At 40.1% G+C, this 114536-nt stretch overlaps 2 protein-coding genes and 1 pseudogene across 3 annotated transcripts; 1 reads left to right on the top strand and 2 right to left on the bottom strand.

Annotated features, from left to right (window-relative positions):
- Positions 1 to 19373: 19373 nt before the first annotated feature.
- CD96 (CD96 molecule) lies at positions 19374 to 89259 on the bottom strand. Of its 2 annotated transcripts, none has more exons than XM_016200141.2 (14): positions 89199 to 89259; positions 86738 to 87094; positions 79760 to 79884; positions 70136 to 70343; positions 66724 to 66779; positions 56765 to 56855; positions 53456 to 53644; positions 46825 to 46917; positions 31891 to 31959; positions 31289 to 31360; positions 25456 to 25521; positions 24562 to 24651; positions 21467 to 21590; positions 19374 to 19482 (listed from the first exon to the last, which is right to left on the bottom strand). In XM_016200141.2, exons 1-14 carry the CDS (start codon positions 89257 to 89259, stop codon positions 19374 to 19376), a joined length of 1710 nt encoding a protein of 569 aa, XP_016055627.2. The 2 variants fall into 2 exon arrangements, with proteins under 2 accessions (XP_016055627.2, XP_087673991.1); XM_087817865.1 differs by having other exon boundaries at positions 25456 to 25518.
- On the bottom strand, positions 27555 to 28633 carry LOC107527320 (cytosolic 5'-nucleotidase 3A-like; annotated as a pseudogene).
- Positions 60597 to 61444, top strand: ZBED2 (zinc finger BED-type containing 2). Its single transcript, XM_016200142.2, has one exon. The coding sequence runs from the start codon at positions 60597 to 60599 to the stop codon at positions 61248 to 61250; it is 654 nt and encodes a 217-aa protein (XP_016055628.2). The 3' UTR covers positions 61251 to 61444.
- Positions 89260 to 114536: the final 25277 nt, after the last annotated feature.

Raw genomic sequence — 114536 nt, 5'->3', positions numbered from 1 at the left:
CTCGCGGCCGCCCCGCCCCGCCCCGCACTGCGGGGCAGACTCGCCGGGCGAGGCGGCCGCTGATTGGCCGCGGGCGGGGCGCGCTCGGATTGGTCGGCGCCCGGGCCGGCTGCCCCTCCGAGCGGCTCCCCCCCCTCCGCCGCCCGAGTCTCCTCCCCCCGTTACTCCCGCCTCCCCGTGCGCGGGCCGGCGCCGCTGCGGGGACTGCGGGCGGGAGAACTTGCGGGCTGGGGTCAGGCGGGCTTCGGACGGGTCTGATTTCACGGTGGTAAACTCTGGGACGCCTCATGATGGGCGAAGTTGGCACACCGATCATCATAGGGACATCTTGGCAAACTGGCACAGCAGGGAAAACACCCTGGCCTTGATGGGGGGTCCTGCGGGGCTGCGGTAGTGACTCGCGGGGGGCTTATGGGGAAAGGAAAAGGCAGCCTTTGCTAAGAGAAGCCTGAAGGTGCTATAGAGACCCGTGTGCCAGCTGCATTGACTCACCCCGCCTCATGGCCAAGGTAACCCCACAGCAGGCCCAGCCACCTTTCCTTAGGAATAGCTGCACATTGCTCCCTTTGCACATCCGTATTAAAATCTCCTCTCCCAGGCTATTCTTAGCACTCGTGTAAGCCTGCTTTTCAGCCCTTTGAGCTGCATAATATCACCAACAGGTTTTTTCTTTTCTGGAGGAGTATCCCTTGACTAATAAAAAGTGTACACTACTCATAATGTGTCTTCTCATGCTTAAAGGGCACTTCTCTAGAGTACATCTTTTTTTTCTCCTCCTTTTTCTTTTTCCTAAGCATATCACAGGATATTTGGGAATATATCATCTAGTTGTTTGAGTCTACCAAATATTTTTCCCCTGGAAAATTACTATGAAGGAATATCCCAGGATTTACCTTTGAAAGTTTCTCAGCTTTCCTTGAATTTAAAATGTTAAATTCCCAAACACAAAACGATGTGAAAGCTGCCCAAGGCAAATAAAATGTGTTCTTTAAGCTCTGCTGTGAAAGTTAATTTCAATGCTCCCCACTCCCCTTACTTTTCAGCTTTTAATGGAAGGAGTGAGCATATTACGAAAGCATTAAACTTCAGACTTAGAAACACCCACTGTATGAGAATTTTAAAACAAGAGGAGTGGAACCACTTCAGAATGAGATGTTCTGTACCTCTGGCAGTTTTTCAATAAAAACTATTTTATTTGCTCAAGAAAATGATTCAAGAGAAGACAACACTCTCTCCCTATATTCCTGAGTAAGTCCTGGAAGAAATCTTGAAGATGGAAACACAGAATCTAGCACAGCACATGGCATGTAGCAGGTGCTCAATAAATAATTGTTAGGAGGGAGATGCTTGGCAGACATGCTCTGCTGAGCTCTAGGTAGTACCTTAGATCAGTGCTTTTCACACCTTAAGTGCAAATCAAATCAATTCTGATTGAGTTGGTCTGAGATGGGCATGACAGTCTGCATTTCCAGCAAGTTTCTCGCCTTGTTAGATGCAGATGCTGTTGGTTCAGACCACACTTTGAGTAGGAAGGTCTTAGAAAGCAGGATAATGTTTGATAGGGTGGACTCTGTATTGCTTCTTTTCTATCTTTTCCAAGGTTTTACAATATTTTATATCACTTATAATTTAAATAATTGCATTAAAAATTCTAGTTAAGAATCTCTATTAGAGAGTAATTTTTCTGTCATAAATGTAATAGAAACTAAATTATCAGTTGGATTTTTATACTATACCACAGATGTTTAGGGAATAAATAATTCTAAAAAAATCAATATTTGGAATTTGGATAGTTAATATTTTCTTACCGTTTTATGAATTTATCAAAGAAAGAGGAGACTAAATTAATAGGAGGGTTGAAATTTTAAAGCAAGCCAATTTTAAGTAATAATTACAACCAAACGGAGTGCTTGTTATTTAAAAATCATTCTGATAAGTACTAGAAATTTAAGAAAGTTTAAATAAAAGTTGGTATCTGATGAGACCTCAGATCATGTATAATCCAGAAAAGAGTAAAATTTGTGAATTACAAATTGTAATGGGAAGTTAAGTGAAGGGATTATAGAGGTACACATGGAGGTCAGTGAAGAGACAGACATTTTGATGGGGAAGGGCCAAGAATGAATTATTAGAGGAGGTGGCATTCAAGCCAGGTCTGCAAAACTTTCTGCAAATGGAAGATGAGTGCAGGGTTCTGGAAAGGGAACAGGATGTGCAGCTGAGAAAACATAAGCAAAACTATGACGACAAGCGGCAGATGTGAAAAACAGCAGGTGAAATAGTGGGAAGTATAACTCATTTACTCTCATTGAATCTTCACAAGAGCCCGGTGACTAAGGTACTATTCCTAGCCCCGTTTTACAAAAGACAATGAAACTTAGAGGCTACATAGCTCTAGGCCCAAGGTTCCAGAACTAGTTAGTGGCAGAGCTGTGACTACACATCTCGGAATCACTGTGCCTGTGGCCTCCCATTACATGTTACACAGTATTACTGCAAGCCTGGTAAGGCTGTTTATGACCAAACTATATAAAGAGTTTGGACTTTTTTTTTCTTCTGTAGACAAAATGGGCCATTGTAGGTTTTTGAGAAGGGGAGTAAAATGATTCACATTGTACTTCAGGAAGATAACTCTGGCATGCTGAAGGATGGCTGGAGAAATGCCATCTTTCAGGTAAGTCACTGACACACAGACTAAATACATGGCTTTTCTTAACTGTGGCGCTTGCCCCCTCATTCCCACTTCTCATCTCCAGGGACCCATAATTCTAGGGCCTGAGTGGGCAGCCTGGCCGCCTCTGAAATTATCTTTCATTGCTTGAAAGTCTCGCCCATTTTGTTATGTACAACCAAACACGTTTATATGAATTCATCTACAAATTTTGTGGGGGGTTTTTATGGAAATTTTTTTCTTTGTTATTTGATCCAGGGTCGCACTGAATTGCTGAAGAGGTCACTGCAGGGTTAACCTCTCTTGGAGGCTACATTATATTTTGAAAGTGTCTGTGGCTCATTTTCTTTGGAATCTTGTCATAAATGAATAGTGAGGGTCCCAGAGTAAGCACCTAAATAACTTGTCATGTCTGATTGGCGGGGCAAGCTGGCCTGGATTTTAGCTGATTGAAGACAACCTAAAAGCCTCAGAGGAAACATACTGACTTAATGAGACTGTGGCTGGGGCTGTCTCTGGCCCTCACATCTAATACTCTGCGCTGCCTTACATCCCACTCTGTGTGCTCAAGGGGAAAGGAATGGACTTCAAAGACAATCAGAACCCAGGCACGAGTTTGGTCCAGGGCCATTGCCTGGAGGTGAGTGTGGTTATATGACGCTTAGAGTTGCACAGTGATGTGTCATTTACTTTTTTTTTTTTTTTCCTGGATGGAGGCTATGGGGAGGGTGAGGGACTGAAATGAGGAGTCAAGTAAGTGAAAGATGGCTGGAGTACAAGGCTGCTTTGTTTTGTGTCTCATATCAGCAGAGTTTATTTATCCCTAGTCATGCCCAGCTTTCTTTCTCCAATTCAAGTAAAAAAACTATGTAATAAGGATCATAGTAGAATGAAGAAATGTCACCCATGTGGGTGGTGCTGGGGACATGATGGCAGCAGCAGCAATTACCTCCAGGAAGAGTGACATCACTGCAGCAACTTGCAACATTCAGGGGCCTCCAAGGGAAGGGGCTAAGGAAGCATACTGATTCGTGAATGCACGTGAGCGAATTGCTCAGATGTTCCTGACATCGAAGGCAGAGTCAGGAGTCAGGATCCAGTTACTGTGCTGAATAGAAACAGAGCCAGAGGCCATGATATTGCGACCCATGCCCTTATTATACCCAGGTGAGGGTCTTTGAGAAACTGAGTAGGAGAGCAGCAGCAACTTACGCAGGAAGTCGTGATATGTGGTATCCCCTCAGGCCCACCTGGTCTTTAGGGCCCACAACTAGGATTTTGTAGGGAGATGACTGAATGGCAGCAGTAACTAACTGTCCATAAGTTGTTTTTCCCAGATTTGAAAGCTTGATGTTCTCAAAGATCTTGAGAGCCTCTCTCTCCCTTTTGTATTTATTGGACATCAATTTTTTTTCTCATAATGTTACTATGATACTTTTGAGAGGCACTAATAACAAGTGATGACTAAACTTAAACAACCATTTACAGTCAGGTGCCACTTAACAACTGGATAGTTCTGAGAAATGCGTAAATAGTATAGTAAACACATGTATGAGGCTGTTGCTGGCATAACAGCATACTGTTCTACAGCAAACCTTTCTTTATAACTAGAAAGAGCACACTCTCTAATATCGATAAATAGTATAGTATAGTGAATACATAAATCAATAACATAGTCATTTATTATCATTATTAAGTATGTGCTGCACATAATTGTATGTACTATACTTTTATACAACTGGCAGCGCAGTAGGTTTGTTTACACCAGCGTCACCACAAACATGTGAGTAATGCATTTACAGCTGTGATTAGGTGATAGGGATTTTTCAGCTCCATTATAATCTTATGGGACCATTGTCCCCTTGCATATGTGGTCCGTCACTGACCTGTATGTCATTATGCAGCACAAGACTGTATACCTTTTACCACAAAACTGTACCCTCTTCCTCCACCCCATCACCAAAATAAATAATTGAGAGGCTATAAAGGCTGCACAGCAGTTAGAATAGGTAGAATAGCAGGTTAATCCATTTTTATCCATTTGTATATAGTTTTATGCAATTGGAGAAGAATAGCTAGCTAGTTAGCTAGTTAGTTGCAAAGTGCCTGATATAATATGTTATGGAGCCACCTTCTGGTCCTGAAGGTACACTTCATGCACATGGTAAATTTCCTTTCGGTTTCAATCATCCTAAAAATGTCTCCACTCACCAGCACCAGTAGGAACAACTGGGAACTTATGCAACAATACAGTTTCCTGGGTCACACTCCAACCCTACTGAATAAGATCCCCTAGGGATGACACCATTTTTCCTTCCCTTTAAATAAGTTCCCAAAGCATTTTTGTGTCCTAAATGCTTTAGATCAAGACTTTGAAATGTCAAACAATTTCTCTTTTAAAAATAGAATAGGTAGAATGGCAGAGTAGTCAATTTTTTTCTATTTTGTATATAATTTTATGCAATCAGAGGAGAATATCTTGGCCGGACTGGCAGGAAAACCAACTGTTCTCCCTACTTATCTCACCTCAAGTTTCCTGGAATTATGAGAATGGCATCAGCTGTTAGGGGAACCTGTGCATACTAATGTATATATTAGTAGTCACTTGACCTTCAGTCACAATCAGAATGCTCTCTGTACATTTGTTATTCATTTAGCAAATTTAATCTTAAAAAAGAAATGCATTCTTTTTAATGACCTGACTTTGCATTTTGGGTTGCTAACATCAGTTGGAAATAGCATGTCACATCATCAAAGGGGTAAATAACAGGGTAACTAAGAACAGATATTATCACTCCCTCCCAACCTTATTATTAAAATTGCAAGTTTGTGCAAACAACTTTAACCAATAGGATAATTCTTTATTAAAAAACAAAGTAAATAAATTTCATTGTAAATAAAGATAATACATCTTCAGTGTTTTTCCCTTATCAACTCTCTCTGAATGTTAGGTTGCAGTCAAAAGCCCTTAGTCTGTGTCTTCGCCTTTTGATGATTTAGTTTCAAAGGATACAGACCTGCTTAAGTCTCTGCAGCTAACCCTCCAGCTCAACCACATGTCTTGCTCCACCCTTCCCAAACTGCTGAAATTGGTCTTGGGGAAAAATCATAGTTTGTCTTTATCTGCGCCCGCAGCTTCTGCTTCCTTTTAGTAGCAGAAGTAAAAGATAAAATAAAGTTTATCTCACATGCCTTTCTGTTTCAGCCAAGTGTAAAGAAGAATGCCCTAGCAGTCAGTTAGGCAATACAGTGAAGTGGGGGAAGAAGTGAGTCCCTATGACTGAAAGCATCTAAGCCAAGTGTTGCAACAATAAGACAGTGACTGTGTAGAGATGATTGAAGCGTTTGATGAAAGATTGAACTAGATGGTCTTTGCGGTCTCTGCAAGCATATTCTGTTTTTTCTTCCTTCAGCTGTAGAACTGTATCTTTACACAGCTAAGAGCCTTTCCTTCCTCTCCTGTTTATTACCTTTTCTTATGAAAATCTTTGACTTCTTTTGCTGGAATGGGGACTACTGGAACATCATATGTATAAATATGGACCTGATACTATAAAATTCTGCTGCTAGCAGTAAAAGTTTGAGATTGTAGTTTGAAGAGCAGTTTTCTAATAAAACTTTTATATTGGTAACACACTCTATCTAGCCTTTGGGACAACTGAAATTTTTCTCTAATTTATCCCCACATTCAGAACCTAGGCTGAGATGCTCTGACCTCAGGAAGTCGGCCTTGGAAAACACTTAAAGTTCTCAGAGTGAGAAGTATAAATGGCCTGCATGGGAGTCACCTTTCTATGCTTCCAACACTGTTGGGGGCAGAGATGTTGATCATGCTCTGTTGACCCTCATTGTGAAAGGGGGGAGGGCACCTAATAGGAATAGGACCATAGATGTTTAATGATTATTCACGTGACTAACTATAGATGAGAGGTTTTCTTACAGACTCTGGAAAACTTGGAAGATGTGCTGCAAGAAGAAAAACAGCTGTAAAAAGATGAGACACCTTGGGGACTGGATGGATCCATTGCTCAGAAAAGAAAATGCATTTTGGGAACAGACCAAGTACAGGATGCACTTTGATTTGGTTGCTGTGCCTGGAGCCTGACCCCCCTCCAGGAGTTTGCCTCAGGGATGCTGACCATTATCAGGTCCCAGGAACTGGCAGAGCTGGGTTTTAACACCACTGAAAATTAACTACATTGTTATCAGACTTCAAGATCCTGGAAGGAGACACAGGGACCACAGACCCTGCAGCCATCCTCCTCACCCCTCTTCCACCTTGCATGCAGCTATTTTCCTTCTCCCTATATAATCAGCCAGCTAGTAAGGAGAGACAGAGCAGATTTTATCTGAACAAATCCCTCTGCTCTCTCATTTTGTCAGCAATATTGGAATAAAATGCACATATATGATTCAACCCTGTCTCTGCTTAATTGGCTGAAGTATTAACAGGTAGCTGGGACCCACTGTGTCCAGTTTCAACACCTTCACAGTGGTAGCACTGGTGTGTGCACTCCTAAGGCAAACTTCCACCTAACTACAGCCACTGTCCATAGACCCATGTGGCAAGCAGTGATCATGGGATTGCTTTCAAGATACATGGTTTGTTTTTTCAAATTCTCTCAAATTACATATATGTGTGTGTGTATGTGTATTTGTATGCATGTATTTTTTATTTTTATTTCACTTGAATAAAATTGAGGGTCTAGATGTGCTATGTTTATCCTGTGACTGTGAGTCCTTCTTGGGGCACATCCATATCCATGGGTAGTCGTAATCCCTAATATGCAAGTTTCAGGTCTGAGAGAAAGGTGCCAAGTATCCAGTTAGACACAGGTAGTCTCTCTTGGTTCACTCATGCTCTAACCCAATTCAGCAAGGTAGAAGACTGCAGTTGGATTTGAGGTCAAAACTCAAAACTCTGTCCATTTGTCCAAACCTTAGGCAACAGGGACAACAGCAAGTTGAGAATCAGGGATATGGACCAAATTTCTCTTGCAGTCAGAGACATGACCATGTTCTTTTTTCTTTTTAAAATATATCTTTATTGATTTTAGAGAGAGGAAGGGAGAGAGATAGAAACATCAATGATGAGTCATTGATCAGCTGCCTCCTGCACGCCCCCTGCTGGGGATCGAGCCTGCAACCTGGGCATGTGCCCTGACCAGGAATTGAACCGTGATCCCCTGGACCCTAGGTCGACGCTCAACCACGGAGCCAGGCCCGGCCGGGTGACACTGTTACCAGGAAACCCCAGTGGGGCTCAGGGCTGCCTGTTGCTGTATCCAATTCAGCGGAGGTAGAGTTGAATCATATAAGGCAATTATTGAGAAGGCTGGCCAACCAAGAGAACAGGGAGCACGTGAGCATCCAAACCCTGTCTTAAGGAGTGGCCTGAGGGTTCGGGTTATGTGGGGCAAACTGAGGCTGGGAATGGAATGCAGCTACATGCAGTCCTGGAAGTCATTCTTTTGATCTTGGTCACCTGCCTGGTGATGTCTCAATAATGTGATAGCTTAACATTGTTCACAGCTGTGCCACCTCTTTAATTGCTTCATTCTGGGATCAAGGAGAGTGTAGGGTGCAAAGGCCTAGGAGAAAGAAGCCTAAGGAAAAAAAACACTTAAGTCCTTGCTTACATAAGTATATGTGTTCTACGATTTTATAAGTAATATAATTATATTTCAGATTAATTCAGGTGCTCAATCTTTGGACATTATAAGTGCCCCTTTCAACATGACCATGTTTTTAAAGAGATTAGAAGACCAAAGACTTTCTACTTAAGAGCTAACTTTTTGCTCTTGACTTGATCAGGAAAAACTTCACCTGTAGGGCCCTGCCTGCCTTACCACTGAATGTACAGTAGCATAGTCTGCCCAGTTTTCACAGAGGCCTTTGTCCCAGGTTTAGAACTTCCATGGCAATCATGTGACCTCTTGAGACCTTTCTTACTCCAAGTTTTATACCATAGTGCCTCACCTGGCTAACTAGTGCTTTTATTTCTCTTCAGCTTTATTGAGATATAATTGACTTGTGTAAGTTTAAGGTGTATAATACAATAATTTGATACACATATATACTGGGAAATATTTATCACAATGAGGTTAGTTAACATATCCTTCACTTTACATAATTATAATTTTTTGCTGTTGTTATGGTGAGAACATTTAAGATCTATTCTTTCAGCAACTTTCAAGTATACAATACAGTATTGCTTACTATAGTCACCATGCTGTACATTCGATCCCCAGTAAACTTATTCCTCTTATAACTAGAAGTTTGTACCCTTTTGCCAACATCTCCCCATTCCTCCCACCCCCAGGGTGTTTATGTTGACTTATTTTAGTCTTTACTGATTCCCCGGATCTGGCCTTTCCTCTGCACCACTGGATACCTGCCTCATTCTACCAATCTGAGTGAAACGTTGAAACTGAGCCAGAGGCCTGTTCAATCTAAGCATCTGCCAAACCACCCAGATTTAGGTCCTGATCTCTCCTAGCCTGACTGAACTGCCCCAATAAGAACAGTGTGAAGGACACAGATATCAATGGACATATTGGTCTGTGACATAGAGTGTGTCCAAAGAAGCTCAGCTCACCATATTGAGTGAGAGATCATCACCCGTTTTTAGCTAGCATTTTTCTTTCACCTACTCACTCATTCGCCATCACCTGTCATTGGTGACACCTGTCGCCTAATACTTAATTGACCACTAACTTGTCCCAGTCCTCACCCTCACTCAGGGGTGCTGATATGTGCAACGCAATATCATGCTCTTGAGGACATTCCAGTCCAACAGAGGAGCTCAGGGCCTGAATTTGCTTAACTGGCAGTGACATTGGAAGTTTTAATTTGGACATTATACCAAAGTAACAACAGCAAACTAAGAAGTTTGGTTTCAGTAAAATAGAGTGTATCTTATTAAAATTAAGTATTTATTGAATAAATATATATAGGTCACCCTTTACGCCAAGTTTGGGGTGCCAGATAAAGTTCTGTAGGAGGAGAAAGGGCAATGATTGCTGAGCCTTCTGCCCCTGGGTTGGAGAGAGTCTAGTAGGAATGGGGAATGGAGCTGCACCCACTGCCCTGGGTGTGGTATCTGGCTGCAGGGACTGCTGTCAACCTGGAGCTATTTCTGTAGTTTCTACTAAGGTGAAGAATGAAAAACACTGCCCGAGGGTGTGAGGAGGAACTGAAGTCTCTTTCTTGGGTGAAGTCTGGAGAGATCCAGTTTAGTCTCCTTTGATATGAAATGGTTTAATGGTGGAAGGAAAAGCTTGCCCTGGAGTCCTGGGAAAATCAAAGGGGTCTGTTCATTTCCTTAAGAAATAAAAATTGATTGAAGTTTTGGTGGCTCCCAGCCAGTACCTAAGGCAAAATAAGACCCAGAAATGAAACAAAAACAGCAAACTTGCAGAATGAATCTTCATTTATTTTATTCTGAGCTTTCGGATTAAATAACACCCAGAGACTAGAGAAAGAAAACTCCTGAAATAAACAGATCGTTGCATCTTGTCATGCAGTTTAAGTGTTGTAATGTTGGGGAAAATAGGCTGGTTTTGAGTCAAATTTAGTATCATTTATTAGCGCCTTAAGTACTCTTTAAACTTTCTATTTGGAAATAATTTCAAACTTTAAAAAAGCTTGCAAAAATAGAAACAGTAGAGAACCCCCCTCACATTCTCTTTACCTAGATTCACCTAGTGTTAACATTTTATCATCTGCTTTTCTCTTTTTCTGTGTCTATGCAGGTATGCATGTATGTATTACATTTACATGCACACACACCCATTTGAGAGTAAGTTACCTACATCATGACCATTTATCACTAAATACTTCAGTGAGTATTACGTAAGAATAGAAATACTTTCTTACATAAGCACAGCAGAGTTATCAATACTTTTATCTAGCCTTCTGCCCATATTCCAATTTTGTTAGCTGATCTGACAGATGTCAGATATGGTTTGTCAGATTTCCTTTATAGTGTTCCCCCCCCCCAATAAACAATCCAGTCTAGAACTTGACATTGCAATTAATTTTCATGTCTTTTTAGCTTCCTTTAATCTGGGGAATATTCTTAGAGCTTCTCTTTGTCTTTCAGACATTTCTTACTTTGTGATTTTCTTGACATTACCTTGTGATTGCATAGGTGATATTGTTACCTTCCTGACGTGTGACATTCGGAGGAGCACGATATCTAGCTGTCCGTCTCTGGTGATGTTAGCTTTGATCAGTCCGTCAAGTTGCTGTCTAATTTCTGCGCCTCATAGTTACTGTTCTCCCTTGTAACTAACAAGCAAACGCCAGGGAGGCCTTTAAAGACCTTGCAAATATCCTGGCTGTCGTAAAAATTTCCTCTTTGATTTAATCTGTTGATTCTATCCTGATTCAATCATTATTATAAGGATTACAAAATAATAACTTTCTGACTTGATCATTTATCCCATGTTTACCTGTTGGACCTTGGTATTCTAATGTAGGCAAGAGTCCTTTTTATTTCCCCTCCCTCCCTGCTTCCCTGCCTCCTTGCCTCTCTCCCTGACTCCTTGCCTCCTTCCCTCCCTCCCTGCTTCCCTCCCTCCCTACCTGCCTTTCTTCCTTCTTTCTCCTCCCTCTCTCTCCCCACCCCCACCTAATCATCTATTATTAGTAAGAACTCACAAATTCCTACTTTTGTTCAATGGTTTCTAATTCATGAGTATACTTAATTATATTGGTGCTGTAATTGTCTTAGGTTTAGCCAGTAGGAGTCCCTTCAAGCTGACTCCTGAATCCCAGCATTTTTTGGTGTTCATTACTATTTTTTGATATAATAAGATATTCCAATCTCATATTATAGCTACTTTGTCTTTAGTCATGCATTTCTCTGAAAAGTTCTCATTCCTTTTAGCAGAAAATGATATTACTGACCAAGATCTGAGGGCCAGTGTTGCTCATTGCTACTGGAATATCTTTGCTTCTTGATCCTTTCAAAAGACAGATCAAGGAAAGATAGGCATGTATATATACTTACAACACACCACACACACACACACACACACACACACACACACACACGATCAAAATAAACATCACCAGTGAAGGACACTTGGACATCATGGACCTCCAGAGGTGCTACCCTAGAAGGACACTATTATCTACGCAAATACAAATGCGTACATTAGTACATTGAGGAAGTCATGAGTTCACACTGACACCTCCAATCCATCTCCACACCCACGCAGGGTTCTCTCCTGTACTGATCTATATTTATATGTTCCTTCTCCCACATTGAAAATCTGAGTTCCCCAAAACACAGCATTTACACATTTACTCAGTCTTATAATACATACAAAACAGGTTCCAAATTGCTTTATTCGTATCATTACAATAAAAAAAAAAAAAAAAGACCTACTACAAAGTCTTCCAGATTATCCCCTCACCTCCCACCTCCCCCTCCTACATAAGACTTGGAGAATGTAGTTAAACACTTGTTCATAGCTACTTGGATTGACATTTTTTCTTTCTTTTTTCTCTTTCAATGCGATTATGGTATTTATTTGAAATACAACTGAATTCATCGGTTTTAGTTTGCTTTCAGCTTTAGGATTTTTTTCCTTTCTGTTTTTATTTAATTAATTTTATTTTTAAATTTGTGGAGCATTAGCATACTTTCATCAGTAGAAATTATACAGAAAAGCATAATTGGAGAATTGTCACTCCCTTCCATATCCCTTCTGTTCATTTCAGCCCCCATTCTTGGTAGACAATCAACTCTATTGTTCCTTGGTCTATCTCTCCTGTGTTTCTTTTTGTAAACATAGGCATATATATGTAATTTTATTTCTTATTTTTCTTCTTTCTTACACAAAGGTAGCATATTATGTACTCTTTGCAGCTTGTTTTTTTCACATAATAATATCTCCTAGAAATCAGTCCATATCAGTCAATAAAGATTTTCTTCATTCTTGTATTTACAGCTGTGCTAGACTCCATTTTGCATATTTACCATAGTTTAATGCAAACAATCTCCCATGTTTGGACATTTAGATAGTTTTCAATACCTGACAGTTACAAATAATGTTGCCAAGAATAACTTTGTGCATATAGGGTTAAATATTTTTGGAGGTAGAACTTCAAGGTAAATTCCTGAAGAAGAATCGCTAAGTCAAAGGATAAATGAATATGTAGCTCTCTTTGATAGTTTCAAGTTCCTGTCTTTCATGGTCGTTCCATTTCACATTTTCTTCAACAGCATATTGGAGTGCCTGTTTCCCCACAGACTTGACAGTAGAGCACATTGTCAAACTTTTGAAATTCTTGTCAAGGGAATGGGGAAGAAATTATGTCTCAGCCAAGTTTTAATTTGCATTTTTAAAATATGAATGAATTTAAAAATTTTTCAAGTTTTTAAAAGCTATTTTTATATCTTTTTTGTGAATTGTTGGTTCATAACTTTGGCTCACTTTTCCACAGAATTTCTTAGCCTTTTTGTTCTCAATATTTGTAAGTCCTTTATCAGTTTTTTCTAAGTTCTTCATCGTCCTTTTGCTGTGATATATGTTGTGAATATTTTTACCAAGTTTATCATTTGGCTTTTTACTTTGCTATTTTTCATGCAAATTGTTTTTATTTTAGTAGTCAACTTTATCCATCTGTCCTTTCATTGCATCTCTCTATACATAGTTATTGTTATAGTAACAGTTATAATATGTATATACTAGAGCCATAGTATGGTATATATTGTAGCATATGTATGTATATGTATATATATAACTATATAGTTATAATATCTATACATGAAACAATAGTGTATGTATATACATACATAAGTATAACTATATCTAAATATAGATATATACTCTCTCTCTATATATTTTTTTCCGGTTTCTCAAGAATATTTTTTACTAGGAATGGGTGTTAAATTTTGCCAAAGCCTTTTTAAGCATCTGTGGAAATTAATCCTATGCATTTCCTCTTTAGCCCTATTTATATGGTAAATTATATTAATAGACTTTCTGTTATTGAGCCCTCCTTGCATTCCTGGTATAATTATCAGGTAAGGTTTTCAAGTCCCATCACTATGTCTCAGATATCAGGGTCTCTATTGCATTGCCTTTGCCTCTACTGATGGTCTCCTCTTTGAAGCCATTTAGAAGTATTTCTCACACTCTGTCCCTGAAATAATACCCTCTTCTTTATTCTTTTCTCTTCTTTGTACATGCTCTTATTTTCATATGTTTCAAGCTATACTCTACTTATTTAAATGTCTGTCTCTACCATTAAACTCTATACTCACTCAAGGCCTAGAGTGGTTTTTTATCAGTTTCTTGGGTGTCCAGTCTGAAAACCCTAACCTGGCCATCCAAGAGTTACCAGGAAGAGTGCTTGTCATACTTTTCCATTAACTAGCCACAGAAATTAGAATCAATTCCTATTTATAACTGTCAGATTCAGATCTAGTAGTCAACAAAGCATGTCCCTTTGAATCAGTGTAACAGCTTAACGCGTAAGAAAAATCCAGTGCGACCCAATTATCTGTAAGAGTAGAATTATTCTGATCCCAAACTAGTGGTGCAAAACGGTTCTACCATCGATGCAATTCTCAAATCTCCATTCCTCTCCCAATTCAGCATTACCAGATATTTATGTCTTAAAGAAAGTATACAATGCATGGTTCTCAGGTTGTCAGGCCCACTATCAAAGTTCTCTTCACAGTTCATGTAACTCTTGTTCCATCCCCTCCACTCTGCCTCCCTAGCAGTTTTGAGTATTTTCTGGTGATCACTGAATAGCATAATACTGTTTCAGTTTTATTTGATGGTATGGCTTCTTTAGACAGAAAATGAGGAATTGTCTGACAGAACTCAGGGCAAATGTGAACATGGTGCTGGCATTTGCCAAGGGTACCTAGAAGTAGCCCTATCCAAGTTCTCTTTTTTATGCTGTGCTCTTGGGTTGTTACTCTTCCCCTTCATTGTCCTCAGTGTCCCTCCCTATAATAGTAACCTCACAGAGCCCTTGAGCAAACATGAGGAACCTGAGTGAGCAGACCAGGCAAAGAATAGAACAGAAGTTAGAAGAGTTAGAAGATGCTGCTTGGGGGAAAACTTCAGATTCTAGTGTTCTCATTCCTATATTAATTTGCACCCAACCAAGGTCCACACCCATTACAGAAGCATGAAACAAGGCTTAAGAATAATTTCAAAAGTGTTTGCTGGCCCTGACCTTGTCTGAAGTCACATTGTCCTACTCTCTGTTTATGTCCTCCTGGCTACAGCATGGAGACTTGGTAGTAATCACAGAATCCTGGAAAAAAGGCCCCATTTTCAGGAGCTGGGGAATTAAATGCCCTGTTCCCACCATGTGGGGAATCAAATGCCCTGTTTCTTGCTGGAACATCAGCCCATTCCTGCCAGTTAATGTCATGTTCTCCAATAGTGTGATTTTCATTCACCGCTTCAGCGTCTCTGTTGGACACTCAAGCTTCAGCTAGTTGACTCAGCCATGACTGCTGCTGTCAAAAACTCGAGCTCTGTATGTCAGACCTCAGAGAAAAAAGTTTCTGTGTTCTGCAGATTCAACCTTCAAGTTCAAGCCAGAGTGCTAAGAGGGCTGCTTTCCAGAGCCTCTCCCCCTGCTCAGAGCCTCTGAGACAAAGTCCTCTTCATTATTTCTGGCTTTGATTAGTTTTGCTAAACCTTTTTTTCCAGCTTCTGATCTTAATTATTCTTTTTCATTTTAAAGTATTTCCCCCACACACACACTTTCTTAGCCATCCCAGCCCCAGGGCCCAATTATTTCTACTTTTCTTTGTTTTCTGTCACCAATTTTTTGGAATATACAGCCTGGGCATTAAAAAAATCAATATTTACTTAACTGTGCATAAAATAGCTCTTATTTATAGTAAGATGAGATACAAAAGCAATTAAATGTCATGATATAATAGAGGTTGATCACACTATGGACTGGAAATCAAGAAGCTGGGTCATCATTTTAGCTATATCACTTCTAATTATACGACCTTGGGAAAATCAATTTCACAGAGCCTCTAACTCCTTATTTGTAATATGACCTGTAATGCACATCCAGATTAAGTGTTATGTAATTGTAAAGATCCATACTGCAAAGTTAATTCCATCAAGCCAACCATATGTTCTTCAGTTAAAACAAAATTTATGGTGAATCAAAGGAAACACTATTTTTGACTAAGGCACATATTTTACCACTCAACCTAGGCACTTGCATATGAACAAAAATATGCCTACCTCTGGACTTATGTGCATAGGTTAACTATTGTTACAATAATGCTGTGAAACAATCTCACAATTTCAGTGGCTTATAACAATATTTAATTTATGCACCTTTGAGGAAGGCAGGAGATTGGTTGATCTAAATTGAGCATGGCTTGGGTGGTTCTGCTCTTCTCCATGGATGTCTCATCTTCTTGGAGCCAGCAGGCTAGTCTGAAAATGTTCTCATAGTAATGGCAGGGAATAAGAGAGTAAGTAGTTCAATCATATGAGCACCATCCAAGCCTTGGGTAGATCATGTCCATGATATTCCATTGTCCAAAGCAAATGGCATGGCCAAGCCCAAAGTTAAAGGATGCTCACAATGCAGGAGGATAAGGAAGTGAATAGTTGTGAACAACAATTTCACAAACTGTGCCTTGGAAATGAGTGATGAAAATGTTTCTTTTCAGTGAATATAAAGGCGGTGATGAAGACATGCAGAAACCTTGGGGATTAGAGTCTACTGTTGCAACCTTTCCTCCTGTGGGACACAATTGAACGCACTTCTAGAGAGAGGAGTTGCTGGTTTTGAGGCAGCCTTTATGAACTTATTTCATGCAATTTTAAGTTGCAGGCTAAACTGTCATTGTAGTCAAATGAAGGAGGTCAAGATCATGGCACTGCCTGAAAAGCATCTGGAGCCCCTCTAATTTGCAGATTTGTGAAAAATTCCTCGGAATCACTGACCGAGTATTCCTCGTTAGAAAAGCACCTGCTCACTCTAATCAAGTTGGAGATGATTTTGCAAATGCTGACCAGTATGCATTTATAAAAGGAAAAAGTGGTGCTTTAGATAGGAGCTAATGCAAAAACACTGTGAGATACCTGTTATATGATGGATTGAACAATCACATGACTTATGTTGTACTTGTGTATGTAAAACTGTTTATCCCTTTACTGAAATAACCTAACATCCTTTAACTCTGCCACTTTTTACCTCAATATGTTCACTTGTTTTCATGTCTCCTAATGAAGCAATAGTATAAAATCACAATAATTATACATTACTGATGATTAAGTTGTATTAAATAAGAATAACTACACATGAAACAATAGTCATATATTATGAAGTTAGGCTATTTGTTTCCTGAGAACTAATGAGAAATTGAGGGTAATTAAGGCAGCTAAACATAATTTTTCCATTCATTGGGCTGTATTAGTTATCTATTACTGAGTAATATATTATACCCAAAGTTAATGCTGTTAATCAGAAGCATTTGCTGTCTCACATTGGGTCTGTGGGTCAGGAACTCAGAGGAGGCTTAGCTGGATGGTTCTAGATCTCATGAGGCCCCAGTCAAAAGATCAATTGAGGTTGTAGTTGTCTGAAGGCTTGAGTAGGGACTGGAGGAGCTGTTTCCAACATGACTTACAAGGCTGGCTAGTTAATACTTGCTTTTAGCAGAAGACCGCAGTTCTTGACTGGTGAACTTCTCAATAGGGCTGCTTGAGTGCTCTCACAGCATGGCAACTGGCTTCTTCCAGAATAAGTGGTCAAAGAGAGATCAAGGCATAAGCTACAATATGACCTAGCCTCGAAAGTCACACTCTGGTAATTTCTGCAGCTTTCTATTGGTTATACCAGGCCTAGGACTGGTACTCACTCACAAAATTGTGTAAGTGCATTCACCCTGAGTGCGAATATGTCCTTAAATTTTACACTCTTTCTGCCTTGCTTGCTTAAATCTAGTCCTGACCAGCTGTACATGTTAGCTGTATTCAGTGTCAGAGGGGACTATATAAAAGGTAAGAATCATGAGGGATGCCCAGACCAGTGTGGCTCAGTTAGTTGGACATTGTTAGTTGGGCAACCATGGAGTTGCCAGTTTGATTCCCGGTTGGGGCACATGCTTGGGTTGCTGGCTCGATCCCCAGTAGGGAGCATGCAGGAGGCAGAGGATTGAAATTTTGCTCTCACATCAATGTTTCTATCTCTCTCCCTCTCCCTTCCTCTCTCTCTAGGGATCAGTGGAAAGTCTTTAAAAGAAAAAAGAATCATGAGGGACAACTTGGAAGCTGGGTACCACAAGAGTTAAGCGCTTACTCAAGATTCTGATCAATGAGAAGGGACTTCCACTGGTTTAGCAGTTCTCAACATTGGTTGAACACTTGAGCCATTTGTGAGAGTGCTTATGCCTGGGCCTACTAGAACAGAGATTCTGATTTAATTGATCAGGAGGGACAGCCTTGATATCAAAAAGGTTCTCCAAGTTAGGGATAAGTACACTGAAAATGAAGTAAAGATTCCTTTTGAGACTCAAGCCCTACACAATTTGCTATCATATCTATCAGCATCTGTTCTTCCCTCCTGGTGCAGGGGACTGTGGCAAGGTTTAGAGGGACAAGGGGCATCAGTAATTTATTCACTCACAAACTACTGCCGAATACAGAGCAGGTCAGGCTGACTAGGTTTCTTTCCCTACCACCTGTATGTTCTGTTTGAACTGTTTTATAAAAGACTGGTAGGAGCAGGGTTAACTCATCAATGCTAGTCTGATTTGAGGCTCTTTATTTGTTTCAAGACATATCAATAACAAACAGGTACATTGAGTGAACAGAAAGGTCCCCAGATAAAAAAGAGACTAATGGGAATTAAATTAGTTAGGTTAGGGTTAGGCTGTCTGTTTACTTATAGAACAGTTTGTCAATGGTTTGATACACACACACACACACACACACACACACACAGTTAAAGCTGAGAATGAAGTCACTCTTAGCTCATATAACTTTAGAAGCCAGTTAAGGGCTGTATCTACTAGGCTACTTGGTTGTTGGTTAGTTGTCTCTTTGATCCTTCCTCATCCTCTGGGGCAGAATCTTGGGCTACATGTACTGGGAAGAAGGGTGAAGGAGGATTGAAGCTGGGGTTCTTGTGCAGGATATTCTGTTTTCCTCCAGTGAGAATAAACAACAGAATTTCAATATGGAGACAAGTTGCAATTTTCCATTATTTGGAATTCTTGCTAGAACTTTCACATTTTCTTCCTGTAATTTTCCTAGGGAATGCAAAAACCTCAGAGATTATCATGATTTTGGCAAATAGTTTAGAATGTTGGCAGATGCCCAAAGAGAAAACGATCTGTTAGGGACATATGCTTGAAACCATTGTTGTCACCTCAGTCAGATAATTAAAATGAAAAATAAAAACACTGCAAGTATTTTTTAATGGCAGCAGCCTAATTTGCACTTCTTACATAAGCAAGAACATTCCTACAGATTGCACTGGGTGCCAGCACAACATATCCTCTCTCTTCTTTAAAGGCATATGCAGATGAAAGTTGCTGGGAAAACAGGTCATTCTCTTCCGACATCCATTTCAGCAGCAGGAGAGGCTTGGCTAGAGGGCAAATATTTAACACAGCAAAATATCTACCTTCTCAACAGGATTCTAGCAGAGTTTTGTTGTATGGCAAAGCCTTAAAGGACTAGAGTGTTTCCATCTCATGATAGGGCGGATCACTTCCAATGGGCTCTTGAATGCAAGTGTACTTGATGGGAGGTGGAGGTGGCTTGAAAGGCGGGGGTCTTTCCATGCTAGGAAAAACACATGGATCTTTCAGTGCTAAGAATGTGAGAGGGTGATTGAAAGAGATATATATGTACATATTTATAATATACATATACACATATATATAAAATATTCTTTTAAAGTAGGAAACAGAGAAAGAGAAATACCCCACTAAACTCTCTCAGATTTTCTTGGTACCCATATAACCTTCTGCTTGCTACTTTTATCATGATCATATCATTAATTAATATTTATATGGTAATTTTATAGTTTGCAAAGGGCTTTTGTCATTACATTATTTAATTTGTATCTAGAAATTGAATACTACTGACACCATTCCACAGATAAAAATGAAGTACAAAGGTTTTAAGCATCTTGCTCAACAGGACCAGAGCAGCAATTCAAGTCTTTTAACCAAAACCCGTACTCTCCATGGCAACTGCTTCCTAATAGAAGTGCTTCTCTTATGTGAGTTAAAACATTCCTCCAGAGGAAAAAATTTAAAATTCTGGAACCAAAGGCTGAAGCTTTTCAAATAGTCCCTTTACCAACCTTACCCCCAGCCTTCACCCACACACTCATTATGTGCTGTGGGGATCTGGTTGAGGTGGGAAGTAAAGCTCTTCTGACTTGGTTGGTACTAAATAGATAATGCCATGATCCCTCTCTTTAAGTCAGTAAACATTCTGAATGTCATCTTTGTATAAAGTACTGTTTTCTGTTATCACAACTCATCTCTTGTCTGAAATGCATCAAGCATAGAGGTGAGTGTGGTATTTAGCTGCACAAATGCTCCACCCCTCTTGATGTTAGAAAACAGGAATATATCTGTGAGCAGATTTATGTCCATGACTCAAACATCTGCACCCCTTGTCTGTCAATCCATGGCATCTCAACTTCATTTTCTCTCTCTCTCTCTCTCACACACACACACACATACACACACACACATCTTTCAAGAGATTGTTTCTCATCTCTATATAACACAGATATTTGACTACAGCACAACAAAAAATCATTTCAGATTTTTAGAGTCCCATTTTCTCATTCTATGGTATAAATCCCAATGCCTGTTACCCGGTTTTGTGGTGCTTTAATGGAGACAATGTTTATCAAAAGGTAGATAAAATTCTAAGAAATTTGCACTTCCATTTTTTTAGGTAAATTATGAATTTCTTAAGGTCATATGGTAGCCAAAGTGTAGTACTTGGATAAGAATCCACAATTTCTCACTACTGGTTTAGTGTGTCGTTCACCATGAAACATTCCTTGCACGTGGTTATAGTCTTTGTGGTTACTCTCAGAAAAGTACAAGGTACTGTGCCATGGTCAATGTTATCTTAGATAGTAGTCGTAAGGTACATGGGAGATCAGCCCTATGTATTAGGAGGGTCTCCTCTAATCATGGACTAATCTGTACTGATCCGAAATAGCCAGAGTGGAGCATCACCTTACATGTCATTTCGGATTGTGGATTGGAAGAGGAGCTCCCAGAAAATATTCCAATAAGACAAAAAAAGGGGTGACCAACTGCTTCCTTTCTTTTCCTCTTGGGGAAAAAGATACAGGGCAGTAAAAGCCCATTCTGCTGAAAAGCAGCTGGAAATTTCTTAAAATTACCTTTCTCACTCAATTTCACACTTGAGCATCTAGGCACAGCTAGGCCCAGGCAGCTCAGAGATGCATGAAAATGAAAAAATAATGAAGATTAAAAGAAAAATTATTTTCAATTTTGAGGTAAGGTGAGGTTCGGTTTTTATTTCACGCCCACTGACTTGTCTCATCTGCTGAGTGTAGTGTTACAGCCAGAGCAGGCAGAGGGAATACCCAGTCAGAAGTTGTGTGCTTAATCCCAACAGTGTGGGGCTAGGAAAGCTATGTAGCCCCTCTGAGCCTTGTTTCCTCAGTTAAATATGAGAGAGACTCATATAGGAAGGATATTTATAGTGCTGAGTGAATAAGGCATGTTGAAAAAGGACCTGTTTCTGCATATCTTAGCATTACACTCACATTTCTTGCTGGTACTGACACCATTTTCTCACTCCAAGACCAAACAATACCAGGCAGAAAAAGAGCAAAGCTGCTACAATCACAGGCCAGGACATTCCATCTTTGGGCTTATTAATCACAATACCTGAAAAGGGCATAAAGAGAGAGGAATTTTAATGCCAAACTCTGGCCACTGGAAACCAGAGTTAATTGAACTGTTTCTCCTACCTGACACATATTTCATTCAAGGGCCATGAGGTGTTCCTTGAGCACGGTCGTGCTTTGGGATCATGTCTATGCCCTTTTCTCATTTCTGGTTTGGCATTTAAACAACTGCATTTTTACACGAATGTCTTTCTTGTGCATATGTTCCACGACTGATCTTTTCCTTCATTTTCCCAAGGCCCTGGACAATTCCTGACACATGGTACCCAATGAAATGTTATTTGTAGGAACGAATAAGTTAAAATGATAATCTGTTCATCTGTATTACAAATTTAGTCCAGTAAAGAAAACTTTATCTGTGAACCAACAGTCTAGCTTTGGATTTTCTTATTCTTGAAGAAGCCATTAAATGCTTTATGGAAGTATGTGTGATAGGAGCGGGACAAGAGAGGAGACAGCGACATGACATTCCAAAGTCCTGAAGGGCCAAAGTGAGCAGTGCTGGCCACTACTTATGGAGTTGTAGTGCCGAAAAGACTACGTGCCAACACGTCTCATGTGAATGTCACTCAGGCAATCATATCCAGGGGAGAGGTTTTCTTGACCTTTTCTATCACTTTCCCTCTTTTTTTCTCCCCATATCCATTTCAGAAATAGAAAGGGGAGGATGGACAAAAGGGGTTAAAATGAAACCAGTTGGTTTTGCTGTTTCTGTGGTCTGAAAAGGAAGTTGAAAATAAAGAACTGGCTAAAATTATATCGGTGAGTAATCAATATGCTGATTTTTTTTTTTTTTTTTTTTTTTATCTCTGCTGACCATACCCATACTCAACTCATTCATTAACTTTTAAACATTTGAATACTAAGTTAAACTGCATGAATCAAACACTGAAATATTATGGATTCTAGACCAGCAGTGAAATAAATATCATACTCTGGATGGCTTTACTTTTTTAGTAAATAAGGTTGCCTGGTTCTACCTGGAAGTAAATAGAAGTATTTCCTTTTCAAAAAGCACTTATGATCATGTTAAAAATTCAAACAGCACAGAAATATAAAACTACAATGAAAAGGAAGCGCCCTTACTACTTCAGGTGCCAGTTACCTACACTAGAGGCAACAGCTTTCAATAGTTAATTACATATTCTACCAGAAAATTTCTATGCATATATAAACATGTATATCATGAATATATATTCCTTTTATTACAAATGGGGGAATCCTGTACATACTGTTCTGTCTGTCCCTGGTTTCTTTCTCTTAAAAAAAAAGAAGTCCTTGGAATACTTCCCAAAGAAGTGCATGGAGATTTATCTCATTTGATTAAACTACTGGCTAATTCCCCAATGTATGGATCTACCATAGTTTATTTAATTGGTCTCTTAATGTTAGGTAGTTGAATTGTTTCCAGGCTTTTGTTATTTCTAACAACACTCCAGCAAAATCCTTATACATTACAAATAGATCTTTGGCTCTTTAGATTACATAGATCATTTGGGGAAAAAGTGCATTTTTGTATCAGAATTATCTGGATTGATTTTCTTTTATTGTTTTGATTAGATTATAAACTATTTGTAGATGGAAACTAGGTTTTAAATTTCTCTTATTGTCTAGATTTATTATACTGGTTTTAATACAGCAAAGTCTCAAAAAAAAGATACAGGCTAAAAAAATGGATATAAATATTTGGTACCAAGTCTTTTCTGTTTTACATAGTTTGAAAACTATGCAGCCACATGATGTCATGTTAACATTGGTTATCAGTGTTGAAGACTTTCCCTTTTACAACTCAAATCCAGGGATTCAAGGTCTTCCTGATGTTCACCCTACCTCAGCCTGTTGAAACCGACACTGCAGGTACCTTGCAAGCTCATGCAGTCTATAAGGCACAACCATGTGGTACTGGGTATGTGCAGGTGGCTAGAGAGAGTTCATAGTAGTTCAGACCACTAGAATATCATGATCACAAAAGAAACAACCATACATTTGGACAACTCAGGACCACACAAAGTTCTGTTTTAGTGAAGTCAAAATTGACTGGGCTCTAGACTAGTAGTAAGGTGGGATATGACATTTTATCCCCAAAGTTTCAAAGAAATGAAAAACAAAAGGTTTTCAATGGGTGTTATATTAATGTTTACAAATTTTCTTCAAACCAAATACAGAAACTGAGACCACTGACTTCAGGAATGTCTCAGCGCAGAAGCAGAGCTCCAACCTTGCCCCATCTTCAAGGTAGGCAGTTCTTAAAGGCACCAATATCTTAAAGATATTGGTAGGATCTCTGTTTGCAACTCCATTGCCATGTTGTGTGAAGGATGTGCTCTAATAATCTGAGGATTGCATGACCTTCCATATGAAACAAGCTGAGAACCCAGGTGAAGAGTTCACCAGTCAAGTGAATAACCCCTGAAGTGAAAGTGTCGATTATACCTCTGAATTTACAATCAAGGCCTGCACTGGGAGGGTCCTAACTTTATTGAATCCCTTGCCCTCTTATGACATAAGCTAAGCATTGAAAAACTTTTATTAGTTGAATATAGGAATTAAATTCTCTTTGTTCCAATACTCTCCTTCTTGACTCCAACTATATTTTCACAAGACTGAAGTGTTACTCACTACTTTTCACCTGGGTAGTCAATCTCATTCACTTTTCAGGTTTTAATTTTAATTTTTTTCAGCAAGTCCTTTTTTGTTCCCCAATTAAAATCAGGTCTTTCTGTTAGACTCTGATAATACCTTGTACTATATCATAGCATGTCACAAATAAATTTAATTGTATGGTTACTTATTTACTATTGATCATCTCTAACAGATTATAATCTTTAGGAGGCCAGTGTTTTCACTGTATACCCAACAACGGTACAGCTTCTGGCAAACCATAGATACTCAATAAACATTTTTTGAGTGAATAAAACATAACATCCAAAAATAAGTGGCAAATGACTCACCGGTGATATGGCTGTAATTATTTTTAGTGGATCTATTGGCAGTTGTGGGAAGTTCTGATAATTCTTTGGTTGTGCTGGTGAAGTCATCACCTAGGGATACAAAGGGGATTATCAGAATAGATCTTAATAGCCATCTCAACCTGATCAAATGGTGTAAAATCATGATTGGATTTCCATTATTATTAGGGAAAGCTTAATTTGAATGGCTTAAATGCTCCTAAAATTTAATGTGTAAAGTTCACTAAGGACTAATTTACAGTAAGGCTAGGATCCTAGGATCTACCTAACAGCTACCAAAGTAGTGAAACTTCCTACTGGTTTAAAGAAAAAAAAAGAGAAAAGCTGTACAGCACACACAATAAGCCAATATCTGCTAAAGAATCTCCATGAGAAATTTAAGTAATTATGGGAAAATATCTTAATTTGGAATCATTGAAAGATGAGGTCTATCCCTATTTTCTCAGGATATCAGAAGTCCAGCCAATCAAAATACTAATTCTCCCAACTCTAATGTGTTTGAAAAGTTCAGTAAAAATTCCTTTGCAACATTCAAGTAGACAAGTCCATATTGACAGATCATCCAATTTTCCAATGAAAAAATAAAACAAAATAAACATTTAATGAATTTAATTGGTTAAAAAAAGCTATGGTGTAGATTTAATGTTGAAATAAAAGAGAGAAAAATCTAAGACTTGGTCTCTGACTAACTTCTTTCAGTGACTGGGAAGAATTTTGATTCCATTCATTATCATTGTCACTGTCATTTTCATTATCAAGATGCACTATTAAGTACCTATCTAATATTGGGTTCTTATCAGTCCTTGTTTGTTAATCTCCGCCCAGATAAAACAGACCACTACCTTCCCTGACCCTAAATTTTCTCCATGTACTCACCCTGAAGTGTCGAGCCTACACCTGAGGGGAGTGAACTGTATGTTTCACTGGGCATCCATGAAACTGCTAAAGGAAGAAAGAGCATATTGGAAAAATCAATCTGTGTGTAAGACTAGCTGTTTTCTCTTCTTGACCTTTAATTGAATCTAATGATTATAAAAAGGGATATTAATATACATTGAAAGTATCATCATTGAACTATTCTGCAGCACACATTAGAAAGTCCCAAGATAAAGTGGGAGTTGAGGGAATGCTTGTGGTCCTGATGTCTCTAATAGGGAAGGTTTGGATTATAGCTACGTAGAAGAAAGAAGAAGAAAGGAAAGGAAAATACCAGGAGAGGTTCTTCCAGCCACAGAGAGTGTGTTGTGACTATTCTCATGTCCATCCCATAGATGAGCTAAAAGAACAGGAGAGAACAAAAACCCAGGCGTGTCACAGTGGCCTTTAGTCAAGGAAAGGTGTCAACAGGACTTTGAAGATCTTGGTAGAACACAGGAGGGAACAAACTAGTTTGTATTTGTGGGTAAGCTGACATTCTCCTTCAACTGTGAAAACTGAACTCTGTCAACAGTGAATTATCAAACCCCCATGGTCACAGGCCTGTTAGCTGCTGGGTGTGTCCTTTGGATGCATTCAGAGGCAAACCTTCCCCTTAAGTGGATGGCAGCAAACTCAGACAGCACATATGGCTTTTGAAATAGATCCATTAACTCATTTTGTTTAGTTCCCCATCTCTGGCAAGAGAAATCTACTTGGCAAACTCCCCATATCTGTATTTGATAACAGGCCAATAATATGATGTAAAGTAAAATAACTATAGTGGTGCATGAGTAGTATGCTCATTTATTTAAAACATTGGCATACATAATTTTACAAGTTAAATGTTTTCTTGTGTGTCCAGACCAAAGCAAAGGAGCAAAACCAAAACAAAATAAAATAAAACAAACATTTAAAAACAACCCTAGCCTTCCCTTCTTGGCTTTTCCCTGAATACCAGTGGCAGTTGCAGCTGCAGACAAAGGTATATTATCAGGTCCTTCAGAAGAGGTATAAGTCAGCGCTTTCTAGGGATTGGTCACAGGACAGTCTGTCATGGCAACTTCCATGTGGAGTCACCCCACAGGAAAGGGTGTTTTTTCACATAGCTATTTTGACTAGGCCACAGAGATGTTCTTATCTTCAATATAATTCTCTAACCCTGCACCTGTGATCTTGGCTCTTTTTTTTTTTTTTTTTTTCTAAACAGAATACCAAGTTCTACAGATGATGATGGAGCATTTTTTTAATGTCCATTTTTAATGGTTAAGCCATTAAGCCAGGAATTTGATTGACAAAGGGCAACACCTATAAAAAGAAATTGGGACCAGGCCTGGATTTAGGTACAACAATTTGCTTACTTTTTACTTTAAGGCTTGATGTCTTTATACCTTATCTCTTCAAATTCAGTTTGTAAGAAAGTATGTGATTAATTAGTTATACTAAGATATAAATAGTTGATCAAGTGTTATCCCTTTAAGGAAAACAGGTATTTTTAAAAAAGATTTTCCATCTCATATTTATTATCAGCAGGTTAATAGAGAACATTTTTTAATGATCAGTTACATGTGAACACCAAGAATTTGTTTTTTTAAGCATAACACAATTTCGGGAGATGGTGATATCATCAGCATGATTCATCCAAATTTAAAAAATGGCAATATTTAAAATCATGCAAATTATTTGACCATTTTATAAAGCTTATTTTTAGACTTCTAGGAATTTTTCAAGTGTAAAAAGACATCTTAAAAAATGTGTGATAGAATTAAACTACAAAAGCTACTTTGAAAGAGTAGGGAGCTATTTTTTTAAATTTGGTTTTAAGATTGTATTTTAACTTTGTTTAAAAAAATACAGTGGGGAGTGTATTGAGGGATATGAAGAAAAAGGAGCTTCCAGTTGATGGATTCAACATGTCGGAACATACTTAAGTAATGTAAAAAAAAATCTTCAGGAGAAAGAATATATTATAAATAAAAGTCTTTCAGCAAGATGAAGAGATGAACAATTTTTGCATCAAATGCTCCCACAGGAGAGAGGGCTTCCTGAAGAATGCTTGTTTATAGCCTCCTCAGGAAGACAGAGTTGGCTACCTCCAGTGATTTATCTTTCACTAAGCAATACTTTTCTAAAAGCTCCTATACTCTATCATTTAGATACTCAATTTTTAGAATGTGCTCCACATCTACTACTTCATCTGCTGTTTTTTAAGTCTTGAGAGCCTCAGCAGAATTGTGTTTCTATTATTTTTTAATTGATTGAACTAGCCTGTGCTCTTCAAGGCATTGTCATGTTTTTTAAATACTAGAGTTAAATCTCTTTCAAACTTTTGAGCACCCATTTTTATCAAATCCACAAATGAACATGACTTTGACATTTGGATGATAAACATCAGTTTGATGGATAACCTCCATTAGTACATCACCATTATCAGCTAAAAACATGAACACAGGAATATTGTGTTGATGGAGTTTCTCCCATAAATTTTTATATTCTCTCTTTAGCATAACCTTGATTTCTTTCACAATATGTTTACATTTTACTTTTGGTAAAGCTTGTTCAACAAGGAAACTATGTGGTACCATTCTACCATAAAAGCGTGCTTCTATGGTAAAAACAGGATCAACTTTAATAGCACAGTATGTTTCATTTAGTTGCAGTAACTTTTTTTAGATGTCTGTCTGTAACCAGTTTACAGTTGTCAAGAATTGGACATGTTAGGCATTTTCCCTTTGTAGGAATATCTACTTAGCGTCATATCAAAGTCCCTGATTATCTGAAGTTCAGCAGCTCCTCTTTTGATGAAACCACAGGTAATTTCTGTTACTTTTGTAGGGTATTTGTGGTAAACTGAACTTCTCTGAAATCCTGGAATCATTTTTACATGTCCAGACTTTTTCTAGGTCATCTAGTCTTCCTAAAGGGACTCTGAGTTCTTCTGTCCTTAATTTTGTCCTAGAACATTGACATAGGTAGCAAAATAACCAGAGATGAGGGGCTTATATATGGAGACCTCAGTGACCTTGGTCTGCCCTATCTTCCTCTTCAGGGTGACTGTGTACTCGGCCAGCACTGCCTCTTCCACCAGAACATACATGCTGGAACTAGCTACAGTGTCTACTCTTGCCATCATCTCCTGGTCCAAAGATAGGACCCTCATGCTCTTCCCAACCACAAAAAGAAGACATTCATGAGCTTTCAAAGTGTGAGGTTTGTGTGCTCACTGTGAAGAAGGCCCCAGAAACTGGTAGTTTAACAAACAATAGAATTTTAAATCAGAGAAATACACCTTTAATTTGAGACTAATTGGAAACTAGATGACAGAATGGGAGAACAGCATTTTAGACAAAAGGAAAATGGAATGAGATGAGACCTGAGACATATAAGATTTTAGAATTTGAGGACAAGAGTGGTGAATTTAAAGAATCAGCATCCCAGCCAACAAGGAACAGAGGGACTGAAGGTTATCATGGAGACTGGAAGACGAACAGGGCCCAGGGTTGCTGTGGGCTCTCTCATTGCTATGTCCCTGCCACTGACTCTCAGCCCCTCAACTCTAGCCTGTCCATCACCCTCTGCCAATGGAAAGTAGAAAGGGTTGTTAAGAAATTGTTAGGTACAGCTACCAAAAGCCTGGGAAGACCCAGACAGAACCACGGACAGGACAAGCAATGCATCTTTAAGATTTAAGAAGAAGAATACATGAATTTTGAAGGATAGGCAATGCATGGTTAAAGAACAGAATAAAGACCCCATGTGAGGTCAATAAAAGGTACTCTGAGGCCCAGGTGTGTGTGTGTGTGTGTGTGTGTGTGTGTGTGTGTGTGTGTGTGTGTGTGTATGTGTTGATAATAAGCTTGTTGATTTTGGTAATGGGGCAAGTTGGAAGCATAGGGGACCATGGAGATTCATATCATTTTTCTGCTTGTCTAACTTGACAGACTGATTGATTTAAATGTGACATTCATCTCCAGTGGACCAGATGGATGATAGGGAAAACCAAAATGAAAAAAGTAATTAAGCTCCAATTTTCTGCCCCATGGCCTGATCACCTGAGTGTCAGGATGAAAATATGTCTTTAGATGTTATTAGCCTTATAAATTTTGGGCATTTAGATGGTCAGATTTGGTATCCCCATTTCATAGGTGATTAAAGTGAAATAAGCATTTCTGTTTCAGATTGAGGAAACTTGGAAGCTGAACTAAGATTAGACTTCAGTATTCTAAAATCCAAGCTTAGACTTCTTCAAGTTGATAAACAAAATGACAACAAAAAAATACATTAAAACATGTATTTATAAATTTAGTGTAAATACAAAGAACTCAGAACCATCTAGTGATATCCAAATAAATATAAGCTACATAAAATAAATGTATAAACAAATATCCTATGCACATGTTCACAGAAAACAAGGGCCTTAGAAACACTGTTGTGTGTTTATTTCACCAGAAATCCATCCATTATCATTCTTTTCCTGCCTCTGAACATTTCATAAATCTATTGAAATAAACATACTGGAAGAAAAAAAATCCCATCACCAATGCCCATCATGAGTCTTGCCAAATGCATCATCTAATATTGGCTGTTACATTACAGTACAATCCAACGAGTAGAAACATGTTTCAAAAACAGTTTGGCAGTAAGCAATCAATATTCACTTGTTGGATCTTAATGTGTTTTTGTAAATGATTGTAAATAGAACAACTCACTGCAGGGATTTTTTTCTGTAAGTTTATGGATAAAAAATGGCAATTAGTTAACAAGGACTCCTTATTCTTACACAAGTAAAAATCTGGGTTTTACAGCCAGGAAAAAAATTATTTCTTGCTTTTAAAGTTCCTTTCTAGATTTCACAATTTCTATGGCTATTTTTGTTATAAAAATGATAAAAAAAATGTGTGAAGATAAATAGACTTTTCAATTTGGCAAAGACAGAAAATGTGAAGGATTACAATATTTCATCTCCTTATGAAATCTATTAAAAAAAACCCAAGAATAGACTTGAGTAAATTATAAAGGACTTTTGAGCTTTTCCAATTTCTGAGGCAGAAAGTACCTTGGGTGGCCTGCATGCTTCATACTGATGTGATGCATGGGGTGAAAAGAATTTCTTTTTTATTCCTGGCACACCTCGTATTGTAATAATAATTTATAAAGCAAATAAATAAGAAGTTCAAAAGTTTCATTTAAGTAGATCATTTCTTTTCACTGTATTTACATGCTTTCTTTCTTGCCCTTGCCCATATGTACACATATTCTTTCAATCACTCAAGAAATATTTGCTGAGCACCTGCGTGTGCCTGCTATTGCCATTGCCGCTGCTCCAGGCTTCAGGGTACCCCAGTGAACAAGGCGGGAAAAGGGCTAGGTGCCTGTACTTGTGCATCTTACATTCTTGTATAATTTCAATAGACAATCAAATAAATAAAATAAAGAAAAATATCAGAAAACAAGTGTTATGCTGAGAATTAAAATATGGCATAATACATATATATATGTAATGATAGCATAAATTTAAGTCAGAGTTCAGCTTTTTTGCTGTAACATTGTCCAATAAACTCTTTTGCCCACAGCTACATAATTTCCCCCATTGTAACCAACGAGTAGAATTTAATTTATCTGTGCAAGGCTATCTATTGAGAAATAACTATATGCTCAGCTCCAACATCAATGCTTTCAACATGGTAGATGCTTTGTAAATATTTGTTAATATTACGAACAAAGCACATAAGAGTTGCTCAGGATACGTGTTGAATGAATGAGGCGCAGAGGCCTGAAAGGAACTCATACTTACAGTTGCTGGTGTCTTTTTCAATGGAGGTCCAGGAGTAGTTGAAGCCTTGGGGAGTCACATTGGAATTGCTAGCTGTAAGACAAAATTTCCAGAATCCAACCTTTTCATAAAGCTGTAATTTAACTTTGCTTTGATGTGCTGAATTTTTGATCTATGTGACTTTAGGGAAATCTGAAAATTGAAATATGCTTCCCTACACAGGAATGCTAGCTGGCATATTGCATGAAAGTTCTACAGCTTATGTTTAATGCCAACTAGTCATAATTTGCTTTCTTTTTCTGTTCTTGTAACCAACTCAGATCACTGGGAGTACTGTTGAGACTAGTTCAATATACCTTAGAATCCCATGACAAATAAAAGGTACATGACAAATTAGTTTAATAACAAATCACCAACCCTTATTTTTAAGATTATAGTGATTGTCATAACAACATGTAGTAACCAGATTACTAATTACAACAAGTAACTCAAACCCGAAATATCAACATCAGATGAGAAAATAGAGCCTTTTGCCCAAACCTCAACATTATCATGGTCTGTAATAAAAATTGTGAACCTGTCGCCTGTTTTGAATCATATCAGGAAAGCCTTGCTATACTCACTCTGAGGCGTGCTGTTTGCAGTCAGTGTACTCACATCTCCAGGGGTCATTGAAGACGTAGCTGGATATCCTATTTTGAAAATAAAGTTTCCAAATTGTCATAGCTATTTACATTCACATGTTTAACTCTGTCACTGTGATTAACAACGGTGGCATGCAGAGCATGGAATATTAGAGCTGGAAAGAATCTGAGTGAATATAGTATTCACTTCATTTTATAAGTTATGAAATTGAGGCCAAAAGGTACATGCTTATGGTTATATACCGAATATTCAACATCATTTATTTTATTCTAACCTAGTTCTCCTAACTAATGCCAAATGTGTTACATTCATACCTTCACAATATATTGTTACAGTGTCTACTATGTGCCAGACTCTATTCTACATGCAAATAACAATAAAGACAAGGTCCTCACCCTCATGGAACTTACTTACAGCGAATTTTCACAATTGTATATAATATTTTAACATACTAAATATGCTTTTGTGTTTACTTCAATTTCTAGCTTTCAGAGTCATCTCTATCTTTATAATCCTTCATTTTTCATTCTCCTCTACCCTCCCTTCCCCCTAAAATGAAAGACTAGTTCATATTCATTTGAAAATATCTCTGAGGATAAAGCAAATTAAAGAAGAAAAATACCTAACCACACTCAATTGAAAACGTGTTGTTTCTTGGAAAGACAAATTTTCAATATATTTTATTTATGTGTATTTCTCTTTTGTTCCAAAACATATTTTAGGTGACTTACATAAATATGTAGTGAAAGAAGCTAAAAGAAGTGCAGAGAAAGGAAAAATAAGGGCAAGGAAAATATAGTTATAAAAGGTATGTTGAGTCCCCTTGAAACCTGAGTGGAGAGAGTACACAAAATGCATTTCTTGATGTCATGGGCTTTTGGTAGCTATATGCCCAACATTTGGTCAGAACTTTCTAGTAACAATGCTAAGAAATAAAGAATATATGTTATGCCATTGATGGACATCATAAGATCAAAAATAGTCAATTTTCAAGAGAAAATACAGTTATTTCTTTTATTATGATTAAAAACAAATTTCTCTTTTAATATCTGTGAAGATTTGAAAAGGTTACACAAAAACATCTCTTAGACTCATAATGCATTTTTGAGTACAGATACATTTATTAAAAGACACACACAAAAACCAAAAAAAACCCCAAATTTCTCCCCAGGCTTTATAAAAAGAATACTGTATAACGTATACAATATTCTCAACAATATCCTTACATTCTGACAGCCAGCATGCTCATTCACTCTCTGGCTTTAGATAGGAGTGAATTGCACCCCAGCTTCCCAGGTACCTCAATTCTGGGTAAGGGTATGCCTTACATAGAAAACCTGGGTAATCAGATCTCTAAAAAAAAATATGTAGGATAAATAAATAAATTGGCATTGTGGTTTCTGCATCGATAAGCAGTTCACCTATAGAGATGATCAACTGCAATCGTTTTGCAACGCAGCCTACCAAGGAACATCAAAGACATACTCCCCCCCCCCCCGCTCCCTGGACGGTCACATGTGGAGAGATGTGTCAGAAGCTGCCTCAGGTCATGCTGTCCGAGGAACTAAAATGGGCACCCAGCATGAGGATGGGCAGAAAAAATGTTGTAAACACCAGCTATGAATAGCTTTACTAATCCAACAAATACAGAGTGCATAACGTGTGCTGGAACAGGGATGAAGTGAAGAGAAAGAGAAATTTTGCCTCTGCCCTCATCAAACACAGTTTGGTGAGAATAATGGTCAGTGTGGGAAACCCCTGGCTGATCACCGAGCCAGCCCCTTCTTTCTGGCGTAGACACAGTGAAGCACAATTCCTAGTCCCCTGTGTGGTTAGGTGTGGCCATGTATTGAGTCCTAGGCATGGATTGTGAGTGGGAGCGGTGATTGCTATGTCAAGGACTGACCTATAAAGCCTCCCACAGATGAGCCCCCATGTACTATCTTTCCTCGTGTACTATCCAGATCTTATGATGCAGGGAGACTTAGAAGACGTAACTGAAAGGTGACAGAGCTGCCCGCAGCCTGGGTTCTTGAATGACTGTGGAACAGAGCACCCAGACACACGCTTGGCCCTTCATTGGCTCTTTTCTTAATGATAAAGGGACTTATACTATATCAAGTATAAATGAACACAATACAATTTTGGAATTTGTTCTTACTGCAGTTTGTTTCCCTTCCCTTGCAAACAGTAGAAGCCTAATGGCAGTTCAAGGTGATAGCGCCGCTTGTGGTAGAGAATGGTTCTGTGGGGTTCCGAGGAGGGAAACATAACCAAGAAGAGGGACCTCGAGGAAGGCTTTTGGGGAGTAGTGACATAGCAACCAGGCCTGAGGGATCAATGAGTAAGACAAGCTGGGGGTTGGGGGAAGAAAAAGGAGAGGCGAGAAGAAGGTTCTGTGCAGCATGAACAAAAAGGCAGGAGAGAACTGAAGTCAGTTCAAAAGGTTGGAGGCACTTTGTGCACAGTAAAGAGATGTGGATGGAGCCCTGGCCGGTGTGGCTCAGCTGGCTGAGCTTAGTACCTCTGCACCCAAAGGTCTAAGGTTCAATCCTCGGTCTGGGCACATACCCAGGTTGCAGATTTGATCCCTGCACGGGGCACATGTGGGAGACAACCAATCAATGTTTTTCTCTCAAGTCGATGTTTTTCTCTCTCCCTCCAGAATAAATAAATAAAATAATAAGATTATTATTTTTTTTTTAAAAAAAGAGATGTGGATGGAGACGTAAGAGAAGCTATATCCCAAAGGCCCGATGGAAGAAATGACATTCAACTGAATCTTACAAGATGCTCTAACCTAATGGTAAGTCCGTGGTGGCTTGAACTGTACAGTGAAGGCTGCTGAGACAATGAGAAATGGACAGGTTTAAAATGTGGGCTCACCAGGGTGTGGTAAATAATTGGATATAAAAAATAAAGAAGAGAGAGATAACTAAGAAGAGAGAGCTATCGCAATAACTCCCAGATTTCTGTCTTGGGCAGCTCTTTGGGTCATGCTATTGTCAACTGAGAAAATAAACAGAGAAGAAGCAGTTTTAGAAGTGGCCAGAGTCACAAAGATGAATTTAATTTGGGGCAGATTTATCTTGAGTACGTATGAGACATTGAAACCCAGCAGAAGGTAGACTATGTGAGTCTGAATCTTAGCTGTAAGGCTGAGATACAAATAGATATTGTGAGACACCAGCATGCAGACAATAATTGAAGTAGCTGTGAGTCCCAGGGAGGGTGGGTCTGGAGAGAAAAGTGGGCTTAAGAGGGAATATGAAGGGTCCTTTGATATAATGGATCGGCAGAAGAAAGAAGATGGAAACGAAGGAGCCAGAGAGGCAGGGACAGAGTACATGGTGATGGAGAAGCCAGGATGATTGAAGGTTTCCAGAAGCAGAGAAAGCCAGGACAACTCAGCAAGTATTTGTTAGCTAACATTGGGCACCAGTTGCTGGGTCAGTGGTGTCAAACACAGCCAAGAGGACAGATTTCCATACAGATCTCAACTGCTAGGAAGCCATTGCATTTGGTCCACCAACCTGTGGACAGAGTCTAGGAGACAGATTTGCAAAGCACTTGAAGATTTGCAAAAGCATTGTAGCTTATCTATTAAAAGCTTGAACTCCAGAGCAAGACTCCATGGGTTGAATCCTGGCTTAGTTCTATGTTAGATGTATAATCTTGGGAAAGTCTTATTGATTTCTTTTTGCTTCCTCCAATTCCTTACTTGTAAAATAGTACTTTTCCACTAGGGTGATTGCACAGACTGAGAGTCATTTCTATCAAGTACTTAGAAGAGTGCCTGGCAAGAGGTTAAGTGTTAAAATGTAATATTAGAGCTATAAAATAGGGCATCAACAGTTCAGTTCAGGTGTTGAAACTACAAGCATATCCTACCAACGGGAGACTTGAATCTCCTGATGAGTTTTACAGTTGCCCCATTTCCCGTGGTCTTTCTAGGAGGCTGATTCAAGGTAACTAATCTCCCTTTCCCCAGGCTGACCCAAGTCAAGAACTACATCCCCAAAGGCTTCATCCAAAAGGGGTGATTGGCAGGGGTGAAGAGAGCGGCAGCTTTCTGGGGCATCAGCTTTATGATGGGGAAGTAATTTCTACTGGCAGTCATCTCCTCTTTCATCTCCCTACATCTCCACTGAGCCACCAGTGGTTCAGATCCTTGTGTAGTAATTGTAGCTTCCAGCTCACTGCCTCCCACCACTCATCAAAGAGGAGGTCCAGGCCGTCTCTGTATCAAGAGCAGCTATGCTTCTCCTTTGGTAACCGGTTGGTAATATTTTATGAACTTATGGATCACAGAGTCCATTTGAATTTTATTTCTCTCATTGAGATGGCTTTATCTTTGTTCCTCTGTAGCAATTTCTTCAGCTACCTATTTTTAAAATTTTGTATTGTTTGTATTTTTTAACTTATATCTTTTTTGGATCAAGGGAAGGTAAAAAAAAAATGCATAGAAGAAAGCAATGACTAGCCACAAATAATCATTAGATACTGTGAATTAGTGATAATGCTGTGCTCCTCCTAAGCTTATCTTCCACTGAGAGCCTGCAGTCTCTTACCTCCCCTCCCATGGACCAGCATCACTCACTCATTCATTCACTCACCCCTCTTCCCTCGCCTCCTCTCTACCTCTCACTCTGAGAACTGACCTCCATAGAATTCACCAAGTGACTTAGTAAGCAGAGACAGAAAGGAATTGTTTTAACAGTGGTGATGCAGTACCAGTGGTGATAATAACAACCAAGAAGAACTGGGAAATAATCACCAGAGAACACTGCGTTAATTTGTGAGCTATACTGCTGTTACCTAGAAATCTCAGGCTACGAAGCAATTGCTGGCTACCTTTTAAAATAACTCTTACTTAAAAGCAACATTTTCCCGAGCAAGTCAGATTGCCCACGCTGGGTGGCACTGATTAGTTCCAGATGATTTCATCTGGCAGTGTCCCTGGAGCCCTGAGGAAGTATGATAACTGGACTGGGCATTTCACTTGTATTAAAATGACGGATTCAATGTTCTTTTCTGGAGGTCAGAAAATAATGTGAAAAAAACCCTTGCTTACTGCGGGTTTACTGCAAAAGAAGGAGAATCCCTTCGATTCCATGTAACTCGTTGCTTGCATGTGGAAGGAGGAGCACACGCACGCTGCCTTGGTCTTCACTTACTGTATCTCCTGCCCGGCTTAGATATCAGAGCGGCTCTGTGCTTCCCCTCACAAGCAGGCCTGTGGAGTTTGTGGAGGGCTGAATAGAGCCAATAAGCTTCTGAGAACAAAAGGATCAATGACACCCCATCACTATCCCGAGAAAGCCAAAGGTCGTTTCAGTCTTGATGGTCTCTGGCTGAATTTTGTCTGGATCTTGTCCTGAGGGTCTGAACCAGGTTGCACAGGTTATTGAAAGAGTGATCCCTTTACTATGGGACTTTGTTCATCCTGTAGAAGGCGGAGCTGAAGCCATTTAGAGAGCTATCTCGTTTCCTAGATAAATTAAATCCCACTCACTCTCCTTGGCTTTACCTGGTGGTTTAAGGTTAAGGCCCCTTGGCCTTATTTGGGCTGACCTTTAACAATATCAGCATTGCTACCTCTTGTTACTCAGCGCATACACTGCTATTACTAACCCACGCCTTTGATGTGCTGTGTCCTCTGCCTGAAAACTCTCACCACCTCCCTCTCCTGCCTCAATTCTTCTGCTATTTGTATATCTTTTTTGGAAAAAATGTCTATTCAGGTCCTTTGCCTGCATTTTAACAGGCTGTTTCTTATTTTGCTATTGAGTTAAATGAGTTCCTTATATCTTTTGGATATTAATCCATTATCAGATACATGACTAGCAAGCATTGTCTCCCAACCCATAGACTGCCTTATCGTTTGTCGGTTGTTTTCTTTGCTGTGCAGAAGTATTTTTAGTTTGACATAGTATACTTTTTTATTTTTCCTTTTGTTGCCTGAGGTTTGGTGTCATATCTAAAAAATCTTTGCCCAGCTCAATGTCAAGGAACCTTTTCCCTAAGTTTTCTTCTAGGAGTTTTACAGTTTCAGGTCTTATGTTTAAGTTTTTAATCTATTTTGAGGGTTTTTTTGTGTGTATGGTGTAAGATAAAGGTGCAGTTTCCTTCTTTTGCATGTGAATATCCAGTTTTCCAGGCACCATTTATTGAAGAGACTATCGTTTCCCATTGTGTACTCTTGGCACCCATGCTGAAAATTAGTTGACCATATATGCTAGGGTTTATTACTGGCCTCTTTATTCAATTCCATGAGTCTATGTGTCTTTCTATGCCAGCAGCACACTATTTTGATTACTATAGCTTGGTAGCTTGGTAGTATAGTGAGAAATTAGGAAGTGTGATGCCTCCAACACTGTTCTTCTCAGAGCTCCTGGCCTGTGTGCCCTGGAGGTTGGGACAAAAAGGACCAATGCCTGACTCAAGTTGAAGAGGCTATGTTGGGAGCCATGCTTGGCTAGCAGTGCTAAATGGACATAGAGAAGAGGGATATAATCATACTGAGGGAAAGGAGCACTTTTCCTAAAGAGGAGGTCACGGTGTCTATTTTCCCAGATAAAACTGGAGGCCATGCAAAGAATTCTCAACCCAAGAAGAACACCTAAGAGGAACAAAGAAGCCCCCAAATGAGATTGGCCTCCAGAAACTCAAGGGCTGTAGGAAGGGAAGATGCAGAAAACCAGAGGAGAGGTGTGACCTGCACTAAAGGGACAGCAACCACGGGCCAGTCACAGATTTCTGAGAAATATACCACATGCCCCTGAGGCCAGGATGACCATTCTTATCCTTCCACCCAGAAATCACCTCACCCAGATTACAGATGGCACGACAGGGAAGGTCTTTCCCCACCTATCTCTCCCCTTTTCGCTCTACCTGTGATCCCCCATAATAGGTTCAGGCCAATAGCTAGGAGTGGAGGAGAGGAAGAAGCCAGGAAGTCACAAAGCCATCTCCCACATCTCTCTTGCACCCCCACAGACGGAAAGCCCACAACCTCACACCTAGGCTTCCACAGCTGACTCAGAACAGGCTTGGAAGGGAGGAGGGAGAGAGGACTGGACTGAATTAACTTTTGCAAGTTTTGACATTATATTTGACAAGACTTGTTAATTATTGACAGGGGTCTGGTCTTGTGACTGAAAGGGACCAGAGAGCATTTATTATATGAAAATGGCAAAAAAAAAAAAAAGCAAAGGAGTCGGCCTGAAATGTCTTTTAGAGGCCAGGAAGAAATTATTCACTAGAACTCATTTGGTCAGGGAATGATGGAAAAAAGAAAATTAGTTTTTGCTAACCTATCCAGACCAGCTTATTTATTAACTGACTGCAAAGGTAAAAGTTATTTATAAATTCAGGCTATTACTGCTTGAGTGATCTGATTAATCAAACTCAATTATCCAAGACTTCGCATTATTTCTATGTAAAATTGAACCTGAAAATGTAACTTACTTTCTCAAATAGTAATATTTTCACTTGGCCTTCCACTCCATTAACATAGCATCTATTGGCATAGCCACCTCATTTCCTCAACAAATGTGTAATTGTACTCCATCAATCACAGCACCTACATCAATTACTTCACCTGCAGCATGGAGAGCCTTTAAACCCATACCAACATTAACCAGAGAACTGCACTTAAAAGGGTAAAGGCTAAGTCACAGAAAGACAAGTATCACATGATCTCACTTATATGTGGAACTAATGAACAAAACAAACTGACGAACAAAATAGATCCAGAGACATGGAAGCATGGAACAGACTGGAGAAACTCAGGGGGAAGGCATGGGGTGGGGGGGGGAAAGATTAACCACAGAGCTTATATGCATAGCCCATGAACACAGACAAATAGTGCAGTGAAGGTGTGAGGGTGGGGTGGAGGGGGTCAATGTGGGGGGGGAGGGAAGGGGACATCTGTAATACTTTCAAAAATAAAAAGATAATTTTTTTTAAAAAAGGGTATAGGCTATCAACTACATCTAAACACACTTGAGTCAGTCTCACCAACCCCCGACATTAGGATGAGGTGGATATTGACCAGCAGAAAGGAGACACGTGGTGTGAGATCCTGATCTCTGCACAAGGCCCTGTTTTCGTGTTGGAGGCAGATTGTTTGGGGAAACACATGCTTCTGAATGACTAAAGACAATGTGTATTGCTGGATTACTGGTTTAGAAAGGGTTTGCAGGACTCTCTTGATGGGAGATGATAGAAAGGAGGATGGGGCTCATCACACATCATGTGATGCATTTGTAGACAATAATAATTATGAAATGAAATGAAATGAAAAAAATAGGTCATCTGATAGCTTTTTCCAAGACACATCTTACTTTAAGGGGGTAAACGGAATAAACAAATATCCAAAGTGAACCAGTCATCAAGAAGGCTACCATTGTTGACTTGTGGTGACAAGTATGGGAAAAATAAAAGAAGGCCTTTAACAACCTGCAACATGCGTCCCAGGTGAAATGTGGTGAGAAGGGTGTAATGACCAGTATTTCCCAGAATTCAAGGGAGAGCACTGGAGTTTTGCATGGATTCTGCACATATCTCTGGGCAATAAGAATTATAATAATTTCAGGAGGAGAAGGGGTAACAAGAAGAGGAGGGTCTTTTTCTCTGATTTATTTCCAACTGAGGAAGCTAGCCTCACTCCCGGAGACTGCATTTCTCAGAAAACACTGGTCCAGAGAAGGGAAACATTAATAGAGGTACAGCTGTCATGTCGACATTTTCATAGCAGCTCTGCCAGCTTCACACTGGAAGGGAGTTGTTCAGTGTCTAAAGATATTTATTGAGCACCCATCATGCACTCTCAGAGGCTGTAGGACTCAGTCTCTGAAGTCTGACTGTCTGGGTTCCATCCTGGCTTTTCCACTTTCTGTATGATGTTGGGTAAGTTATTTAACCTCTGTGCCTCAGTATTCATCTGTAAAATGGGATAATAATATTACCTCCATTAGTGTTGTTGGGACGATTAAAGGAGGTAATACATTTACTAGTTTAGAATGGTGCCAGACACAGTAGAGACACTCAAATATTAACAAATACTGTTAATATTATTGCTTGGTACTATTAATATAATCATGGCAGTTGGTAGAACATGTTGGATAATTGCTAGGAAAAGAACTGGAAGGCTTTTGTATGATAGTCTTCTGAGAATCTTTTATTCCCCCCATGTTTAGGCAGACAACCCTGCTGAGTCTCCTGCTGCGGTATTCTCCATTTCTACATATGCCTGTTCTAGCTCAGATCATCATCACTTTAAATTGCTTGCAAACCACATCATTTGGTCTTCTTGCTCCCTGTTCTTGCTGCTACTACTTACTATATACATAGCTTCTGCTTTACTCACATTATTCACTTACTCAAAAAACCACAGTGGCCTGGCTGGTGTGGCTCAGTGGTTGAGCATTGACTCATGAATCAAGAGGTCACCAGTTGAATTCCCAGCCTGGCTCGATCCCCGGTATAGGGCATGCAAGAGGCAACCAATTGATGTTCCTCTCACATCGATGTTTCTATCTCTCTACCCCTTTCTCTTCCTCTCTCTTTAAAATCAATAAAAACACATTAAAAAAAAAAAAGCCACAGTGGCCGTGTGGTGACGTTCAGATCACAGTCCAAGTCCATGGTTCTCTAACTTAAGTCTATCCTCACGGAGTTCCGCTTCACCTGAGCAACCTTACAGCCACTCCCCTGCAAGTACTGCCAGCATTCGTTCTGTTTGTCTTCTTTTTTATTTTTAAATATATTTTTATTGATTTCAGAGAGAGGAAGGGAGAGGGAGAGAGAGAGAGAAACATCAATGATGAGAGAGAGTCATTGATCGGCTGCCTCCTGCATGCCCGCTGGGGATTGAGCCCGCAACCCGGGCATGTGCCCTAACCAGAAATAGAACTGCGATCTATTGAATTGTAGGTCGATGCTCAACCACTGAGCCACACCAGCTGGGCCTGCTTGTCTTCTTATGTCCTGCACTCATTTTATTTTGTTTTTGATCAAAACTATTGTCTGAATATTTATCCCTTCTCTTTCTTCCATTTGGGGCTATATTTCCTTCCTGTCCCCACCCCATGCCCCGCGCAGACTTCCCTGATTAAAATCCCCTCACCCTCAGCACTCACTTATTTTTCATACTTTTTGTTTCCTGGATACATATGACAGTGGTGTAATCTGTCAGACAGCAATGGAAGCATCTGGACCCTTAAGGCAGGAGTGACACAACCAGTGAAGGTGTCAGAAGTTGCTGTCACAAACATCACCAGAGTCTTCTTACTGCCTTGCAGACTCTCTCTGGGAATCCTCTCTTAGCTTCAGACCCAATATTTAGACCTACAGCTGATCTTGTCTGCTTCCCCTGTGACTTGTATGCAGCTAATCTCATCCAATGGCATAGTTTCCAGTTTAATCCCCCACCTCTTTCTGACATGCTTGCTCATAAATTAGTAGTTTTGTTGCATCCCCTGGGCAACTGCTTCTTTTAGTCTATATCCCTCCATGTCTGATCCCCCACTTGCCAAGGATCAGGTGTGTTCATCTGGGGAGCTGGCCAATGGCTACTCAAGGTATCCAGGAGCAGAAATATCCAGACTGTGGGGACCAGCTAAGTTTTTAGAGAACTTAATATTAAAATCAATACATCAGGTCTAGGGTTGTGCACAGCCATAAAAAATAGGGAGGTCTGTGGCCTGGTGGGCAGTGTAATGGCAGGCTGGGCAAGCAGGTCCTGATTGGGCATAAGCTCTGTGCAACTGGGACCCTGCCTGTCTTGTTTATCCCCATATCTCAGCATCTCAAAAATTCCTGGCACGCTGTAGGCACTCAATGTTTAATTGTTGTTGAGTAAATCAACTATAGAAGGCACAGGGTGTGCCTCGGAGCAGGAGAAACCCCTGAGCTATGCCAGCATTGGCCCACCCTGGATTCGTCAGGTGTCTCTGATTGTTCCACGTGGGCTTGTTTCATCTCGCCACTTAGTTTGTCAGCCTCACGTCTTTTCTGAGGATAGAAAATGCAGCAAACACCAATTAGTTCAGGTTGGATTGAGCTGGATTTCTCTGGGAACTAATGAAGTTTGTTATAAGTTACATGGGTCTCCTCTAGTTAAAGAATATTGCTTCTATTTTTGTCAACATTTGTTTAAAAAAATCCTTTCACTGAGGAAAAATACAAATTGGATGTTTGCAGCAAAATAAGTAGCTTAATAATTATGACTGAATTATGTAGTTCATTACATCTTAGAATTTGGAATGAAACCATAGCCTGTTGAAGTTGGTTCCCATGACATGTTCCATCCTGCTCACTTTCTTTCTTAAAAGAACACACAGAGGTGAATCCTACTAGCTTCTGAGGCAGTCAGTCCTCATTGCCCCCCAGCTGACAAGACAAAATTTGGATTTTCGGTTGTAATTCAGTGGTTAGTCTAAGAAAATAAAATTTTATTTAGATATATTCAGCCATTGATTTAATGTGTTGTTTTTTTACATAAAAATCAGACTGAGAATTGTTCCAAACATAATCTATTGTTACTATCTGGACAGAGGTTGAAATTTTGTAAAGCAAAAAAAAAAAAGCTACTCTTAAATCAGAGCCTGATTTAAAACAGGGTTGCTCAACCTCATTGACATTTTGGACCAGATAATTCTTTGTTATGGAGGTTGTCCTGCCCTACAAAATGTTGTATATTTAGCAGCATCTTGGCCTCTACATATTAGATGCTAGTAATACCCTCCCCCCTTCCCATTGTGCTAATCAAAAATGTCCCTGTGCTATCACATGTCCCCTGGAGGGTGGAGAGCAAAATTACTCTGGTGAGAACCACTGATCTAAAACAGTCCTGCCCTGGCCGGTGTGGCTCAGTTGGTTGAGCGTTTTACCATGTACCAAAAGGTCACTGGTTCGATTCCCGGTCAGGGCACCTAAGATTTTGTATGACAGAAATGTACACTTGAAGCCTAAAATAATAATAATAATAATAATAATAATAATAATAATAAAAAATAAATAAATAAATAAATAAATAAATAAATAATAAAACAGTCCCGAGGGCCAGTGTGGTGGGATCTTATTTTAAGGAGGCCTTTAATTCTTCAGAAATTTTTCAACTATATCACCATAGTGTGGCAGTAGGTCAGCTAGCATTTTCTGTTTTCTAACAAGTATATTTACTTGTGCTCTCCTTCCTTCTCTAATATGAGAGCTATAGTAAGTTATCGACTCCTTAAGGGTAATACTGTCCTTTCCCTTTCCTTGAATTTCTTCACAGAAATAAGAATGGTGCTTGGTCTGATGAAAGCATGTGATGCATGTCAACTAACCCCGTAGAAGATTCAGCTAGAAGAAATTCATTTCTGCTTTCAGTTGGAAGATATAAATGTCATGCTGGCATGATTTTCTTCTCTTTGTTCACTGTTGTATTTCCAGCACCTAGAAGAATCTCTGGTACATACCAACTGCTCAATAAATATGTAATAAATGAATCATGTCATTTCCTCTTTTAAAAATATGTTTAATGGGATCCCTGACCCATTTCCTAAGGGAGAACACTGGAATCCTTAGGCTGAGGTTTAAGGCTCTATTTATTCTGCATTTTCCAATATTCGTCTGTGCTTCTCTGCTACACAATCCCACCCCTCTGACCTAAGCTTAGCTACTAACATTTTCTCAAATTCTCACAGACATCTTTGCCAGTAAACAACTGCTCAGTTTATTCTCTTTGTTTAGAATGTTTATAAAACTCTTAACTGAGTCAAATAATCACAACACATATTTCAAGAATCAGCTTGTTTCATCTCTCTTAGGTAATATCTGAGTCCATAAACTCATGAGGACCTTTCTTTGTCCAAAGCCTAAGACTTACTGGTCTGTAATTCTCCCTGTGCATTTTAGTTCTATAAGATGCAGCATCTGCCACCTTGTGATTTTGAATAATCATTTTCATGTGTGCACATCATTTCTCTCCAAGTACACTGCAATCTTTTTGAAAGCAGGAACAAATTATCACTTTTTAACACCATAGAGTCTATTAAATGATATCTACATCATGAAGGCACATTATTCTCATTAATTCTTTTATTCATTCATTTATTCAACTGGTAGTTTTTATTGGCCCACTCTGTACTGGGCATGTGCTAGGAGGCAAAACAAATACGCTCCCTGTTTTCATGAAGTGTTTAGACCAGTTGGAGAAAACATGGTATTTAATGTGGTAAGAACGAGATTTAGAGTCAGAAGATTTTGGTGTGAATACTAACTTGGTCACTTACTAGTCATGTGATCATTTACATGCTCAGCATCTCAGTGTCCCCATCTGGAAAATGGGAATGATAATGCTTGTTCTGTCTACCTGTCATAATAAAGAAGATCCAACCACATTGCATTTTATGTGCAAACATTTTCTAAGTGACTGACTATGGTGGTTTTAATTTGTTCACAAATTTTTTGATACGCTCCCTTTCAAGAAGTGGAGCTTAATTTTCCTCTTCTTGAATATGAGCTGGACATAGTGATTTGCTTCTAACAACATAAAATAAAGCAAAAGAAACGGTGTACAAATGTGGAGGCGAGATCATAAAAAGGCAGTGTGGCTTTTGTCTTGGTCACCCTATTTCTTCAATTACTTGGTCTGGAGGAAGCCAGCCGCTGCCTTATAAGCAGCCCCATGCGGTGAGGAACTAGGGCCTCCTGCCATCATGCTCATGCTTAGAAGCAGAATCTCCAGCTCCAGTCAAGCCTTCAGGTAAATGAAGCCCCAGCCACCAGCTTGACTACATCCTCGTGAGAGACCATGAGCCATTCCATCCAGCTTAGATGACTTTAGATTTCTGACCCTTAGAACCATTTATAAATTGCTAAATTTTGGGGTAATTTGTTATGAAGCAATAGGTAAATAATCCATAGAGTACTACAAAGATTCAAGGTATTATTTTTTAATATGCTAATATTTGTTAAATGAAGAATATCACAATCTCCTATCGTTTGTTGCTGAATGATGAATTAGAAGTGAAAGAAAAAGAAGCTTTAAAAAGGAAATGACAAAACCTTAAGAACTAGAAAAAAATCACATGAATATAAAGTCTCTAATGGGAGATTTGAAGGCATTGCTCAGTCTTCCACATGCTTTATTTCCTGAGTGGTGTCAAGTTGTGGCAGTGACTGAAGGAATTGTTCATCCCTGCTTCTGTTTTATTCCATTTTCAGTTCTCATTTTGAGCTAAAATTAATAGTTTTAATTAAATAAGAATGAAAACTTTATTTCTTCTTTTCATAGAATATGCTTCTTTTTTTTTTTTTTTTTTTTTTTTTTGGTATTAGAGAAAGTAACCATGGTTCTTTGTTAAATACAAAGGACATGGACATGGAAATTTACATTTTGTTTGCATCAATGCCAACTTCTGAAATTCAATATTATCTCTCTGCTGTAGAAACACTGACCCAGCCTGACTTCCATTATTAGTAATGCCCCTGTGAAGCTAATGCCCCTCAGCAGTCAACTTGGTCAAAATTAATTGGAACCAGAACAAATTTAAGTGTAAAACTTTATCTACCTACCTCTGGTCCATTTACAACCAACTTCTTAAACACCCCACTGAGAAGACAGCTTTGGAGGAAGACTATCAGTTTATTAACCTATTTAATAATAACTACAAAATTTAATTTCCCACTGAATATTTATTGACCCTGATTTTTCCAAGGCTTTAAGTGAAGGGCTTTGGAAGTTGAGCAAACTCTTGGAAACCATGAGAATAGTACTTAATATGTTTATCTAAAATGGCATAGATTAGAAAAGGTCATAGATGACACAAATTTTTTGAAACTTTTTTCTTTATCAATATGCTTCATTAAAGGATTAATAGCTCATGGAAGTTAAAACAGTGTGAAGCCATTCTTACTTGTGGAAGATACGCTGTTGGCTGGAGAAGGCTGGGTGCCAAGGGTAGACTCAGTAACGATGGGTGCAGGATCTGTTGGAGGGCTTACCGAGCCTGAAAGGATGAAGCAGACACGTATAATAAATAAAAGTGTTGTAACAGAATGATAAAGTATTGACTTAATCTCTCCACCAACACTTTGCTTATTGATTTAACAAATCATTACTGTTACAGCCAAGGCAGTGGATGTAATGGTGAATGACAAAGACCCGGGACCGTCTTTAAGGAGCACACAGCCTAGATTATAGGTGGGTGGCCAGGCAGTGGGTTGAGTGCTGTGACAGTGGAAGTGCAGGGCCATGGGAATGCAAAGGGGGGGCACCAACCAAGATTGGGAGGTCCAGGAAAGCGTTCTGTAGAAAGTAACATTTGACTAAGACCTGGTAAAACAATTATAGCAGTGGCTAATATTTTGAAGTGTTTGAAAAGTAACCACACAGTTTACAAATCTTTATACCCACAAACATTGTTTTATCAGCGAGAGTAGAAATAATAACTATCAGATTGGATGTAACACCAATGAACCTAAGATTGATGGTATTATTATGCTCTTTCTAAAATGTCTATTTTTAAAATTTTATTTGGCTTCACTTTAAAAAAAAAAATAAATCTTTATTGATTTCAGAGAGAGGAAAGGAGAGGGAGAGAGAGACATAGAAACATCAATGACGAGAAAATCATTGATAGAGCCCGTAACCCAGGCATGTGCTTTGACTGGGAATCGAACCCCGATCTCCTGGATCCTAGGTCGACGCTCAACCACTGAGCCACACCCGGCTGGGCTGGCTTCACTTTTTTATGGGTGTGTAGGAGGGGGCTAGGAATGAAAGAGAGGCTGGGATATGTTATTTGACTTATTATATATCCATGTTAATTCCTTAAAGCCTCCATTATTTTATTATAAAATATTCTTATTAGCAATATAAAACAATTTACAAATGCCAAAAAAATCTACTGACCTTAGAAACAAGTGGGTTAAATATGGGTAAGTGATTTTGATGCTAGGGGATTTTGTGATTTCTAGATAAAATAGCATTGGGTACAGTGTCACATATCTGACGTCAGTTATCTGGATACTTAATTACAAATTATAGCATTGGTTCTATTCTGTAATTTACTTTAAGGGAAAAATATATTATTTAAGTTATGTCACTTGATATCACATAGCATATTGGAAAGAATTTCTTATTGTAATCTAGATGCATCTATGTTTTATTCCTATTGGTAGTCATGTTGTTGTTGCTGTCAGCTGTAGGTGGCACTCACAGCTGGCTGACTTGCTATCATACACATGAGTCCTTGTTATTAATCTCTGCGGAGCTGGGAGAGGGTTGTTATACCGAAGTAAGTTGGCAGAATGACTGTCTTCTTTCCCCCAATGCCATCTCAAACAGGACGGACCTCTTAGAGTGATATGCATATCTAATCATGATTTGGCCCCTCTTACATCCTCAACTTCATTTCCTGATGCTGACTACCATCTTTTACATTTCTCTCAGGTCACACTCTCCGTCCAACAGGTGATAGTTCAACCCAGTTTCTCAAACACAATATGCTCTCTATGACCACTCGATCTGTGTGCATGCGGTTTCTAACACTTTGCCCCCTCACATCTCCTGGGATGCATTTCCTCAGACTTAAAGAAGTCTAAGGATCTTTATGATGTGTTTGGAGTTTACCTTGCAAAGGCCTTATTACTCATCGGCATGCCATTCAAGAGAAGTAATTGTATTGTTCCTCACTTGGTATTTTTGTATTCTATGCAGGTGGATGATGATTGAATACCTACAAATTTCCTCTTAACATTGGAAGAAAGAAGACCAGCTTTAAGTACAGAGCTGACTACTAGTGCATCATAAGCATGCTCTTCCAAAGAAATAGCCTTAATCATCTGGAGCATGGACCTGCAAAAATAATGCCAGGTATTTTTCTTTGTAGATTGTTTAGAACAGAGTTTGGCAAACTATGGCCCACAGGTCAAATCCCCCTCATTGCCTATGTTTGTAGGTAAAGTTTTGTTGGAACACAGCCAGTCCCATTTGTTTATGTATTGTCTGTATAAGAAAGTCTCTTGTCTCTGAGTGCTAAAGCAGGGAAGTTCTGGGAATATTACAGAGCACAAAAGAGAGTTAGTGGGAGGAGAGCAGTTTTTGTTGCTCTTAGTTCTCAGAGAAGAGTAACAATGAGTTACAAAGAGTAGCAAAAGGCTACAAAATAAAAGCGTCTGAGATGATCCCTTCCCCACCTACCCCAAATCTCCCAGGAACTCTTCACCCTCTGACAAAAGTGATGTATAGCTTTCAACATGAAACTTGAGGCCAAAAAATATCCTTCTGGTTGAAGACTGGCCTGCAAAGTCGAAACTCTGCTTCAGTCAAAACAAAACTCAGGGAGTGAAAAAAGAAGCGGCTAAAGCCTAACAGGGAAAAAAATATTTTCCAAAGCTCATATGCAGAATTTAGCAAAAACATGTCAGGCAGCTTGCAGACTGTTACATTTACTACAACTCCATTCACTCCCGAGTGTGTCCACTCTGCAGCAGGCCCGTGGGGGCTCTCAGGACAAGCAGTGACCCTGTGTCTGCCCCATAGGGCAGCCGAGTCAGTTTTAGGGCTTCCTGGGCATGAACTCCAGCCCAGGCGAGGTCCTTGCTTCTCAAAATGCAGTCCATAGCTTCTCTTAGAAACTTAATAGAAATGCAGACTCTCAGGCCCTCCCTCACCCCCTTGACTTACTGAATCAGAATCTGCATTTTAACAAGATCTTTGCGTGATTTGTATTTTATTAAAGTCCTTTTTTGATACTCTCAGGATCTTCAGGATGTACTGGGTACATCCTGAAGCAGTATTTGTCTGGCACATTCCACCCCAATATCCAATGATCCTCCTGTCCCATTATTGATATATCCCTTTTAAATTCTCTCTCCACATTCCAAAAAACACATACACACTCACACACACACTCACACAGCTCATTAACCCTTAACTCTCTATCCCAAAGGTCTTGACCTTAACAGTTACAGTTGGCAATCCCTTTAATAAACAAGTCTCTGTCAAGGCTGATGACAGCCAGGATATTACCCTCACCAGGGGGTATTCACACTCAACTTTTAAATGAAGACAAAACAAAACATCCCCTCCACCTCAACAACACAAAGCATGCTTTGTATGTGCCAGAAAATGAACTCTGCGGTGCTACAATTTCAGACATTCTGATAGGGTAGGCCAGCAGGACAGAATATTTTTGGAGAAAGCTTTTTAAAAGAATTTACTGTTGAATCGCAGGAATCCGCAGGCCCTGGTACTCAAAATAGCTGCCTGATGAGCTGCCGATTGTCCTCACCCTGACCCTTTTCCCTTTCTGAATTTTCTAGAGTAAGAATCACTGAGCATTTGAACTTCCTGGGAGACCGGGGTAGGTGGGGAAGGGAGCACCTCAGATGCTGTTATCTTGCAGCCTTTGAACATTGTTACACTTTTCTGGGAACAAAAGGTAGCAAAACTGCTTTCCTGTCACCAACTCTCTCTTCTGCTCTGTAATATTCCCAGGATTTCTCTGCTTTAGCACTCAGAGACAACACATCTTTCTTCTATATTTTCATCTCAGTATCTGTCAATAATAGTAGCTTGATAAGGCAATGCTCCTTGGACAAGTCACCAGAAGTTAACTCCAGTGTTTATACAGCATCCAATGGTGCCACCACAGGCAGAGAAAGCATGTTTGGAAGTGTTTAAGAACTATAGCAAATAGGAAAATATGATGTAGCGATGACATTTCTTTACAGAGTCTCAACTGCATTTTCTAAATCATTCATAAAGGTGTATGTCAGATTGCGACCAGAACACAAGCTATAATTTTGGGAAACTGGGCTCTTCAAGATTTATTGTCTTTCATATTTTATCGCAAAGGATAAAAACTCATTACAAAAATTTAAAAATAACCATCTGCTCAGATCCTAAAATTATACTCGATCCAAAGCTATCTTGTAATGTCGGAATTATCATGTGCTTTGGGTGTCAGAATCAGTGCTCTTCCTTATTACCTTAAAAGTATTCATTATTTTTTAATCTTAAAACTAAAAATAGTTCGAGAGAATGAGAAGACAAGGCACAGACTGGGAGGAAAATATTTGCAAGAGACACATCTGATAAGGGACTATTATCCAAACATACAAAGAACTCTTAAAACTCAACAAGAAAACAAACTATCTGCTTAAAAAATGGGACAAAAACTTTAACAGATACCGCACCAAAGAAGATACACAGATGTCAAATAAGCACATGAAAAGATGCTTCATGTCACATCTCACCAGAGAAATGGAAATTAAAACAATAATGAGATACCACTACACACCTATCAGAATGACCAAAATCCAGAAACTGACACCACCAAGTGCAGGTGAGAGTGTGGAGCAAGAAGAACTCATATCCGTCACTGGTGGGAAGGCAGAAGGGTACAGCTACTTTGGAAGACAGTTTGGTGGTTTCTCACAAAACTAAACATGCTCTTATCATACAATCCAGCAATTGTGTTCTTTGGTATGTAGTAAAGCAGTCTAAAATTCATTCAGTCTTTAAAGAAGACACAAAAATCTGCACACGAATGTTTACAGCAGCTTTATGCATAATTGCCAAACCTTGGAAGCCACCAAGATGCCCTGCAGCAGGTGAATGTGGCACATGCATACAATGGAATATTACTCAGTGCTAAAATCAAAATTTGAGCTATCAAGCCATGAAAAGACCTGGAGGAACCCTAAGTGCATACTACTAAATAAAAGAAGCCAATCTGAAAAGGGTACATACTGTATGATTTTAATATAACATTCCCAAAAGGCAAATCTATGGAGATAGTTAAAAAAGTTCAGTGTTTGCCAGGGGTCGGGTGTGGGGGGACAGGAATAAATTGGGGAAGCACAGAGGATTTTTAGGGCAGTGAAACATTCTGTGTGATACTATAATGATAGGCACATGTCATTAAACATTTGTCCAAATCCATCAAATGTACACCAGGAATTAGCCCCAAAGTAAGCTATGGACTTTGGATAATTATGATGTGTCAATGTAGGTTTCCCAGTTGTACCAAATGCACCATTCTGGTGTGTGATGTTGTTAACGAGGGAGAATATACATGCTTTTGTGTGTGTGTGGGGGGGGTTTGTATGTGGGAAATCTCTATATCCTCCTTTTAATTTTGCTGTGAACCTAAAACTGCTCTAAAAACAAATAAAGTCTTTAAAGAAAACACAAGCACAATTTTAACATCACAAAATACTGGTTTTTAAAACAGTTCCGTCTATGATAGAAATAGGGTTCTCTTTGGAATATGAGGTTGTTTGGTCTTTAGCTCATGTTATTAGGTTCTGCCAAAGCTACTGGCAAACCTATGCGAGAACTTTCACTGTTCCAAGACTGTACTCTAACTATAGTCAGCCTTTAGGAAAGAAGGTGTATTTATTTTTGAAATAATTAGGCAAAGTTGAATATGGATCTTCCATTGTAAACCCATGACCATTTCTGAATAACTAATTCTAAGGTCAGGGTTGGTACTACTGGCCCAGTGTCAGATTGGCACTTGTTTCTGAGTAATGGAGAATGGACTTGCACCGAGCCATCCATACACCTTTGTCCATCCAAGGATCCCAGGAACCAAATGTCTGCATTTGTGACAGGGCCGGAAGGACCCAAGATGCAGATTGTGGCCTTGAAACAAAGAGAAACTCTTTCCTTCATAAATTATTCTGTTTTTTATGAGTATGATATAGACTGTAATACCTCTGAAAATAGGAAAGTAGTAAAGATGTTAATAGTCCTGCAGTTTATTAATGACTTGCAAATCTGTTTAAGTTTTATAGGCATTACTTTACTATTATAAATGCATATTTCACAGTTGTCATTACAAATTTCTATTTTTTTTACAGGCAATCTGTTGCCACAGTGCTTGTCAAAACATTTTTTCACATCTTTTATTGTAGTAAAATCTCCATTATTTGATCGGATTAAACAAATATTGTAATAAGTAGAATGATCCTATATACCAATTTGTAAGTCATAAAAATCTTCTTTGTGCCAGACTTTGTGCTTAAAATCAGGGGTCCTAAAACCATTGAGATATAGTCCCTATCTTCAAAATATTTATATCTCATACATGGTCTACCATTGTGCTATATATATTTGAGTGTTTTTAGTGATTCAGAAAGAATTTTAAGATTTTTTAAAATCCTAAATGATCATTAATATAGTAGTGTTAATTTTCATTATATGGTAGTATAACAAAAATTCCAGTTAATTAAGAGTTATTATTAAAATTATTATCAAGTTATATAAAACTTGAAACAAAATTGCTGTATTCACCCAAAATTCTTGAAACATTCTTGAATCAGCTTTTTACTTGAACTTTTTTCAGTAGTATCCCATTTGTCAGAAAATGTTTGCTACTCTGAAATTTAATAATTTTGAGATATGTAGTGAGAGTTTTCCAAGATTAAAATATCATGGAAATAATGAGTATTCTATTTGTTCCAATTAGAAATGTTCTGAACTTATGGCAGTCTTGGCCACCCCTTGCTGATCTTATTGAACAGAAAACTCACCCAAGGAAAAAGTGATCTTTTGGGATGAGCTATTCCACACTTTATTTCCAGGTGCTGGAGTCTGAGCCACACACCAGATGGTCAGGTTGTTTGATTGGGCTGGTTCATTACCATACACCCTTGTGAAAACAGACTTCACGTTCAAAAATCCACTTGCATCTTTTCTCTCTTCATTAGTAGTGAATATTTCTACAAGACAAATAAGAGCAAGGTTAGTCACTAACATTTCCTGTATGAGCCATACAGTGATGCCGATGCACAGTCTGGACTATGGTAATAGAGAGTCTAAAGGAGTCCAACTGTTGGGGGCAGAGATGTTGATCATATTCTGTTGACTGTGATTGTGAAAGGGAGGAAGCACCTAATAGGAACAGGACCATAGATGTTTAATGATTATTCATGTGACTAACTATAGATGAGAGGTTTTCTTACAGACCCTGGGAAACTGGAGGATGCTCTGCAAGAAGAAAAACAGAGCTATAAAAAGATGAGACACCTTGGGGCCTGGATGGATCCATTGCTCAGAAAAGAAAATGCATTTTGAGAACAGAAAAAGGACAAGATGCACTTTGATTTGGTTGCTGTGTCTGGAGCCTGAACCCCCTCCAGGAGTTTGCCTCAGGGATACTGACCATTCTCAGGTCCCAAGAAATGGGAGAGCTGGGTTTTAACACCAGTGAAAATTAACTACCTTGTTATCAGACTTCAAGATCCTGGAAGGAGACACAGGGACCACAGACCCTGCAGCCATCCTCCTCCTCTTCTTTTCCCCCTTTGCATGTCTCCTTTCTTCTTTATCCCTATTTAATCAGCCAGCGAATAAGGGGAGAGGACAGCAGATTTTATGTGGATAAATCCTGCTGCTCTCTCCCATATTGCCGGCATTATTGGAATAAATGCTCATATACAATTCAGCCTTGTCTCTGCTTAACTGGCTCAAGTGGTGACAGGCAGCCCAGACCCATTGTGTCCAGTTTCACAACTGAAGCTTCTAAGCAGTGAGGGTTTGCTCCAGCAGGCCTGGAATTAACTGGCATTGTTTTGCTCTGGCTGCTGCATGACATTGATTCACGGTCAAGGTGTGAAATATGTTGATTAAGAGTGTTGCTTTGTTTAAATCATGGGTCCCGGGGGGCGGGGAGGGGCGGGGTTGGGGACAGAATGGATGAATTGCTCCCGACCTGGCAAGAACCTGGGAGGGTCTGGAGACACAGCAGGAATATGCCTAAGTGACCAGGAAACTATAATTGACCTCAGCTAGGACTCCATTTGGGGCCCCCCACTTCTGAGGTGTTCTGTGCCATGTCAGTGGTTCTCCCTTCCACAGGTCCCCCTTATGGAGAGAGGACAAAGGAACCCATGCCTGGCCGCACCAGATCCCTTGCTGTAAATGTATGTGTGATGCATGTTCTTACTTTAATGGTATTGCTGCATTGTATCTTTTTCCTGCAATAGAGTGTAGATTTATGACCATTGGCATTTTGGGTCCTTTGAGTCTTCTTTAGAAACAGAACCCTGTTTAACCACCACTGTTAGTACAACCTTTAAATAGTATAGGTAGCAGCAGGAATTTAATGTAAAACCATCTGTCATAATAGGCCATAACTTTCTGAACTCTCACAGCTTCATTACATTAAAGGTTTTAAATGCTAGTTCTGAAGTTATTACTGGCCAAACTCAGAACTAAATGCAGTTGTGTGCTGGTAGAATTCTGACCACACAGTCTGGCCTTCTGGTTAGGAGCATAATTATAACTGCATAGGAACTTCATTTCTCTAATATAATTTTCTCCTTTATCCAAGCTATCCTTGTCCAACCTAATAGTGCTATGACTCACTTGCCTCCTCTCAACCAGATCCTTCTACCTTTGCACATACTGCACGTCCACTCTTTTAATCATTAAGCCCTTAGGACATTAGGTTCTGGTCAGCATCAAACTGTCTCAAGTACGAAGCCTCAGGTCAGTCAACCGTGAGAACAGAGTTTCTACCAAGCTAAAGATAACATCTTGACCTCAGTTATGCTTTAGCCCCAGGCCCATGAAAGTGGAACAACTCTACCAACCACATTTTCATGAAACAAGACGGGACTACTCCATGGCTGACATCAGGACCTGATGCAAGGATCAATTATTCCTTGCTCTAGCTCTGAAGAATCAGTAGAGCCCATGACCCCAACTCCCTTGGCTACCAATGACTAACCATTTCTTCCCCTATAAAATCTATCACCCAGAGGCCACTGGAGAGCCAGGTCTTAGAGTACTGGCTCACCTGTGCCTCTGGGCTTGGCACCAATTCCCTAAATTAACCTTTACTGCACTTTCTTTGCTGTAAACTACCATTCATGTCTTACTGGACTTTGATGCATGTAGGCAAACTAACCCCTTTAGTTGGGTAACAATGGGCACATCAAATCGTGGCATATTTAACAGGAGGTCATATCTATAATGATACTTAACAGATATCAGGATTGCATTCTGTTATTATTGTGGGTGAGCTGTTTTTAAAGCAAACTAATGACAAAACCAATGGTAGTCTCAAAACGAATCAAGTGAATTAACGCAATCATTCATCAGCATAAACTTTTAATTGTATCCATTAAAGCTAATAATGCAGTAAGCACTATATGATTGAGTTACTGTTGAAAATACATTGTGCTTTGAGGGAAAATGACTCAGGAGAAAGGAGAAGGGCTGTTGTCCCAGGCAGGGGATGACTGGGATTGTTCTGACGGAGGGGGTCATGTTTATCACCAATGAAAAATATGGCTTTGTGCAGTCTCACCTGAGTGTTTCAATGTGTGTTCCTACTCCAGGAACGTTTAATCCTTTGGGTGAGCATGTTCCTTGTCACAGAGCCAAATCCTCTACGTGCACTTCCTCCAGTTCCCCCAACTCCCACTCCACCCAGGTCCTTAAAAGAAAATGTACAAATCATTTGTTCACTGACTTACAGCAGTGGTGCTAAGTTAATTGAACTAAATGAAATTATTAATAAATGTATGCTGAATTAAACTTTTTTGCTCTCATATAAGGGATCTGCTTTTACTAACCGGGAAATAGAACATTAGTGTTTATATGTAAGTTGATGAAGCCAACTGTATTCCTCACATTCTGGGAAATGTTACCCCCATTCTCTTGGAGGAGCCAGATGAGCTATCATCAGGAAATGGCATCTGTTTGGCAAGATGATGTTTTTCTTGGAATAAGAATTGTTCTTAAATGCCAAGATAAACTTAGGCAACCACTATTTCTATTGTCCTTTGTTTTCTTTCTTTGCCAAACCCATTTCCATTGAACAATTTCCTTACCTTCTCTTTCACTTTGAGGAAACCTTCTGTCTACAAACCAGGTGAGATTTGCTGTAGGAAATACATTCCTCAGTGAGCAGGTAAATGTTCTCTGAAGGTAAAGGCAGGACACAGGGAGAATTATTTGCAAATTTAGAAGAAACGAATTCCCCTTATATCTCCACCAACCCTCACAGCAAACATTTTCTTCACTTTTAACAAGGCAGTGTTTACATTTAAGAGGTAATGTGAAAATCTGAACTGTAAGTAGACTTTCTCTTTATAAAGATGTTACAAATTAATGGCTAGAATCCAAGACAATACTAACATTGCAAACCCGAATTCTTGGTTTTGAAAAAGGAAAATTACAACTCTAGCCATGCTGAATAAAAAAGAACTAAGTGGAAAAGAAAGGATAGAAAGAAGAAGCTGTAATAAGCAGAGGCCTGAGAAGAATATTGTTAGACTAAATGCTACACTTTGGTTATTTCCCATTCCCCAAATAATGTAAAGTACTATTTGTAGCAGCAACCACTCAAACCCCTTAATATAAATATCTCAATTTGACTTGTAGAGAGTTTTTCTATTCATTTTTCATGTTATTATCTTAATACAATAGGGTAGGTAGGACACACCTTATTATTGCCGCTTGACAGATGGGGAAACCAAGGCAGAGAATGACAGAGTGGCGGAGAATGAGTAGAATGTAGTTGTTGGCACAATTGGAAACAATGTTACCTCAGTCCCAGTGCAAAATATTTCCAGTAAATCACATTGTATTAAAATAAGATAGAAATAGAAGAACAAGTAGTTTATGTTACAAAACTAGAAAGTTTAGAGGTAGGGTTAATTCGTGTTTTATTTTCAACACCTTGTTTGTTCTTTGTAAGATGGTGGTTTCTTCAATAGCTGGTGAAAATATCCAACAAGACATACTGGATCCTCATTATTTTATCTGAGGTACTACAAAATTATAATTCCATTTATAATTACTTGTTTTCTCATCAAGGGATGTGCAGAGTTTTACATATTAACAAGCCCTGTTCTTAATTCTCAAATATTTTCCAGTTGATGAATATACTAGTTAGCTAATAAAGAATAGTTAGCTGTATTTGATACTTGGTGCCAATTTTCCCACAGGCTAGTTCGCCCAAAGAATGTGGGCCTGCAGAGCTGAGAAACCAAATTTAAGCATACTAAGTTACATTTCTCTGGCGAGATCCTCCTGAGGTGCAGTGTAACATCCCTCAGTATGTCACTACAAATATCTCAAGGAAATAATGGGACTTTCAGAGGAAGCTGTCTGTTGCGTATCCAGTTTTCCCACTCATTCAACACTTGACATTGGGGATAAGTGCAGTGCCAAGAAGGTAGATGTGTGAAATCACTTCACTTCCTTCCCTAGAAAATCAGAAGTAAAATCACGTCCCCTAAAATATATTCTTATTAAGTAAAGGAAAAAGGATTCAGTTTATTTAAACCAATAAAACGCCAAAGGTTGGTGATTATCTCCAGGAGGTCCATGAAGAGATGTAAGAGTTATAGGAAATGCCAATACCCTTAACTACCCTTATGATTCATTTCCTCCATGCTCAGTTAACCCACCCAAGGACAATGATAGGCTAATATCAGTAACAAGTGGGGGGGTTCCATTATTTTACAAAGGTACTGTCTCACTGAAAAAAATTCTCTGAAATCAATAAAGATATATTAAAAGAAAAGAAAAAAATTCTCTTGTCCACTTAATAAAAATGTTTGAAAGATTTAACTTTTGTGGATTCTCTGAATTCAGATTTTACGGAATGACTGAAATAGTCTCTACCATCTCCAGATTGTGTCCCAAGATAGTGTTTAGGAATATGGTTCTTGTCCTGAAACTCCTCCCTGTCACTCTAAAATTGAAAAACTGTACACTAAACTAGTTCAAGTTGAAGCCAAACATCTTGGGAAACATCATCATAGATGGTTTTACTGAGCTGTCCTTATTTGGAAACTTCTACTTGGCCCAAATGAGTAAGAGGAAAACATGTTAAATTTAAAAATTAAGAAGTAAATATGCACAAAAGTCTCTGAGCACACATATACAAGCACACACAGAGACGTTCCTCTGCTCTAAAGTAAAATCATTTGCTTGTTGTGTGCCTGTTGCCTCTGTGAGACGAGCCAAATCATTGGTTTCTCCAGCACATTATTCTAAGTCCACCTGGAACACGGGGGAACACGGGAGCAATAGCACAAAGAATTGTTAATAAGTGCCAAAATATATTTGGACAGTTCTGTAGGAGTTCAAAGAAGAGTGAAATCTGACAATAACTTAAGAGAACAGAGTTGCATTTTTGGACAGGTTAGAAATGAGACCAGATTCTACAGGTGGTCTCTGTTGGGAAGTAGTGGGGAATTCACAAAATATTTGAAACCACAGATTGCCCTTGAGGCATGTGGTTCTTCTGCCCACTTTCCTCCTTAAATCTCCTTGGCTTAGAAGCCAGATGATCTAGTCATCTGGAAACAGAACTAAGACGCGTAGGTGCTGGATTTGCTGTTTTACTACATGACACTTGCCAGGAACATCTCTTTACTGCTGGAAGGGGTGGAGAAAAAGTTTGCATTTGTGTCTATGTTGCAGAAAAACTCACAGGCAGGGACACACCCACTTGGAAACAAGGTTCCTCTGAAAGTAGGAGGGAACAGGAACTGGAGGCGCCCTCCTCCCGGGGCAGGAGTCAGCTAACAACTATTCAAGGCGCACAGAGCACTCACCCTGCACCCGGAGCTGCTGGCGACAAGACCAGAGCCTCCCTTGCCTGTAAGTACCCGCTGCGGTTGGTGGGTGTTTCCCAACTGTTTGGGGTTGCAAAGCTTGATAAATAAGGCTCTTATTCGCTCCAGAAATGACCCAAGGAAGGAGTCAGAGGTCAGGCTGCTTTTAAAATGTAATATAATTTGCCATTTATTCTTTTAATCTTTAACATGGGGTAAAGATGCCAAACACCTGGACTAAGCTGCTGTCAGGAAGGTCTTATCAGCTATTGGCTTTGCAGGCGATGGTGCCTGGGAACGTGGAGCCTGCTGAGCTGCTTGCCCAGGACCGCCGGGCGACACTGAGCCTGTGGAGCTATGTCCCACCTGTTTCTCCCCTGTGCGTGCCAGCTCCTCCTGCTGAAAACAGCTAAGCCTGCTGTTTGGATTGCTTAGAATTCCGGACCCAGAGGACTTCTCTAATGATAAGCTGACCTCACATTAAGAACTTTATTACCTGGACCCTGGCAGGCTTTGTAGCCTCTGACTGCGTGTTGCAACAGTTCCTGGGAAGCACGAGTCTCCTTCACATCAGCACCTGTCTGTGCTCGCTGCGACCGACGCCCAGAGAGACCTGCCGCCCTGGGCAGCCTGGACGCTGAGGCTGCTCCTCCTGCTTCCAAACGCATTTCATAGGTATCGGGGAGCACAGAGATGGTGCAAGCAGCTGGGAGAAAACCTAAAATTTTCAACGTTCGAAAACACTGTAGTGCTGTTTGATGTAGATGGAGAACACCAAGTTCACAGGCGAGCTTTGCAATTGTTGCACTAATTTGTTTTGACTTTCTGGCCAGAACACAGAGGGATCAGTATGTATCTGGGGCACAGAGGGGATGTACAGGGGAGCCTCAGAGGCCCTTTAGCTTGGCTCTGACTCACCCTGACTCTCCAGGGAAGCAGAAAGGAAAGAACATCACGCGGCCCGGGGAGGCCGGCCTTGGCCCGTTACCGTGAGTCCCTGACTTACCGCGCCTCCCTTCCACCTACGCGTTAGCCTTGGCCCTGGGCCAGCTGAGACTTTTAGCTCAAAGAAACCTGTGGAAAAGGAGACGGTATGAGGCGGGAAGAGGGGGAAGAGGAGGGAACCAGGATGAAGGCCAAAGGGGACGGTCAGGTGAAGGAGGAGGCGGAGATCCCTGAGACGGGGGAGCCGGTGGGCCCTCTGGTGAGCACCGTGCCCACCCCCGCGCCCCACAGCAAGGGCGGCCGGTTCTCCGAGGCGTGGGAGTACTTCCACCTGGCCCCTGCTCGTGCTGGGCACCACCCCAACCAGTACGCCACCTGCCGCCTGTGTGGCAGGCAGGTGAGCCGTGGCCCCGGGGTGAACGTGGGCACCACAGCCCTGTGGAAGCACCTGAAGAGCATGCACAGAGGGGAACTGGAAAAGGGTGGCCACGGCCAGGCAGGGCAGCGCCAGGCCCCAAGGCCCCAAGGGCCCCGGCTCCCCGTGGGCATCGAGGGCGAGTGGGCCAGGCTGCTGGAGCAGGTGGGGGCCCTGGCCCTGTGGGCCAGCCAAAGAGAAAAGGACCTTCTGAGGAGGGAGAGGGCAGTGGAGTGGCGGGAGAGGGCTGTGGAGAGGAGGGAGCGAGCGGTGGAGGAGGTGGAGAGAGCCATCCTGGAGATGAAGTGGAGGGTGAGGGCGGAGAGGGAGGCCTGCCAGAGGGAGACAGACCCGCTGGCAGCGGCTCACCCCTTCCACTTTGTTTAAGTCGGGCTTGGGGAAACCTATTCTGAAAACACTGACTTTACACTCGCAGCAAAGGGCCATTTTAGTTCCAGCTTCAATATATAGGAAAGCAATTTAGTGGGATTTTGTTTTTAAGAGACAGAGTACCTCCTAGGGGTTAACCTCAGCAGGTCTGAATTAACCAAATGCTTAGCTACAGGCTTCCTAGTGCTGTACTGATCAAAACTTTAAAATACGTTAACTAAATATAGATGTTTCACCACCACAGGCCTGTGAGATGTTTTGGGGCAGAATGTACCAGACTGTCAGCATTGATGAGTGAAAATAATGGGATGTACGCCTAGCAGGTGGTTTTGGTAAAGCTGAAGGCTTTGACAGCTGAGGCTGGTCAGGTCGCTGGAATGTGCCTGCATGACCAGCTCTCGGTAAGAGACCCCACCATGAGCAGAGCTTAGGCTTCTTGCATGCACACTGGTGGTGATTTGAGAACTGCACGCAAAGCTTGCTCTGTGGAATCCAGCAGTGGAAGGACAGAGAAGCTGGAACCCAAGATCCCCAGACCCTTCCAATGCATACCTTTCTCCCCTGTGGCAGTGCTATGCCACCTGCTTATATTAAAGCTGTTCCATCACTCTAACCTGTCTGAGTCTTGTAAGTCTTTTCCACAACTTAACACAGAAGTGATTAATGCATCATTAGTGCAGAGAGAATTAAAGAGTGTACTATTCATTTGAATTAAACATTAAGAATAGAGGACATAACATTTATTTATAAATAGTTAAAAACATAATCTAGTTTCATAGTAAGGTCTGTTAAAGGAGAAGGAATGAGTGAAGAAGAGATGAAAGAAACCCAACAAGAAAAAGCAAAAGGTGGGGAGATGGGATAAATAGGAGGAATGTGGACCAGAGGCAGAAAAGTTAAAAAGAAAGCAAAGGGTTAGAGAAACTGTAAAGATAAGAGGCAGCTCCCTGGGCAAAATTCACCATGGAAAGATAAAAGAGACCCTGACTGTCTGGGGGTGTGAAGGACAGGGAACATTTTCTTAGATTCTGAGGTCAATTTTAATGAGTTCAGTTGCTTTTGTTTTGTTCCCACAGAACACACAGACAACTCGTCCACTTGAGCAGTAGGTTTTGGATTTTATTCCTGCCTCTGAAGTGCTAACTTATATCCATCTATTGTTCTTGGAGTTTTTAAGATGATTCATCATTAAATTTTCAGAGATGTTTTGAAGAAAGGGAGACTAACAGTCCATAGGAAGAGGGAAACTCCCTGGGCTGCTGAAGACATGCCTAAAATGTTAACTCAGCAATAGAATAAAATCAAGGTGGGAACTACCCCGGCCTTTGCAACGGAGCTGGTTTCAGATGACTCCTCTAGAACCTATTTTTTAAAAAAAAACTAGGTTGAGAATGTGGAAAAGGGAATGGTGAAAGTGGGGAAAGACAAGAGGAGGTAAATACAGTCATTCCCCATTGTCTTGTAGACAGGCTAAGCACTTTATGGGCACTGTGCCCCCTGAAAGCGACAAGATCCTGTCATAATAATGGTGTCTTGCCTAATTCAGTCCTTGCCTGTGTGCTTGTTCTTACACCCTGTCAGCAGCTCTAACAACCGGATCATTCTTTCCTGTGAGATGTTTGTGGAACAAACACAAGTTCAAACACCAGGCTTGTGAAAAACCCAGGCTGTGCTGCAGTCCTGTAATCCCGTCTCCCTAGACACCTGACTGATAGGAAAGATTTCACTTCCCATGCGGCTTCCCCAGAGGGGGTGGTTCCCTCTGAGGCCCTCTGCAGCCGTGGGAAAGTTCAGGCTCTCACCTCCGCAACGATGACGGCGGCTGGTGGGCTCGTGACCACACGTGGGGACTCAGAGACTTATTGTGCCAGACTTATTATGCTAGAAAAAAAGAAAAGAGGCCACAATACCTAGTCTAACACACACACACACACACACACACACACACACACACACGCACGCACACACGCACGCACGCACGCACGCACACACGCCTAGAATGCCTCCTAAGAAGGTCAAGGAATCCCCAAAGATTCAGCCTTTTACAAACCCAAACTTAAATACACAAAATATCAAATTCTGTACACAGCTCCTAGAGCTTCTCTGCTAACTCTGATATGTGTTTTTAGGTTATGGTGTCTGTTTTATATGGTTCTTATTCTCTTCTTTTTTAGGCATTTTTAACCCCAACTGCTTTTGTTTCCTGTTTCATGTGAGGTAGTTGTCTTTATATTTTTTCCCCTAAATTTTGTCAAACATAATAAAGATTAAGAGACAAGGCCAAGGCCTATGGAGATGATCAACTAAAGTAGTTAAAGTATAGCCCGGCTGGTGTGGTGCAGTGGTTGAGCATCAACCTATGAACCAGGAGGTCACAGCTGGGTTCGATTCCACATCAGGGCACACGCCCAGGTTGTGGGCTCTATCCCCAGTAGGGGGCTTTCAGGGGGCAGCCAATCAATGACCCACTCTCATCGTTGATCTGTCTCTTTCCCCCCCTCCCTTCCTCTCTATGAAATCAATAGAAAAGTATATTTTAAAATAAAGTAGTTAAAGTATAAAGCATAGGCATAAAGAGAGACATGGGGCTTGTGGAGAGACTGAACTGTTGCATCAGCTCTGGAATTTTTATGCCTCTCTCTTGTGCCTTCTTTTGTGTATCATCAAAGCTGGGTGTAGAGGGCCAGGGGCCCTGTGCTGAGGGGCTCTTTGGCTCAGCATCTTTTGCTCTAATGTAAAAATCTGCTACATGGTGGAGCCCTGAGATTTAAGTTGAATGTACCTTTTCCATCTCAGCTATAAAGGGAGGCTGGTGCCATGTTGGAACCCTGGTGAAGCCTCCGTCTCAGGAACACCCAAGAACATGCTATTACAGGTGTGACACTTGGACATCCCTGGCCTGTCTCAGAGAGGCATCATCTTTAGAATAATTTGGGGACTTTTCTATTTACAGAAAAACTAAATTAACCATAAACTTTATAAGTCTAACTAGTAATGCTGGAAGATACTATTCACGACTGACCAAATGCCTATTTTTCTAACACTGAGCATTGCTGGTACAGTGAATATGTAGCACATAGTAGCATTTAATACGTGCATGTTGACTTCGTTAATTTCTACAGAATGAAGGGAGGGCGTAGAAAATTACCACTGCGCAACCCTTATGGTAGCCAGATGGTAGCTGCTTTGCATTCATTCTCTCATTTGATCCATATGTCACCCTTGTGAGGTTGGGATCATTGTCTCTACTCGCTGACAACGAAGCTAAGGAACTGAGCTTCCAGGGGCGGGACTTAATAAGCGATAGATGAGAGTTCAACCCAGGTTTATCAGATTCCACAATCTAGGTTCTGTTTTTTCATTATCCCACACTGTCTCCTAGAATCAATCACATAGTAGATTTATGAATATAAATGCAGAGGAAAGAATGAGTGACAGAGAGTGAGTGAATGTTAAATAGTAGGGAGGAAAGAAATATCACTGAGACATTTACTGTGTGTCATGTACTTCATTACTGCACATACACTTAATTCACCTAAGAACCCTGTGAAATATTGATTATGACCCCAATTTTAGAGATGAGTTAGCTGAGACTAGTGGAGTTAACTACTTGGTGAGAATATGTGGCTAGTCAGTGGTCAAGTTAGGATTTGACATTATCTCTACTTGCCGCTGGAGCTGACTCCTTTTATTGTACCACCCGGCCTGGATATGGGCATGCTAAATTCTCATTTCAGCTTGCCCTTTAGTAGTGACTCAGTCAGTTGTTCAGACTCTCTAGGCCCCAACTTCTCATCTGTAAAATGACAGATACCAAACCCACTTTAGAGGCTCCTTGGGAACATCACATGGTAAAAGCATGTGAAAGGGAATTACAGAGTTCATAAGTTATTGAAAATATAATGGGGACTATACGAATATTAGAGTGAGGAATAATTAATGTTTGGCGAGATGTTAAAAGATCCATAGACAAGCCGTGTCTTGTAGCTGGTTATATAGATTTGGTGAGAGTTTATTCACTAATTCCCTAGGAAGAAAGGTTTTCTTTTTTTCCCTCTCAGCACCTAGGCAAGTGTGGGTACAGAAGAGGAAATTTGATAACATGTAAGACAAAGTGCTTTTTTCAAAAACTGGAATTCTTGGGTCAAATTTTATAGTTACATATCTGATTGAATACATATTACCTATAAGCACTGGCACCAAGAACCTACAAGAAATCCTTATAGAAACAAAAACACCTACCAAACATTGTACCATTAGATTATTGGTTTTATTTAAATTATTGAAATAAAGTCCAGTGATAAAAATTGGGAATTAATTGTGGCAGAACAATTTAAAATCTTTTCCTGTATCCTTAGAACTACCATAGCAATTATCTAAAAGATTAATACAGAAAATCATCAAAAGGCCCAAATATATATACTCATCTAAAACCATCCCACAGAGTCTGAGCCATAATTTGTATTCAACTGTCAAGTTAAATGACTGATACTCAACAGGACTAGAAATCATAAGTTATTTAATGTTCTTGGGACTAGAAGAAACTAGCATACTTTTCTCTCATCCCATGTAATAGGAAATGTTTTCTAATTAATGAAACTATTTCTTTTACTTGGAGTTTTGAAAAGCTTGAATGAAATCATAATGCCACAAAATAGCTGATTAATACATATAATAGTAATATTAACCAAACAAGAAAATAGTGCTTGTTGAGCAATTAATATATGCCACACCATATACTAAGAACTTTTCATACATTATTTCATTTAATTCTTGGAAACAACAACAATGTGCAGATACTCATCTTATCCCCTTCATATAAGTGGGAAAACTGACTGCGAAGATGTGAAATAATTTGCCCAAGGTCACAGCCAGCAAAAAGAAGAGCTGGCAAGTGAGCTCAGCTTCCACAGATTAGAGGCTGGGAACTACCTGCTAGAAATTGAAGTCAGAGGACCCATTTTACTTCCCCTTTACTCCTGCCCTTTCTCCTACTGCCTGAGAAGTAGCCAGGGTTCGGCAGGGGCACATAAAGACAGGTCTCTTCTTGTTAACTTCAAAATAAAAACAATGGGTAAGCTGGTACAGGAAATGGCTTTGAACAAATTAAATGTCAGCTGAGCATAAAACTCATTCTTTCACCAAGATTCAAACTGCTCTCTGCCCTACTTTTCCTTCACTATCCACTTCAATTGTTATTGAAAAATAAATTTGAGCTATTGAGACTATTTTTCCCAGGAAACATAAGGACTTGGGGTCACAGATTACGTGCTCTGAGAGACCTAAGTCGGAAGGTAAGAATTCCTATTAGGTTTCTAGAATCAGTTCAGCTTCCCTTCTTCCTTACCTGAAATGAATTGGCTGAAGGCCAAGGAGTAAGATCCTTTGGAAAAACATTCTGGACAACGATGTAACCTGACACACCTCGCATGTTATACTACATATTTTCAAAGGCTTTAAAGTGACTCACCTCTCCCAAGACATCCATGGAGTTATTTTCCGTAATCATGGGGATTTCTGGCTTAGCTTAAAGGCAAAGAAAACACAGTTAGTGGCACAAAAGAAAACACAGTTAGTGGCATGGAATGCCATCTTACTTGGCCACTAGTGTGTGTGTGTGTGTGTGTGTGTGTGTGTGTGTAAGATTCATCATTCATCAAATATTAAACACCCATTAAACACCCACTGTGTGCCTGGCAGAATGTTAGGTAACAAAGGTGGGCAAATCATCTTCCCTGTGCTAAAGAAATTTATATTTTCATGCAAAATACAGATACATAATCTAGAAATCAGAATACACTGAGATAAGTACCATAATAGACAACATGTAGGATTTGAAGAAAGCTTTTAAGAGAAGCTGCTAATCCAACCTTGGGGGATAAGAGGAAGCTTTTGGAAGTTGCAACATTTAACTGATACTAGAATTATGATTATTAGTGAGTCGGGTGAAATGGGGAATGTGAAGGAGGGGAGGGGAAGATGGTGGGGAAAGAGAAGAGAAGAGTATTCTACTTGTCCAAAGGCCTAGAAATACAGTATAATGTACAGGCCTCTGAAAGGGACAGAAAAAAACCACTTGATACTTTAGTTGTTTGGTACTAGAAAATATCAGGGACTATTTCAGTGATTTTGTTGTCCTGCAGGATTGTAGGTGCCTCAAAGCCAGACTATTTTAATCATCTCTTCATCTCAAACACTTAACAGAGTCCAGGACAAAGTAGGCATTGAATATATCATGTTGAACTTGAGTGGTTTCAAGTTCTTGAGAACAGCAGACAAAGCCGTCTATGATGTAGTGGAGAAAAATTAAGACCCTGTTGCAGGTGCTGTTAATACCTGCAAATCCACTTGGCATTTGCCTCTACTTACTTGCTGGGCAAGAGGCCTCATTAAGTAGAGGCAAATGTGATTCTCCGTGATTTTCTTCTGTGACTCTCTCTTAAGGATTTATTGGGGTTCTGGAAGCATGCTGAGTCCACAAGTAGGGGAAACTGGAAGTCCCAGAGAGTTTGTGGCGATAACAGATGGGGAGTTGGTGGCTAATCCCCCAGCTTCCCTGCTTCATTTGGGCTAACTCTGATATGTTTTCTCCCAGAGTCCCCCCAGGGAGTAGAGCTCTAAGCCCACAGCTTGATCATGTCCATTCTATTATCTTCCTTCCCTTCGGATGTTCCTTTCATTCTTCTGATGTTTCCCAGGATTACCTCTCAAATAAATGAATTCAGTTCAAATCTTTGTCTCAGCGATTTCTTTCAGGGGAACCCAAATCAAGATACAACCCCAAAACAGTAATGAGAGGAGGGGTGTTTCTGACTCCCTCTTAGCAACAAATACCAGTAGAATGAAGGACCCAGGAGGAATAACAATTACTAAAAAGTTGCAGGGGTGAGAGAGATTCTTTTTGAGGCTCAGGACAATCAGATTTAGAGCTAAGGAGTGGGGGAGAACAAATATGTGATGTCAGGTGACTTCCTACTAAGGAAAGGAAAGTTAAGGAGACTAGTGAGGGAGATACAGGAAGCCACAGGGGAGCTGGACAAGCTTCCGATCCCCCGTCTTGTTAGAGAGTAAAGGCATTGTTCAGGAGGAAGAAATAAGCTGGATCAGGGCATGTAGAATGGGTCTGTGGTACACTTGGGTATTTATTTTAAGGTTTCCATATTTTTATTTTTGGCTTAGTCTATTTGAGGAATCACCAAGGAATGCAGAGTGGGTTCTCAATAAGACAAGCATTGTACTTCTGTGCCAGGACCATTACAATACACGTGCGGGTGACACCAACATCCAGGTTCAAGACTAGATGAGACACAGCTTAGCTGGCCCATTGGTAAAGGAGAAAGCCCAGGAAGCAGTGAAAATATAATTCTGTCAACAAGCAGGCAGAGTCTCAAAGTTTTAAGCATCTACTGAAAGGAGTTCAAAGAAGAAACAGACATGTTGAGACAGATGTACAGACAGGGTGATAACAGTGAGATGTAAAAGAGCCAAAAGCAGTCGAGACCAAGATAAAGGTATTTTAATACAGCAAAGAGATACAGGGCACAGTTTAATTGTTGGTAAGTCCATTTGATGAAGTTAAGGCACAAAAACACTTGGTCAAATGGGATACAGTTTGCCTTATTTAGAAGTGATATTTCTTTGCACATCCCGGTTGGCTGCCTCCATTGATTTGCCAACATTAAGACCAGATAAATCAGGTCCATGGGTTTCTGTTTGTGCTAAGACAGTCACACCTAGGTCAGGGAGCTGAGGGTGATAATCGATGAAAGAAATGAACAGTCCTTTCCAACTCTTCACAGAACATTGTTTAGGCTCCATAAGGAACCTGACCATCAGGGGCAATTGATTATTTCTTCGCTCATCCATGGGAGAGCTGGAGAGGGAAGGCAGGAGGGAGGGGGAGAGAGAGGGCGGGAGGAAGAGGGTGAAGGCCAGAGAGAGGGAGAAGTAGAAAAGCTATAAGCAAGAGGCTCCAAACTATATTAACCTTGGCTGCAGCTACTCCATCCTTATGAACTGCAGGGCTGGCATTTCCTTCAAAATAGTGAATTGTGTGACCTCTAATAATGTAATAAGAATCTAAGTAAAAGTAAATACAAAGAGTTTTTTCACTTGTTCTGTCGCGTGCACGACTTAGGATTTATAAAGTTATTTTCTTTTTGTTTACCTCATTTTCAGAAATAATTAATTGCTCGTCCACATCATTGCTTTTCTCTTTGCCTTAATTTAAAAATGCTGTTTTAAAAACACAGTTCTTAGTCCCAAAGATGAAAAAAAATATTCAAAGCTAGGGGGTTTCTGTTTATTAACATTTCCTTGCATCACTGAGCAAAATAGAATTTTCACATTTAGTCCCAATTTGGACCCTGCAGAGTCTGAGGCTATCGCTGCGGGCTCCTTTGCGGGAGGAGCTGCACCGCCTTCACCCCGGCTGGCCTCGGCGAGGGAGGGGCGGCCCTGCGGTTTCCCCAGAGCTTGCTTAGCATCTTCCTATTCTCACACTTGCCTTTTTCTGTCTTGCTCCAGCGAGCAACTAAGACAATTAGGCAACTAAGCAATTATACTCTGGCAGCTATAATTAAAGAGATTTCCAGTATTCTTAGGAAACATTAAAATTGTAAATAAGGGAGTGGTTACCAGGAAACTGACCAATCTATGGTTCTCTGTGTGATTTCATTCTATTAACTGAACCTTCAGTCTTTTCCTTCCTACTCTCATCCCCACCCCCAACATGAATGACAGATACCAAGGTAAGCAGAACTCCTGAGTAGCTACCCTGGCGTGGCACTCCAGGTAGCAGGCAGCTTCCTCCCTAGGGGAAAAGTGAGGTATGCGACACTGACAAGGGGATGGCAGGGAGTCCAGTGAACAAAAACTCTTACCAAAAACCTTGACCGTGGTGGAGCTCCTCAAGATTTTGCCAAGCCTGACTGTAACGTGGCAAAAGAACTTGCGGTCGTCATCGTGGATTAGGACTGGAGAGAGGTAGAGCCTGTGGTCTGCTCCTAGCTTGATTCTGTCTTTAAATGATGTGGAATTGCTGATGGGGCGACCTTGGGTGATAAGTGTTTCTTGAGTTCCATTATCCTCCTGGTGATGAAAATAGTTACGTTATTGAGTGCTCAAGTTGGTATTCCACAAGTATTCATTCATTCATTTGTATCTTGTAAAAAGAGAGATATGAATGAAGGATTGAAATTAGGTATTTAGTATGGCACTAGACAAAGTATCATTACACTTGACTTTCAGTTAAAAACCACTGTCAGCTTCTCCTAATATGAATAGAAACTTGCTGCTCTTCTGATGAGAACTTCCCCTTTGTAACCCTCCATAAGCTGCATATCTGGGATGAGATTTGGGGGGCACAGCATTGGGGGCTATTGCAGATCATAATTCTAATGCCAAGTTCAGAAATCTTAATGGTAGGATGTGCTGAGAAGGCTTTATAAGTTTTGCTCATAAAATCTTCAACTGAACTAGATGATATAGTCACTCTCTCTCCCCAGTATTACTTTAGAAAAGCTCTCATTTTAGGTCCCCTCAGGGCCAGGACTAGGATGAGGTAAGGAGACTTCTAGGGCACAAAATATAAAGAGCCACTCACTCTCAGGGTTTTGTAAATTCAGGCTGGGCACCTGAGAGTGAGTGCCTCCTTAAATTTTGTGCTGTAGGCACCTCCTTTCCTCCTCACCGCAGCCTTGTCATGGTCCTTGCCCTTCTGCCCTTATTTTTGTGTTTGCAATAACTTCAAAGAAGACACAGGAAGAGTAGGCTGTAAATGTTAATCTGAACTTTGGAGATCAGAGTTCATTTGGAGTATTCTCTATTCTATAACCTTTAGTTCCTTCTAGTTCCTCTATTCTATATCCTTTCTTGGGTCTTTGTAGAAAAGCCACTGTTATTCTTGCCCTACTCAGAATTTCCGTGGCCAAGGTCTTGGGGGTGTCACAGTGTTGGTCAATATCAGTAACTGTGTTGACTAAAGGCCCAGTGAGGAGGGGACTCTTGAGGGCCACAGGGTAGAGGAAGGGGTATGTCCTTATACCCCTTTAGTATAACTCAATATTCTCAGTAGAGTTGCCTTGAAACATTTAGGTTCATAAATTTCTTCCCTAGAGGTTTAAACTCAGTTGTTCTGGGGTGAGACCCAGGTTGGGGTATTTTGTTGTTGTTGTTTTTTATAAAGGTCCTCAGAAGAGCCAGGGCTGAGAACCACTGGTCTAACTCTAAATAACAGATGAATCTTATGCACAGGGGTCAGGGGAAATGGAGGGAACTAAAGTGGAGAAGAGTGAACAGGAATACATCTAGTGGGGAAGAAATCATGAAATAATAAAGATCCATGACTTGGATTCTCTAGTTTAAAAAATGAGACAGGTTCAGGGTAGAAGAAATGGAAGCCAGGTGAGTGAGTGAATTCAAGAATGAGCTAGGAGCAGAAACAGTGGAAACATGAAGGTAAACTATGAAAATAGTTTATATAGATATTTCCAGAATCTACTTAGTACAAACTCTTATGTAAGACACAATTGTACTATGGTATCAGCTTTACAAAGAGATATCTATGTACACAGCAGTGCCTGCAAAGAATCACACCCTGCTTAAGACTTACTTCTGAGGCAATGCACACACCTTTATACCCACATAAAGAAGGACCTATGAGTCTATCCTCTTGTATTCTTAATGAAGACAGGTACAAAAATGAAAGGGAGAGAGTATATATTCTGGAGACGGGGGCTACAAAAGGAACCTTAAGGATTGGGTGGCACTTGACTCAGCATTTGCCGACCTGGAGGCCAATAATCAAGAGTCAGGCTCCCCCTGCAGGTCCTCCAGCAACTAGCTTAATTTTATAGCTCCTGCTTTATGCACAGGGACTGCTTTTGTGAGGATATTGGAGTTCAAAATGCTTCTTGACATTTAGCAAATGACTCGCCATCTGGAGCATTTCCTCTGCCATTTAGTTGTGGAGAGAGGGCAGTCAGAGGCCAAGGTTGGAGACTGGTGAGGAAAACTGCTTTTTCCTTTATTGCATAGCTGAGTGTGACTAGCCAGGGTGGTTTCATTGGTGGAGGAAAGACACACCAAAAATAAAACAAACAAACAAAAATACCCAATTAATTCAAAGGTTTGTTTGTTGTTTGTTTGTTTGTTTTTCTCAATTGACTGTTGTAGCGGGAAGGGTTTGTTCTTTTGTTGGGAAAGACGGGATTCAGTTGCAAAGTATGCCTCGTAACTTACCACATATAGAGATCCTGAAAGAATCTAAAGTCCCTGTTATAAAGCGAGCAAGGCAAAACTGCATGTGAGTGGCCGCCTTCATGAAGCAAATGGGAGGAGAGGCAGAAAAAAACTAGTGCAGGCAAACATTGAAATGTCTAGAGCCGGGAGAGGGAGAAATAATGCTATGACCACTACTAAAATTTTATATTACTAATCATAGCTTAAATTTATTTAGCACCTACTATTTTAGGCACTAAGCAACATTATTTCAAGTCTGATTTACTCTTCACAACAATCTGCAATGAGCTGAGGTAAAGTAACTTGCTCAAAGGTCACACAAAGTAAGGAGGTACTTAAGTCACAGCATCAGAAAGCGGAGATGCCCAGGACCAGGAACAAGTAAGCCTCAGAGACAACACACACTAATGAAAACCAAACATCACAAAACAGAACAAAAAACCTTCGGGGGTATCAGAAATGAAAAATTTAAAAGAAATTCCAGGAGGCCATGGCCTATATGTAAGTTGTAGACCACAGAGGTGCGAGCAGTTTGCTGATTCGAAGGGCCCTTGGGGGTCATAATCCCTATGACTCTAGGAGTCTTAGAGGGCACTTGAACTGCTACCTGATAATGATAAGCGTAGGGTCTGCAGGAAACAGACTGGTAAGAGGGTCTTATTATATAGAATCCTTATTCTTGCCTGTTTTTCTCTTCTTGTTTTTAAAAGAAAAAAATTTGACAACTTTTTAAAATATAAATACGTATTTCTAAAACTTCCTGGGACTCTCAGCTTAATGGACCCTGTGATTTAATGGGAAGTATAGATAGAACTAACATACCTACTCTACCCCTGACACTCAGAACATGTTCAATTAACACGAACTGTCCTCCGGCCTCAGTGATGGCCAACCAGCTGCTTCACAAGTATTCATTGTCTGCCTGACTAAACCGAGGAATCGTGGCGAGTCCTAAAACTAACCCTAACCCTTTAGAGACGAGTTTTTAATACATACTGAGTACAGGAATGAGTTCATTATTCGGTTGTGTTACCTTATTAACAACTCACAAAGATACTATGAGGTTGGTGCTATAGTGATCCCCTTTTATAGATGATGTAAATAAAATGTAAGCTAGGCAACATAAACAAGATATGAATTCTGAGACAAAAGGAAAAACACGTGCCCCTACGCGCACTTATCAAAATATTCTCCCAGCCCTAGCCAGTTTGGCTCAGTGGTTAGAGCGTCAGCCTGAGGGCTGAAAGGTCCCGGGTTGGATTCTGGCCAAGGGCACCTACCTCAGTTGCAGGCTCTGCCCCAGTCGAGGAGCGAGCAGGAGGCAACCAATCGATGTGTTTCTCTTACGTAGATGTTTCTTTCTCTCTCTCTCTCTCCCTCTCCCTTTCTCTCTCTCTGAAAAGCAATGGAAAATATATCCTTGAGTAAGGATTTTTGCCTAAGTGGAAAAAGTTAATAAAAATTCCATAATTAATTTTTTTAAAAATGACTACATAAAGCCATGCATTCCTCAATCCATTCTCCTCTGTCAACTCTCATACATGCGGGTGGGGGATGTGGGGGACATGATGCCATGAGGCCCAGGAACCACAGACTGATTGGGAAGCACCAGTCCTTGGACAGTGTTGCTGGATCTGAAAACAGACAAACAACAGCCTGCCTTTATTTAAAATGTTGATATTTTTTGTTCACGGATTTTCCCTAAATTTTTATTTAAAAAATATTTTATTAATATTTATATTTTGATTACTGATTTTTTGGGCACTCCCTTGAATTGTGCACACAAGGGGAAGACCCTATTTACCCTAACCAGAGGTGGGGAACGTCTGACCCACAGGCTGTATTTGGCCCTCGAAATCATTTGGTCTAGCCCTGCCAAGGCAATCACAGGTGGGACTTTGAAATTCAATAAATCTAGGAGCTTTTATCATAGCTAATTTTTAAGTTGATAATTTTTATGGTGCATGAATGATGTTATAATATCCAAATGGCCCTTGGCAGAAAAAAAGCTCCCACCCCTGCATAACTCTTAGGTCACACGGATAATAAATGGAGGAACCAGGACTTGAAAACAATTTCCCTCCCAAAGTCACACTGTTAATGACTTTGTTATATACAGCCTCACAAGCATAGTAGAATAAACGGTCCTTGCCTTTTCTGCTTAGAGTCTGTTTGAGAAGAGCTAAGTCACAATAAAAACAAATACAAAATCATACCCATAGAAGAAAAACAAACACATAATTAAGTTAAGAACAGGAATTAGATAAGATAATTTGCATGATGAGGGCTGGCTGGGGTCTATTGAATCATGAAACACTGCTTCCCTGTGTCCCCTAAAGACCTGACAAACCTGGGAATGATTTGTGGAGACTTTCCTATTTTGGTACTAGAATCAGGGTTTTCAATCCCCAAAAGAGACCTTGGTACTATTGGATTTAGTGACATTATTTCATCCCTGGGATGGCACAGGCTCCATGTCAGAGCTGACGGTGTTGACCACAGCACATGGTGGGTGCTGAGTGTAGAGAGCTCACTCAGCAGATTCTGTTAGCAGTATTGACTGCTACTTCTTTATCTCCACACTGCTTCCTATCTTCACATTTCCAGTCAGAGCTGCCAAAGCAGCTGCTTGCAAAGCTCCCACATTCACTCCGAAGGGCACCAGAACACTATTTATTTAATCATCACAATTGGTTGTCAACACTTTGTAGATTAGCTAGCACTTTAATTTTGATTATGGCGAAGACAATTAGAGTCAGTTGTCATCAGGTAGAAGGCAACAGTTTTGTTTTCTAGATTGCTAAGCTTCCCATAGGCATGGGAAACGAGCATTTTTTATTAGCACCATTTGCCTCTTTGTTTAACTATAAAACATAAAAAATATTAAAGAACAGCATATTGAAACCATACATTTATAGATAACAGTTAAAAATATATATAAGCATCTAGGTTTTAGATATATGCTTTTATCGCTGGTATTGAACTGTTTGCTGAAATATTCCTCTCCTTCCTGTCATGATTTTGAAGAGAAAAAGCATGACTTTTTTTTATTCACCAATTCAGGGAACAAACATTTCCTCAAATCCTCTCCACCACCACAAAATTGTACGCACAGGTCCCAAGGTTTTAGTACATGTCTGGCATTTGCTGGCCAACTGTTTTGTAATTATTCTGTTCAAACATAACCTTTGAAAGAAGCTTTCCCAGGTCCATCTAGTCAAAATCAAACTATTTTCCTTCTATTTTTTACATTTTTATCAAAATTGTATTTCACGGTAGGAAATATGACCAATATAGTTTGTATCCCTGCAGGATCTAGTACTCAAAACAGATTTGCATAGGTTTATTGGATTGAATTGAAATTTATACTGTGGGAAATCAGGACAATCATTTGGAATGAAAACAAAATACTAGGGTGTATGTAGAAGCTCCCAGAACAAGCCTGCAGAATTTCCCTGACAATTGTATGTTTGTGCCCAAGGACATAAGATGGGAAATTTACCACTTGTCCTTTATCTACCAACTGCATCCCATTTAAACGTTCATGTATCGTGGGGTTTCTTATACATCACCTCACCATTCACTTAGTCCCTCAGTGTCCACTGAAGGGTTAACCCTTTGTGTTCACTTATTTGCCTCTCATGCTAGGTCAATGTTGCATACCCTATTTGCACCCGATGTCTGTCTACTTCAGTGTAGCTACGATTCTGGAAAGTAACTTCCCAGAAGATCCGCCCCAGGAACAACACATTTAACACAGCCTTATTATGGGATCGGATACATATAACAAATAATTTTTCTAATGATAATGGAGAATCCCAATAATCTCCATTAGAGTCATAACTGATTTAATTAGATTTTATAAAATTGCACATATAAGAAGACATGACTTATGCTTTCCAGTGACCTAGATTAAACTCATTTTAGCTTGTATAATTGTTCCCAGGATTTAATGCAGACTTGAAATGGGAGCATGTGCAGCTTCCCGGGGCTACTGAGTTCAGTCTAGCAGGTGTCTGCCTTCCTGAGCTCATCTTCCCCATCTCTGCATTTTATAAAGGCCACATTGTATGATATTTGTGAGAACAACTGGCTTATTGTTATGATTATTATTGCTAGTTTAACAAGACATTAAAGAACTAAAATAGGGATTGAAGAGGATATTTATGTCCTCTGCAGACCTATAACAGTCATGACATGAAGAGCTGTACTTTATTCTTTAATATGAGGAAATTAGATAATTTCACATCAGACTTGCAGAATCCCGCAGCCACCAACAGCATGGAGCACGAATGTAAATCAGAAGAGCAAATAGATTGTGACATTTAAAAATGGAATGCACAGTAGGAATTTAATCGGCACATTTGCCAATATAATATTCCCTTTGAAGAGAGGTTCCTTTCAAAAAGATACCTCAAGTTGTCTGTATCATGATGCATTGTTTAAAGTGACAGCGCGGCTTGAGGTTTTAGCAGAAGTTTAGGATTCACTCTCTCAGTGTGTGACCTTAGATGCACTCTTCCTGCCCCTCATTTATCCTAAATGTCCTGGCAGAATCCAAAGAGATGTCTACTTAGCCTCCTTCCTTTCTTTAAAGAAAATTACTAGATAAGATGCCTTATCATTTATCTAGTCACTGACACTTAATGAGCTTCTATTCATTAATCAATCAAATGCACAGTGTCAGTTTGGTGACCATCAATTTAATATGAGGCTTAGGAGTAGGACTGTGGGGGAAGGAGACCAAGAGAAACAGCCATTCGATTATTCACTGAGTGCCTATGTTCTAGGCACTATACCAAATGCTAGGAACTTTTGCAATGAGTGATGCAGCTTTTTGCCCTGGAGAAGCTCAGAGTCACACAAAGGACACAGACACAGCCCAAGTGAGGGCTTTACATTTGCTTGGGAAAACAGATCACACAGATCCTATAGATAAGATGCTACAGGTCAACTTACTAGCCAGCAAAAAACTCTACAGTGAAAGTTTACTAAATTTTACTACTATTTATTATTATTAAACTTTATTATTCCTATTGTTAGTTGAGCTTATAATAATTAGGGTGGAAACATTTTGCCTATTGGTGGAAATATTAAAAATGTAAGCAAGGAATAGAAAGTGCATTTCCATTACTGTAATGTTTAGTATTGTGAGTTTCTGCCCTCCTGAGGTCATCTCCGCTTTAAAACCTTTTCCTAAGAACCACATTGTATTGTGTTTGTTAAGAACAGTTGACTTATGTTAACCAGAGGCATCATGCCCAGGAAGCCTTATATTTTAGAAACCAAATGCCATGAAAGGAAAAGAGTGTTTTCTGACAGATGACAAAGAGACATTGTAAAATTTTGAACAGTTTGAGAAAGTTACTTCAGAATATTTTTTTCTTTTCATCCTACTGACTGCCCCCAAATTATCTAGGTAGTGAAATATTATCTGTAGGTTGTATTTCAAGGCCTGCTTGGAGGTCGGTTATTTTGGATTTGCCATATCCTTAGAGAAATCTTTTTATATGAAGGGTCTAGTTTCCAAGACAGTCCAGAAAAACCTAGGTAACTTGTAATATGAATAATAAATTGTGCAAATACAGTATTTTGCAAACTGTATCAACTGCTATGTTCCTGGAGATCTATGAGTTCCATAAGAATTTTTAAATTTTGTGTTTTTATTGTGATGACAATCTAAAAATAATATAATCATATTCTGGATCATCTAAATCAGGGGTGAGGAACCTTTTCTCTGCCAAGGGCCATTTGGATATTTATAACATCATTCTCGAGCCATACAAAATTATCAGCTTAAAAATTAGCTATGAAAAAAACTCCTAGATTTATTGAATTTCGAGTCCCTCCTGTGGTTGCCTTGGCAGGGCCAGACCAAATGATTTTGCTGGCCCTATAAGACCCATGGGCTGGATATTCCCCACCCTTGAGTGAACACTCATTATGTGATTATCAAAATAGTGTTTATAATTATCTTTATAATTGTTTTAGTCTTGTGTTATTGTAACTACGCAGAAACCTTATTTTCTTGAATCTGCCCTTTATTTTGATTTTCTTCCTTGACTCAAACTGGCCTGGCCCAGTGCTCTGACTCACCCACTTCCTTCTCCCTTGCTTAACCATTAGGCCCTCAGGACAGTGAGGTTCTGGTCAGCATCCAGTAGTCTTAGGAACAAAGTCCTGGGTCTATTGACTACGGAGACAGAGTTTTCAATCAAACTAAAGATGATATCTTGGCCTCAGCTGTGTTTTAGCTCTGGACCCAGGCAAGCAGAACGATCCCATAGAACAAATCCTTGTGAAACTGGACAGAACAACTCCATGGCTGACATCAGGACCGGATGCAATGATCAATTACCCCTTACTCTGGCACCAACCAATCAGTAGAGACCACAATCCTAACTGCTTTAGTCACCATGATTAATGATCCTCTCCCTATATAATCCATGCCCTGAAAGCCATCGGGGAGCCAGGTCTTTGAGCACAAGCTACCTGTGACTCCGGCATGGCTCCATCTCCTTAATAAATCCTTACTTTCTTGGCTGCAAACTCCTGTTCGTGTCTTATTGGGCTTTCATGCACACAGGCAAATGGACCCTTTCAGTCCAATAACATTATCTGATTTAACAGTATTAGAGCTCTACTATGTATATTGGCTAATAGCTGGCTGCCATTTGATTTGCTTGCCTTGGAAAATTTCTCCTAAAAATCCAGATTTCCAGATTTATTTATTTTGAAGTCAGGCAACATAACAACTCTGGGCCTGCTGATCCCTGTGGCAGTAATAGAGCTGAGCAGAGGCTGTTCGTAATATAGGTCCTCCTTCTATCAGGTATATTTCCCACCTATATTTTATAAGCATTAGACTGTCTTCCCCGAAGTAAAGTAATGTATATTTCCCAGGATGGTAAGTGTTCTGAGAAAAAGGGGTCTATCCCTCAACATATGCTGTTTGTAAAACAAACATTTGTGAGTAGAGGCTTCTATTGGATGTGACTCTTCTCCAGGGCACCATCACACTCCTGTCTGTAATTGGGGCTTGGTATATAACTTGAAATAGATACTAACCTTTTAGAAGCTAATTTCTAAATCAGTGCATAGACCAGAGACTTGCTGAGTGTGCCCCTCACAGCCATTCCCCAACCTTCCACACAATACCTGCCTCTCATCCAGTGTTTTCTTCCCTATTATTATTTGTTATTCATTTTTACTTCATTAATATTTAAAGATCGTTCAAGTTATTCATTGAAAAGGGCAACACTTACCACCAACCATGCGAAGGTGAACTCAGATGAAATTTCTGAGGAGATATTTTGAAGGCATGGCATTTCCAGAGTCTGATTTATCTCTATTTCTATTGTATTGTTGCTTATCCATTCCTCCTGTGTAACTGTAACAAAACAGAAGGTGGAAAAGACATGGATCTGTGATTGGTTTATAAAGTGCTTTTTATCAGAGAAATGAGAACCGTTTTAGCATAAAGACTCATCTATCCTCAGGGTATACCTACGAAATAAAGAGGCAAAATCCTATTATAGTCCTGACTGTGTAAATGGCAAAACGGAGCCACTACCAAAAATTATTGATGAAAAATGATAGGGAATCTGTCCTAAAAAGATTCAGCTCCCAATTTGGCATATTCCTCTGCTTTACCCCAAATTCATGCTTTAGTCTTCAGATCACATTTCCTTAATCACATAGAATATAAAACATTAAAACTTAGCCTCTAATTCATTTTTAAATTTTAATAGACTTAATATTTTTAAGTCTGTGAATCTAAAACAGCAAAATGAGTGGAAAGTACAGAGAGTTTCCATATTACCCTCAGTCCCATGTCTGCACAACCTCCCCCACTATTAGCATCCCTAATCACAATGGTACATTTGTTACAATCAACGAGCCCACACTGACTCACCATTATCACCCAAACTGCACAGTTTATTTATCTTAGGGTCCACTCTTGATGCTGTACAGTCTATGGGTTTTGATACCTACATAATGACACCTATTCACCATTGTGGTATCATACAGAGCAATTTCACTGCCTTAAAAATGGCCTATGCTCTGCTTGTTCATCCCACCAAACTCCTGTCAACCACTATCTTTTCCTGTCTTCAAAATTGTCTTTAGAGAGTTCATATACATTCCTTTAAAGAAAAATTGATTCAGAAAAATATATAAAGTCTGAGGAAGCATTATGAATAAATTAGGTGCATTTTTAAAGTGACATGAGATAAATATCTGTTTATAGTCTTTTTTGGGAGAGGAGTTTTATATACATATATATCCATTTTTTTTTATTAAACTATAGTAACACAAATAATAATTTATAAATAAAAACAATTCTATTATCCTAATATCCCGAAAACCTTATTTTTATATCTCTACAAATCTTTGTTTGCATGCGTTTCCCATACTTTGCAATCTTATTAACCCGCACGTTACCTATGATTTTTACTTGAAAATGTTTTGCTTGGTTCTTGAACTATTTTTGGTTGACATTTTTATAGGCTTTATGTCATCCCATCATATATGCCCATCACCATTTGTTTAGTCACTTCCAATTATTGAATGATTATGCTCTTTCAGTTTCGGTTTTTACTTCATTTAAACTATTATAATCTATATAGCAAAGACCATCCTTATACTAGTAGCTTTCCTCTGACCAGCTACTTAAGAAGACCTCCCAGGAGTATGATTAATGAATCATGGGTATGAACATTCTCATTATTATCAACAGTATATATATTTAAAGTGGAATATTTCTCAGTTTGAGAATGTTAAGTCCATCTAGCCTTTAATCTCTCATAAGTTCCAGCTATTCTTTTGCTCATTCCTCCTCCTATCCTTAATTGCAAGCAGGCCTTTCCATCAGTAAACATCTTCCCTGCAACACTCTCAAATCGTGGTTGTTAATTTTCTTGTACCCTTACTCCTCAACATCAGGAGGTGGGGTCATTGCTCTCCATTGCTCCTTCCAAGTATTACTCCAACCTCATAACTTAAAAAAAAAAAAAAAAGGGCCTGTCATTTTCCCTCTATCTATAAAAGGTATTTCAAACCTCTCCAAATGCTTTTTTCTGAAGCCTCCTTATTTACCTGAAGACAATTTTGTTCTCTATTTTATTTTATTTAAATTTATCTTTATCATTGAAAGTATTACAGATGTCCACTTTTTTCCCCATTGACCCTTTCTGCCCTGAGCCCACCCTTACCCCAGGCCTTCAGCACAGTATTGCCTGTGTCCATGTCATTGTCTATTTTAGAGGAAAAAATAAAAGATGGCACATGCCTCCTCATAAGTACTCATCCTAGTTTCCCTTTCTCCTGATACAATAAAAAAGTTCTTTTTTCCATTTCAAGATAGTCCTACTACTAATGCTATGGATCTCATTGCTCCATCTTCTCAGAAACTTTATTTATTTTACCTTTTTCCACTGTTATTTTTAAACTTGATTTAAAAATGGGCACAGGAACTGAATAGACATTTTTTTCAAAGAAGACATACAGATGGCCAACAAGTAAATGAGAAGTAGCTCAACATCACTAGTCATCAGGAAAATGCAACTCAAAACCACAATGAGATATCACCTCATAATTGTTAGAATGACTAATATAAAAAAGACAAGAGATAAGTATTGGTGAGGATGTGGAGAAAAGGGAACCTTTATGCAGTGCTGATGAGAGTATAAACTGATATAGGCACTATAGAAAACAGCATGGAGACTCCTCAAAAAATTAAAAATAGAACTACCATGTGATCCAGCAATTCCAATTCTGGGTATAAATCTAATGGAAATGAAATTACTATCTCAAAAAAATATATATATGCATCCACAAGTTAATTGCAGCATTCTTTATGATAGCAAAGATACAGAGACAATGTAAGTGCCCATTGATGGATAACTGGATAAAAAAAATGTTCTAACATGCAGTGGAATATTACTCAGCCATAAAATGGAAATCCTGCCATTTGACACAAGATGGATGGACCTTGAAGGCATTATGCTAAGTGAAATAAGACAGAGAGACAAATACTGTATGATCTCACCTATATGTATAATCTAAAAAATAAAATAAAACCTAATTCATAGATACAGAGAAGAGATTGGTGACTGCCAGAGGTGGAAGCAGGGACTTGGAAAAATAGATAAAAGCGGTCAAAAAGTACAAACTTCCAGTTATAAGATAAATAACTTCTAGGGAATCTAATGTACAGCATGGTGACTAAAGGTAAAAGTCCCCTGAGGCTTTTGTTATAATCTGGGAAATTAAACCCACATTGTATTTTTATAATGAATTCTGATAACTGCAAATTTTAAAATGCATTAACATTTTACAATCTGAAGCACTGTGGGACCCAGTATCATTCAAATTAAGGACATCTGGATTACAATAACCCGATGCTTGACTCAGAGAAATTTTGGAATAATTTGAAAGCTCCTAACCTAAGAGGAAGCCTTGTCAAGTAAAAATGGATAAAAGACTTAAATGTAAGTTGCGAAACCATAAAAATCCTAGAAGAAACGATAGGCAGCAATCTCAGACATCTCTTGTTAGCAATATGTTTGGTGATAAGTCTCGTAGGGCAAGGGAAACAAAGGAAAAAAATAAACCAATGGGACTACATCAAAATAAAAAGCTTCTGCACAGCAAAAGAAACCAACAAAATGGAAAGGGATCCCATTGTATGGAAGAGCACATTCGCCAATGATACATCTGATAAGGGGTTAATTTCCAAAATATATAAAGAACTTATACAACTTAAAAGGAAGACAAACAATCCAATGTAAAAAAAATGAACAAAAGACTTCTCCAAAGAGGACATACAGATGGCCAAGAGACATGTGAAAAAATGTTCAAAGTCACTAATCATCAGAGATGCAAATTAAAACCACAATGAGATATCACTTCACACCTGTCAGAATGGCTACCATAAAAAAAAATCAACAAATGACAAGGTCTGGTGAGGCTGTGGAGAAAAGGGCACCCTGGTACACTGCTGGTGGGAATGCAGACTGGCACAGCCACTATGGAAAGCAGTATGGAGTTTTCTCAAAAAATTAAAAATGGAGCTGCCATTTGACCCAGTGATCCCACTTCTAGGAATCTATACTAAGAAACTCAAAATGCCATTCAGAAAGAATATATGTACCCCTATGTTCGTAGCAGCATTACTTACAATAGCCAAGATCTGGAAACAGCCCAAGAGCCCATCAGTAAATGAGCGGAGAAAAAGCTGTGGGACATTTACACCATGGAATACTATGCAGTTGTAAAAAAAGAAGGCTCTCTTACCCTTTGGGACAGCATGGAGGGACCTGGAGAGTGTTATGCTAAGTGAAGTAAGCCAGTCAGAGAAAGACAAGTATCACATGATCTCACTCATATGTGGACTCTAATGAACAAAATAAACTGAAGAACAAAATAGATCCAGAGACATGGAAGCATGGAACAGACTGAGGAATCTCAGGGGTAAGGAAGGAGAGGGGGTGAGAAGAGATTAACCAAAGAACTTGTATGCATATATGCATAACCCATGGACACAGGCAATAGTGTGGGGAAGGCCTGGAGAGGAGGCTGGAGCGGGGCGGAGGGGTCAATGGGGGAAAAAGGGACATCTGTAATACTTCCAACAATAAAAATAAATTAAAAAAAAATAAAAGATAAGAAGCGAATATAAAACTGTTTATTATCTTTCTACCCTCACCCACAGCCTCAGAGCACTAAATCACACAGAGGAACAACATACTGTGAAAAGAAAAAAAAATCCCTTCTCAGTGAGGCCCTCAGAGAACAGGGGATAAAAGTTAGACGCATCTTGCGTGAGCAGACGAGGGGGTGGAATAACTCAGATGACAACAGAAAGGAAACAGGAAGAGGTCCAACTGCCTCCGGTCTCTCAGCATTTTCATATTTAGATTCTTATATGCCACTTCAATTTGCATTTGTTTATGTACATCATAAATGTATGCACTTCATGTGTGCTTTGCTTACCCAAGTAGCTTGCAAATGTGAAAAGCTCTCAGGCATTTAACAGGGAAATGGCACAAATAGGAGGAGAAGGGAGAGAAGATCAAAAGAATAAAGGGGGAAAAGCTGTGTCATTGGGTGGGGACCTGACAGGGCTCCTGAATGGCACCTGCATCCTCCGAGTGAAGTGTCTCCCCCTTAGCTCTATGCCAGGCTTACAGTTTTGGTCCATCATGAAGATTTTTTCTCCTTTCTGTTTTGCTTTTTTTCTATTTTTCTTCCTTTCTACCCAAATACACAATACCAGAAACATTGCCCTAACACTGAGGCCATTGCTTTTCATCTGACCCAGCTGACCAGAAGCAAGGTTATAATCAGAAGACTGGGAATTTTCTAACCACACAGCATGCAGACCTGGCTCTGTCTCCCTATTGATTTGCAGTTTTTTTGTAGCTACAGTTGGGTGCCTTGGGTTGGCCTTTATTTTAAGAAATACACTTTCCTTAAAGGCAATTCCACTCTTCTTTTTGGATAACATACTACGTCTTCTCCATTTCTGTCTTCATGTTGAAGAAATCCTATTTCCTATAGGGCACATCAACTTATGTTGCCAAACCTGAGGAGTAAACATTAGGTCCTCAGAGATGTAATAGTTTCCAGATCTAGGCAGAAGGTACAAAATCTATGTCTAAGCCAAAGCCAATGTGTACTTGTGCTTATATATAACAAACGTCCTCTTGGGCTCCAACTTAGGCAAGTATAAAAGAGAGGGGGGAGGACTCATTTTTAATAAGAATCGAGAAATAGTTTACTCAGTACTATATTATACTTAATGAAAACTACCATTTACACACACACACACACACACACATACACACACAAATTATCCCATTTAATCATCAAAATAATGGTATCTATGAAGGAGGCACTATAATTATCTTTATATGTTTGTTATATAAGGAAACAAAAGCTTAGAGACTTGAAATAACTTGGCAAAGGTGAAGTATAGAGTAAATGACAGAGCCAACATTCCAATCTAAGCTACCTGACTCCAATGCTGTGTAGCTAAACGATGTACTATACAGCTCTCCTTAATTCTATTCACTCGACTCCACCCCACCCTATCCCCAGCTGAACCCAAGTGTCTTTTTTTTTCTTCTGGAAAACAAACAGCAATTGGACTAGGGCACTGAAAGGTGGTGGTGGAAAGGTTCTTGTCTATAGGTAGACTGTTCCAGTCCCATGGTCTTATCTCTTGATAAGAAATAGGGAAGGGTAATAAATCCATACCTGCTTGCCCTGGGCAGCTCTATGTCCCCCTTAGCATAGCCTTCATGAGTTATTTTTTTGTTGTTTTTTCTTATATTGCCAGGCCACTTTGCCTTGAGTTAAAAACATTCTATTTCCAGTGCACTTTCCATTTGTTGACTAATGTCATTCTTTTTCATTAGTAGAAATGGAAATCATTTATTTTAGGACCAAGTGATTTAGGGTGGGAATTATTATAGTCATTTTCCAGATGGGTTCAGACAATTGACATGGCAGACCCCAGGTGAAATTCATTTCTAGCCAGAAAGGAGCTAGAACTTAAACCTAAGATTCCTGCCTGCAAATGTAGGTGTCCAAAGCATGTTTGTGTGAGTGCTCTGTCTCCTCTGGGGTCCTAGGCTTGTCTCCTAAGTTGTCTCTACCTTTTTCTCTTCTCCACCTTCATTTCATTCTCATACTAAAGCCAGGATGATCCTTTTTAACACAAATACAATCAGGCTATAACCGTCATTCCTTCATTTTGTTGAAAATGCTTCAATGTCTTTCCACGGCACTTAGACAAAAATCAAAACCTCAAACGTGGCCGACAAGGTCTTGCATGATCTGGCCCTTACCATCTCTCACACTTCACCCCTTAATCTCTGCACCACAGTCCCACTGACATTTTCCCATTTTCTCAAACACTGCATAGCCCTGCACACAAGATGTTGCCTCTCTCGAGATCACTCACTAACCTCCTACCTCTGAAATGGTGTTAACGTTTACATTCTTCAGACCTCGGCTCACTTTGCTCTCTCAGAGATAATTTCCCTGATGACTAGTACATGCTCTCTCACAGACCATTGCAATTCTTATCACTGTTGCAATTTTACATTTATTGGTGGAATTACTTGATCAGTTTTGGTCTCCCTTACAAGCAATACCTCTTTCTGTTCAACCTTGTATACTTAGTACCATGCCTGGCCTATGGCTGGCACATAATACATGTTTGTTATGCTTACCCTTTTTCTGAAGGAGAAGGTTGTAGGTTTTAGTCTGACTGCCCTCTGGGTACCAAATAAAGCTGCACTCATACTTCCCACTGAGTGAGAAGGACATGTTCTTTAAGTGCAGAATCCATTTTGACACGTTCTGAGGAGTTTCTGTGAACGTCACCAGTGACCTACAGGGAACCCCGTTGGCACAGTAGTAGCCATATTGCGGATGATAAACGGCAATGAGGTCCACCTCTTTGGTGACCTTGGACCATTGCATTTGCACCAAGAAGTCTTTCTTCTGTGTCTGGCAGGTCAGGTTGACATCAGAGCCAGGCAAAGCATAAATGTCTTCTCTTGTATTGAATTTTCCTTCCCATATTCCTGAAAAGGAAGAACACCAGCCATCAGTTTGCATGATTCACATGGAGTGACTTTTTAAAAAATATATATCTTTTATTGATTTCAGAGAGAGGAAGGGAGAGAGAGAAACATCAGTGATGAGGGAGTCGTCATTGATGGGCTGCCTCCTGCACACCCCTGGCTGGGGATTGTGCCCCAACCCGGGCATGTGCCCTGACCGGGAATTGAACTGTGACCTCCTGGATCCCAGGTCGACACTCAACCCCTGAGCCACGCCCGGCCGGGCTGGAGCCACTCTTAATTTTAAACCTGGGTGACTCTGATGAAGTGAGTGAGCACCACAGGGATTTTCTCCTTGCTGCCTCAGGGGCTGGAGAGAGCTTGTGCTTGACCCAGGTACAGAAGCATGAGTCTCAATACATATGGGGAGGCATTTACTTTAGGACACTAGAAGAACTTACTGACTTCTGAGTATCTGCTTCTTCGTCAGTTGGTCTATCTAAAAAATAGATACTGGTGGAAAAAATCAAGACTATTTAAAATTGAAACTCACCATAAAATTATTGTGGCAACAGTTTTTAAATATAATACAATTGGCTTTTTTTGGTTATGAATCAACAGCTGTGTGTAACACTCAAATGGTATTTTCTAAAACCACAAAAATAACTCTAAACTTTGTGTAGCAGTTTTTTAAAATGCATTTCTAGAAGAGGCTTTTACATACACTGTCTTGTTTGATCTTTCAAACATACCAGAGTGACGTTGTTAACGCTCTTTTTCAAGGAAGAAACGGAGGCACAGACAGATTAAATGGCTTGTTCAAAGCCACATCTCAGTAAAAAAAACATGAGTTCGACTGCCTAGAAACCGTGCAGTTTCTATAACCTCATAAACTCCAAACTGCTCCCAAATTGGCTGAGAAGGGTCAGAAATTTGATATTCAATATATATGGATTAAAAGGGCCTTCATCTCCATGTAGTTAGTTCATGGCTGGAGGAGAGGAGGAAATACCTCAGGTAAAGTGTCCGCTAAAGATAAATCATTGGTTAGCATCACCTATAATCAATGCTTTGAAACACTAGACATAAAAGAAGATTCTCTCCCATCAGCTCTCTGACCAAATGGCACAGGGCACTTAAAATATGTTAAGCATTGCATCTTTGACATGCCTTCAACAGTGTAAGCTTCAGTTTTAGAATGAACATGGAACAATTTTACAGGAATGATATGTTATTGTGACAAGTCACAGAAGCTAACAAAGGGAAAAGATAAAAAGATGACAAGCAACTGAGAAGAAACAAGGCTCTCAAAGGTACTCGACAAACAGGAATTATTATACTTTCATGGATGCAAAAGTATGGGCAGGCAGAGGTTAGTACAGTTTAATGTAACTCCCTGTGAGCTCCCCTTTGCTGGATAATATGCTTCTGATCCTATCTACAGCATTATGTTCCAAAATCTTCTTTGATTTAGAAATTCCCCTTAAAATCTTAGTATTTCTATCTGAAAAGCACAGTTAATTCTTAAGACACTCGGGACCACAGGACTAATCTTTCTTCCTACCATTTTTAAATAGGCCCTTTAGGTACTAGTTCCCACTGTCATAAGGACCCCACCCCGTCTCCCAGGTCTGTACCTACACATGCCTCATTAAAATTCCACATATGCTCGACCCCCAAAGACATGAGCGTTTGGAGGAGAAATGCTTGTTATATCCAAAAGAAAAAGGGTAGTTGAAAGAGAGAAAAAGTTAAGCAAGGATCTCTGAGCACTGATGGCTTTGTGATTTATTTATTTACTTTTAGTATCCCGGAGCTGTTCTCACTACCATTTGGAGAGCATTTCATTTCTAAGAAGCAAAATTTCCCAATTACTCCGGAGATCCTCTTAGGAAGGAAACGGGTAAAAACGTCTCTGAGCAGCGGCACAAACCACCCATTCCCTTCTCGGTTTTAGGGTCGTTAGTCATCCTGTCTGGAGCCTAACAGCCCTGCCATAGCTGCCGCTGAAACGCACTGAAAACCTTAGGACCCGCCTGCCTTTGGCGCTCAGCTTCAGTGCAGTGAGCAGAGGCCTCCCTCACCCCCGACGCGCTGGCTCAAGGAAGCGCGCTGGAAGCCTTACCCCCGACGGAATGAATCTGGAGGATGCAACAGACCGCACAGTAGGTCCATTTCTTCTCCATTGTCTCCCGAGGCCTCACACCAGCATTTCCATCACGGTCACAGGAGCCAAATGAGGCCTTTAACTAAGCAAACCCCAGCCACCCTATTCGTGCTGCAAAACCCCGAATCTACCACACGCCTGGGGCTGTTTATCACTTGGCAAGACCCCAGGAAATGAAACGTAGACAGGAAAGTAATGCGGTTCAGAGCTCAGTTTAACCTTCAACAGAACAGTGTTGAAATTGTTCTCTGAAACCTTGTGTATCACCTTTGTTCAAAGGCTTTTCAGAATCCAAAGATTCTTTTCGTCAGGATCTGCGTGTCAGTCAAGCTGCTTCTAAAATCCAAAGGAAATCACGCAGAGTTGTTCATAATGTGCTTTTCGTACATTCTTTCCAGGAGCACAAAGTCATTTAACAAATGTGAGCCTCGTGTCTTTTATAATAGTTTTGCTGTTCAATTTTAAAATATATTTGCTTTCCGGAATTGCTCTGGGGTGAAAGAACAAAACATTAACACATTTAATTTTAATAAAATCTGAGGGGAACATATCTGAGGGGAACATCAGCTATTAAAACAAATTTTATTGTCTCCCCTCTTGCAGGAAGACCCACATTTCCTGGGGGTGGAGGAGTGAGGTCTCCTTCTCTACCCTTTGTCTGGGATAGGCTGGAAGTCAGGCAGGGACATCTCTCACCCTGCTGGCTGGAGGCCTATTTTGCTGATGGCAGAAGAGCTTATGCCTCAGCCCAAAACCATATAGAGCAAGGCTGAAACAATCAGAATCCAAAGGCAGAGACTCTCCTACCTCAGACAGCCACCAGGCCTGTTACATGTGCCCAGTCACTGCCATTAACAGAGGACCGAGACCAGGGATTAGGAAAGTGACTCCTGGGACATAATGACTAGCCCCTGACAGATATGACTACATGGTTTTCCAGCTTAGGATAAAATAGACCATCTTCACCTTCCAACATTAAGAAAACAAGCATTAGTCTGAACACTACAGAGCAAGTTTAATAAACAAAGAGTAAAAAGGACTAAATGTATGTGTCTACATACAACAGTATGAACAATTGGTGAAATATTCTGTGACCTCAATCTCACTACTGCCTTTTGGCAGCACCGAGAAAACCTGAAGACAAAGGAGAAAGCTGAACTTCATTCCCAAGGTGACAATTTTTTGAGGTCAGGGAGAGAGAATTTTCACCAGGTTGTCATCATCTGTCATGTCATCATGTATCAAGTTATCACGTATCATGACATCACGTCATGTCATTAAGTTTATACTCATCTGTCCAATGCAAGGACTTGGGGGAAATATGGATGATGCTAAGACAAAAGGTATCACCCTTGTTGTTGAGGAGATTAGCATTTCGCTGGGAGAAGAGATTTGCAGGTGGTGAAACAGGGCTAATCATTACTACTCAGCTAATGATGTTTCTTGCAAAGGCCAGAAGATGGAGTTACTTATTTCCTAATTTAGAGCTCTCCTAGCATTTATTCCCACACCCCACATCCCCACTAAGGCTCAGATTGCTGGAGGTGTTGGGTCAGGTGGTGATGACAAGGATATTTTGGAGAGAGCTGGGGAGTTCAGAGTCTTTGATTGAAAGGAGGAGGAGACATCACTGCTCCTGATGCCTTCATCTCGTCCTCATTTCCCCAGTAAATCAGTGATGGACTCTAGAGCCAAAATCAGTTCAAGAGATATGCTGGGGAGATCCTGATCTGTAGGTTAATGTCCCTATTAAGTTGGGACACATTACAAGCCTGGGGAAGGAAATCAGTCTCCTCACTCTGTTTTTCATATTAAGGGAATTTACCTAAGTGGAAACCAATAAAAATCTAAATTTATTGAATTCTCTAAAAACAACACCCCCCTTCACGTATTTATATATCTCCTATTTCTTTAAAGTTTTTCAAATCCTCATCTGAGGATACGGTTATTGATTTTAGAGAGGGAAGGGAGAGACAGAAAGAGACAGAGAGAGACAGAGAGAAACACCAATGTGAGAGACAAACATCGATTGGTTGCCTCTCATATGTGCTCCAACCGGGGACAGGGCCAGCATGTTACTGACCTGGAATTGAACCCAAGACCTTTTGTTGTATAGGATAACACTTTAACCAACTGAGCTACACCAGCCAGGGCTAGTTGTCTCCTATTTCTTATTGCTTTAAAGTAAAACAAGTTCATAAAAGATAAAAAATGTAAAATAAAACACCTTAAATTTTTAAAAAAGGAAATTGTCATTTATTTTCTAGAGCTAGACTCACTTTTAATGGGATCCTCACCTCTCATTGGGTTGGGCTACCCAAAGTATCTATTCAGTGGCTGCTAGGCAAACCTCGCTCTCTGGGTCTTTATCCAGGGCCTGGTTCATGGTTTTTATACTTAGAAACCTCTGCAGCCTGGAATCATTAGATTTGACTAGTTGTCCTTTGGGACCCACCCAGGCTCTAAGAGAGGAAAAAAAATTCAGATGCTCGCAGAATCTTAACTGAACACACCTGGTGTCCTGCAGTTGCAAGGCCAGGTGCCAGCCCCTCCGCGGCTATTTTTATGCAGCAGGTGGCAGCAACACCCTGCAGACCAGCACAGCTCTCCCAGATGATGGGAACTTTGCTTCCACTGCCTTTCAATCCCGAGAGTATTTTCTAAAGGCCCTTTCAGCACGGGGATAGGCATTCGCTGAGCTTAAAAATAACTCTTCTATAGAAGTCATGTCAATCTAGTCTATTATCCTCCCTGCTCACCAAATCCCAATTGCACAGCGTTTCTTCTTAGAGTATACTCTGCTCATACAAAGAGAAAACAGAAGCAGTCAGTTTCACATACAAAAAGGAATTTTGAACTTCTTGAACTTCAGAGGCAAATTCAATTATTTACAAAGAGAAGCAAGGACACACATTATTTCTGCTCCTGGCGAACCATAATTGTTTGTTTTGGACAAACTTTTTATAGACTCCTTCTAAACACTTACCCTCAACAAGAAAAGGACATTTTCAAAAGTAGGAAGCTGAGCAAAACGGCAAACTTACTTTTGTGGTTTTCATAGAGGTTAACTCAAACATTGCTGATTTGTCTTGCATTTTACTCTTTAATTACTTATGCACAAAAATGTGGAATGTTCTGTTTCTTTCCCTAAATGTTTAGAAACCATAGTGCTTAATGTTTCTGCTAATCAAAAAATATTTATTGAGTGCCAAATCTTAAAAGATTATAAAGAGCCATAATTCTAGGTGATTTAAAAACATAAATGATAAACACACCTCTTGGCCTTTAGACACTTATCATTTTGCTGGAGAGGAAACATCCCTGAGCACCAAAAGAGTCGAGTAACATAATGCACAGGACCAAATGAGTAGGTGGGACAGGCTCCCAGGCAAGGGGGGATCTCCCAGGGATCAGCTGGGGTAGGGAACATCTGAAGTGTGGACTCGAAATTTGGCTCTATATTACAGAAGTGAGTCTGGTGGAATCCATGAGGTAGTCACCCTAGGCAGAGAAAACAGTAAGAAACAACACTTGGTAGTATTGAAGTTAAAGGTTAATTCAGTGATTTGGCTGTTATCATTGGGCAGGGACTTTACTGGGGGTCTGGGGCAGACAAAATTGCCCAACCAGTGAGCTTAGGTTAAGGAGGGCTTTGAATTTTAGCCTACAGACTTTTTTCTTATGTTAGACAGAATTACAGAATTTTCAACAAAAGAGTAACATATTTAAATGTAACATTTTAGAAGGAAGGATGAATTAATTTGGCATGTGTAGATTGAAAATAAGAAGGGAGAAAGGGGAGGCAGAATGTCTGTTGGGAATTTTATGCTTCTTGACGAGAGCCTGGTGATTGGCAGTGAGTATGGCAAAGAGTGATGAGGGACATGGACTTTCAAAAAGGGGAGGTAAGGCTTATTGTCCAACTGGACATGGAATCAAAGTCTCCTGTGAAGTTTTATGCATTAGAATTAAGAGAAATAGAGCTGGATTCCTGCTGGAAGAGCCACCCACCCAAGGAGCAATTGTCAAAGGGTCACTGGGCTTTGCGTAGGAAGTAAGGAATCACCAGCCAGGGGACAGCATAGAGGCCCTGCCTTCATGAGCACCAAGTTCCTCCTTTTGGTTTTCACTCAAACTTTATAAGTTTAGGAATAGCCATCTAGTGAGAGAAAAAAAAATTGTGAGACTTTCAGCATAACAATCTCTTTTATCATCATCATTTCCACCATGCTCAATTCCATCTATTAAAGATTGGTTTTAATTTAATATATTTTTCCAATGACAACATCAATATTTGCTCATTACCAGGAAACATTTTAAAAGGTTAATGAAGAAATAAAAATCAGCTGGAATCATAACCACCCAAAGACAACCAATACTTATATTTGTCTTATATCTTTTTAGATTTTACATAAATATGTATACATGAAGAAAATTGATTTTTACTATTTTTACCACGTGCACTCTAACCTATGCTTTTTTTGCACTTCACAATATATTATAGACATATACACATGTTATAAAACAAAGATAAATTTTTTCCTTTTAAAATGATTGCATAATATTTTATTGTATGGATGCACAGAAAAATAATTTAAAGAAAAATAAATATAAAACTTCTCCCTAAAGTTTTACTTTGAGAAATACAATGATAAAGTTTAACTGAATAATTATAGTTAGTAATCTTTGAATATCTCTCTTTAGTGGCAAGTTGAAGTAAGGGGGGGGGAGAGAGAGAGAGAGAGAGAGAGAGAGAAGAGAGCCCTTGATTTTTGCCAAAATGTTGGGAAGCTAATGTTGACTCAACAATAACTCAATAATGTTGACTTTTCCAGAAATATATTTTAGAAACCATTAATATTTCTAGAGTTAACAACATAGCCAAAAGGAGAAGAAATAGTTTAAATTCTACACTCTACCTGGTTTCAAAACTTTGAAATTTATTTAAATTATCTCACATTCAATGCTGAGAACACCTTATAAAACTGAGAAGTGTTGCAATTGATTTTAGAGCTTAAAAAAAAAGATAGTATAAAACTAAATCACACACTGGGATCCTTTTGTAGACAGCTACAAACATATTCTTAACTACACTGTATTTTTATAACTGTAGATTCACATAGAAATATTGTGTTTCTATATTTGATGAAAACAATAGGTTAGGTAAAAATCACCTAAGAACTGGATCTGACCTTTAGGTAGTAATGCCCACCCACCTCCATCCTGCTTTCCCCCCAATGATTTTCTCTTAAATGGAGTTCTGAATGTGAGAACAAGAGGGAAGGAGGGAGGGAAAGAGAGAAAACTTGCACTTTGGTATTTGTCACTTTTTGTGATTGTGTAGCTCAGTACCACCTCAATTAAGTAATGAAATCAAGAAGCGTATTGTGATTAATAGCATTTCCCTGGTAACTGAGAGCTAAACCAAATTCTTGGAGGAGGAAGGATTGTAGTGGAGAGGAGAAATGAGTAAGAGAGAAAGTTCGTCCTCATTGCTGAACATCTTTTTAAAATTATTGTTTCACATTTCTGGCTCAATGAAAACCTTGTAATGAACATTATTTCATTTTATTTTGGTGATCGAGGTTCTTACAGAGACTAGGTACATGGTTCTGAACCTCAGACCCCAGAGTGGACCATAAGAATATAGAAGATAGTTGTGCATAAAAACATACTTCCCTCCTCCAGAAAAGAAGCCTAACTTTGGAAAGATTTGGCACTTTTGTGGGAGAGTTAAAAACAGAGGCATGAGCATGTTCTCATAGGAAAGAGTCCATTTTCCACCCAGACCTATAGAATGTTGGAGCTAGAAGAAACTGTAAAGAATGAGCCCTTCACTTTACAGATGAATAAACTAAGCTCTGAAAGGTGAAAGTGTCTTTCCCAAGGTTAAAGAGCTTGTTATAAAGAATCCCATGCTACTTGTTGTATTGAGTCTTGTATTACACTATTAAGTTTTTCAGCTTATCATATACAACCGTTAAAACCAACCATTTTTTAAATTAAAATGAAAATTGCCTCTAATATCTGGACAAATAAGAACCAATCTAGAAAACATACTTCATAAAAAATTTAATTCCCATGACATTTCTCTTAAATTGTACCTATATATTGTGTGGAAACAATAGTAATTTTTATACATATTTATATTTGTTCAAGAAGCTTCTGTTTGTGTGTGTTGTTTGCTTACTTGCTCTTCAATTTGATTTCTTGGAGGAACTCTGACAAACTCTCTGGGTAAATCCAGATGAACCATTTTTTTTTTTATCGAAGGTATTGAATTAGCAACATACTGGTGTTATATAACTCAGCATCAGTTTATTTTATTTTCACGGTTCTTTAGCCATTTGCTATGCATTTTTCCCTTTGGATTTGCTCAGAAAAGGCAGTATAGGCCTCCTATTTCCATCTCCAAACAATTCTCTTTCTCTTTATAGCCTCTCTTCTCTCCTTAGTACCCAACCTGGCTGCATGGGAAAGCGGCTCTAATCACCCAACACCTAGATGGGAGGGCCCCGCTTCCAGGAGAACCAGCCAATGATGCAAATAAGTAAGCAAAGGAAAGCACTGTGTGTGGAGAGTCCTCCAGCAAGTGGAAGATCCTGCATGCAAAATCTATCCTAAAGCAAAACCAGGCCTTGTTGCTTTTGAGAATGTTAGAATCTCCTTGGATTTAGGAGTATTTGTATCAGTTTCAGACTCTAACCATAGTTCTAAGACTATGGAACTTCAGAAGAATCAACCCCCTTATTTTATAAATGAGGAATCTGGTGCCCAGTAAAAAGAAATGATAAACTTGAAGCTACATAGTTATTGTACCATAAATACCAACTCAAGGATTTGGCTTTACCTTGGGCCATTTCTTTCCCCATAAAGATGAATCACGTCTCCATTGTTGCTGTTTACATGAATGTTGCTATTTACATGACCAGGAGTAAAGGAAGCAGGCTGACATGTGGGGGCTAAGTTGTCAACTAGACTCGGTCCCCAGAAAAGTGAGTCACCCCCACACAATAGCTTCACAGCACTGGCAACTCAGATGTGTGCCTCTGTGACAGAAAATTGTACAACATGGTGTCATCAGAGACAGTTACTTGTGAAAGGTGTAAACTCAAATGTCAGCTCTGTAAATATCCAAGTTTCTCTTTTCATACATCTATGAAGCACACACATGCTTGACAGGAACCCAGCATCTCACCAAAGCCTTCCAGGCCCTGCATGAGCAGGTTGGCCCCAGCTCCCTCTCCTTCCCCCTCAATCCCACACTCCCTCATTCACAGTCCTACTCCCTCTTTCCTTTCTATCTCTCAGGCCCTCTGTGTTCATTAAACTCCAAGATCTTTGTATATGCCAATTTCTCTGTTTCATATTCTTCCACAGACTTGTTACATGAGTGGATTATCTCATTCTGAAGTCATTCCCCTTCCTCTTCGAGGACATTCCTGACTCTGGTAACTATCTAGAGAAGCCTGGCCATGGCTCTCTGTCACATCAAGAGCTGTATGTCCTTCATGGTGCTTATCACTATGAAAAGTTAGGTTGCTTATCTTCTTGTTATATCATTACTTTCCATTAGAATAGAAGCTCTGTGAGGACAGGGACTTTGTGTATTAGTCATCTCTCATGCCTCCCCAAACTGCCTTTTTTCTCCAGCTGTTGTGCAGAGGCAACCAGCTGCTCACATGCACAACCTGAAAGCACTTCTCCCCCAGCTGCCCTGAATGCCTCCCACTTTCTAAGGTGGCATCTTCGGGGCAGAGACACGGTGCCTCATCCATTCTGGCACATGCACAACCCTGAAAGTTCAAGGAAGTCAACACTCCACAGGAAAACACATGACCCAAGGGAGGGGGACCTGGTGCATAAATCCCTCCTCTTCTGATGCTCAGGTAAAGGATTCTAAGGTGTATTTTACAAAGCTCCTCAGAACGCACCCCGGGTACCCAGACACATTTGTCCATGGTGCAAACTGCTTAATAATGTACCCTCGGGTTTGCTTTCAATTTTCCCCTGCTTTATTTTTTTCAGTTTCCCATTCCTGTTGCAGAGATTAATATCCCAAAGTAACTGTAAGCAGACTCTTACCTTGGGCTGTGCTTGGGCAGAGTGTGTGCTAAGGCTGTCTCCTTAGTCACTGTTCTATCCTCAGCCCCTAGAATGGTATTGAGCACATAACAGATACTATATAAATATTTTGAATGATCCTCTTTTGACTAAATAAGACCATTTCCCATCAAGGAGAATAACAATATAGCATACTTATCTCACAATTGTTCATAAAATCGAAATAAACTAATTAAATAGTCCAAAAAATAAGACTTTTTTTTCTTCTGATGAACTTCTCGACAAATATTGCGCTCCATCTATATGTAAGGCACTAGGATTGATCTCAGAGACAAAGATAAAGAACTTCTCCCCTTCCCCTCTGTCATTTCAGCATTATCATAGAAAGGAGTGACATCTATAAGTACGAGCATTTCAAGGATCCCTGTTGGATCCACCACCAATTATAATCTTTAGGTCCCCTGTGAAGGATACAGAACTAAAAAATTAGCAGCTCATAAAAGAGCAGACAGTATGTACCTTGACAAAAGTACAGATAATATGTACCTTGACAAAATGAATATAAAGTTTAAAGACATTTCATGGCTGACTTTTCAAGTGCTCAAATCAATTGGAGAAAATGAAGAAAGCTTGTCACATGAGACTTGAAATTCCATCTCAGTACTTAAGATAGAAATAAGGGTAACAAATCTAAGCCTACCAGTGCCTATCAGATAAGATTTTTTTCTCTGATAACCAGAGAGTTAAAGGGTATAATGCTATAGCTATAGGTAAATGAATTTGATAAAATCTAGGTCTCTTACGTATAGGCACATAATAGTTAAAAATATCAGAAAAGTCACAATGCATCTTTTGCTGTCACTATGGCTTAGCACTCATGGAAGTTACTGTTCCTTGGGAGCTACATTACACCAGACTTGGTGAACCAATTTCAGCCCAGCAGAAAACAGAAGGCATACTCACAAGTGATAATCAAGTAGAGTTTTATATAGAGTTTGTTTATAAAGTTGGGGCTGAGTATAGGGGAAACAAGGGTTGGCATAGTTCTAAGGACTACCAACAAGGGGAAACCAGGACTAAATGGGAGACAGTCACCAGAGAGAGTAATTGTAGGGAGGGGACTTCCTGGCAGGAATGTGGCCTCAGTATAGAAGTACAGACAAACTGGCAAACTCTCAGGTAGGGAGCTGGGGACATAAATATCCCGACCTCACTGTGTTTCTTAGAAGCAAGGAGAGTAAGGTCAGATATTTATTTGCCGAAGGCAGAGGTCGAGAGACCTCATTTATGCAGTCCACACAGCTTAGCCTCCCAGTGGATCTAGAGGGACAAACAGGTAATGTGCAGATAGATACCAATGATGTGGTCTTCAGTTACAGTCACAGGAGAGGCCACAGGCTTTCTTTGCCGGTTGACCTGTACCAAGGCAGGGCTCACCCTTCTGTGAGGAGGCACCTCAGAAATCCCCAAAGAATGTGCAGCAGGGTAATGGATGAGGACCCTTTTCTTCCTTAGGGAAAGGCTTAAAAAATGTCACTTTAGTCATGCGCAATGTAAAGCATGTCTTATGGGAAAGCGTTTCCCTTATTGGCGATGCCTGCAAGAGGCTCTCAGAAGAGATCCCATGGAAGAAAATGAAATGATAAATTGTTTCATTTAGTTCTGTGTATGAAGCAATTAAGGCATTCTTTGAGATGCTAACCATAGTAGAATAGCATTTAGATCTTGCTTTTAAAGACAGGTAAAGGATCAGCACCCCTAACTTCAAACATGTCTGTCACCTCCTTATAGGTCAAGAGCATTCCCTGGGGAGAAGTGTTAACCACTAAATAAACCTCTTTTCATTATGTCTCAACATTATAGGTAGAGAGTGAGCACAGGCATCAACTTGAAACCCTTATTGGGGAAAACCCTTGGATTTTTCCAGCTAATTCTTTACCTTTATAATTGAGAAAGAAACCTGATATGGGGCATGACATATCAGAGGCCAGTGAAATACTTCCATGACCTATTAAGAAAGGAAATGAATACTTAAGAAATTGACTGGTTTCAAAGAGGGGAGCAGACCCAGCTACAAATTATGAACATTCTTTTTCATAAATATCTATCAAGACATTTTACAATATCATATGGTTAATGGTGAATGTCCATGTAGTCCTAGATCCTGACATTGGTTGTCATGGTTTGCATTAACTCCGTTGGCCAGAAATATCAGAGACCATGGGTTTTTAAAAAGTCTTATGTAGCGATTAAATGATGTCACATATTATATTCATTTTCTAGGGCTGCTGTAACAAATTACCACCAATTTGGTGGCTTAAAATAATGGAAATTTATTCTTTCACAATTCTGGAGACAAGAGATCCAAAATCAACGTGTTGGCAGGGCTGCTCTCCCTTAGAAGGCTTTAGGGGACAATCTGTTCATTGGCTCTTCAGCTTCTGGGGTCTGACAGCATCAATCCAATCTCTGGTTCAGTCTTCACGAGACCTCCTCCTCTCCCTCTGTTGTCTCTTCTGTTTCTCATAAGTACATTAGTTATTGGATTTAGGACCCACCCACTTAATTCAGGATGATCTCATCTTGAGATATGGAACTTAATTACATCTGCAAAGGTCTTTTTATCAAATTAGGTCACATTTACAGGTATTGAGGGTTAGGACTTACACATCTCTTTGGGGTTGGGGGAGGCATCATTCAAGGCACTAAAGATATCATGAAGCAAAATCATCTCAAAGAATTAATCATTCTGTTGGCACTCAGGAAATTGGAGTCTTATAGCAGGTATTGTGGTGTGATGACCAACTTTCCCATCAAGGACTGAAGCATTCATTTCCCCTGCTGCTGGGAGTGTTGCCTGCTAGTGGCTCATAGCAGAGTCATTTTCCAGGACTTCCTTCATCTGCAGACAGCTGCCTCGCCATAGCCGTGCTTCCTCCCTGGGAACAGCCCTCATGTAATGAGAAGATAATGAGTGAGGAGGTACAAAAGCCTGGCCCCTTGCCTCAATTCTGGACAACTCTGAAGGGTCATCCCAGCTCCAGAGCTCCCTTGGGGAATGGGGTGAGGCCTCTGTTTCAACTTTAGCACAAGTCAACGTCTCCTTCTGCCCCATCTTACTCTCCTCACTTGTAGGGAAGGTATTGTTCCCAAGAGCAGTTCCCAGTAAACCTCCTACAGAAAAATCTCACCACAGTGTCTGTTTCCCAAGGACCCTGACCTAAGATACACCCTAACATGAGCTAATCCATAGATAGTCTAAGTAGCTCAGAGCGAGCCAGTGGAGAACCATTTTTCCAATGAGCTGGGAGCGTCATTTGAATGATCACGGGAAGTCTCGAGTGAAAGAAGTCCTTCCCCTTCGCTGTGTGCGCTCCCTGCTCTGTTATCATCCTGTGATTGGCAACCTGGGGTAGGAAGTTTAATACACAAACAGGGGAAGGATGAAAATATTTAAAAATAGAAGCAATGTTTTTCAAAAATTAGAAGGTTAAGTGGACGGTCGGCAGGTATTGAGTATTAGTAAGAGAAATTAAACCAAAATCTTATCCTAGTAAAAAAGTAGAGAATATGTTTTTAAACAGAAAATGAAAGCAAAAGGTCCTGGATGTTGTGAACAGAGAATAAGAGAAAAAAAAAATCTAAGTATGGAAAGAGAAAAAGAAAAATAAGCTACAAGTAAAGACGTAATCTGGGTCCATAACAATTTTGGGATGAAATAAGTTTCCCACAGTGTCAGGACCTTTGCTGTGACCGTGGAGACCTGCAGGGTAGCGTCTCCTTCCCAGTGCTTTACATTATCAACAACCAACCTATCAAAAGATGTGGTTTTTTAATACTGACCCTGCACAGGGAGACTAAGTAGCATCCTGCTGGGCCTCCAGAAACTTATCTATTTGGTAGAAACTTTTTCCCTGGAGATTGGTTTGCCATGTTAGGATCTAAAACCCTGTATAAAAACCACACCTAAACCTGTACATGGATATAAAGGAAATACTTGTATTAATTTGGGGCAATCAAGTGCTCTGTGGTTAGATCTGCTTCAGTTCTCCACTCTGCCATTTCCTAGCATTGTGACCTAAAGAAGATGCTTAACGTCTCTGAGCTACTATGTCCTATCATCTGTAAAACAGTTGGGTGTGAAGATTGATGCTATATAAACTGCCTGGCACCAAAGTAAACCTACTGCAAAATGACCTATTATTAACACAAAATACAATAACAATAATCTTTTGCCAAGTGTTAATTTGCATTTATTGCCTAATTCTTTCTTCAATGAAAACAATATGAACTTGTTTTTCTCTACTTGTGTCAATGACAGATTCAAAAGAGCTGGAGAAAAGTGACCTGTGCCCTGGTTAGTGCCATCCATCATAACTAAAGTTCCCAGCTATGTTTTGAATCCCTAACACAGACAGTGATGTATGGAGTAAAGGTGCTCAAAAAGAGTGCTTTTTCAGACAAGGATTTAAGCTCAGAAGATGAATAATTTAAAAAATGATATTTTGCATTAAGAGAGATATTGGGGAAATGAGACACGTGAGAGGGAACATTATAATGTCATCTTTCTAAGCAATGTTATGTATAGGGCATGGTCAGGAACTTAGGGTTTGGATGGAAACAAGCTTTAGTTTAAAATCTAGGATTCATTAGATATCAGGCTAATGACTTTGGTCAAATAACTTATCTTCTTTGAGCCTCAGTAAGGTTGTTATGAGAATGCAATGGAACTGCATAAGTGAAAACAGGCTCAGTACCGAGTCTGGCTCATAGTACAGCTAATGAATTCACAAAAAAGTTCATAAAAATAAGATGCAAAGGAGGGGAGGTAAGAGAAGGAAGACTTTCAAGACAAAGCTTTCCCCCAACTCAGTGATGTGGACAGATAAGCCATTTAACTTTTCTGGACTCCCATTTCCTCATTAGCAAAGTAGTAAACTGCTAAAGATTACACAAATGAAAATGGCCTCTAGTTCATTGATTCAAGACGAGTTTAATGGTCATCACTAAATGACTTTGAGAGACCTAAACATTATGTAGTCCACTTGGCCTGCCATTAAGTTATAAAGTATAAGATATCCATGAAATATAGAGATGATAGGCCATATAAGACAGAAAATTACAATAAATTATATGGATGAAAATGTTAATTCTGGCAGATGCAGCTTATAATCCCTTCATGCTTTTTCTCTGATCCTTAAAAATCAGTGTAACAGTGAATTAATCGTAGCATGCTGTAGTGATTGGCTTAATGGGAAGATCTTACTAGGACTTAGATAAAAGTAAAAAATAAACAGCCACACAACGGCCATATACAGATGTACTGGTTAGGGCATAGAGACTCAATAAAAGACATTTATAATTTAATGAATAAATCTACTTAAAAACTACTAAACTGGAAGAGGCTGGGATCTCAGATTCTCTATTGTTTTTTCTCCTTAGCAATTTTTCACAAATCAAATGTAAGTTTTATTAAAATGAAGTTCTGTGAAAGTCATAGGCAAGTTAGCCAAGGCACCTGCCCCAATTACTTTCTGACACAGTGTTGGTTCTATGTTATTTAATCTAGATCAGATGAATGTCTACATCTCCATCAACTTCATTTGTGAATTTAAATTAGCCCCAGATCATTCAACAACTGTGACTTTTAAGCTAACCCTGGGGAAGTCTTTCAAGCTTCTTCAGCAGAGGAAGGTTGTAACACCTTGATAGAAAGGAGGGGATGGCTAAAAAACTCAGGCTCCACAAATTTACGTGGTTGAAAACATTAGATGAGTCAGTATGTACTCAGAGGTGACCGTAATGTTCTGATTTATCGTGTTTTACTTTCCCCACAAAGCACGTGACAATATGGGAATAAAGCAAGATGAATCTATTCTTATTAGATTGAGGCCACAATCTCATATTGGGTTTAGATATTGGATTTCCTGACAGCTTCCTGTATTGTCTGCTCATTGCTTTCAAGGGAGCCGGCAGTGGCCTGGGATAACAGTGTGTCTGGGATGCGAGACATCTGAAATGCATGACACAGTTTCCCTGGGCTCTGCTGCCGGTGGAGTTCCCTAAGTGAGTTAGTGTTTATGCGTCGGTGATATTTGGGGAATCAATGGAAACCAGACAGAAATGATCCTTGCCTAGAATAATAGCATAAAAGACAGTGGGACACAAAGATGGATGCTCTTACTGATGGTATTTACTCAGGCAGCCTTGTCCATCTGAGTGAGGAGCTTCACTTCTTTTCTTTGAGAAAAAGCCAGAATTCTTTCTGCATCGGTTTCTTTTCCTTCCAGGTTTTTATTGACTACACTTGCCTCTGAATTTCCCTTATACCCAGTCATGGGATATTCTGCTCTTTCCTATATCAAATCTGACATATGCCCCCAAATCCACATGTTGTAGAGTTGATTCTTTAATCCTTTCTGACATAAACTTGATCTGTCTGGCTCAAGGCTTCAGCGTGACAAAGTAATAAAGCGCTCTCTTCTCTTTAAGTTACACTTGAGACTTGAGATTTTTTTTTCCCCTTAAAAATGTAAGTTTGATGATACATCCTGGAGTTTGCTGATAGGCAGAAGACCAAGAACATTTTCTATTAATTAAAAAAAAAAAAAAAAAAAAAGACATCCTCTGACACAGGCACTGAGGGAAAAAGTGGACAACCTTAGATCAGAACAAAACCTGGCAATTAACAGCCATTCCTATAACTGCTGCGCGGGGGGCTCCACGCTCGGTCCCAGTGACACACCCATGAACTGACCAGGTTAAGGGTTCGCCCGGCTGGAAAGGAGCATCGGCTCTTTCCTAGGCCCACTCCCCTTGTCCAGAGGGTGGGGCAGGACTTTGCCTCTCCCTCTCCTTTGTCGGTGACCCCTCCTTTCACGCCACAGTGTGGCCTCTCTCAAGTCCCGCTCTCTCTCCTTTCTTCCCTGCCCGGCCTTCCCGCTGTTCCTCACCGCAGGCTCCAATGGGCGGTGGCAGAGGAAGGAGCGGTGCGCGGAGGCTGAGCCTCAACGGAGGGCCAGCCGGGGCAGAGAATGCTTCTGGAAATGGGAAGCAGAGGGAAGCGGCTAAGGATTTTTAAGATAGGGTTTTTGGAAATGTAGCGTTTGGTTTAGGCTGAGAAGCAGCAGCCATTGAAGAGGAAGAGACGAATAATTCTAGAAAGAGGGAGAAATGGAAAGGGCCATGGCTGGGATGGGATTGAGAGGCCGAGCGCCAGAGCGCACGGGGAGTCGTCAGGCTGAATAGGAAAGCAGGGTGGTTTCGCTTTGACAGAGGGAACGCTGATCAGACCCCTCATTAAAGCGATTATTCTCACCAACTGGTGGTACTGTATCTATTGGCCTTTCTGATATTGGGATGTGGGAAGTAAAGAAAGTTAAAAAAAAATAAATCAGATTTGAGCCCTCGACCTTGGATGTAAATAGAAGAGAGGGTGGGTCATCTGTTGAAAATTGGTAAGAGGAGCCCTGAGGAAAATGAAGCACGAAGTTCCAACCGTCGCCTGGGAGGTTGGTGACAGGAGGTCAAAGGAAAGAAAGAAAAGGCTTCTGAGGAGAAATGAGAATGTGGCTCAAGACGACAGGTTGATTTTGGACTGGAGCCGACCCTACCTGCTGTCAGGGAGCAGGAGAGGGAACGTGTGGCAGGCGTTGCTGCTGGGCAAGGAGGTGGCATTAGGGGGTGGGGAGAACTTGCATTTGCTTACCGTGGGGCATGTGGGCAGTAAGGGGAGGGACAAGTGGCTGAGGAATGGGGAGAACAGCAGGGTTGCAGGGGAGGGGAGAGGGAAGGGAGGAGAGGGTCACCGTTCCCTCAGAGCCTGTTCATTGTTCACCGTTCCCACTGGGTCATAATTTTGGCCCTAATTTCATTAGCAGCTTAAAGAAACGAGGACCTGATTAATATCCAATTTGAAAGTTAGCAGCTCCTGCTCCAATAGCTCATTGTTGTCCCTGCTAACATCAATGTATGTGGGCAATTGGCTTGGCCAGAGGGAGATGACAGGCTGTAGCCTTTTTGAGTGGAGTGAAGAAAAAAAGGGCCGTGCTTTCAGCCTAAGATTAGCAAACTGAGAACCACAGGCCTTGGACTTGAGGGCCAGGGAGTGACGGGAGTGATGGGTGACCTTTGGAGGAAGCAGAACACCAAAGAATAACCTTTGCCTATGCTATTTTTTACCATGTTGTGTCTTACGGGTATCTGGCGTTGAAGTAAAGAAATGGTTATGAAATTCTGTTTAACCTCTGACCCAGGATCATGCTAGTGCTCAATTAGGAACCAAGAACTGTGGAGAAGTGGGAGCGAAATTGCCTGATTAGATCAAGACAGTTCACCACATCCCAATACAAATGGTGCCAGACCTTGATTGTCTCTTTGTCTTTGGGGCAGCTGCCAAGTTTCATCCCAGGAGGGCTTTATTTTCTTTCTTGAGACCAAAAATCAATCACTTAATTCTGGGTGAAGTTAAGGTGGAAGATTTGAGAGGATTAGAGTCAATTATAAACACAGTCCCTGCCATGCTTCCTGGGACCAACAGAAGCTTGTCAGACCCCTCATTAAAGCAATTACTCTCACAAACCGCTGATACTGTATCTGCTCCACCTATTGGCCTTCCTGAGTCTATCTTGAAACCAAACCAGAGAAATTAAGAGGACAAAATAGAAAATAAAATACCTGAAAAATGTCACAGACCCAGACTGGAAGGACTCTGCTTAGAGCCAGGACAGATAAGTGGTAGATAGACAGATGATAGATAGACAGATAGATAGGTAGATGGATGTCTTAGGTCAGGACTGGTGAGAACGATTAGCTTCTGAAATTGACTGATCTAAATATTAATATTAGAGCAATGTTTTCTGAGTAAGAAGAAATGGCAATGATAGTGGTAGTGGTAGGAGATGAGAGGAAATTGAGCACTAAGTAAAGGATAGAACCTCAGGGGCCAAGGAGACAGCTGAGCCTGGGAAGAACCACTGGTGCCTCCTCTGCACCACAGGAAAATGCTCAGCCTCAGAGTTGTGGTGAACGGCACATCTGCCCAGCTGGCTCCTCTGCCGGAGTAGAGTCCACATGAGGCCTTTCTAACACTCAAAAGAATGGATAAGTGGTCCACAGACGTGTTGCTTAAATGTTGGTCAGGTGCTAAGTGTGAACTGGAGTTTGAAAACCTAAAGTCCTTGCTGTGTGACCTCAGCGTCATTTCAAGTGGTTTCCCCCATCTTTTATGAATGTTAATTGAGCTAATAACACCTTTATGTATTTCTTTTTAATATTTCAGGTCTTTCTAGTGATGCTTCATTTTTTAAAAATGTTTAGTAAAATGGTACAGAATTATGGTTAAAATTAATGCAGTCTCAACATTGGTATTTTAGTCACAGAGGAAGGCTGAAAATGCAAAGTCCCGACTCCCTGTGCTACCACACTCCAATGTCCTAGCAAATACTTAAAGTTTCTCATTAGCATGTATGGAATTAATTTCTTCCTGTGCTAGTGCAATGGGCTCAGCTATATTTGCTTTGGGATTTTAAACTTGAGCTTTTTGCTGGCATTTACATGATTAAAAACCCAACATTAATTTTGCCTTAATACGCAGCTATGCTTTCTTTTTCTTTTTCCTCTTTAAGAAGGGAGAGCTGTTGAGAGCAGAAAGGGGACAGGAGCATTCATTTGGTAACAGTTGGGGAATGAGTTGCTAATGTAAGCCTTGGGGAGGGCTCTGAAGGAAAGCATGAAATGAAGGGCAGAGAGCAGGGCTCACACATGTTGTAATCCATACTCTTTCTCCACTGAAGTGGACTGGCTGGTTCATTGACGGGGAAGAGCCTCTTCCACCAGTAGGATTACAATAGAATTTAAACTATCAATAGTGCTGGATTTAGAATCACAAAGCCTGAACTTGAGCCCTATATCTGTCATTTACTAACTCTGTAAAGTTAGCCAAATTATTTTACCTCTGAGTCTGCTTTCTTATTTAGGATGAGAATTTTCCAGGGTCTTCTAACTAGATCAGAAATTTTTCTGGATTCTTAGAGGGGTTAGATGAATTCACAGCAACACCCAAGACAATGCCTGGTGCCTAAGAGATACTGAATACATATTTAGTTATTTTCTTCTTTCCCATCTTAATTAATAAAGAATGACTTTTTGAGAAATTGTTTCTGGAAGTCACATTTCTAACTACTTAAAGCATAGGCAGGGGCAATATCTATATAAATCACTTTATAACCATTTGCAAACCACTATCAATCATACATTACCCCAATGGAAAGGGTTCTTATCTAGACAATCTTCTAGTCTACTACCCTCATTTTGTAGACAAGGAAATTGACCCAGGGAAGCTAAGTGGGACATCCAAGGTCACACAGGTACATGGTAGCACAGCCAAGACTTGAAGCAAAGTCTCTTGCCCCATTACCATGTTGATACTGACCAAGAGAAGCACATGCGGTTAGGACGCCTGTAACATCTGAGGTTCAGGGATGCTTGTAAATTTTCAGTCAGCTCATTGATCTTAGCAAGTGGCTTAACCTGGCATGTCCTCAACTCACAGGAGAAAAAGGACTTCAACCTGACTAACAAAAACTCTCAGGAATTTATGCAGTGGCTGAGAGCTAACCTTAAAGCTAACCTAGAGGTGGCCTCTTCCACTTACCCCACGGCCCTGGCCCACAGTGGTCTGATTGCCTGTGTCCTAAATAGCTTTACCTGATGGTGGCAAATGAGAGTCTAGACATGATGGATGGGATCAAAATAGACTTAGGGGACTTCCAAGTTTAGCCTATACAGTCTTTTCCCCAGGCATCTTCAGATTGGGCTTGCAGCTGAAACTTTAAAGGCAGACAATGGCATATAGCACACTCCAGACACTACTCATCCAGCTCCACTGGTGGGCTGTAAGGGATTCTGATTGAGGTCACTTGGGGAGAACTTTTAGAGCAATGGCTTTAGGAAGCCAGTCTAAAGGCTTGTGCCAGACTGTCTGGCTGCCTCTCTAGGTACTCCTCTGCAGAGGAAGCTTTAAGAAATAGAGATACCCAGCCCCCATTCCACCAAGATCCACTTTCAGTCAGTCTGTGGTGGGATTTGGGCATCTCTCACTTCAAAAGTGCCTTACATGCTTTGATATGCAACCACCACACTAACTCAGGTGGGGCATTTGGGAGGAGATAGTAGGGATAGTAGAGATAGTAGTCTAGTCACAGTCCGAGTGGCTCAGCGGTTGAGCATCCACCTATGATTCAGGAGATTGCGGTTCGATTCCCAGTCCCAGGGGTTGCAGGCTCGGTCCCCAGTGAGAGGCGTGCAGGAGGCAGCCGATCAATGACACTCTCATCATTGATGTTCCCATCTCTCTCTCCTTTTCCCTTCCTCTCTCTGAAATCAATAAACATTTTTAAAAACAAAGGCAGGGCATGTTTAAGAGCTTTTAAGCCAAGTGCCTTCCCTCATGTAAAAGATGACTAAGTGTCCTGACTTCCACAGGCTACTTTTCCCTCCACAGCCAAATCTAATTGCCAACCCACCAGAGTCTAGGCATGTACCTTAAGTACACCTCCGTAGCACCTCTGTATTTCACTCTGCCTTGTGAGGGGCAGCTGAGTGTTCCCTTAGGAGGAGTAGTGAGCTCCTTGAGTTGAGAATGGAGAATACATGTATCTTTCGGTGACCTCTGTACCTAAGTACTGGCCCATGGTAGGAATGCAGTAAACATTGAAAACATAAATTAAATACAACCTCCTTGCTGTCAGAAAATGGCATCATCTCAGTTTTGGTTTTAGGAGGAAAAGATGTTGACATGCTTGGGAAAACCTCATGTCACTGCGAATTCTGAGATTTATCTTTCCAGGAAACTGGCAGACTCAATCCTTGAGCTCAATCAATTTCGACGAGATAAATCTTAACCTGACAAGTGATATAAACACCCACAGTGTCACTTCAGGAGATGAGCCATGTGGCCCCTGGGCCTTCCACATGGCCTCCATGATTCTAAGAGTGATTCAGCCAGTGGCTTTTAAACAAACACAGATGCTGATCTGGGAAGCAAAATGAGGTTAGAAGCTGGCGAGCCCACAGTCTACAATAAATCAGCCCTTAAATCAACAGGGATGCTTTGGGAAGCGTGTTGTCTTCTGAAGCAGATTCATCTTCAGCTGCTCTGAATTAATTTGGGGATTATAAAGTTGGAGTGTAGGAATGAGAAAACAATGAAAGTGTCAGCTTACACTGGCACCCACAGAACTCAAGTGCATGAGCAAGAGTTACTTGCCATGATCCAAAAGACAATTCTGCTTTTTACTGAATGTGAGAAAAGCGGTTGTCACAGTGAACCTAAACTCTGTTCCTCTGGCTGTGGCTCAGGCAAGGCTGGCCAACTCTGACCAATTCAGAAGTGGACCTACCAAAAGTTTATGGGACTAAGGGTAGTCCTGTTGAGAATTCATCTCAGGGCAGGAGACAGACAGGTCTGCCTTTGACATGAAGCTCCAGGCTCAAGAGGCAGGGGCAATTTTGTACACATCTTGGTGTCTCTCCTTCACATCTGTCTCCTGACTTAGTCTTTTTGAACTCACATCTTATGGAGGGGAAAGAAATAGTGTGGGTATAAAGTGATGTGTGGTACAAAACTACAAAAATAACTACATGGTGTATATAAAGCTGCACCTCGTCCAGGCTGAAATGTAAACGTCTTTATCTTTCCAGCATCATGTGAGTAGAGAAACTTAGTTCACAGTTACTCTATTGAAAGTCTCCTGTGCTCTCCAAATTTTTGAGCATTCCCGAATTCCTGAAAGTCTCTCATTCTTGAATCCCAACAGAATTCTCCCATCTACATACTCTTGTCCGCTCCATCAGCCTTCCGTCTCCTCTGCATGCAGCATTCACAATATGCCTCCAATAAAGCATATCCCTCTACCATAGGCCCCGCCTCAACCTGGAGATGTGTTTTTTTCCATTTTTTGTTTTATTTTTTAGATTTTTCTATTGATTTTTAGAGAGAGAACAAGGGAGAGGGAGGGAGAGAGAAACACCAATGTGAGAGAGAAACATTGATCGGCTGCCTCCTGCATGCCCCCTACTGGGAATCAAGCCGGAAACCCAGGCATGTGCCCTGACTAGGAATAGAGCCAGCAACCTTTCGGTGCACAGGACAGCTCCCACCCAACTGAGCCACACTGGCCAGCTCGGCTGGCGTAGCTCAGAGGTTGAATGTTGAACTATGAACCAGGACGTTGCGGTTCGATTCCTGGTCAGGGCACATGCCCAGGCTGTGGGCTTGATCCCCAGTAGGGGGTGTGAGGGAGGTAGTCAATCAATGACCCTCTTATCATTGATGTTTCTCTCTCTCTCTCCCTCTCCTTTCCTCTCTCTGAAATCAATATATATATAAAAGTTGTGAACATCTGTGTGTTAATTTTATCTCATCACAGCTATTTCCATGAAAACCCTGTAGAGCCTGCAACCTGAACAGCCATTTTTTGATAGCTCACCAAAAGGAAAAGCATAAGGTACAGAGAAGGGCTCTGCCATTTTCCATAGAAGCCCACACAGCTTTGGCCGGGTTCCTTGACGGCTCATATGCAGGAGTTACGGCAGCCACAGTGAGTGGTGGTGGTGTGTTGAGATGAGAGGGGCATGTTGTGGCCGTAGTTTCTAACAGCACTCTGAAGAAGCAGCACCAGGGTGAGGCTGGGGCCATGCCCAGTGGCAGTGGGGCCCAGTGGTGACAATGCTGATGCCCATGAACGCAGCAGCACCCTGTGAGAGAGAGTCGGTGTGGGCTCTGCTAGCTGATGCAGGGGACCTTCACATGGGTCCACATGCACTGGATGCTTTAGAACCAGACATCTCTGAGTGAGTCTGGAGCAGAACAAAAAAGGCCACATGGCTTTTGATCACTGAAGGAATTATCTGAAGCACATGTAAGACACCACTTACATGCTGGGGGATTGGTGTGGGAGCTGGTGATACTATACTAGCAGATAGCAGTAAGAGCCCGTGAAAAACAGGTTGTTAATGACACTAATTCTCTTGTTTTATGCTCTTTGAGAGAGTAATACAAGTCCAGGAGAGAGGATGTATAACTTGAAGACACCTGGGTTACTAGGACAAAAAGTGACATCAGCATGTAATTCCACCTGATATATGGATATCCAGGTTTTTAAAGAAAAATCTAGGCAGGAATTTTCTCTTTTTAATATGAATTATTTCTGGAAGTCCCCAAGAATCTGTGATCAGAAGCCCTATATTATAGGTATATCCATTTTCTTGTTCACTGTTCTCTTAAATATAGGATCTGGGGTATGTGCCCTCCATGAAGATCCTTGAAGACATACTTTCAGTCTTCAGACTTTGAGTGCTTGGGAAATAGATGGATTCATTATAGTATTTGTGTTGTAAAAAATATAATAAGGGCCCTGGCTAGTGTAGTTCAGTTAGTTGGGCATCTTCCCATGCACCAAAAGGTTGCTGGTTCAATTCCTGGTCAGGGCACATGCCCAGGTTGCAGGCTCAGTCCCAGGTAGGGGACATGCAGGAGGCAACTGATCGATGTTCAGCTCTCACATTGATGTTTCTCTCTCCCTCCCCATTTCTCTCTCTCTACAAATCAATTAAAAATCATATCTACATCTACATCTATATCATCTATATCTATATCTACATCTATCTATCATCTATCTATCATCTATAATCTATCTATCTAATCTATCTATCTATCAATTATCTATCTATCTATCTATCTATCTATCATCTATCTATCTATCTATCTATCTATCTATCTATCTATCTATCTATCTATCTATCTAATCTATCATCTATCATCATCATCTATCTATCTATCTGTCATCTATATCATCTATCTATATCTATCTATCATCTGTCTATCTATCTATCTGTCATCTATCTATCTATCTATCTATCTATCTATCTATCTATCTATCTATCATCTATCTATCTATCTATCTATCTATCTATCTATCTATCTATCTATCTATTATCTATCTATCTATCTATCTATCTATCATCTATCTATCTATCATCTATCATCTATCTATCATTTATCATCTATCATCATCTATCTAATCATCTATCATCTATCATCTATCTATATAAAATCAGGAATTAGATTCTAGTAATAACCTACATTTCCTTTGCTGAAGATGGATGGATGGTCTAATGGGGACTAACTTATTTTTTGCTTTTAAAAAAAATATATATCTTTACTGATTTCAGAGAGAGGAAAGAAGAGGGAGAGACAGAAACATCAGCGATGAGAGTCTTTGATTGGCTGCCTCCTGCATGCCCCCTACTGGGGATGGAGCCCACAACGAGGGCATGTACCCTGACCGGGAATAGAATCTCCATCTCCTGGATCCTAGGTCGATGCTCAACTGCTGAGCCATGCCGGCTGGGTGGGGCTACTTTGTTTTAATACTTCATGGGATCTTTAATATAGCTAACAACATCACGACGTTTATTTGGTCATTGGAAAGATGTTTCCTCACTTTTCATTCTTTAAGCATCATTGACCTTATATAACAGAGAATTTTGGACTAGAATCACCGTGAGCCCAGACATGTCCCTGCACTCTCCTCTCCCTATTTTTTCAATCATATAATCAGAGGATGGGATTAAACTATCACCTAAATCCCCTTTAGCTCTAAATTTCTTTGATTCTGCCTTTCTTCTGTTGTTCTAAATTAGGTAGAGAAGTGGTTTTCCAACTTTTCAAACCAGTGGTGCCTTTAATTAATATGGTATATGGATTAAACTTAACCTATAAAACAAATAAAGGCAGAAGTTCTGTGGATAAATTTTGGGTGGGAGGCAGATTCTACAATTCTTTGGTACTCTCTTCAACCCTCATGCTTGCCCCTCAAGTATTCCATAGACACCAATTTATACACCTTTGTGCTAGAGAAGTGAGCACTAAAGCGCTAGAAACTAACTGGGTGCATCTGAAGTGATGAATGAAAAGCCAGATCTTAAGTACAGCCGGAGACTGGGTGCTAGTGGTTCTGCTTTAGGAGTTACCTAGAAAGAACATCAAAGCCTCAAAGAGATGCCTTATAGGAGAGAGAACTGAGTCCACCAAACAGCAATTTTCTGTCCTCTATGATTTCAAGGCCAAATTCTGTAAAAAGTTTCATGTAAAATTCACACTCCTTGAAAAATGAAGACACAAAGAGGGAAGCGTCCCTGGAGGAGTTTGGGGCAGACAACCTTAAATCAGACTCAGGGAAAGAGAAATGCATTTTAAATTTTATCAAGTAGCATGATGCAATGACACATCAATAACAAGTGCCCGTGGCCACATTTTTAAATGATGGCTTGGAATTCATCCCCATTGCCCTCCTCCCTCCCTAACAGAATACATGGCAAATAAGACTGAATGGGAAATGTCTTTTATGCTCTCCCCACTCTTCTTCCATACAATTCAGAAACAAAAATGATGTTGATGTTTTATTTTGGCCATCTTTTGATAGAATCCTAACTATAATCCATCATGTTTTCTAAAAATATTAGCAATTCCTTTTGACCTAGTAAAAGAGAGTGAGTTTCAAATTGCCTCGCTGACAGAGTTAAGTGATAGACTAGGGTACTTTTCAGCTATTTTAGGTAAAGCCCGTTCTTGACATAACTCTGATGGATGTTAGTAAAACACACAATGGGCAAGAGGAGAAAGGAGGCAATGGGAACAAGTAATCATGATATTTTCCCCACCTTTCTCTCTCATCTACCTCGCCACAAGAGAACGAAATGTCAGGGAGACCTTCGCTAAGAAATTTATAATTGTTCCTTTATTTAGTACAGCTCAAGGCTATAACTGTCTGTGTCATCAGGGACTCTGCAGGAAAACTTGATGAAATAGTCATTGAAAGTAAAAGATATGGAATAGAAAAACAAAACTTCTCCAAATGGTGTTACGTCCTGCAAGTGGGAGTCACCATCCCTTAATTCTTTATCCATCCTTAATTTATTTCATCTCATCTTCAGCTTTGTGTAAATAGAGTAAGATGGGATTAATATAAATTTTAGGTGTAAATTTCTCCTTAGCAAAAAATCAAAATCAAAGATTTCTCTGTGTATTTTTCACAATATATTTTTCTCTGTTTATTTATCCCCAAATTAAGAATTTATGGGGCTTCTACATGCTAAGCACTATTAAATGCCTAAGAAAAAAATGAGCATGAAAGAATTCTTCCCGTAAGGAACTCATGGTTTGATTTT

This window comes from Miniopterus natalensis, chromosome 6 (assembly GCF_054644295.1).
Source record: "Miniopterus natalensis isolate mMinNat1 chromosome 6, mMinNat1.hap1, whole genome shotgun sequence".
Lineage (NCBI taxonomy): Eukaryota > Metazoa > Chordata > Mammalia > Chiroptera > Miniopteridae > Miniopterus > Miniopterus natalensis.
This window is presented reverse-complemented; position numbering and strand designations above follow the sequence as displayed.

Excerpts from the sequence above, each read along its gene's own strand:
- ZBED2 (XM_016200142.2), top strand. The coding sequence starts at position 60,597 with ATGAGGCGGGAAGAGGGGGAAGAGGAGGGAACCAGGATGAAGGCCAAA.
- CD96 (XM_016200141.2), bottom strand. The coding sequence starts at position 89,259 with ATGGAGAAGAAATGGACCTACTGTGCGGTCTGTTGCATCCTCCAGATT. Across the intron at positions 53,645-56,764 it reads TCCTCAAAGTGAAAGAGAAG|AAATATTCACTACTAATGAA; the intron begins GTAAGGAAATTG and ends TTTGTCTTGTAG. Across the intron at positions 24,652-25,455 it reads TGTAGGCTCGACACTTCAGG|GTGATGACTTCACCAGCACA; the intron begins GTGAGTACATGG and ends TTGTATCCCTAG.